The 144179-nt window shown below is 43.3% G+C and overlaps 3 protein-coding genes and 1 long non-coding RNA gene across 6 annotated transcripts; 1 reads left to right on the forward strand and 3 right to left on the reverse strand.

Annotated features, from left to right (window-relative positions):
• Nucleotides 1–4528: 4528 nt before the first annotated feature.
• On the reverse strand, nt 4529–20178 carry LOC106570515 (sorting nexin-10A). Its single transcript, XM_014142933.2, has 7 exons — nt 19916–20178; nt 10196–10238; nt 9722–9808; nt 9481–9581; nt 8796–8894; nt 5562–5768; nt 4529–5326 (listed from the first exon to the last, which is right to left on the reverse strand). The coding sequence occupies exons 2-7, from the start codon at nt 10223–10225 to the stop codon at nt 5155–5157; spliced, it is 696 nt and encodes a 231-aa protein (XP_013998408.2). The 5' UTR covers nt 10226–10238; nt 19916–20178; the 3' UTR covers nt 4529–5154.
• LOC123726855 (uncharacterized) lies at nt 20059–23780 on the forward strand. The gene is made up of 2 exons (XR_006759004.1): nt 20059–20306; nt 22902–23780. It is a non-coding gene; the product is annotated as an uncharacterized lncRNA (long non-coding RNA).
• A 17040-nt stretch (nt 23781–40820) lies between these two features.
• cbx3 (Chromobox protein homolog 3) lies at nt 40821–48729 on the reverse strand. 3 transcript variants are annotated; one of them, XM_014142921.2, is made up of 5 exons: nt 48575–48729; nt 42553–42701; nt 42095–42263; nt 41848–41942; nt 40821–41558 (listed from the first exon to the last, which is right to left on the reverse strand). In XM_014142921.2, exons 2-5 carry the CDS (start codon nt 42693–42695, stop codon nt 41432–41434), a joined length of 534 nt encoding a protein of 177 aa, XP_013998396.1. In that variant the 5' UTR covers nt 42696–42701; nt 48575–48729; the 3' UTR covers nt 40821–41431. The 3 variants fall into 3 exon arrangements, with proteins under 3 accessions (XP_013998396.1, XP_013998395.1, NP_001134084.1); XM_014142920.2 differs by lacking the exon at nt 48575–48729 and adding an exon at nt 47316–47418; NM_001140612.1 differs by having other exon boundaries at nt 40824–41558; nt 42553–42731; nt 48575–48644.
• Nucleotides 48730–51600: 2871 nt separating this feature from the next.
• LOC106570514 (endoplasmic reticulum membrane sensor NFE2L1) lies at nt 51601–96157 on the reverse strand. Its single transcript, XM_014142932.2, has 5 exons — nt 95196–96157; nt 73164–73262; nt 72813–72926; nt 56533–57013; nt 51601–54294 (listed from the first exon to the last, which is right to left on the reverse strand). The coding sequence occupies exons 1-5, from the start codon at nt 95757–95759 to the stop codon at nt 53513–53515; spliced, it is 2040 nt and encodes a 679-aa protein (XP_013998407.1). The 5' UTR covers nt 95760–96157; the 3' UTR covers nt 51601–53512.
• Between the last annotated feature and the right edge of the window lie 48022 nt (nt 96158–144179).

Here is a 144179-nt window from a genome sequence, read left to right on the forward strand (position 1 = left end):
GTGATGTCTACCAGCCTGAGGGTGATGTCTACCAGCCTGAGGGTGATGTCTACCAGCCTGAGGGTGATGTCTACCAGCCTGAGGGTGATGTCTACCAGCCTGAGGGTGATGTCTACCAGCCTGAGGGTGATGTCTACCAGCCTGAGGATGATGTCTACCAGCCTGAGGATGATGTCTTCAACCCCAACTCTACAGAGTCCACGCACGGCATCCGGTCCACTCTCCTCTTCCTGAATCCTCATTCTCACATTTTTTACATTTCCTCAATAAATATTCTAAACCCATTTCAACGTCTGGTCCTTAAACTCGTGAAAAAAGTAATATTGGGGGATATTTGATATTCATAGTTGGACATTTCATTTCTGTAGGGTTGTCAACAGATTCGAATGGTTGAAAATGTAAAACATAAAAAATATGATTTTTTTTGTCTCCCTCCATTACACACATACAGATGTAACACAGACACAGGACTCCCCCATCCAAACGTGAAATATAAGATGTACAATATCAACTGTGAAATGTCATATTTCACTAGAAAGCCAGTCACCTGCCCAGAGTATTGACTGTGATAAACAATGAAATATCATACCAGCCTGGCGCGTCGGGCGACGCAGTGCAAAGCGTTCACAATTCACTAGACACCCTAATTGCTTTGTAGAACAATTGAACACAAGATTCTGTGGAAATCTTTTAAACACTAATAGCATCAATCCAACAAAAAATATATATTACAAATTCTTATTTTACATCATGCAAGAAAAACAATAACAAATTAAGAACAAGTATCATATTGATTATCTTCAAATGGTTTTGTGTTTTGGATGTAAGGAGTGCCTCGATGCACACTGAAAATTGAGTTATAAATTACTGTGCTGAAATACTTACCATCAAAACACATTTGCCCCTATTCAGATGTTACCCTGCATACTGTTGAGGGTGTCAACATTGATAAAGGTCAAACAAAACTGTACTAAATTTGAATCACTCTTTCTGTACAAGTGTGCATTGTGCGTGTGTGTGCGTGTGTGTGCGTGTGTGTGTGCGCGTGTGTGCGTGTGTGTGCGCGTGTGTGTGTGTGTGTGACAGAGAGAGTCCTATGAATATCTGCAGAGCAGTGGCTCCTCTGACAGTGTCATCACAGGTTATAGGCTTGAGGGACCCAACCAAGAGAGAGGAGACAGATACGGGCTGAGGGGGCTGGCCAGGTTTTTGGTTAAAGTGGACAGCGTTGTCAGGACACAGGAGGGGGTGGGGGGTGAGGGGGGGGTGGGGGTGACAGATGCCGTCTTATTTAATGAGCCTTCACCCGATTCCCCCACTTTCAATTTACGTGCTGTCCGATATTCCTACAATCCCCAAATAGATACTCAAACACACATACAGAGGCGTGCACGCACACACACACGTACGTCCCCCCTCCCCCCATGTCTTGCTGCTGGCAGGTTAATCCTTGGAGCGTTTAATAATTAATTCATTAATGAATTTCCCTCCTTTAATTAGTACAGTTCACCTGGTAGGACTGACGGGGTGCTGCTGGTGACCAGCTCTAGTATAGCAGAAAGAACACACACACAGAGGTAGGTGTATGAATGTGTTCCGTCTCCTGGCCTGTCTTTGTGAGAGGGGAAGTGACATAAGCCAGCAGCCATGAAACACATCCTGTCAGCACGCCCCAATCACAGCACAGGCCTGCGCTCTGCCAGACCTGACACACATACACCCAGGGAGACCACACACACACCCACCCAGGAAGTCCACACACACACCTTCCATAAGATAAGGAGACAACACACCCTCACCACTCTGGTGCATCCTCCCACCATATGCTGCCCCCCTACCCTGACAGAAGGCCTACATTTTACCAGTTCCAACCCAACTTTGCTATTTAGTGACTTCTTTCATTATAATCTTAACTTTTGTTGTGCAGAAAGTTTATACTATTATCTTGTGTATTTTATTCATCCTGTCAGTGTATTTTTTTTCAACTCTGCATAGTTGGGAAGGGCTCATAAGCAAGCATTCACATTAAAGTCTACACTCGTTGTATTCGGCGCATGTGGCAAATACAATTTCATTTTGATTTGATCTCTATGCAGCATGTGTGTGAGAGAACCAGATAGAGCTAGAGGAGAACGGTTGGCAAGGAGATGTATTATAGAACACTGTCAATCCATCCCTACCACGGTGGACCCAGAAATAAAATCCAAAACACGGCGTACCCCAGAAGCAGTCAACACCATAATACCAGCAACCCAGAAAACATACATCTATACACCACAGTTTCAGGATTCTTTTGAATTCACCATTAACAAATCAGACATTGTGAATGGGATAAATACACTGAACTGGTTTAATCTCCTATGAAGTTCATTTTAGATGTTAAAATGCCCTCTACTGGGCTGATAACACAGTACATCTAGTGTGGCATCCAAAACCCAACTAGATATAACTACACACACACACACACACACACACACAGAGTGCCAGTCAAAAGTTTGGCGACACCTACTCATTCAATGGTTTTTCTTTATTTTTACTATTTTCTACATTGTATAATAATAGTAAAGACATCACAGCCAGGAAATAACACATACAGAATCACTGCTGCAAAGAAAGTAGTGGCAAAGAAACCACTACTAAAGGACACCAATAAGAAGAAGAGACTTGCTTGGGCCAAAAAACAAGAACAATGGACATTAGACTGGTGGAAATCTGTTCTTTGGTCTGATGAGTCCAAATGTTTTGGTTCCAACCGCCGTGTCTTTGTGAGATGCAGAGTAGGTGAACGGATGATCTCCGCATGTGTGGTTCCCACCGTGAAGCATGGAGGAGGTGGTGTGATGGTGCTTTGCTGGTGACACTGTCAGTGATTTATTTAGAATTCAAGGCACACTTAACCAGCATTGCTACCACAGCATTCTGCAGCAATACGCCATCCCATCTGGTTTGCGCTTAGTGGGACTATCATTTGTTTTTCAACAGGACAATGACCCAACACACCTCCAGGCTGTGTAAGGGCTATATGACCAAGGAGGAGAGTGATGGAGTCCTGCATCAGATGACCTGGCCTCAACAATAACCCGACCTCAACCCAATTAAGATGGTTTGGGATGAGTCGGACCGCAGAGTGAACGAAAAGCAGCCAACAAGTGCTCAGCATATGTGGGAACTCCTTTGAGACTGTTGGAAAAGCATTCCAGGTGAAGCTGGTTGAGAGAATGCCAAGAGTGTGCAAAGCTGTCATCAAGGCAACGGGTGGCTACTTTGAAGAATCAAAAATATATATTTTAATAGTTCGTCTTCACTATTATTCTACAATTTAGAAAATAGTAAAAATAAAGAAAAAACCTTGAATGAGTAGGTGTATCCAAACTTTTGACTGGTACTGTATGATATACACACACAGCATTCAGAAAGAATGCAGACCCCTTGACTTTTTCCATATTTTGTTACGTTACAGCCTTACTCTAAAAGTAAATAAAACAGTTTTTTTTTACCCTCAATCTGCATACAATACCCCATAATGACAAAGCAAAAACAGGTTTTTAGAAATGTTTGCAAATGTATAAATAACAGAAATACCATATTTACAAAAGTATTCATAACCTACTGATATAAATTCCATTGATTGGGCATGATTTGGAAAGGCACACACCTGTCTATTTAAAAGGTCCCACAGTTGAGTGTCAGAGCAAAAACCAAGCCATGAGGTCGAAGGAATTGTCCATAGAGCTCAGAGACAGTATTGTATCGAGGAGTGGAAGGCAACACAAGCTCACAAAACGGGATTGCCGAGTACTGAAGTATGTAAAAATAGTCTGTCAGACACCATCTGCCCCAATGCATAGAACCACCTGTAAAGTTTGGTGGAGGAGGAATAATGGTCTGGGGCTGTTTTTCATGGTTGGGGCTAAGCCCCTTAGTTTCAGTGAAGGGAATTCTTAATGCTACAGCATTCAATGACATTCTAGACGAAAGCCCTTTCCTGTTTCAGCATGACAATGCTCCAGTGCACAAAACGAGGTCCATACAGAAGTGGTTTGTCGAGCTCAGTGTGGAAGAACTTGACTTGCCTGCACAGAGCCCTGACCTCAACCACATCGAACACTTTAGGGATGAATTGTAACGCCGACTGCAAGCCAGGCCTAGTCGCCCAACATCAGTGCCCGGACTCACTAATGCTCATGGCTAAATGGAAGTAAGTCCCCGCAGCAATGTTCCAACTTGTAGTGGAAAGCCTTAAGAGAAGAGTGGAGGCTGTTCTAGCAGCAAAGGGGGGGGACCAACTCCATATTAATGCCCATGATTTTGTAATGAGATGTTCGGCCAGCAGGTGTCCACATACACAACATGACCTAAGGTATCTACAGAACTTAACATTGAAGGAAAGCCCATGGATAACCTTAAACATAATGGGCAGAAGAGACAACAAACCAAAGCACATTTAAACCAAAATGACTTGAATATTCCAGGATTTCACAAAGGACATAGACGATGACACCAGCTCCAAAGTCAAACAATTATCAAGTTAGTTTTTCAAAAAACAATATTTATTGATACTTGGAATACTCATTTAAAAATATTTTAGAAATCTTTTTTATTTTTACGAGCCTATACAACACACTCCTTAGAACACAGTTTAATAGTACAAATAAAAAATAAACAAAGTATAATTCATAATTTAAGAATCTTTCCCAGTATCATTGCAGGTTAAATTATAGAAATATATATTTTTTTAAAACATGTTGAGGCACAATTTAGAGTTTAAGACTGAGATATTGCATTAAGACAATGCTACGTTTTGGAGAAGAGACTTGTTCACTAGCAACACCAGTCAGTCCACAATAGTGGGTGTATCAATATAATAACAATATCCTTTAAGAAAACATATAGTTCAGACATTTTAAAAGACAGATAGGGGACACAGAGAATGCCAATGGAGAACCACGTAAAAAAGGCCATTCTACTCCGCCTCCTCATCTTCAGAGGTTTGAGAAGTGAACCTGGAACAGCAGCAAACAGTCTTTGGGGCGGCTTCCCGGACAAAGACAACGCTTAGTCCTGAACTAAAAAGTACTTTCAATCATTTAGCATAATTTTGGGTGCAGGACTAGGCTGAATATTTGTCTTGGAAACAGCCCCTTTGTGCATGTGTCAGGGCTCAGTGTGTTCCTGCTCACGAGAGGACTCTCTGCTGAAAAATCCTCTGTCCCTGATGGTTAGGTTTCCATCACAGTTTACACAAGTGCTGCTGTCACAGGGTAGGGGGCTGGAGCTCTGGGGGACCCCCGAGTCGTGGCTGTGGCCTAGACCTGATGATGTGGTGCTGGAGAGGCAGAGAGAAGAGGATGAGAGCACTCAATGAGTAAAAGGTCAGAGGTCATGTGCCCATTTTGGCTTACATAATTTCTCAGTCAACAGTTCAGCAACTTTGTGCATTATTGTGCATTTATTCCATGGACAATCATCTCTGTTGTGAGTCAATCAACGGATGACATTGAAAAACCTTCGCTCAATCCATACATTTCGGACAAGAAATCAAAACGTGCCTGTACGCTTACCTTTCGCAGTTCGAGTCGCAGTACTCCTTGCGGCTCTTCTCTACGGGGAAGCGTGTACGGTGGCAGTCGCTACACATCTGGATGGCCTGGGCCACTGTGTAGCGTGTCTGGCCCGAGACACACGCCTCCATCTTGGTCACGCTGAGCTGGGATTGGAGGAACAGGTGCACTCTACTGTCAGACAGCAGCAGGGGGTCCTGGAGGACACTGACGAGAAAGATCTACCCAATTAATCATAAAGAACACCGGCCAAAAAACTAGCAGTAGATACATACAACTATCAAGAACACCATATAGAGTTGAAGTAGGAAGTTTACATACAGCTGAGCCAAATACATTTAATCCTAGTAAAAATCCCCTGTCTTAGGTCAGTTAGGATCACCACTTTATTTTAAGAATGTGAAATGTCAGAATAAAAGTAGAGAGAATGATTTATTTCATCACATTCAGAAGTTTACATACACTCAATTAGTATTTGGTAGCATTGCCTTTAAATTGTTTAACTTGGGTCAAACGTTTCGGGTAGCCTTCCACAAGCTTCCCACAATAAGTTGGGTGAATTTTGGACCATTCCTCCTGACAGAGCTGGTGTAACTGAGTCAGATTTGTAGGCCACCTTGCTCGCACATGCTTTCTCAGTTCTGCCCACAAATTTTCTATAGGATTGAGGTCAGGGCTTTATGATGGCCACTCCAATACCTTGACTTTGTTGTCCTTAAGCCATTTTGCCACAACTTTGGAAGTATTCTTGGGGTCATTGTCCATTTGGAAGACCCATTTGCGACCGAGCTTTAACTTCCCGACTGATGTCTTGACATGTTGCTTCAATATATCCACATAATTTTCCTTCCACATGATGTCATCTATTTTGTGAAGAGCACCAGTCCCTCCTGCAGCAAAGCACCCCCACAACATGATGCTGCCACCCCGTGCTTCACGGTTGGGATGGTGTTCTTTGGCTTGCAAACCTCCCTCTTTTTCCTCCAAACATTATGATGGTCATTATGTCCAAACAGTTATATTTTTGTTTCACCAGACCAGAGGACACTTCTCCAAAAAGTTCGATCTTTGTCCCCATGTGCAGTTGCAAACCGTAGTCTGGCTTTTTTATGGACGTTTTGGAGCAGTGGCTTCTTCCTTGATGAGCGGCCTTTCAGGTTATGTCGATATAGGACTCGTTTTATTGTGGATATAGATACTTTTGTACCCGTTTACCCCAGCATCTTCACATGGTCCTTTGCTGTTGTTCTGGGATTGATTTGCACTTTTCGCACCAAAGTATGTTCATCTCTAGGACACAGAACGAGTTTCCTTCCTGAGCGGTATAACGGCTGCGTGATCCCATGGTGTTTATACTTGCGTACTATTGTTTGTACAGATGAACGTGGTACCTTCAGGCATTTGGATATTGCTCCCAAGGATGAACCAGACTTTATTTTGATTTTCCCATGATGTCAAGCAAAGAGGCACTGAGTTTGAAGGTAAGCCTTGAAATACATCCACTGGTACACCTCCAATTGAATCAAATTATGTAAATTAGCCTATCAGAAGCTTCTAAAGCCATGACATAATTGTCTGGAATTTTCCAAGCTGTTTAAAGGCACAGTCAGCTTAGTGTATGTAAACTTCTGACCCACTGGAATTGTGATACAGTGAATTATAGGTGAAATAATCTGTCTGTAAACAATTGTTGGAAAAATGACTTGTGTCATGCACAAAGTATATGTCCTAACCGACTTGCCAAAACTATAGTTTGTTAACAAGAAATTTGTGGAGTGGTTGAAAAACGAGTTTTAATGACTCCATCCTAAGTGTATGTAAACTTCCGACTTCAACTGTAAGTCTTAGAGACATTACAACAGTGTGTGGTAGGAGGTTAAATGAATTGTTATTCTGAGCACTCTGGTATCCTATGCCAAAGCACTACAACAGGAGAAATGGAGAAGGAGATTGTAGTCTCAGCAGGGGTGAAAGTAGATGTATTTTCTTCCTGGGTACGGAACCTCCTATGTGTGTGCATGTGTACAAAACATTTAATAGAAATACATAATAGAATCTCAATTCATTTAATAGGATCTCTATGGGCCTAGTAGTAACTATTACTAATTGAACTCAAATGTATTACCTTTTAATGTGGCATAAACACCAGTCATTATGTTTTCATCTGATTGTCAAACAATCAAAAGGGTTCCTGTAGGCTACCCGCACATGACAGCTGATTGGCATTATCCCTACACTGCGGTCTGCGCGTGTCAGTCATCTCTGCCTTGGGAAAATGTCAGTGTTTCTACCACACCGCCTTCTAGAGCATACCTGTTTAAGTCCATTTTTTTATACGGCTGACTAGAACTTCGCAATGTGGACAAAATTCCATATCGAGATAAATTGCCTGAATTGATGCAATAAATAAAATAATACGTTTAAAATACATTTTTATTCTAATTTACACTACTACTTTGACGATTGTTGCCATCAATTGTCCCATTAACCCATATCAGAAAACCTTTTATTTCAAACTTCACATTTCTCTAGTACAGGCTACTTATGGTAATGAAGGATATCAGCAAAATGCCTGCGATAAGTGATCGGTATGGTCGGTGTCAATCATTTTTGGTTTATCGTTCCAGCTCTATGGCTGACATGATAAATACCCACTGGTTGAACCAACGTGGAAGACGTTGAACTGATGTTTGTGCCCAGTGGCTAATGTTGTAAAAGCCTAGTTTTCTTGAAATTGTGTTTTAATTATTGTGATAGGCACATCATTTTGCCAGGACAACGTACAGGACTGGCTTACTTTCACTCCTGGTCATCAGTACTTAATGTGTTCTGTTTCAACGCTGTAACATTGTGGAGTGGAGGAAATGAATGAAGTAGCCACAAGATGGCGTTTGGTGCCATAAAACCATGGGTATACCTTCTTATACAGGGCAAGCAGAGAGTCTCCAAAACAAATGTCAAAATACTGGAGGAAAAAAAATTAGATAGCAGACCTCAATTCCAAATAAATGGCTGCAGAAAATGTTTCCTAATGCACACAAGGGGATCTACACCACAGATTGATATGGACTGCTTGACCTGATTACTAGAGGTAGGAAAACATCTGGCAAACTGACTTTGGTTGCATCAGACCCACTGATGGGCAATATCTAGATTCTAGCTCATCCCGTCAAGCCTTTTGAACATATACAAACTGGTAGTCATTCACAAGGCTGAGGGTGAGAGGTCACTCACGTCTCTAGGAACTCCTGTAGGCCCTTCATCCGCTGGTTGACCTGATAGGGGTTGTTCAGACTGAAGAACGGATTCCAGGGAGGTAGTTTGGGCAACTCACTTTAAAGAGACAACACATGTTGAACACCTTATTTGGATACACAAAACATTGTAAAACCTTTTTTTTTTTTATAATGCTTTATAATAAACTCAAGTCATAAGTTCGCACTTCATACAATGTGACTAGTCGACCCCTGGTAAGAATACAATGTGACTAGTCGACCCCTGGTAAGAATACAATGTGACTAGTCGACCCCTGGTAAGGATACAATGTGACTAGTCGACCCCTGGTAAGGATACAATGTGACTAGTCGACCCCTGGTAAGGATACAATGTGACTAGTCGACCCCTGGTAAGGATACAATGTGACTAGTCGACCCCTGGTAAGGATACAATGTGACTAGTCGACCCCTGGTAAGGATACAATGTGACTAGTCGACCCCTGGTAAGGATACAATGTGACTAGTCGACCCCTGGTAAGGATACAATGTGACTAGTCGACCCCTGGTAAGGATACAATGTGACTAGTCGACCCCTGGTAAGGATACAATGGGCAAGTGCATACCCTGTGTATGGATCATTGCTTTAGGAGTGAATAAATTATGCAGTGAAGGCCATCAGTGACGTATCCCAGGGTTATACGTACATGAGCATAGCATTGTCCTGCAGACGCTGCCGGAGCCAAACAAACTCACTGTACTGCCTACGCACACAGGACGTCTTCTTCCTAAAACACATGCTATTGGTCTACACTCAGGAAGCAGGAAGAACAGACAGGAAGGTTGAGGTAAGTCTCCTCAGATTCCTCATTATATCACAAGCTGAAGATAATGTTTAATGATGATAAGATGATCAAGCGGAGCGTGCCATGCAGGTACAGTACTCACATGTAAACAGATCTCGTAGTCGATGTGCGTGTGCCAGAAGTCATCTTTGTGGAACTGTGGATCCTGGACCCAGACACTGACAAACTCCTTCAAAAAGTCCCCAAAACAAAGTGTTGTTCAGAGGTGAAGTGTGCCTCAGATAGATACCACGCACATCCCGATCTATCAAACTTTTAGTTTTTTATGTTTACACAAGAACAATGAGGCCACAGGATAAGAAACCTTTCAGCAGAAATATCACCTAACCTCCTCAAAAAAACTAATATATAAGTCAAATCCACTAAATGAGATTGAGGCTTAATATGGAGAATGAATAAGATCACCAAAAAGCTACAGCATGTGCAAGTTTTTGTTCCAGACCAGCACCAAAACACTAATCACGAATATTAGCTCTGGTTAAAGAACAAAAGCTCTGAGAGCAGGATTAGTGACTACTGCTGTAATAGAGTAATGACAGACGGCTCGATCACGCACCTGTTTCATTAGACTGTCAATCCTCTCCATTGTAGAATGGAATCTAAGGGAGAGAGGACAGAGACAGGGCAGAGACAATTGGTAAACAGTGAGGCATTAATGAGGTTATAACATGTTGTGCTTTTCTCTAGTAACCAGTGTCTCTATGCAGTTATACGAGTCAGTTATATGACACGAGGGGGTTCTTTCTCACAGAAAAACAGATGCACTCAGCAATGTTTAGTCAAACAGTCAAAGTCCACTGTTCTCAACCCAAGATGCCCAAAAGAGCACAGGGAGCATATTTTGGCAAAACAGCAAACCTCAACTGCATAGAGAAGAACAACCTAAACTGCATGAGCGCTCTAACAACACAAGCCATTGTAAAATAAAATGTAAAATAAAATGTAAAAAAAGGCCAAATGCCCTAGGAAGTGGATTTGCTGCGAGAAGAGAAATCTCCCTTATCCATAAACAGCTTACCCACTCAGTAATAAAACAGCACAACACAGTCCTGTAAACAATACAAAGCCTAGGTAAGCATGTGGCATGCTGCAAAAGAGTAAAGCTACAAGGTATACAGGACTAGGGTAAACACTGACACAAATTCCATTTATATAAAGCAAAGTTTATACTGTACAGATAAACTTTGGAAAGTATAGACCTTTGTAACGTCTTTTGAAAACGAGCGGAAGTGAACCCTGGAACGCCAAGAACTTCTGGTGCATTTGTAAACAGCTGTTCCATTGCGGCTGTAAACAGCTAGCTAACTTAGTCTATCTGCTAAAAACAATGTTAGCTACCTAGCTAGTGAACAGATTCAGTCCCAAAGAGAGAAATAGGACAGTACAAAAACACAACGGCAACGAAATATCCAATGGTATATCACCTGAGTATAATGCAGTACGTCCTGGTCTAATTGAGATGTTTCCTAACCTCAGTTACAGAGACCTGTGAAAGCTGTTACACCCTGTCTGCGGATGAAGGTCCCAACGAATGTGCCAAGTCCTGGAGAGACTAAAGGGTATCTCGCCAATGGGTTATATATGCTATTGGTTTACTGTTAGAATTAGTTGTAGGACTCCAAAAATACTGTTAAAAGTATCAATGCATAGATGTAGAAAATGCATGGCCAACCTTGCTCCCAGAGATCTAGCTGCTGGTTTCTGTTCCGGCCCAACCCTGTCATTCTGCTTATTTTTGTATTAGATACTATTCACTTAACTATTCAATCATCTTGTTTTGGAATAAGATGAATGTCTAAACTCACAAAACCATGACCTTTGTTGGGACAGGATAACAGTACTTCAGGTCTAAGGGACAACTACCTAGGTGTCTGGCTAGACTGTAAACTCTTCTTCCAGACTCATATCAAACATCTCCAATCCAAAATTAAATCTAGAATCAGCTTCCTATTTCGCAACAAAGCCTCCACTCACGCCGCCAAACATGCCCTCGTAAAACTGACTATCCTACTGATCCTCGACGATGTCATTTATAAAATAGCTTCCAATACTCAACTCAGCAAACTGGATGCAGTCCATCACAGTGCCATCCGTTTTGTCACCAAAGCCCCTTATACCACCCACCACTGCAACCTGTATGCTCTAGTCAGCTGGCCCTCGCTACATATTCATCGCCAGACCCACTGGCTCCAGGTCATCTATAAGTCTATGCTAGGTAAAGCTCCGCCTTATCTCAGCTCATTGGTCACGATAACAACATTCACACGCTCCAGCAGGTATATCTCACTGGTCGTCCCCAAAGCCAACACCTCCTTTGGCCGCCTTTCTTTCCAGTTCTCTGCTGCCAGTGACTGGAACGAATTGCAAACATTTTTTTTTAATCGCTGAAGCTGGAGACTTATATTTCCCTCACTAACTTTGAACGTCAGCTATCTGAGCAGCTAACCGATCGCTGCAGCTGTACATAGCCCATCTGTATATAGCCCACCCAATCTACCTACCTCATCCCCATATTGTTTATATTTACTTTTCTGCTCTTTTGCACACCAGTATCACTACTTACACACCATCATCTGCTCATCATCATCTGCTCATCTATCACTCCAGTGTTAATTTGCTAAATTGTAATTACTTCGCTACTATGGCCTATTTATTGCCTTACCTCCTCATGCCATTTGCACACACTGTATATAGACTCTTTTTTTATATTGTGTTATTGACTGTACGCTTGTTTATTCCATGTGTAACTCTGTGTTGTTGTTTGTGTCGCAATGTTTTGCTTTATCTTGGCCAGGTCGCAGTTGTAAATGAGAACTTGTTCTCAACTGGCCTACCTGGTTAAATAAAGGTGAACATTTTATTTAAAAAATAATAATAAATAAAAGGGTAGGTCCATCACCACACAATGGCTACTAGGGCATGGCCTCACTTTGTCTTTCTTGATTGCTCACATCCTATCGCAACTGTATTGGAGGAGAAGGTACAAGGTCCCTCCCCTCTGACCTTCTCCAATGGGTTTTTAGAAGGAGGCGAGGAAGGATGAATTGAGAAAGAGCCTAACACTCACCTGTCAACCAGCTCACGTGCTACACATTCAGCCCTCTGCTAAACTCACTGACCTCCTTCTCCGCATCAACCTCAGCAACCAGCAGAGCCAACTGTGTGAACTACGTCAATCTAGCACCCACATAATTCATTTTAAAAGGCATTCATTCTGCTAAATTGACTCAGATCACACAGTCAGCAGGTGAGTTATACTGTCGGTGGCGTAGGAGGAGGTGAAAGGGGTGTGACTGTAGCAGAGGTAAGCAGCAGGTGAGTTCTAGTAGCCACTGTGATGTCATCCCCCCGAGACTTGTAGTGTCTCCGGTCTATCGTGAATGTATCTACAGTATATTCTAATACCGTAAGCATCTCAGCTGCGGGAGGATCTCCTGCTGATTTGCTTCATTCTACTGTCTTACTTCTACAGTGGTTGGCATGCTAGCTACAAGTGTCATTGGTTTAGGGTTTGCTCCATACAGTGATGGAACTCATACATTACAGGGCTACTCTGCAGTCCATGTAAAAGTGATACTTCACTGTGGTCACTCTCCAGGGTATTTCTCTCTTGCCTCCACTATCCATGCTCTACCCTTTCGGTTACAGTGGATGTGAGATGATTTATGGCATGCATGCCCAATGCAGACATACAGTATGATTGGATTAGTATTGGCCTCGTGGGCATGGCCAATGAATTGGGATGAAACGGTTACCAGTTTCACGATAAACTGTGTTTGATTACCACGGTTTGAAAAACTCACGGTAAATACTGTCCAGCATCAACCAAAGTTAGCAACAGTCTGACGCAGGCGCAGCCTGCAACGTGGGTTTTGTTTTGTGTCAAAACATGGCGGAAGGCAGTGATAGTGCTCGAGAGATTTTTCGGCCTTAGAGGACCAAATCTGAAGTGTGGTCGTATTTTGGGTTATACAAGAGTGCTGAGGGAAACCCTGTCACCCTGTCTGCAGAACATACAAAATAAAAATAAATAAAACATAAAAAATATATATATTATTTAAATCGCTGTGAAAGGGGGCAACCCTTCAAATCTCTTGAGTCATCTTCGTGACCACCACCCACTACTTTATAGCGTATACAAGGTAAGTTAACTTTTAGCTCAATGCATGATGTGGGGACTTCGGAATGGGGGAAAATGCTTGTCAATAATGTAAACTGAAGCTTTCAGTGTTACCTACTCTTATAAAAACACTACACATTGTTCTGCTGCTGTATGCGTTGTGGGTCTGCAGGCTATTCACCCATTGCACACGATAACACGTTATGTAGTTTAGACACCCAACCAATATATTTTGTTCAATTAAAATTCAGCAGATGTTGACTTGGTTGTAAAAGTGTACCAACAGGAGAAACACTATAGACTCCTATATTTATGTCAATTGTTGGACTCATTGCAATTACTATCACTGTCTTCTTAAGACTCATTTGTATTTATGTAAATTGTGCATGGGGTTATTGCATATACTCAAATACAACACAGAAGATAGAGTCTGTGTGTCTGTGTGAATAATAATGTAACACCAAAAATAATAATAATACATTTGCTATTCCCTTGTTTAGAGTGGGAGCGCAGCAGGCAAACCCAGTGATGCTACTGGTCCCTCATCTACAGTTGTGACAAACACTCGAGCAAGCATTTAAAAAGGCAGGCTGCTTATGCACGCACATCAAAACATGCTCAAGACCTCACTGTAGCCCTTTCATATTACATTGCAAAGGATATGATGCCATTTCATATTGTTGAGAGACCAGACTTTCTGAGGCTGATGAAGGTTTCCGTGCCTCACTACAAAGTGCCATCACAAACATTATTTTACAAGACTGAAATCCCAAACCTGTACAACCAGGTTAAAGCTGATGTTGTGAAAAAGTTTGGCTCAAAGGCACATGGTTTACTACAGCTACTGACCTCTGGACCAGTGAAAGCGGGGGTGGTTAACCCTACATCAGCTTCACTATCCATTACCTCACCCCAGACTTGCAACTGGAATCAAACTGCCTGGAAACAGTTCTTCCCAGAAGATCACTCGGCTCACATCAGAGTTTTTTGAGAATATGCTGGAAGAGTGGGGGAGGGGGTCAACAAAAAAGTCCTGGTCTGCATAACCACAGACAACGGAACAAACATGATCAAGGCTTTTGAAGAGTTCTGTGGCTTGGGTGCTTTGGCCATAATTTTTCACCAGGCCATGTCAAAGGCTCTGAAAATTCAGAGAGTTGACACAGCAGTCAAGGCCCGCTGTCATCTGGTCCAAGGCTTCTCACGGAGCTGGAAGGGAAAGAGAGAACTGAGAGAAAAGCAAGATGCCCTCAACATGCTACAGAAGGCTCTGATCCATGATGTGGTGACCAGATGGGGATATACACACAAGATGCTTGAGTGTTTCCTCAGTCAACAGCAGCCAGTCTGTGCGACACTGTCTGGTGAAAGAGGAACATGGCATCTGATGCCCAAGGATGCCGACATAACTGTCATGGAGCAACTGTGCCAACTCCTTGAACCTCTGAGAAAGTTTACAGATGCACTTGCTTCAGAGACACGAGTGACACTGTCAGCCATCAAGCCTGTCCTGGACCACATCACCCGTGACGTTCTGGTGGAAAAGGATACAGAGCCATCCCCGACCAAGGGGATGAAAAGGGTAATGAGAGAAGACCTTAACAACAGATCCACAGAGAAGGCAAAGAGTGTCATGCACATGGCTTGTTTCATTGACCCCTGCTTCAAAAAGGAGCTTTTTAGATGAGCCTGAGGATGCAAAAGTTGACACTGACAGCTGTGTCCAGGAGGCCTTGAAGCTGGCAGCTGCACAAGTCAGGGATGAACCACAAAGCATCAGCAGCGCCTCCACTACCAACATACCCACAGTGGCATCAGAGAGGAAAGGCCTCGCTGGGTTGCTGAGAAAGATCACCTCTCTGCTGCCTTGCTGAGGTGAAGAGGGTCAGATTCCGACCCCCCCCAGAAGACAGAGTGAAAGAAGAGATCAAGGTCTACCTGTCTCTGCCACCCATTCCAGCAGAACAGGATCCACTGGTGTGGTGGAGGGGCCATGCATCAGAGCTGCCTCACCTTGCCAGGGTTGCCAGGAAGCTTTTGTGTATCCTAGCAACCAGTGTGCCATCAGAGTGTTCAGTGCCAGCAGGCACATTGTCTCCCCTCGCAGATCACTACTTAAACCGGACAAAGTAAATATGCTGACATTTTACATTTCAATCTCAAGTGAACAAAGATGCATACATACAGGATGTTAGGCCAGCAGCACCTTATTTCTTTATGAAGGAGAGAACATACATACAATCAGTGCTGTTCATTTGATTTGTTTACTAATTTTGTGTTGTTATTTTAATGTCAACACCTGCACATTGGATGTGTTTACATATGGTTGTATTGTCCTTACATGCACATTGCTTTACTTGTGTTGCTTTTATATGCACATTTGATTTGCTTACTTAAGGTTGTGCTCATTAAAACCTGCACTAGGGAAACCTTTACCTCATGGCTACATTGTGCTATCTTTAACATTATTATTTTAATGTTTATGCACACAAAAAGTGCATAGTGCTGCTAATTTTATTTGTTTTTTGGTTTCAATATAAAACTTGGTGAAATTATTTCAGTTTAAAGAAATTGAAAATCCTGTCTCGGAGCTCATCGGACAATTGCGTCGACATCATGGCTTGGTTACATTTGCAAACATTTCTAAAACCTGTTTATTCTTTGTCATTATTGGGTGTGTAGGTTGATTGATTAAATCATTTTTTGTTTTATTTTAGAATAAGGCTGTCACAACAAAACGTAGAAAAAGGGGTCTGAATACTTTCCGAATGCACCGTATACTCAAAAGTATGTGGACACCCCTTCAAATTAGTGGATTCGGCTATTTCAGCCACTGTATAGTGTATCATAGGATGCCACCTTTCCAACAAGGCAGTTTGTCCAATTTCTGCCCTGCTAGAGCTGCTCCGGTCAACTGTAAGTGTCATTATTGTGAAGTGGAAACGTCTAGGAGCAACACCGGCTCAGCCGTAAAGTGGTATGCCACACAAGCTCACAGAACAGGATCGCCAAGTGCTGAAGCACATAAAAATCTGTCGAACGCCATCTGCCCCAATGCATTATGCCAACTGTAAAGTTTGGTGGAGGAATAATGGTCTGAGGCTGTTATTCCATGTGAAGTGAATTCTTAACGCTATAGCATACAATGACAGTATAGACAATTCTGTGCTTCCAACTTTGTGGAAGGCCCTTTCCTGTTTCAGCATGAAAATGCTCCCGTGCACAAAATTAAGTCCATACAGAAATTGTTTGTTGAGATCAGTGTGGAAGAACTTGACTGGCCTGGGCAAAGCCCTGACCTCAACCCCATTGAACATTTTGGAATGACTTGGAACACCGACTATGAGCCAGGCCTAATCGCCCAACCTCACTAATGCTTGTGGCTAAATGGAAGCAAGTCCCAGCAGCAATGGGGGATGGGGGGGTAATTCCTGCTGCTATCTGACTTTTTATGTAAACAATGTGGCCGTCAAACATTGGAATCGTATGCTAGCTACATTTTTAGTTTAGTTATATTATTGGCTGTCGTGAGAGAAATGAATCTAGCTGGCTAACAAGGTAAGCTGATCTTTCTCTACATCACGCTAGCTAGCTCTGTGGTTACTTGCTGTGCTAGACAAATGTAACACCACCAGAGCAAAACGGATAATAAAACAGGAAATTAACGTTGTCTGATTATTTTGTTTAGTGGACCTGGTAGCAACAAGCCAATGTGTGTATATAACTACTTTCTTGTGTTTACGTTTTTTTGGGATCAAGAAACACGAACTTGTGATTGCTAGACAACTAGCTAGCTATAAGCGCTGGATGTCTACTGGTGAACCTCTTTGTTGCGTGTGTATTATAGAATGTGTTATTGTTTTGACAGTTGAAAGGGTCTATTAAAGAGACAGAACATTGAAGAAGAACTGGGCAAAAGACATGCTACAACAGGCCAATGTTAATTGGACATCAATGGATATTGGTTTGTTGAGAAAATACATCAAGAACTGCTAAAACATTTCCCACTTCTAATGAAATAACACTGAAAACATTCATTAATAAGGAGACTTATAGAACCTGGGAGCCAATTTCTTTATCCATGTGGCCCCGAGCCCTAGGGGACATCTTATTTTTGGGATGCCCATCTTTCAGGGTACAGTGGAGACTCATTCTTCCTGAGAACAAGATGAGCTATTCACATTTCAGAGAGACTCATGTTTCCTCCTCTCACTGCCACTTCCAAGAACTGAGGACAGGATACAGGGATAATGAACCTACTCAAGCAGAGCCCTGTGCAGAGAGTCTAATGCCAACCTCTCACCGGAAAAGGCTATCAACTAACCCAATCCTACTAAACATCACATGATATTATTCGTGCCACTATTGGCCAGTTAACAGCACAACAGATCATCTAATTTACTGAGATTTAGTTCAACTCCCTATGCATGGCTAAATTTACACAGCATGACTGAATGATAACATGTAGATATGCATCAACAAATCTGACATCAGTTATATGCCACAGAATTTAATACATTGCGTATAATTCTATGGTAGCCTATTAATAATAATCCAATAGTCATTGTACCAGGAATGCAGATATGTGTCTGAATTCTTGTTCACATTGGCAGTTTGAAGTGACACAAATCAACAAAAAAACAAAAAAAATTGCATATACAATTTGAATCTTCATTTTCCTTCAGTCTGATATGCCAAGCCACATTTCAAACTCCCTTCGTTGGTGGTTTGAATCTTATTCCTGCCCATGCGACTTGAGTCTAAGGTCAAATCTGATTTAGTTGCCCTCAACAGGTTTTTAGACTTATTTGGTATATCTTGATTCTTGCTAGTTACTCTGTTGGCAATTTGACAAGAACATGCGGTAGCTAACACTCTTGTTATTAGTTTAGAAACGAATTAGAATGTGCTAGAACACTAAACAGCCATCTAGCTGCTGCGGCTAGCCAAAAAAGACTTGTTTTGAAAGATGGATCATCTCATCCTTTGAGGCTTTAAGTGTTCTTACACTTTGATTTTGAACATTCAAAGCCACTGGGAAACATCCATGGCAGACTTTGTTGTCACCTTATCTTGCTACATATTTTTTGAGTGATAGGAAGCATGAGCACCACCAATCCGGCAACACCACTGTGCACACACCTGTCGTTACTATGACAACTAGTGTAGCCATGTCAGCAAATTACTGCCATCTAAAACACACACAAATCCGATTTGGTTACTTGCAGTTTGGACAGTCAGTATTCCAAAACATATTTGAGCATTAAGGCCTGCAGTGTGAACAATGCTTGATAGCATCAGGCAGCTTGGGGCTGTTTACAACCAGAGTTCAATCAAAACAGCAAAAATGTTTCTAGGTTGTGCAAATTAAAGTCATAATTACGGGAAGTCCCCCATAACGGAATTACGACTCCGCTTTTTCACTTTAAAATGTATACCAAACAAAAAACATTGATTTCAAAGTTTAACAAACCATGAAAATGTATGCACGATGACTGCTTTGAACAATTTACACAGTAAAAAAACATGTACTGGAAAAACTACAGATGCAAAGTTTGGTAACAGAATTACGGTAAAATCTCCCTCAGTTCTCCCTGTATATGCAGTTCTTCCTGTAAATGTGTTTTTGTAAAAATGTCACTAGAAATTGTTAAACAGTAGTCTATGATTTGTTCAACTTCGAAATTAATGGTTTTTGGAATTGCCCTTATACAACTACTACAACAACATCCTAATGTTTGAAACGAGACAGCCTTTCCTCATTCTGTTGAGTTATATTTTACAGTTACAAAAACGTATTTGTTGCGAGTTTTAATAATGCGAGTTTGCTTGGAAGCAATTGGAGAAAGTGTGACAGACAGGTATGTTCGGTTTGAAATGGGCTAAACAGAGGTTAGTTAGACCGCCTGCAATAAGGTTCAATTATGCACATAGATAGGCTAAGCAGCAATAACAAAAATCACGCTCCAAATTTCTGTTGAATTACAAAATAATTCTGAGAAATTGATTGCCTTCGAGGTAGCCTACATTTGATTGGCATTTGAACCGTTGCAAACGCATGAGCCACACATTTGAAACACACCAGGGGCAATCGGATAACTTTTCACCAAATGAAAAGCATGTTTATCTCTAATATAGCACTACGTTTCTTCTTACCCTTCAGCTGGAAAGTTGTTGGATAGGACTTGGTGCCGCTGGGGCGGACTTCGCTGCGTGCTCTGTTCGCGGTTAAGCCGACTGGAGTTGTTGTCTGAAGAACCGGAGGATGACGCGCCCTCTCTGTTCCTTCATTTTGCTCGTGGACGTTCCTGGTCTGAAATCAGGGAGTATTTTTGCCAAAACTTCAGTGCACAACAACGCATTTAAAAACAAACCAAACAATCCTTTGACTGAGCTACTGGAGAGGATACATTTCTTTGCTGAATACCCCCCCATGGGCGTCGCCCCCAATGTGCTGGAAATCCATCCAGCACATTGGGGGCGACGAAATAAGGGACTCCATCATTTTCAATGAAGGGGAACGAAGTTGGCGGGGGACCGTGACCAGGTTAGGAACAAAATGTGAAAGCCGAACTTTTGTTCAATACATACATCGTGTACTCCGCGACATCGCCGTGCTATTGACTAATCGAAGCTCACTATAGCTTCTAGCCCCTACTGCATTTAGCCCCGGCGGCAGGTAGCCTAGTGGTCAGAGCTGTTTGTAGATCAAATCCCCGAGCTGACGAGGTAAACATCTGGTGTTCCACCCCTGAACAAGGCAGTTAACCCACTGTTCCTAGGCCATCTTTGTAAATAAGAATTAGTTGTTAACTGACTTGCCTGTTTAAATAAAATAAAAATGGACACCTAGCACTATGTAGCCTGCTTCCTAGCACCAAGATGAGGGTGAAGGAAGCTTGGCTTTCTGCATTTATTGAATTTGGCCTTTACTATTATAGCCCATAGAAACGCATTGAAAAACACGTTCTGATATGTACAACAACAAAACATTTAAATCATGAGGAATAAGGTTTTGAAGTGTCTGTCCTATATCTAGGAGATTTAAGAAAGCTCAGGAAATAAATATTTTTTTGGCACAAAAAAGGTCCTGCGTTACCTTCAGATGAGTGGGGGTTGTCGAGCAGAATTGTGTGAGAGTGGGGTCATAGTTACTAGGCCAAACCGTTCAGACGCTTCGTACGTTTTTGTGAGAAGACCGATTTTCGGGAAGGCCGGCATCGGCGGATGTTCTGGATTGAGACGCAGCCCATGCAGATGTCTCTGTTTTAAAACCTGTTTGGGATAGGGGGCAGTATTTTCACGGCCGGATGAAAAAAACGTATCCAATTTAAACTGGTTACTACTCTTGCCCAGAAACGAGAATATGCATATTATTAGTAGATTTGGATAGAAAACACTCTGAAGTTTCTAAAACTGTTTGAATGATGTCTGTGAGTATAACAGAACTCATATGGCAGGCAAAAACCTGAGAAGATTCGAAGCAGGAAGTGGCCTGTCTGAGAATTTGTAGTTCTTCTTTCTAGTCCCTTTCGAAACTACAGTATCTGTGGGGTTACGTAGCACTTTCTAAGGCTTCCATTGGCTCTCTAAAGCCTTCAGAAAGCGGATTGAGGCGTCTTCTGTCTCTGGGCAGAGTATAGTAGCTCAGTTTGTCAGTGGTCTGCCTGGTGACAAAGAGATTGGATATGCGTGTGTAACCGATGTGAAATGGCTAGTTAGCGGTGGTGCGCGCTAATAGCGTTTCAATCAGTGACGTCGCTCGCTCTGAGACTTGAAGTAGGGTTTCCCATTGCGTTGTAAGGGCCGCGGCTTTTGTGGCGCGATGGGTAACGATGCTTTGTGGGGTGTCAGTTGTTGATGTGTGCAAGGATCCCGGGTTGGGGCGAAGAGAGGGACGGAACCTACACTGTTACACGCGTTCACGCAACCATGCTGTTTTTTCTTTTCCTCTTTGAATGAATACACTATTGTCCGGTTGGAATATTATCGCTATTTTATGAGAAAAATACCATAAAAATTGATTTTAAACAGCGTTTGACATGCTTCTAAGTACGGTAATGGAACATTTTGAATTTTTTTGTCTCGAAATGCGCTCGCGCGTTAGCCTTTGGATAGTGACCTGAACACACAAACAAAACGGAGGTATTTGGACATAACTATGGATTATTTGGAACAAAAACAACATTTATTGTGGAAGTAGCAGTCCTGGGAGTGCATTCTGACGAAGATCAGCAAAGGTAATACAATTTTTCTAATACTAATTCTGAGTTTAGTGAGCTCCGAACTTGGCGGGTGTCAAAATAGCTAGCCGTGATGGCTGAGCTATGTACTCAGAATATTGCAAAATGTGCTTTCGCTAAAAAGCTATTTTAAAATCTGACATAGCGATTGCATAAAGGAGTTCTGTATCTATAATTCTTAAAATAATTGTTATGTATTTTGTCAACGTTTATGATGAGTAATTTAGTAAATTCACCGGACGTTTTGGGTGGGAATGCATGTTCTGAACATCACATGCCAATGTAAAAAGCTGTTTTTGGATATAAATATGAACTTGATTGAACAAAACATGCATGTATTGTATAGCATAATGTCCTAGGAGTGTCATCTGATGAAGATCATCAAAGGTTAGTGCTTCATTTAGCTGTGTTTTGGGTTTTTGTGACATTATATGCTGGCTTGGAAAATGGCTGTGTGATTGTTTTTGGCTATGTACTCTCCTAACATAATCTAATGTTTTGCTTTCGCTGTAAAGCCTTTTTGAAATCGGACAATGTGGTTAGATTAACGAGAGTCTTGTCTTTAAAATGGTGTAAAATAGTCGTATGTTTGAAAAATTGAAATTATTGCATTTTTGAGGTTTTTGTATTTCGCACTTCGTTCTTCCATTGGATATTGGCGAGGCATTCCGCTAGCAGAACATCTGTCCTCAACAGGTTTTAAACTGACAGATTTTGGATGGACATTTTTGTATTATGTTAATTAGATTGACACGTGTGCATCAATAGACTCTAAGTATTTTAAGGACAACTTCCTTATTATAATAATGACTTATCAACCATCATATGCAGAAACAAAGAAGAAGAAAATGGATTGATGAGAGCAAATCCCTTAATATGCTTCTGTCATGTCTTTTCAGATCAGTGCAGCTGAAGAAAAGGAGTCAAGGAGAGGAGCCAAGAAGAGGACGACACTTAAGTCTATTGAGGCTTCTTAGGACAACCACTGGACTTGGACATAACAGACCATGTTGATTCTTATCCATATAACTTAATCTATGGCTGTCCTTACAAACCTAGAAGAGTATGATGCACTAAATGTGATGGTAGAATACAAAGTGCTGCCAAAGACAATTAAATTGATACACCTGGGATTATCAATAAATCAAAAATATCCTTTGAGCAACCAGTTGGTCAAAAGTCAAAATATCCATGATACACAATCAGATTTAGGTTCTTATAGGAGTTTTTCAATCTTTATTTATACGTTTTTAACTTCATCATGTTTTGTGGGTTCACCCGATAGCTGATCAAAGGTTGAGCCATAGATGTAGGTCAACATATAAACATCTCCTACAGTAGGAGTCCTACATCTCTGGTTTGTCAGCTACTGTCTAGTTCTAGACCTAGGCTCTGTCCCAAATGGACCATATACCCTATAATGTGCACTACTTTTGACCAGGGCCCATAGTCCACATGGGCCTCGGTAAAAAGTAGTGCACTATATAGGTAATAGGGTGAAATTTGGGATGAATCCCTAGTCTGTCCATCTACAAGTACTTAACTAGATTTGCCTGATTGAGCATAGGACTCTGCTTGACGTGGACCTGCTGCCAGGAAGCCTGGATGCCATTGATGCTGCAACACAACGTCAACATTTTAACCCTAGCCCAGACGGAATGCACAGACTTATCCTGTCTAATCGTCTGCCTCTCATATCATTTAGAAAGTACTGTATGTTGTGGACGTATGCCTAACTTGTCGAATGTAAAAAATAAAAAGTGCCAGTAAGGAATGTTCTCAATGATTTTAGGGAATCACTCTTTCCTTGTTTTCACTCAAGGGGTTCACTAGTTTGAGGGATAGAATACCCTCCGTTCTCATTACAAAATGGAATAGAATCAAATCGAAATGTATTTTTCACATGCGCCAAATACAACAGGTTTCACCTTACAGTGAAATGCTTACTTACAAGCCCTTAACCAACAATGCAGTTTTAAGAAAAAGAAAAGAAAAGTAACAAATAATTAAAGAGCAGAAGTCAAATAACAATAGCAAGACTATATACAGGGGGTACCGGTACAGAGTCAATGTGCGGGGGCACCGGTTAGTCGAGATAATTGAGGTAATATGTACATGTAGGTAGAGTTATTAAAGTGACTACGCATAGATAATAACAGAGTAGCAACAACATAAAAGATAAAGGGGCGGGTGGCAATTTCAATTAGTCTGGGTAGCCATTTGATTAGCTGTTCAGGAGTCTTATGGCTTATGACTGTTTAGAAGCCTCTTGGACCTAGACTTGGCACTCCAGTACCGCTTGCCATGCGGTGGCAGAGAGAACAGTCTATAACTAGGGTGGCTGGAGTCTGAGAATTTTTAGGGCCTTCCTCTGACACCGCCTGGTATAGAGGTCCTGGATGGCAGGAAACTTGGCCCCAGTAATGTACTGGGCCCTACGCACTACCCTCTGTAGTGCCTTGCGGTCGGAGGCCGAGCAGTTGCCATACCAGGCAGTGATATAACCCGTCAGGATGCTCTCAATAGTGCAGCTGTAGAACCTTTTGAGGATCTGAGGACCCATGCCCAATCTTTTCAGTCTCCTGAGGGGGAATAGGTTTTTCCGTGCCCTCTTCACGACTGTCTTGGTGTGTTTGGACCATGTTAGTTTGTTGGTGATGTGGAAACTAAGGAACTTGAAGCTCTCAACCTGCTCCACTACAGCCCCGTCGATGAGAATGGGGGCATGCTCGGTCCTCCTTTTCCTGTAGTCCACAATCATCTCCTTTGTCTTGATCACGTTGAGGGAGAGGTTGTTGTCCTGGCACCACATGGCCATGTCTCTGACCTCCTCCCTATATGCTGTCTCACCGTTGTCGGTGATCAGCCTACCACTGTTATGTCATCGGCAAACTTGATGATGGTGTTGGAGTTGTACCTGGCCGTGAAGTCATGAATGAACAGGGAGTACAGGAGGGGACTGAGCACGCATCCCTGAGGGGCCCCCGTGTTGAGGATCAGCGTGGCGGATGTGTTGTTACCTACCCTTACCACCTGGGTGCGGCCCGTCAGGAAGTCCAGGATCCAGTTGCAGAGGGAGGTGTTTAGTCCCAGGGTCCTTAGCTTAGTGGTGAGCTTTGAGGGCACTATGGTGTTGAACGCTGAGCTGTAGTCAATGAATAGCATTCTCACATAGGTGTTCCTTTTATCCAGGTGTGAAAGGGCAGTGTGGATTGAGAATCTAGAAAAGTCTTGTGTGGTTAACCTGTCAGATGTTAAGTCCCCTATATGGGGGACTTTGAGCGGTTCGGGACCGGTTCCGACTGACATTGTGGTGTACAAAGCGCTCTGTGAATGCCATATGGTCCTGTGCCTTATAGTGGCAGACAGCTCCATCTGTTTGCTCTCTCATAGGCTAGTGGCAACACTTCCACATTTTTTACATATCCAAAGAAATTTGATGAACTGACTTCTTGGAAAGGTGGCATCCTATGACGGTGCCACGTTGAAAGTCACTGAGCTCTTCAGTAAGGCCATTCTACTGCTAATGTTTGTCTATGGAGATTGCATGACTGTGTGCTCGATTTTATACACCTGTCATCAACGGGTGTGACAGAAATAGCCAAATCCACTAATTGAAGGGGTGTCCACATACCTTTGTATATATAGTGCATAATGAAGCAACAAATGGCTAATTTATTTCAAGATTTTTATTTTTATTTATTTTTTAAATTAAATCAAATAACCTTCAAAAATTACATTCTGCAGGGACTCTGAAGTGGCACAACAGTCTAAGGCACTGCATTGCAGTGCTTGAGGTGTCACTACAGATCTGGGTTCGATCCTAGGTTGTGTCACAGCTGACTGAGAGACATATCGATCTCTAGCAACTCCTTGTGGTGGGCCAGTCGCATTGGTGTGGCTGGCTTCCGGGTTAAGCGAGCAGTGTGTCAAGAAGCAGTGTGGTTTGGCAGGGTTGTGTTTCGGAGGATGCGTGCCTCTCCTGAGTCCGTAGGGGAGTTGCACTGAGGAGACAAGACAGTAACTACCAATTGGGGAGAAAAAAGCGGTAAAAGTACAAAAAATAATAATCATAATTTTTGCACACCCTCATGATAGTGCTTTTGCTAATAATGTCCCTCTTGTGCATGTCATCATTAAGGCCTACCTTCATTACAAGGCTAGGGCTTGCACTCATCCATTTCATGACGGCATGTAGCTGTAGAAGTCAGATCTGGTATCCTTCAACATGGTTAGCCTCATTAACTGTATAATAAAAAGACAAACCCACAAACTGATATTGCCAGTATCAACCTTTTATTTTCTTTCAAGTTATTAGCAAATGATTACCACACACAGGTTATCTCAGATGCGAGTGATTTTCCTATTTCTAATAGTATTGTGTATGTCATACAGCATCTTTGTTTAAGTTTGACCACCCTAAAGGGCCTCTTGTTGGCCGTAGATGGCATTATGTTATTATAGGGATATTGGGATTACAGTTTCACAGGCCAATGCAGAGGTCTACAGTGCATTTTGGTAGCATATACTCCTAAATATTACGCTATGCGACTTGAAATTTGAATTTGGCAGCACCAGTACACCTCGAAAAAAATCACCCAGATAATAATTGTTGTCATTATTACTTCACTGTTCCACAGCCTCTGAGTGACATAAGGAATAAAATCACGCGAATTCGTGACGTCATGCGTTCACCATTACTACCGCGGAAACGGTTTCTTTCTCGCCCAAACCGTTCAAATCTTATGACCCACAATACCAGCACAACGTTTCTTTCTTCCTATCGCAGATTGGCAGGACCGCGTTTTACGTACAACTCACCAGCCGCTAACCATGTTCAGTCATGTTACAGAAATAGCTAGCGCAACCTGGTAACCACAGATGATAGTTATCATTGTGGTCATTTTACCAGTAGTATGCATGCAACACTTGGTGGCATGGAAAGAAAGGGAGAGCTTCTTTGAGAGATGCATATAGGCCGAATGTAGGCTATATCTCAATCTTACAAATACATTTTTCTGGTGCTCCTGAGCCCTGTATATTGTAATTGCTGGCAATTCTTATCATTAATACCTCAAATATTTGTCATTGTGGTCCTTGAAACAAATGTCAGCATAGAGCCCTGCATTGCATTAGTCCCCACAGCATGAGAGCTCATTCTTCACATGCAGTCCAGGTGTCACGTGGGCTTGCCAGCCATGGGTGGTACAAAATAGGTACATATGAAGGCAATGCACGCCAGAAGTTTCCAGATGGGATTTTAGCTGTTGAATGGCCTCCGGACATGTGGCAGTCCAGTGGGGGACTGATGGTGGAGTGGACTTATGGAGGAGATTCAGGATGACATTGACATTAGAGAGGTGTGTTGGTTCAATGTGGTGAACACCTGCCTTATGAGCTTGTCATCATCTGTGGTTGCATCCTCCCCACACACCACAATGTCACCAGGTACAGCAACTCCAGTGCAGACAGCCAAGATAATAAATATTCAGATCGATATTTCAGCCTATTGTATCCTTGTGTTTACAGGTCCATATTCCCAAGATGCATTAATATATCCCATTGCTGTTTGTTTGTGTATGTAGGGTAGATAACTGACTACTAGTTTTCCCGAATTCTAGCAATAGCAGAGCTTGCAATAATTATTGTTTTATCTTTATTTAACTAGGAAAGTCAGTTAAGAACAAATTGTCATTTACAACGATGGCCTACCCCGGCCAAATCCTAACCCGGACAATGCTGAGCCAATTGTGCTCCGCCCTATGGGACTCCCAATCACAGCCGGTTGTGATACAGCCTGGAATCAAACCAGGGTCTGTAGTGACGCCTCTAGCACTGAGATGTAGTGCCTTAGACCGCTGTGCCACTCAGGAGCCCAAGTTGCCAGTTGCCTGAGGGAAGCCACAGTTTTGACGAGCCGTCGTTGTGGAAACATCCCAGAGGCCAGAGGACGTTGCTATGAAAACTCCGTGTATTGTATCATTGAGGTCTAAAGGCTATCTCTGGCCCCCTAATGCCAGTAAAGGTTGACCTCATCATTTAGGTGACCCTCAGTAGCCGTCTAGTCAAAAAGTGTCTCTTCCCCGTGTCAAAGTTCAACGCCTATCAGCTACAGGTTAGTGGTTGTCCCAAACCATTGATCTAAGGTTGACATTTTTACATACATTTTTATATAATGGTTTTAGGCTAGGATTGAATTAGGGTAGGATAAGCTGATCCTACATCTGTAGTCGGGAGCTTGGGGTTATATCTAAACTCTAGTAATTGAGGAGATTTGCATAATGTTTCTTTGTTTGAACAAATTAGAAATGCATTAACCAGTGTTGCAATCAGTAATCCTGTTTATTTCAGGAAAATGGCTGGAATTTCAACCTGGCTGGAAAATGCTGCATAGTCAGAAGTTTGTCCCATCTGAGAAATGTGACTAAAACATGTGCTTAGAGTAGGTGAGCCATTCAGTATTATAAACTGGGTGGTTTAAGCCCTGAATGCGGATTGGCTTAAAGCCGTGTTATATCAGTGCTGATGATGATGTTGATGATGATGAAGATAATGTTTCTTACAGGGTGGTCGAGGTATCAAGGGCCCACAGGGAGCCGTTGGCAAGAAGGGAGAGAACGTGAGTGAACAAACTAACTTCACACTTGTATTTCACACTATGGTCTGTTTTCTGCTATTATTACAATTTATAAACTGGGTGGTTCGAGCCCTGAATGCTGATTGGCTGACAGCTGTGGTATATCAGAACGTATACCACGGGTATGACAAAACAATTATTTTGACTGCTCTAATTACGTTGGTAACGAGTTTATAATAGCAATAAGGCACCTCGGAGGTTTGTGGTATATGGCCAATATACCACGGCTAAGGGGCTGTTTCCAGGCATTGCGTCGTGCATAAGAACAGCCCTTAGCCATGGTATATTGGCCATATACTACACCACCTTGGGCCTTATTGCTTAAATGTAAAACTGTTTCCTCAAATGGTGGCTGTTGTCTAAAGACTGATAGACAGTGTGTGCTACATGTGTTATGAATGTGATAGCAAACAATTGTTACAGGACAGTAACCTTCACCACAGAACAATGAAAAGAGAGATTAAAACATTCACTGTTAAATGGAAACGTTATAAACAGAGAGCCCATTGTTTTTGTCATTAGACATTGTTTTGATAAACATTCTGGAATGTCCTCACCCTCTGCTAGCCGAAGGTATGTTGGCCCTTGCCAAACTGAAGAAACAAAATAGCAACCATGTTTCCCCATTCCAGAGAGGTACATCACATAACAGGACCACCAACTTTAGTCAACATTCAAATAGCTCGTAGTTTCCAGGATGTCACTAAGCCACCTTTGTCACATGCAGGCTACATTATAGATACAATTCATAACCTGCTTTTATATAATGGGAAATGGGGGTATAGGAAACACTGGAGATATTTGGCACACAATCACTATTAGGGACCAACATGTATAAGTCTATTGTCTGGGTTGGTCAATAGTCTTTCAACAAATCACCTCGGTAATTCATAATTTCATGTGTTCTGTAATTTTGCTATTCAAACTCATCTATTTTTATGTGAACACCATCCAACAATAAAGACTTGAGGTCACTATTTTCTAAATCAGCTTCCCTAGTGACAATGACTGACTGCCGTCATCTACTGGTAGAATTTTACAATGCACAAAACAGATAAGCAATTCACTGCCTCCTTTCATGTCAGAGGCAATGGGTCAGACAATGACAGGGGTTAAAGCAACAACAAAAAATCCTATGACTGAAATTTAAGTCGATCTCAAATTGATTGTCTGGGGTCAAGTTAACCTCCCCTTTTATGTAAGACAGTCATGACTATCATGCTTTTAGGGAAAAAGGTCCATTTTGTACATGTATTAAACTGCGAGTTTGACCAATTCCAGTCCTCTTGCTTAGGTGGTCCGGGGTCCTCCCTGGGAGAATTTTTATGAAGAAGGACCCCCCCCCCCCCAGACAATCTCCGCAGGTGAAGAAGCCGGATGTTGGGGTCCTGGTCTGGTTACACGTGTTCTGTTGTTGTGAGGCCGGTTGGACGTACTGCCAAATTCTCTAAAACGAAGTTGGAGGAAGTTTATGGTAGAGAAATTAACATTAAATTCTCTGGCAACAGCTCTGGTGGACATCCCTGCAGTCAGCATGCCGATTGGCTTTCCCTCAAAACTTGAGACATCTGTGAGATTGTGTTGTGTGACAAAACTGCAGTTTTTAAAGTGGCCTTTCATTATCCCCATTACAAGGTGCACCTGTGTAATGATAATGCTGTTTAATCAGCTTCTTAATATTCCACACGTGTCAGGGGGGTGGATTATCTTGGTAAAGGAGAAATGCCCACTAACAGGGCTGTAAACTAATTTGTGCACAAAATGTGAGAAATATAATATCTTTGTGCATATGGAACATTTCTGTGATTTTATTTTTGCTCATGAAACATGGGACCGACACTTTACATGTTGCGTTTATATTTTTGTTCAGTGTATTTATTATTCACTCAAAAGATTTGAATTTGTTTCTATTAAAAAGTATGTCATTGTCCTTTTAAGACGACGTTGCCACTTTAAGAGCTCTGTTGCGCAACTGCTCCTCAACCAAGCTTGAAGCTCCGGTTTCAAAACGATGCCATACGCGCAACTAAAGGAGTAGAGAAATTAACGTATTAGCAATGTAAAACTGGGAGTCCCCTCTTTAACAAAGGCCAAAACTGCTTTCAAAAGAGTTTTCCCGCGACTGCATTAAGAATTGTTGTGCATTGACTCTTAATCTCCAATGGCTCTTGCAACTTGAATGCGTTCGAGAGGAATATTTATCTCGCATAGAACAAACAAGCCGACTATGTAAATGATTCCACTATGGGGTTGTCTGAGTTTGTTTTAATAACACTTGGAAGTTACATCCTGAGTGATAAAGTATATTTGCATACGAGTATGCACATCTGTAATATACCCAATCCTACTGAGGTCCCGTGTGGCTCAGTTGGTAGAGCATGGTGTTTGCAACGCCAGGGTTGTGGGTTCGATTCCAGTACGGAAAAAATGTGTGAAATGTATGCATTCACTACTGTAAGTCGCTCTGGATAAGAGCGTCTGCTAAATGACTAAAAATGTAAATAAAGTACGCGCTTTGAATTATTTTGCCAGCAGCTAAAGTAGCCTAAACACCGCGGTCTGAGTTGGTGGTGCGTATTATAGACTATTTCATTCCCTTCATCTGAACAGCCGAATGTACCCAACACATGTATTTTATTTTTTATTAAACTTTATATAACTTGGCAAGTCAGTTAAGAACAAATTCTTGTTTACAATGACGGGCTACCAAAAGACCTCCTGCGGGACGGGGGCTGGGTCTATTTAAAAAAATATATATATATATATATATATATATATATAAGACAAAACACACGTCACGACAAGGGAGACAACACAACACTACATAAAGAGAGACCTAAGATAACAACACAGCAAGGCAGCAGCACAAAACATGGTACAAACATTATTGGCCAAAGACAACAGCACAAAGGGCAAGAAGGTAGAAACAACAATACATCTCGCAAAGCGGACACAACTGTCAGTAAGTGTCCATGATTGAGATAAAACTGTCCAGTTTGAGTGTTTGTTGCAGCTCGTTCCAGTCGCTAGCTGCAGCGAACTGAAAAAAGGAGCGACCCAGGGATGTGTGTGCTTTGGGAACCTGTAACAGCTTTAACAGAATGTGACCGGCAGAACGGGTGTTGTAAGTGGAGGATGAGGGCTGCAGTAGATATCTCAGATGGGGGGAGTGAGGCCTAAGAGGGTTTTATAAATAAGCATCAACCAGTGGTTCTTGCGATGGGTATACAGAGATGACCAGTTTACAGAGGAGTATAGAGTGCAGTGATGTATCCAATGAGGAGCATTGGTGGCAAATCTGATGGCCGAATAGTAAAGAACATCTAGCCGCTCGAGAGCACCCTTACCTGCCGATCTCAAAATTATGTCTCCGTAATCTAGCATGGGTAGGATGGTCATCTGAATCAGGGTTAGTTTGGCAACTGGGGTGAAAGAGGCGCAATTACAATAGAGGAAACCGAGTCTAGATTTAACTTTAGGCTGCAGCTTTGATATGTGCTGAGAGAAGAACAGTGTAACGTCTAGCCATACTTCCATGTACTTGCATGAGGTGACTACTTCAAGCTCTAAACCCTCAGAGGTAGTAATCATACCTGTGGGGAGAGGGGCATTCTTCTTACCAAACCACATGACCTTTGTTTTGGAGGTGTTCAGAACAAGGTTAAGGGTAGAGAAAGCTTGTTGGACACTAAAAAAGCTTTGTTGTAGAGCATTTATTTAATCCAAGATGGCATAGCAGTCAAACGTCCTTTGTCCACGTCTTGTCGTGTCCCGTGTATATATATATTTACATCTTTTCTTCGCATATCTTTTGGTGTATTTTTTTCTAAAAACTCAACTTCAAAACACTCTCCTGCAACCCGCCTCACCAATTAAAAAAAATATATTATTTACCTCAAATCCACAACAGAAGCTAGCCAGAAGTTAGCCAGTTCACTAGCTAACGTTAGAATTCAGCTAACCACGGTTGGCAGTCATCAGCTATCCCTTAGCTCGAAAAGCTATCGCCAGTTCTGTACAACGCGACTCAGACCAGAGCATACCGAACCTATTTTCTCTCCATATCCCCGGATTTCTACCGCAAGCTCTGGACATTTACACCTGGATCTTGCAGCTAGCTAGCTGCTATCTGAGTGACTATTGGCTAACGTTGGTCCCGGAGCTAACATCAATTATTCCGGAGCTAGCCAGCTGAAGAGTTCCATCAGCCACTCCTGGGCTACAATCACCTATCCGGACCCGTGATACTGCCGATGCGGAGCCCCATCGGGCCTTCACGACTGGACTACCGACGTCATTTGCCCGAGGGAGTTATCCAACTGGCCCCTCCATCGCGACGTAACCTGAACGCCCATCTGCGGCCAGCTAATCGTTAGCTGTCTTATCGGCTGCTATCTGAATAGGTCTATCGGCCAATTTTCTTGGGCCACTATAACTATTGGCAATTGGATTGGTCCCCTCTACCACACGGAACCCCACTAATCTACCGACGGAAACGCACGAGGTGGCTAATAAGACCATCTTCTGCCAACGTGCTACCCATGGCCCGGCTAGCTGTCTGAATCGCCGTGACTGCAACCGACCTCACTACTCTCTGGACCCTTCTGATCACTTGGCTAAGCATGCCTCTCCTTAATGTCAATATGCCTTGTCCATTGCTGTTCTGGTTAGTGTTTATTGGCTTATTTCACTGTAGAGCCTCTAGCCCTGCTCATTATACCCTATCCAACCTCTCAGTTCCACCACCCACACATGCGATGACATCACCTGGTTCCAAAGATGTTTCTAGAGACAATATCTCTCTCATCATCACTCAATGCCTAGGTTTACCTCCACTGTATTCACATCCTACCATACCTTTGTCTGTACATTATACCTTGAAGCTATTTTATCGCCCCCAGAAACCTGCTCCTTTTACTCTCTGTTCCGGACGTCCTAGACGACCAATTCTCATAGCTTTTAGCCGTACCCTTATCCTACTCCTCCTCTGGCGATGTAGAGGTGAATCCAGGCCCTGCAGTGCCTAGCTCCACTCCTATTCCCCAGGCGCGCTCTTTTGATGACTTCTGTAACCGTAATAGCCTTGGTTTCATGCATGTTAACATTAGAAGCCTCCTCCCTAAGTTTGTTTTATTCACTGCTTTAGCACACTCTGCCAACCCGGATGTCCTAGCCGTGTCTGAATCCTGGCTTAGGAAGACCACCAAAAACTCTGAAATCTCCATCCCTAACTACAACATTTTCAGACAAGATAGAACTGCCAAAGGGGGCGGTGTTGCAATCTACTGCAGAGATAGCCTGCAGAGTTCTGTCCTACTATCCAGGTCTGTACCCAAACAATTTGAACTTCTACTTTTAAAAATCCGCCTCTCTAAAAACAAGTCTCTCACCGTTTCCGCCTGCTATAGACCACCCTCTGCCCCCAGCTGTGCTCTGAACACCATATGTGAACTGATTGCCCCCCATCTATCTTCAGAGCTCGTGCTGCTAGGTGACCTAAACTGGGACATGCTTAACACCCCAGCCATTCTACAATCTAAGCTTGATGCCCTCAATTTCACACAAATTATCAATGAACCTACCAGGTACCACCCCAAAGCCGTAAACACGGGCACCCTCATAGATATCATCCTAACCAACTTGCCCTCTAAATACACCTCTGCTGTTTTCAACCAAGATCTCAGCGATCACTGCCTCATTGCCTGCATCCGTAATGGGTCAGCGGTCAAACGACCTCCACTCATCACTGTCAAACGCTCCCTGAAACACTTCAGCGAGCAGGCCTTTCTAATCGACCTGGCCCAAGTATCCTGGAAGGATATTGACCTCATCCCTTCAGTAGAGGATGCCTGGTTATTTTTTTTAAATGCATCCTCACCATCTTAAATAAGCATGCCCATTCAAGAAATTTAGAACCAGGAACAGATATAGCCCTTGGTTCTCTCCAGACCTGACTGCCCTTAACCAACACAAAAACATCCTGTGGTGTTCTGCGTTAGCATCGAACAGCCCCCGTGATATGCAACTTTTCAGGGAAGTTAGAAACCAATATACACAGGCAGTAAGAAAAGCCAAGGCTAGCTTTTTCAAGCAGAAATTTGCTTCCTGCAACACAAACTCAAAAAAGTTCTGGGAAACTGTAAAGTCCTTGGAAAATAAGAGCACCTCCTCCCAGCTGCCCACTGCACTGATGATAGGAAACTCTGTCAGCACCGATAAATCCACTATAATTGAGAATTTCAATAAGCATTTTTCTACGGCTACCCCGGTCAACAGCACTGCACCCCCCACAGCAACTCGCCCAAGCCTTCCCCATTTCTCCTTCTCCCAAATCCAGTCAGCTGATGTTCTGAAAGAGCTGCAAAATCTGGACCCTGCAAATCAGCCGGGCTAGACAATCTGGACCCTCTCTTTCTAAAATTATCTGCCGAAATTGTTGCAACCCCTATTACTAGCCTGTTCAACCTCTCTTTCGTGTCGTCTGAGATTCCCAAAGATTGGAAAGCAGCTGCGGTCATCCCCCTCTTCAAAGGGGGGACACTCTTGACCCCAAACTGCTACAGACCTATATCTATCCTACCCTGCCTCTCTAAAGTCTTCGAAAGCCAAGTAAACAAACAGATTACCGAGCATTTCGAATCCCACCACACCTTCTCCGCTATGCAATCTGGTTTCAGAGCTGGTCATGGGTGCACCTCAGCCACGCTCAAGGTCCTAAACGATATCTTAACTGCCATCGATAAGAAACAATACTGTGCAGCCGTATTCATTGACCTGGCCAAGGCTTTCGACTCTGTCAATCACCACATCCTCATTGGCAGACTCAACAGCCTTGGTTTCTCAAATGATTGCCTCACCTGGTTCACCAACTACTTCTCTGATAGTGTTCAGTGTGTCAAATCGGAGGACCTGTTGTCTGGGCCTCTGGCAGTCTCTATGGGGGTGCCACAGGGTTCAATTCTTGGACCGACTCTTTTCTCTGTATACATCAATGATGTCGCTCTTGCTGCTGGTGAGTCTCTGATCCACCTCAACTCAGACGACACCATTCTGTATACTTCTGGCCCTTCTTTGGACACTGTGTTAACTACCCTCCAGACGAGCTTCAATTCCATACAACTCTCCTTCTGTGGCCTCCAACTGCTCTTAAATACAAGTAAAACTAAATGCATGCTCTTCAACTAAACGCTGCCTGCACCTGCCCGCGCGTCCCGCATTACTACTCTGGACGGTTCTGACTTAGAATATGTGGACAACTACAAATACCTAGGTGTCTGGTTAGACTGTAAACTCTCCTTCCAGACTCACATCAAACATCTCCAATCCAAAGTTAAATCTAGAATTGGCTTCCTCTTTCGCAACAAAGCATCTTTCACTCATGCTGCCAAACCTACCCTCGTAAAACTGACCATCCTACCGATCCTCGACTTCGGCGATGTCATTTACAAAATAGCCTCCAATACCCTACTCAATAAATTGGATGCAGTCTATCACAGTGCCATCCGTTTTGTCACCAAAGCCCCATATACCACCCACCACTGCGACCCGTACGCTCTCATTGGCTGGCCCTCGCTTCATACTCGTCGCCAAACCCACTGGCTCCAGGTCATCTACAAGACCCTGCTAGGTAAAGTTCCCCCTTATCTCAGCTCGCTGGTCACCATAGCAGCACCCACCTGTAGCACGCGCTCCAGCAGGTATATCTCTCTGGTCACCCCCAAAGCCAATTCATCCTTCGGCCGCCTCTCCTTCCAGTTCTCTGCTGCCAATGACTGGAACGAACTAGAAAAATCTCTAAAACTGGAAACACTTATCTCCCTCACTAGCTTTAAGCACCAGCTGTCAGAGCAGCTCACAGATTACTGCACCTGTACATAGCCCATCTATAATTTAGCCCAAACAACTACCGCTTCCACTACTGTATTTATTTATTTATTTATTTTGCTCCTTTGCACCCCATTATTTCTATTTCTACTTTGCACTTTCTTCCACTGCAAATCTACCAATCCAGTGTTTTACTTGCTATATTGTATTTACTTTGCCACCATGGCCTTTTTTGCCTTTACCTCCCTTATCTCACCTCCATTTGCTCACTTTGTATATAGACTTATTTTTCTACTATATTATTGACTGTATGTTTGTTTTACTCCATGTGTAACTCTGTGTTGTTGTATGTGTCAAACTGCTTGCTTTATCTTGGCCAGGTCGCAATTGTAAATGAGAACTTGTTCTCAACTTGCCTACCTGGTTAAATAAAGGTGAAATAAATAAATAAATAAAAATTTAACACAAAATCCGGGGAGAGCCCAGCTGAGTATAAGACTGTCATCTGCATAAAAATGGATGAGAGAGCTTCCTACTGCCTGAGCTATGTTGTTGATGTACATTGAGAAGCCTTGGGGTACTCCCTTGGTGACAGGCAGTGGCTGAGACAGCAGATTCTCTGACTTTATACACTGCACTCTTTGAGAGAGGTAGTTAGCAAACCAGGCCAAAGACCCCTCAGAGACACCAATACTCCTTAGCCGGCCCACAATAATGGAATAGTCTACTGTATCAAAAGATTTGGCTAAGTCAATAAAAATAGCAGCAAAACATGGCTTAGAATCATGGGCAATGGTGACATCATTGAGTTCTTTTAAGGTTGCAGTGACACATCCATAACCTGAGTGGAAACCAGATTGCATTCCAGAGAGAATACTATAGGCATCAAGAAAGCCAGTCAGTTGATTATCAACAAGTTTTTCCAACACTTTTGATAAACAGGGCAAAATAGAAATAGGCCTATAACAGTTAGGATCAGCTTGATCTCACCCTCTAAATAAAGGACAATCGTGGCTGCCTTTCAAGCAATGGGAACCTCCCCAGAAAGTAGAGACAGGGGGCAGCAACCTTAAAGAAGAAAGGCTCTAAACCATCTGACCCAGATGTTTTTTTTGGGGTCAAGTTTCAGGAGCTCCTTTAGCACCTCAGACTCAGTGACTGCCTGCAGGGGGAAACTTTGTAGCGGGACAGGGGAAAAAGAGGGAGAAGCATTGGGGATAGCCGCATTAGAAGGGGTGGGAGATGAGGAAATGTTGGACGGGTAAGAAGGCATGGCTGAGTTAAATAGGAATCCTGACTTAATGAAGTGGTGATTAAAGAGCTCAGCCATGTGCTTCTTGTCAGTAACAACCACATCAACATTAAGGGACATGAGCAGCTGTGAGGAGGATTTAATCGCCAGGTCTTTAACCATTTTCCAGAACTTCTTGGGGTTAGACCTACAGAGAGAGAACTGCTCCTTAAAGTAACTCATTTGGCGTTCCGGATAGCCTGAGTGCACTTATTTCTCATTTGCCTGAACGAGAGCCAGTTAGCCTGAGTGTGCGTGTGCCGAGCCTTTTGCCAAATGCAGCCAAATGCAATTATTGAGGTGGAGTAACTCTGTAAGATCGCGGTGGAATCTGTTTTTAATTCTCGTTTTCTTTATGGGGGCGGGTTAACAATATCACTGAAAATATCAAAAAAGAAGGTCCAAGCGTCTTCGACAGAGGGGATCAAGCTGATTCTATACCATTTTACAGAGGCCAGTTCATGAAGGAAGGTTTGCTCATTAAAGTTTTTTAGCAAGCGACTATGACAAATCAGGACAGGTCGTTTCACTGTGCAGCCATTACGAACACAGGCTGTAAAACAGTGATCAGTGAGGTCATTACAGAAAACACCAGTCTGATACCTACAGTTGAAGTCGGAAGTCTACATACACATAGGTTGGAGTCATAAACTCGTTTTTCAACCACTCCACAAATTTCTTGTTACAAACCATAGTTTTGGCAAGTCGGTTAGGACATCTACTTTGTGCATGACACAAGTCATTTTTTAACAATTGTTTACAGACAGATTATTTCACTTATAATTCACTGTATCACAATTCCAGTGGGTCAGAAGTTTACATACACTAAGTTGACTATGCCTTTAAACAGCTTCCAGAAAATGATGTCATTGCTTTAGAAGCTTCTGATAGGCTAATTGACATAATTTGAGTCAATTGAAGGTGTATCTGTGGATGTATTTCAAGGCCTACCATCAAACTCAATGCCACTTTGCTTGACTTCATGGGAAAATCAAAAGAAATCAGCCAAGACCTAAAAAAAAAATCGCAACCCTCCACAAGGCTGGTTCATCTTTGGGAGCAATTTCCAAACCACATTCATCTGTACAAACAATAGTACGCAAGTATAAACACCATGGGACCACACAGCCGTCATACCGCTCCGGAAGAAGACGCCTTCTGTGTCCTGGAGATGAACCAACTTTGGTGCGAAAAGTACAAATCAATCCCAGAACGACAGCAAAGGACCTGAAGATGCTGGAGGAAACAGGTACAAAAGTATCTATATCCACAGTAAAACAAGTCCTATATTGACATAACCTGAAAAGCTGCTCAGCAAGGAAGAAGCCACTGCTCCAAAATGTCCATAAGACTACGGTTCGCAACTGCACATCGGGACAAAGATCAACCTTTTTGGAGAAATGACCTCTGGTCTGATGAATCAAAAATAGAACTGTTTGGCCATAATGACCATTATGTTTGGAGGAAAAAGGGGGAGGCTTGCAAGCGGAAGAACACCATCCCAACCGTGAAGCACGGGGTTGGCAGCATCATGTTGTGGGGGTGCTTTGCTGTAGGAGGGACTGGTGCACTTCACAAAATAGATGTCATGAGGAAAATTATGTGGATATATTGAAGCAACATCTCAAGACAGTCAGGAAGTTGAAGCTTGGTCGCAAATGGGTCTTCCAAATGGACATTGACCCCAAGCATACTTCCAAAGTTGTGGAAAAATGGCTTAAGGACAAAAGTCAAGGTATTGTAGTGGCCATCACAAAGCCCTGACCTCAATCCTATAGAAAATTTGTGGGCAGAACTGAAAAAGCGTGTGCGAGCAAGAAGGCCTATAAACCCGACTCAGTTACACCAGCTCTGTCAGGAGGAATGGGCCAAAATTCACCCAATTTTTGGTGGGAAGCTTGTGGAAGGCTACCCGAAACATTTGACCCAAGTTAAACAATTTAAAGGCAATGCTACCAAATACTAATTGAGTGTATGTCAACTTCTGACCCACTGGGAATGTGATGAAAGAAAATTATATTATTCTGACATTTCACATTCTTAAAATAAAGTGATCTTCATAGATTTAGGACAGTACACATCTCCTTCCTGAGCGGTATGATGGCTGCATGGTCCTGTTTATACCTGCGTACTATTGTTTGTACAGAGTAACACGGTACCGTCAGGCGTTTGGAAATTGCTCCCAAGGATGAACCAGACTTGTCTACAATTCCCCCCCCCCCCCCCCGAGGTCTTGGCTGATTACTTTTGATTTTCCCATGTCAAGCAGAGGCACTGAGTATGACAGCAGTTTTTTAAATACATCCACAGGTACACCGCCAATTGACTGAAATGATGTCAATTAGCCTATCAGAAGCTTCTAAAGCCACGCTGTTTAAAGGCAGTCAACTTAGTGTATGTAAACTTTTGACCCACTGGAATTGAGAGAGCGAAGAGTTTGACTCCAACCTATGTATATTTCCAACTATACGTCATCTCAACCAGCCTCCCGCCTTCCATTTACATTTAAGTCATTTAGCAGACGCTCTTATCCAGAGCGATTTACAAATGGGTGCATTCACCTTATGATATCCAGTGGAACAACCACTTTACAATAGTGCATCTAAATCTTTTAAGGTGGGGGGGGGGTTAGAAGGATTACTTTATCCTATCCTAGGTATTCCTTAAAGAGGTGGGGTTTCAGGTGTCTCCGGAAGGTGGTGATTGACTCCGCTGTCCTGGCGTCGTGAGGGAGCTTGTTCCACCATTGGGGTGCCAGAGCAGCGAACAGTTTTGACTGGGCTGAGCGGGAACTGTGCTTCCTCAGAGGTAGGGGGGCCAGCAGGCCAGAGGTGGATGAACGCAGTGCCCTTCCCTCTGGAGACTTCTAGTGCAGATCTACACTGATCTCAAACTTCTCCAGAATCAGAAATGAAAAAGTTCTGTCACTGTGCCAGATTTCTAATCCCAGCACAACTATCTTCTGACAGAGTTCTAGTCTATGGTTACTAGTCATGAGCCATAACAGTTACAACTACACTAGTGTTAGGTCATTGCTTTGTAACAAAACTCAGCCCAGGCAGAGGGGGTGGTAAAATGAAGCATATAAACCTTTATTGAACAGCTTCTTGAAAAAAATATTTACAAAGTGAATATACAGCAAAAGACACTGTTCAAGGGATTCAAGTATGCAACCATAGGGGGGAAAACTAGTTTCATGGGAGGGAGAAGATGGGAAAGGGGGCTAAACAGTGAACAGCCATGCACCACCTTGAAAATACATGTCTGACAAGTGATTATATGGGTGGGGGAGAAATAAATCAAGATTTCATATGATCCACGGTGTTCATTTTCAAACATAACTATATAATCGACTGAGGAACTAGTCCCTGACAGTTTTGGATGAGGAATAGGTCCATGAAAAGAGACAAATCACCCATACCCTTATTTCCACATCCTACCCATTTCTCCACATAATTCTCAGTCCCTTTCCCAGTAAACAATGTTGTCCTATCACTAAAATATGTACCAAAGCACAGGCTTTCACCCAACTGCTCTGCACTAACACTATGGCTAAACATATTGTAAATGTCAAAAAAGTACAGGGGGCGAGAGAAGCGACATGAGAACAGTCCTGAGAGGCAGGATCAGGATGGAGGTCGAAGGTCAGGGGCCAACAGCTGGGCAAGGAAGGGGTGCTACTGCGCCTCATCCTCAGGACAGGAGTGCCAGGTCAGCCTCTCCTCGTAGAAGGAGATGACCACCTGAGGGCAGCGGGTGTTGGCCTCCCGGGCCGGGACTAGGTCTGCCTCGTCCGAGTCTTTCCTGAAGAGCCATGGGACAGTGGTTGGTGTTTACTACTGGCTACTGATAGGAATAATAAGGTTGACCTATTCAGCTAGTAGCACTATTCAGTATAATGAAGTCCAGGTGCACATTATAAAAATAGAATGCCAAGTACCCCAAAGCAGTCATTTTAGGAGGTGAATATTGTTATAAACAGGGAAGATAAATTACATGAGGAATGGCTTGGGCTGTGCAACACTGAAAAGGGGGTGATATTTAAGAGGAACAGCACAAGCTAGGAGGTTATGTTTCACAATTTGAGACTCACCACTTCATCAAGAACATAAGTTCTCCACTACTGTCAGTTGCACCGATGATCCTCTCTGGGTCCAGGCTCCTGGCAAAGCCCCGTGGCTTGTCACTCTGAAACACACAGTACAGAAATAAACCACAGCTTCCATGCAACCCATCTGGAAGATAATTCTGATGCAACCCATCAGAAGATAATGATACAATAACCATTGCACACAGACTAGCCTACACAACACCACCCTACAATGATTTTAAACACTCACCACATCCTTCTTCTTCTTGGCTTTGTTTTCCTCTGACTCTGGCTCATCTGTTGAGGACTTCCTCTTGTTGGAGTCAGGCTTTTCTACCACGTTCTTCTGGGCTTCCAGGAAGGCCGAGATCAGCTCAGGACAGTCCAGGTTATCCTCTGGCTCCCAAGTGTTATCCGCTCTGAAGGGAAAGAATAGTAAGTGTATATTTCTACAACAGACCATCAGCATGCTGGTACGAAGTCAGGGGCCACCAGCCCCTGACACATGCTCTAGAAATGCAGCAGACTTAACATTTTTCAAGTGAGCTATAACTAACTAAAATGGCAGTCAAATTCAATTCACAACTCAGATTAAACTAGCTAGGTTCTGCAAGATAAGCATGCCACAGACAAGCACAACCCCATATCAGGGAAGCACTTCCAGGCCATCAAGGCAGTGGGCCTGGGTCCCCGGAACTGTACACTCACTCTGTAAATCCTTTCCACTTGAGGAAAAATTCCACCTTCCCATTGACGATGCGCTGGTCCATCACCTTCTCCACAACATACTCCTCCGGCGGCTCTGCCTCCAGCACCTCCTTCTTGCCTTTGCCATTCTGCTTTTTACCCATGTTAGGCTGCGAAACAAGAGGGGAGGAGGTTTTCATCTTTTTAAAGAGACGAATTTGGGTTTTAATAACATGAGACCACCTGACAATGTTTACACAGGTTATTGTTCAGAACAGGGTTTCACAAACTCTGTCCTGCACCCCTCCCGTCCCCATGCATGCTTTGTTTTACCCTCTAGCACTACACAGATGATTCAAACAACCAACTCATTCAAGCTTTGATTTTAGTCAGCTGTGTAGAGCTGGGGCAAAAACCAAAATGTGCACTCAGGACTGAGTTTGGGAAACCCTGGTCCAGAATATCAATACAATAATTATAACACTTGTAGTTTGCTGTACGCCCACAATAAACTGGCCAGTGAAAAGCTCCAAGTAAAACGGGGGGGCAAGAGTGTGCTTTAAGACCATGCAGACCACTCCGAGCGGTTGAGTCGGCTGTTGAGTGTTTATCCAACTGGATAATACATATACACTACCGTTCAAACATTTGGGGTCACTTAGAAATGTCCCTATTTTTGAAAAGCACATTTTTTGTCCATTAAAATAACAAATTGATCAGAAATACAATATAGACACCGTTAATGTTGTAAATGACTATTGTAGCTGGAAACGGCAGATTTTTTTTAATGGAATATCTACATATGTGTACAGAGGCCCATTGTCAGCAGCCATCACTCCTGTGTTCCAATGGCACGTTGTGTTAACTAATCCAAGTTAATCATTTTAAAAAGGCTAATTGATCATTAGAAAACCCTTTTGCAATTATGTTAGCGCAGCTGAAAACTGTTGTTCTAATTAAAGAAGCAATAAAACTGGCCTTTGTTTAGACTAGTTGAGTATCTGGAGCCTCAGCATCTGTGGGTTCGATTACAGGCTCAAAATGGCCAGAAACAAAGGACTTTCTTCTGAAACTCGTCAGTCTAATCTTGTTCTGAGAAATTAAGGCTATTCCATGCAAGAAATTGAAGATCTCGTACAACGCAGTGTACTACACCCTTCACAGAACAGTGCAAACTGGCTCTAACCAGAATAGAAAGAGTGGGAGGCCCCTGTGCACAACTGAGCAAGAGGACAAGTACCTTAGTGTCTAGTTTGAGAAACAGACGACTCACAAGTCCTCAACTGGCAGCTTCATTAACCTGTTTAGGATAGGGGGCAGTATTGTCACGGCTGGATAAAAAAAACGTACCCGATTTAATCTGGTTATTACTCCTGCCCAGAAACTAGAATATGCGTATAATTATTTCATTTGGATAGAAAACACCCTAAAGTTTCTAAAACTGTTTGAATGGTGTCTGAGTATAACAGAACTCATATGGCAGGACAAAACTCCATACAGGAAGTGCCCTCTCTGACCATTTCTTGGCCTTCTATAACCTCTTTATCAAAAATACAGGATCTCTGCTGTAACGTGACATTTTCTAAGGCTCCCATAGGCTCTCAGAAGGCGCCAGAACGGGGAATGATGACTCTGCAGTCCCTGGGCGAAAAACAGTAGGGCTTCTGAGAACAATGACACGGGCGCGCGCGTGCATGTGAAGACTCCATTTTCTATTTTTAGTGTTTGAACGAAAACAAGGTCTCCCGGTCGGAATATTATCGCTATTTTACGAGAGAAATCGCATAAAAATTGATTTTAAACAGCGTTTGACATGCTTCGAAGTACGGTAATGGAATATTTTGAATTTTTTTGTCACGATATGCGCCGGCGCGTCACCCTTCGGATAGTGTCTTGAACGCAAGAACAAAACGCAGCTATTTGGATATAACTATGGATTACTTGGAACCAAAACATTGGGTGTTGAAGTAGAAGTCCTGGGAGTGCATTCTGACAAATAACAGCAAAGGTAATCCAATTTTTCTTATAGTAAATCTGAGTTCGGTGAGTGCCAAACTTGGTGGGTGTCAAAATAGCTAGCCATGATGGCCGGGCTATCTACTCAGAATATTGCAAAATGTGCTTTAATAATAATAAGTAATTTAGTAAATTCACCGGAAGTTTGCGGTGGGTATGCTAGTTCTGAACGTCACATGGTAATGTAAAAAGCTGGTTTTTGATATAAATATGAACTTCATTGAACAAAACATGCATGTATTGTATAACATAATGTCCTAGGAGTGTCATCTGATGAAGATCAAAGGTTAGTGCTGCATTTAGCTGTGGTTTGGGTTTATGTGACATTATATGCTAGCTTGAAAAAATGGGTGTGTGATTATGTCTGGCTGGGTACTCCTGACATAATCTAATGTTTTGCTTTCGTTGTAAAGCCTTTTGAAATCAGACAATGTGGTTAGATAAAGGAGAGTCTTGTCTTTAAAATGGTGTAAAATAGTCATATGTTTGAAAAATGGAAGTCTTTGGATTTCTGAGGTGTTTGTAATTCGCGCCACGCTCCATTATTGGATATTGGCGAGGCGTTCCGCTAGCGGCACATCTAGATGTAAGAGGTTAAATAGTACCCGCAAGATACCAGTCTCAACATCAACAGTGCAGCGGTAACTACGGGATGCTGGCCTTCTAGGCAGAGTTCCTCTGTCCAGTGTGATTTATTTTGCCTATCTTCATCTTTTTTTTATTGGCCAGTCAGATATGGCTTTTTCTTTGCAACTCTTTCATTTCTTTGCTTATTTTAGCAGTTCTTGCCATAATATGGACTCGGTCTTTTACCAAATAGGGCTCTTTGTATACCACCCCTACATTGTCTTAACACAACTGATTTTCTCAAACGCATTAAGGAAAGAAATTCCACAAATTAACAAGGCACACCTGTTAACTTCTTTGGGATCTAGGGGCAGTATTGAGTAGCTTGGATGAATAAGGTGCCCAGAGTAAACTGCCTGCTACTCAGGCCCAGAAGCTAGGATATGCATATTATTTGTAGATTTGGATAGAAAACAATGAAGTTTCTAAAACTGTTTGAATGATGTCTGAGTATAATAGAACTCAGATGGCAGGCAAAAACCTGAGAAAACTCCAACCAGGAAGTGGGAAATCTGAGGTTTGTAGTTTTCCAATTGCCTATCCTATATACAGTGTCTGTGGGGTCATATTGCACTTCCTAAGGCTTCCACTAGACGTCAGTCTTTAGAACGTTGTTTCAGGCTTCTACTGTGAATGGGGAGAGAATAAGAGCCATTTGAACCAGGTGTCTGGAAAAATGGCATTAGCTCAGTCACGTGCGCAGAGTTCCTTTTCATTTCTGAAGACAAAGGAATTGTCCAGTTGGAATATTATTGAAGATTTATGATAAAAACAGCCTAAAGATTGATTCTATACATCGTTTGACATGTTTCTACAAACTGTAATGCAACTTTTGACTTTCCGTCTGGACTTAGGCATTTGGAATAGTGAACTGAACGCGTGAACAAAAAGGAGGTATTTGGACATATGACTTTATCGAAACAAAACAAACATTTATTCTGGAACTGGGATTCCTGGGAGTGCATTCCGATGAAGATCAAAGGTAAGTGAATATTTATAATGCTATTTCTGACTTTTATTGACTCCACAACATGGCGGGTATCTGTATGGCTTGTTTTGGTGTCTGAGCGCTGTACTCAGATTATAGCATGGTGTGCTTTTGCCGTAAAGCTTCTTTGAAATCTGACACAGCGGTTGCATTAAGGAGAAGTGCATCTTTAATTCTATGTAAAACACTTGTATCAACGTTTATGATGAGTATTTCTGTAAATTGATGTGGCTCCCTGCAAAATCACTGGATGTTTTAGAGGCAAACATTACCGAACATAACGAGCCAATGTAAACAGATTTTTGGATACAAATATGAACTTTATCGAACAAAACATACACGTATTGTGTAACATGAAGTCCTATGAGCGCCATCTGATGAAGATCAAAGGTTAGTGATTCATTTTCTCTTTCTGCTTTGTGTGACTCCTCTCTTTGGCTGGAAAATGGCTATGTTTTTTTGTTGTGACTAGGCGCTGACCTAACAATCATATGGTATGCTTTCGCCGTAAAGCCTTTTTGAAATCAGACACTGTGGCTGGATTAACAAGTTAAGCTTTTAAAATGGTGTTTAATACCTGTATGTTTGAGGAATTTGATTTATGAGATTTGTTGTTTTGAATTTGGCGCCCTGCAATTTCACTGGCTGTTGTTGAGGTGGGACACTAGTGTCCCACATATCCCAGAGAGGTTAATTGAAATGCATTCCAGGTGACTACCGCATGAAGCTGGTTGAGAGAATTCCAAGAGTGTGCAAAGCTGCCAAGACCAAAAGGTTGGCTACATAATCTCAACTATATTTATTTGTTTAACACTTTGTTACTACATGATTCCGTATGTGTAATTTCATAGTTGATGTCTTAACTATTATTCTACAATATAGAACATAGTATAAATAAAGAACCCTTGAATGAGTAGGTGCCCAAACTTTTTACTGGTCTATATATTTACCCCCCCCCCCCCCCAAAACCGATGCATAAATTGGAGAAAAACTTCCTCAAACGTTTCAAAAATGCTTGCCATTATCCTCCTGAGGAAGATGGGGTGGCCAATAAGCTGTGTACTTTAATATTTTAAATGACCAGTACAGGTCCACAGGTACTCCCAAACCATTCCAACACAAAAGCTGCTTTTTAAAATGGTTACGTACTCACCATCTTTTGGAAATAAAACGATTTCACTCGTAGCGCAAATAATTGGTAATATTTCATAGAAATCTGAAAACACAGGACAGTTACTTTAAAGCTAAAAGTAGTGATACCGCTGTCCCATCGTTGTTTTATTATCCTTACCGAGCTATGAACAAGTCTAGTTGCCAAGCAACATTAGATCATTCGATCAGAATGCTCAAAGTGGCGGGAATCACAGAGCTCGTGCGCCTTGCACTTCATCAATATCCTCAGACAATGCTAACAACATAAATATTAGCTAAACAAAGGGCACACAGCTTGTCATTTTATTCTCGGTAACGTTTGCTAGTTATATTAAATTATAAACGTTTAAGCGCACAGAATCTAACGTTATGCACGATCCGTTGAGCCCCCTCCCCCAAAGCCATTTTTTTAATCAGGCCTAGTCTAATGCCTGTATTGTTTTTGCTAGCAAAGTTAAGTAGCTACTCAATTTTATATTTTTGTTTAACGTTCACTAGCATATAAACGTTACTTTCTAAACTATATTGTAGCTATATTGTCTAAACTCTTAATTTTACTCATTACGATCTATCCTGATGCCTAGTCACTTCACCATGCCTTCACACATCTACCTCAAAAACCTCGTACCTCTGCACAGCGATCTGGTACCCCTGTATATACAGTAATACATTCTTGTATTTTATTCCTCGTGTTACCGTTCAGATTTTGCATTGTAGGGAAGGGCTCGTAAGCAAGCATTTCACCTTAGTTCTAAACAAGCGCATGTGACCAAATTTGATTTGATTTGAAACAACCGGCGGGACCTTAGCCAACTAGGTAGTGTGCCAACATTAGCTAGCTAAATAAACGTTTATCCAGTTATGGTGGTAACTTGCTAGGTAAGTGGAATGTAACTATGTTCGCTAGCAAGCTTCCAGACGTTAGGTTAACAAAGGCCGGACAATTGTGATTGCAAGGCCCAAAACCTGCAACCTGAAAATAGCTACCCCAAGTTACCTAGTTGATTGGTCAGTGAGAATTAGACTGTCCTTTCCTAAGATGGCAGCTACCTAACAAGTTACATAAGCTTCCTAGCTAACACAATGGAAATCACTTTGTCAGTGTAGTTAGCTAGCTAAACTGTAGCAAGTTGGCTACTGGTGGCTAGCATGACCGTCCGCTAAAGCAAAAATAAAGACGACACATATGCATCACATCAATTATAAGTGTACAGCCTATACTTTGCATAATCATTTGACGTTGGATCTTGAGGGACTCACCTTGCAAATCACGAAAAAGCTGATGCAGAATGTACGACGGAAAAAGAACAAGCAGCTTCCTTCTTACCCGCGTGCGGTGCAGAATATATGTTGCTGCTGCGCGCGCGCCAAAAAATAAACCTCCCTTTTCTACGGGTGCCGCAGGGGTAACTAAACTTCCTTATGTGGTTGTTTCAAAATGAATCCAAACCCAGGAAGGTTCTTTAAATCCACAGTATGTAAAATGCACCCCCGGAAAACGCAATGAGATACAACGTAATCGTTTTACCTTTAAATCAAATAATCTAAATCAATCAAATGTTATTAGTCACACACACACATGTTTAGCAGATGTTATTGTGTAGCGAAATGCTTGTGTTTCTAGCTCCAACAGTGCAGTAATATCTAGCAAGTAATATCTAACAATTTCACAACAATACAATTTGGTCTGGACCTGGTTTCCCAAAAGCATCTTAAAAATAAAACTCCACCAAAAAAACTGTCTTTTGGTATTTGTTTCATTACTCCATTGTTGACATAGTCCCAAAATGTTTTACTTGTCAGCAATCAAGTTTTCAAACTACACTACAGTGCATTCGGAAAGTATTCAGACCCCTTTACTTTTTTCACATTTTGTTACAATACATACAGCCTTACTAGTTAAATATATACATTTTTTAAATAATCATTCTAAAATTTTGTAAATTGAGTAAATAAAAATAATATTTACTCATACACACAATACTCCAAAATGACAATGCAAAAACAGTTTTTTATACATTTTAGATGGAAAACATTTACATAATTACTCAGACCCTTTACTCAATACTTTGTTGAAGCTCCTTTTGCAGCGATTACAGCCTTCTTGGGTATGATGCTACAAGCTTGGCACACCTGTATTTGGGGAATTTCTCCCATTCTTCACTGCAGATCCTCTCAAGCTCTGTCAGGTTGGATGGAGAGGGTCGCTGCACAACTATATTCAGGTCTCTCCAGAGATGTTAGATAGGGTTCAAGTCCGGGCTCTGGTTGGGCCACTCAAGGACATTCAGAGACTTCCAAATCATGTCCAATCAATTGAGTTTACCACAGTTGGACTCCAATCAAATTGTAGAAATATCTCAAGGATGATCAATGGAAACAGGATGCACCTGAGCTCAATTTCAAGTCTCATAGCAAAGGGTCTGAATACTTATGTACTTATACTCAAGTTATTTGTTTTTATACATTTCTAAAAACCTGTTTTCGCTTTGTTATTATGGGGTGTGTGTAGATTGATGAGTAAAAATAAATAATTAAATATTTTAAAATAAGGCTGTAACATAACAAAATCTGGAAAAAGGGAAGGGATCTGAATACTTTCTGATTGAAATGTATATGTATATAAAAAAATATGTGGACACCCTTTCAAATGAGTGGATTCGGCTCTTTCAGCCACACCCGTTGCTGACAGGTGTATAAAATCAAGCATACAGCCATGAAATCGCCATAGACAAACATTTGGCAGTAGAATGGCCTTACTGAAGAGCTTAGTGACTTTCAATGTGGCACTGTCATTGGATACCACCTTTCCAACAAGTCAGTTCGTCAAATTTCCAGAGTGGTGCAGCGGTCTAAGGCACTGTGTCTCAGTGCTAGAGGCGTCACTACAGACCCTGGTTCGATTCCAGACTGTATCACAACCAACCGTGATCGGGAGTCCCATAGGGCGGCACACAATTGGCCCAGAGTTCGTCCGGGCTGGGTTTGGCCGGGATAGGCCGTCATTGTAAAAAAAGGATTTGTTCTTAACTGACTTGCCTAGTTAAAGGTTAAATTAAAAAAAGTAGCTCACAGAATGGGACCATCAAGTGCTGAAGTGCATAGCGTGTAAAAATTGTCTGTCCTCGGTTGCAACACTCACTACCGAGTTCCAAACTGCCGCTGGAAGCAACGTCAGCACAAGAACTGTTCGTTGGAAGCGTCATGAAATGGGTTTCCAGGGCCGAGCAGCCGCACACAAGCCTAAGACCACCAAGCACAATGCCAATCGTCGACTGGAGTGGTGTAAAGCTCACCGCCATTGAACTCTGGAGCAGTGGAAACACATTCTCTGGAGTGATAAATCACTCACCATCTGGCAGTCTGACGGACGAATCTGGGTTTGGCGGATGCCAAGAGAACGCTACCTGCCCCAATGGAAGTGCCAACTGTAAAGTTTAGTGGAGGAGGAATAATGGTCTGGGGCTTTTTAGGTTTTACAAGGTTAGGGCTAGGCCCCTTAGTTCCAGTGAAGGGAAATCTTAATGCAACAGCATACAATGACATTCTAGACGATTCTGCTTCCAACTTTGTGGTAACAGTCTTGGTAAGGCCCTTTCCTGTTTCAGCATGAAAATGCCCCCATGCACAAAGCGAGGTCTGTACAGAAGTGGTTTGTCGAGATCTGTGTGGAAGAACTTGACTGGCCTGCACAGAGCCCTGACCTCAACCCCTTTGAACACCTTTGGGAGGAATTGGAACGCTGACGGTGAGCCAGGCCTAATCACCTAACCTCACGAATGCTCATGGCTGAGTGGAATCAATGTTCCAACATCTACTGGAAAGCATTCCCAGAAGAGTGGAGGCTGTTATAGCGGCAAAGGGGTCCCCATGATTGCCCATGATTTTGGAATGAGACGTTCGCCAAGCAATTGTCCACATACTTTGTCATGCAGTGTTTGTAACTTTCAAAATCATCCCCTTATGATGCATTTTCTATCATATGATGCAAAATGTATCATACAGAGATGATGTCTGTATTTTGAAAGTTACATATCTTTTAAACTTGATTGCTGACAAGCAAAACATTTTGGGACTGTGTCAGCATTGGAGTAATGAAACAAATACCAAAAGATAGTTTTTGGGTGCAGTTTTCCTTTAAGTTCATCAATAGAACCATGAAACCAGGCCCTGCTGCAGTAGAGTAGCCTGTGTGTATATTGAGAGTGAGTCTTGAGGTGGGCTAAACATGCCGTCAATACGATTCCACATAGATGTGTTCAGACCAAAGACCTAACACAGACAACTTCGTTTTGTTAAACATTTAATTTTTTTTCTTAGGAAAGAACCATATCACCAAGAACATCATTAGTGCTCTTAGAAAAAGGAGATTTAAGTCACATAACTCAGTTTAACATCCTGCCTCGTACAGCTTTAACACAAATCAATCCCAGTCGAGCTAAGCCATGTTTATATATAAAACAATAAAGAAAAAAATGTTTTATTTATGGATTTTTTTAATTCATTCAGCCTCATTTACTCGAACACACATGGCAATCAGAAAACACACAAAACTAAAAGTGCCAAAAAATAAAAATAAAAAATACAATTCGAAAATGAAAAGATCTGTTCAACCTGGGAATCGGATTGGTTTTGTCCAAGGCAAAACTAACTTCTGAGACGTAAAGAAAATCTTCAATAAAGACCACATGTTTTCACTTGCTTGATGTAGGTACTATATAGCCTACCTTCGACTTTCTTGTACAACTCTGCACAGTATACTTTTTTTCTGGTTTTATCTTTCAGTACACATTTTCTTCAATCTCTGTGAGCATTTCTCAAATAATACACACACATACAACAAGAACACTTTACTTCGGAACACAAAAGTGGGTGAAGGAATTGTTTCAAGAAGTTAAGGAGGGTAAGGTCAGTTGTATCACCAACCTTGACCTACAGTGAAGCGTTTGCAGTGACTTGAGTGCACTTGTGTTCCCCAACCACTCATCTCCCCATGGAATAAAAAAAAATGGTCTCTCCCAAAATCAGCCCAAACCATCCATATAAATCCATTGTAGTTGTGAGGTAGAATGAAAACCATCAAACTCAAAGCCCTGTTTCAAAATATCAGAGAGAGGATGCATACAGTGCTTAAAAAAAATACAAATTGAATAAAAACATATAAAAAGTGATCATACATAAAGCAATATCTACATCTATGCATCACTTTTTTTTGAAAATGTAAAGTCTCAAATGTCATATTTCAAATGACATGTCTAACATGTCGCCAGTTAGATTCAGTTTTGAAAGAATTTCAACTTAAAACTCCAGAACTAGGATGTATGGGGGAACATTGGTCTTTAGAACTTTTCAGAATGTTAGAAATCTTTATCAGATGCCAAAAAACTACTATCAATTTCCAGTTGAGGTTAAAGGCCCAGTGCAGTCAACATTCTGTTTTTCCTGTGTTGTGTATCATATTGTAAAACAGCTGATGAAACAACACTATAAAAGTGTGAAAAAATGTGATCAGTGTTATTTTCTCATAGATGCTGGTTGAAAATCTACACAGGACCTTCTACATCAGCAGGCTTTGCATGGGTGGTGTTTCAACTTGCCTGGCGATATCACCAGGTGTTAAATTAGTTAATAGACCAACAAATTGAGTTCCAAACCGCTCTGCCAATAACAGCTAGTTTTCAGTGCCCCCCCCCCCCCCCCCCCAGACAGTCCAAGCAAAATTCTTGCCAGCATTTTAATGGAAAACTATTACAGTAAGGTACTTCATTGTCACGCAGAAATGATTTGATATAAAAAGTCTGCATTAAGCCTTTAAGCTATATAATTGAAATTCCCTTTTTAACTAGCCTATAATTTATTTTAGTTGGAAATATTACAATTCTCCTTGTAAGAAATGCTTTAAATGATAAAACCCTTTCATTTATATAGCAAGAAACCATTAGAGTCCAGTGTTTGAGCTACGTTTCTTTTTCCAGAAAAAAAAATCTCCATCATTCACACATATTCCGTAATATTTGTATTTACATGCACGTTTTTGGGTTACATTTTTTTCTGCATTTCTGTCCTTTTAGGCTCCCAAGGTCAGAGAGTCCAGACAAGAAGGAAGAGAAAGATCCGGAAACACAGTCACATGACCAGAATCTGGCCCATAAGTTCAGAGAAAACAATAGCACATCCTTAAAACTTCAAGTCTCAGCATCAAGGCTTCTTGTCCTTCTTCCTCTTGTCCGTTTTACCTCCAGCTGTCGTCGAGGCAACACCAGGCCGCCTGATCTGCTGCACCACGACCCTCCCATTGGCCCCACACTGCACGGTGTATCTCTCTGGGGTCAGGGGTCGTCCGGAGTCGTCCCTCAGCCTGGAAAGGACGTCCCTGGAGAGGTGCTCCATGCGCTGGCCTGCAGCTCCCAGAGCCTTGGCCGTGTGCTGCCTCTCCCTGAGCAGCCGATTCCTCTGGGCCTGCAGCCTCTCCACCTCCTCCTGGAGCCCTGTGATGGCATCCAGCTTGCGCTTGCGGCAGTTCTGTGCCGCCAGCTTGTTCTTCCCTCGCCTCCGGATATCCCTCAGGAGGGTGACCTGGGCTGCAGATAGGCCACGTCCCTCCAGCAGCTCCAGGAATTCCTCCACGGGCATGCTGACGATCTCCGTTGCCGAGAGCGGGACGTGCAACTCCCGGGCGCGGAGTTCGTCGCGGCTAAGCTCTCGATCTTCGTAATCCTCCCTGTCATCGTCTTCGTCGCTGAAAGGCTCCTGTTTGATGGTTTTGTGGGGGAATGTGGTGGCTGATGGGTGCGAGAAGGCTGGGGTGGAGTAGCTGTGGTCGTGCCACACACTCTCACTGAGGTCCACAGGTGACCATGTTGTGTCGTAGTCGGCGATGCCCTTGGAGGGGAGGGAGTCTGCCTCGCTGCTGTAGCCCGTAGCTCCGCCCTCATCCTCACAGAACGAACTGGAAGACGCTGACGACACCTCCGACGCACCTGGGAGTCAAATGTACATAGGAATATGTAAGCTACTTTAGAATGGAGATGTAGTATGCTCAACTAGCTATTCAAAAGTGTGCAATGCTTAGAATGCTGCAGATATACAGTACCAGTCAAAAGTTGACACCATTTTCTACATTGTAGAATAATAGTGAAGACAAACTATGAAATAACACATAAGGAATCATGTAGTAACCAAAAGAAGTGTAAAACAAATCAAAATATATATTATATATTCTTCAAAGTAGCTACCCTTTGCCTTGATGACAGCTTTACACACTCTTGGCATTCTCTCAGCTAGCTCTTCCAACAGTCTTGAAGGAGAACCCACATATGCGGAGCACTTGTTGGCTGCTTTTCCTTTCAAATGGTATCAAGAATATGCATATCCTTGCTTCAGGTCCTGAGCTACAGACAGTTAGATTTGGGTATGTCATTTTAGGTGAACATTTAAAAAAAAAAAAAATGTTTGGATCCTTTTAAACAAATCCAAATATATTTGAGATTCTTAAAAGTAGCGACCCTTCGCCTTGATAGCAGTTTTTCACACTCTTGGCATTCTCTCATCCAGCTCCACCTGGAATGCTTTTCCAATAGTCTCAAAGGAGTTCCCACATATGCTGAGCACTTGTTGGCTGCTTTTCCTTCACTCTGCGGTCCAACTCATCCCAAACCACCTCAATTGGGTTGAGGTAGGGTGATTTTGGAGGCCAGGTCATCTTATGCAGTACTCCAACTCTCCCCTTATTGGTCAAATATCCCATAGACAGCCAGGAGGCATGTTTGGGTCATTGTCCTGTTGAAAAACAAATGATAGTGTGACTAAGCGCAAACCCGATCGGATGACGTGTCACTGTAGAATGCTGTGGTAGCCATGCTAGTTAAGTGTGCCTTGAATTCCAAATTAATCAGCAACAGCGCCACCAGCAAAGCACCTCCACACCTCATCCTACATACTTCACGGTGGGAACCACACATGCAAAGATTTTAGTTTAAATCTTTATTTAACTAGGCAAGTCAGTTAAGAACAAATTCTTATTTACAATGACGGCTTACCCCGGCCAAACCCTAAACCGGATGATGCTGGGCCAATTGTGTGCTGTCCTATGGGACTCCCAATCACGGCCAGTTGTGATAGAGCCTGGAATCGAACCAGGGTCTGTAGTGACACCTCTAGTACTGAGATGCACTGCCTTAGACCGCTGCGCCACTCGGGAGCCAACATCTGTTCAGCTACTCTGCGTCTCACAAAGACACGGCGGTTGGAACCAAAAATCTCAAATTTGGACTCAGACTAAAGGACAGATTTCCACCTGTCTAAGTGCCCATTGCTTGTGGTTCTTGGCCCAAGCAAGTCTTCTTATTGGTGTCTTTTAGTAGTGGTTTCTTTGCAGCAATTTGACCATGAAGGCCTGATTCACGCAGTCTCCTCTGAACAGTTTATGTTGAGATGTTTGTTACTTGAACTCTGAAGCATTTATTTGGGCTGCAATTTCTGAGGCTGGTAAGTCTAATGAACTTATCCTCTGCAGCAGAGGCAACTCTGGGTCTTCATTTCCTGTGGCGGTCCTGATGAGAGCCAGTTTCATCATAGCGCTTGATGGTTTTTGCAACTGCACTTGAAGAAACTTTAATTTCTTGAAATTTTTCAGATAGACTGACCTTCATGTCTTAAATTAACGATGGACTGTCATTTCTCTTTGCTTATTTGAGCTGTTCTTGCTATAATATGGACTTGGTCTTTTACCAAATAGGGCTATCTTCTGTATACCACCTCTACCTTGTCACAAAACTGATTGGCTCAAACGCATTGAGGAAAGAAATTCCACAAATTAACTTTGAACAAGGCACACCTGTTAATTGAAATGCATTCCAGGTGACTACCTCATGGTTGAGAGAATGCCAAGAGTGCACAAAACTGTCATCAAGGCAAAGGGTGGCTACTTTGAAAAATCTAAAATATATTTTAATTTGTTTAACACTTTTTTGGTTACTACATGATTCCATATGTGTTATTTCACAGTTTTGATTTCTTCACTATTATTCTACAATGTAGAAAATAGTAAAAATAAAGAAAAACCCTGGTATGAGTCTAAACTTTTGACTGGTACTGTATGTGTGTAATCTATAGGCTACGGTTGAGGAGATTCCTTCTCTTGCAAATCAGAGGATCATCATGTCCCCTATCTGAACATTGCACCTTTCTAAAGCAGCCCCATAAGTCTGCCAACTCACCTGGGGAGGTTGGGCCTCGAGAGCTGCTCTCCAGAGAGAGGCCGGAGTCTGAGTCAAGGTCCTCCAGGACCCGAGGGTCGATGCCCTGTAGATTCCCCAGGAGCTGGGCATCCATATTGTCCAGGCAGCCCTCCAGCCCCAGTAGGTTGATCTGGTCAAACACTGCCTCGTCCAGACAGCCACCTAGTGCACCATGGGATAACATTCCGTTACTCATTCCGTTGACCACCGTGGACAACGGTAGTGCAGCCAGCCCCGTGGTCGTCCCTGGTGATGAGTCAGAGGAGTTTGTGGATTCTAGTTGGAAAAGGGGCCCTCTTGGTTGTCGGGCGACCAGGGTCCTGACTCCACCCCTTGGTGGGATCATATCGTAGGTGGAACCTGTTACCATGGCGTCACGGAGACTGACGTCCTGGCTGATGGCGCTGGAGATGTCGGCGTCGAGGTCAGACAGCTGCTGAGGAACCAGCGGGTCTAAATCCTGGGTAACACAAAACACACATTATGATGACGGGCCTGAAATACAAAGAGCAGAACACAGTATTACACAGCTAAATCACAGCATCTCCCAGGCAAGTCACAGCAACTCCCAGGCAAGTCACAGCAACTCCCAGGCAAGTCCCAGCAACTCCCAGGTAAGTCACAGCAACTCCCAGGTAAGTCACAGCAACTCCCAGGTAAAACCTAACATCTTTGGGGTATGAAACAGTTATGACTATAACTACAGTTCCCTGAAGGAGGGAAATTGGGTACAACATACTATGGGGGAGTCGCACTCTCACGACTTCAGTTGAAGGATCTACAATCCTGCCTGACAAGGCCAATAAAAATCAGACCTCGCTGGAGGCCCGGCCTTCCACAGGTGATAAGCGTGAGGTTCGGAATCATTCCTTCGATTTAATACCGCTCTTCACCGTGCCCAGGAACAGGCGGTACGGAGACAAATAGGTGTTGTACCTTGTTACCCTCCTTTAGGGAACAGTAGTTATAGTCATAATACTGGGAGCAGTGACTATATACTGGGAGCAGTAACATCCAAGCAATAAAACCTCCCAAAAGTGTATGGTGATCCACTGACTCCAGAGCCTTAAAAAGGGGGCCTCACACAGTGCCTCCAAAACCAGTGCCAAAGTTTAGAGGCGGGTCTAAGATGACATACACCTCTCACAAAATGCACCACCAGGGGATGAGCCCCTGCTGTGGTTCCGGCCCACATGACACGCTGAGACCACTTTTTCATTACATTTTTTATTTTAATTTGAACCTTTAACTAGGCAAGTCAGTTAAGAACAAATTCTTATTTACAATGACGGCCAACGCTGGTCCAATTGTGTGCCGCCCTATGGGACTCCCAATCACGGCCGGATGTGATGCAGCCTGGATTCGAACCAGGGACCGCAGTGACGCCTCTTGCACTGAGATGCAGTGCCTTGGTCTCCCAAGTGGCACAGCGGTCTAAGTGGAGAATGCTTGAAAAGCTCCTGTAGGAACATAAGGATGTCCCTCAGAGCACTGAAAAGTCCTTTATCTTGGGACTAGAGCTCAAACGCTTGCCACTTCTACACATACAGCCCTCTACAACTCTTGCAGACAATGGTAGCAATAACTTTCGGAGGTAAACCTTTAACCATCAGATCAGCCCTCTCAGGGGCCAAGCCCATGGGAACCAAATCTCTGGCCTCGATTGCCAAACCTGCCTGCGCGCCTAGGACAACATGAGTTTCCACAGATCCCCGCCTAAAAGCCGAATGATCTCCGCGAACCAAGGTTGCCTGGGCCAATGGGGAGCAACAAGACTCAATGGTAAGCCCTACCTGCGCACCCTCTCCAACGTGGGCTGAATCAGAACCACTGGCGGAAATGTGGAAAAGAGGGTCTGAGGGGCCCTCAACGTGCAATCGCATCTAGAGTCCGACCCATATTTTTTGGATCCGATTCCGATTTTAGAGTGGAATATTAACCGATAACATATCTGCCAATATTTTTATTCTTATAGTTGGAGTGGAATCTTTTTTATTTTTCTGTATGGATTGTGCTTAATTCCTTAGAGTCTAAGACGTTGGGGGTGCTAATGTGACATATGGAATTGTTTAAGATGGTCATACCATTACTACTAAAGCCCATAGAAACAAATAGAATAACACACACATGGCAAAAAGAAACAAGGTTGAATTATCTGTCCTATATCTAGGAGATTTTTTTTATTATATATATTTTTTTAAATCAGGAAATATATATATATATATATACTTCCTGAGTTTATAAACAGTACCAGTCACAAGTCTGAACACAACACCTCATTCCAGGGTTTTTCTTTATTTTTACATTATAGAATAATAGTGAAGACATCAAAACTATGAAATAACACATATGGAATTATGTAGTAACCAAATAGTGTTAAAGAAATCAAAATATTGAGATTCTTCAAAGTAGCCTCCCTTTGCCTTGATGACAGCTTTGCACATAAAAGTTAATTTGTGGAATTTCTTTCCTTATGTGTTTGAGCCAATCAGTTGTGTTATGACAAGGTAGGGGTGGTATACAGAAGATAGCCCTATTTGGTAAAAGACCAAGTCCATATTATGGCAAGAGGAGCTCAAATAAGCAAAGAGAAATGACAGTCCATCATTACTTTAAGACATGAAGGTCAGTCAATCCAAAACATTTCAAGAACCTTGAAAGTTTCTTCAAGTGCAGTCGCAAAAACCATCAAGCGCTATGATGAAACCGGCTCTCGTGAGGACCGTCACAGGAAATGAAGACCCAGAGTTACCTCTGCTGCAGAGGATAAGTTCATTAGACTTACCAGCCTCAGAAATTGCAGCCCAAATAAATGCTTCAGAGTTCAAGTAACAGACACATCTCAACATCAACTGTTCAGAGGAGACTGTGTGAATCAGGCCTTCATGGTGGATTTGCTGCAAAGAAACCACTACCAAAGGACACCAATAAGAAGACACTTGTTTGGGCCAAGAAACACGAGCATTGGACATTAGACAGGTGGAAATCTGTCCTTTGAGATTTTTGGTTCCACCCACTGGTTCCACCCACTGAAAGGCTGAGTAGCTGAACGGTTGATCTCTGCATGTGTGGTTCCCACCATGAAGCATGGAGGAAGTGGTGTGATGGTGCTTTGCTGGTGGCACTGTCGCTGATTTATTTAGAATTCAAGGCACACTTAACCAGCATGGCTACCACAGGATTCTGCAGAGATACGCCATCCCATCTGGTTTGCGCTTAGTGGGACTATAATTTGTTTTTCAACAGGACAATGACCCAACACACCTCCAGGCTGTGTAAAGGCTATTTGACCAAGGAGAGTGATGGAGTGCTGCATCAGATGACCTGGCCTCAACAATAACCTTACCTCAACCCAATTGAGATGGTTTGGGATGAGTCGGACCGCAGAGTGAAGGAAAAGCAGCCAAAAAGTGCTCAGCATATGTGGGAACTCCTTGAAGACTGTTGGAAAAACATTCCAGGTGAAGCTGGTTGAGAGAATGCCAAGAGTATGCAAAGCCGTCATCAAGGCAAATGTTGGCTACTTTGAAGAATCTAAAATAAAATATATTTGGATGTGTTAAAAACACTTTTTGGGTTACTACATAATTCCATGTGTTATTTCATAGTTTTGATAACTTCACTATTATCATACAATGTAGAAAGTAGTAAAAATAAAGAAAAACCCTTGAATGAGTAGGTGTGTACAAACTTTTGACTGTAACTGCATACGTGTGTGTGTGTGTGTAATATACACACACACACACAGTTGAAGTCAGAAGTTTACATACACCTTAGCCAAATACATTTAAACTCAGTTTCACAATTCCTGACATTTAATCCTAGTAAAAATTCCCTGTTTTAGGTCAGGTAAGATTACTTTATTTTAGAATGTGAAATGTCAGAATAAAAGTAGAGAGAATGATTTATTTCAGCTTTTATTCATTTCATCACATTCCCAGTGGGTCAGAAGTTTACATGCTACCAAATACTAATTGAGTGTATTGCCTTTAAATTGTTTAACTTCAAAATCAAATTTGTCACATACACATTGTTAGTAGATGTTAATGCGAGTGTAGCGAAATGCTTGTGCTTCTAGTTCCGACCGTGCAGTAATATCTAACAAGTAATCTAACAATTTCACAACAACTACCTTATACACACACACAAGTGTAAAGGAATGAATAAGAATATGTACATAAAAATATGTGGATGAGCGATGGCCGAACGGCATAGGCAAGATGCAATAGATGGTATAGAGTACAGTATATACATATGAGATGAGTAATGTAGGGTATGTAAGCATTATATAAAGTGGCCAGTGATACATTTATTACATCAATTTTTCATTATTAAAGTGGCTAGAGCTGAGTCAGTATGTTGGCAGCAGCCACTCAATGTTAGTGATAGCTGTTTAACAGTCTGATGGCCTTGAGATAGAAGCTGATTTTCAGTCTCTCGGTCCCCGCTTTGATGCACCTGTACTGACCTCGCCTTCTGGATGATAGCGGGGTGAACATGCAGTGGCTCGGGTGGTTGTTGTCCTTGATGATCTTTTTGGCCTTCCTGTGACATCGGGTGCTGTAGGTATCCGGGAGGAAAGGTAGTTTTCTCCCAGTGATGCGTTGTGCAGACCGCACCACCCTCTGGAGAGCCTTACGGTTGTAGGCGGAGCAGTTGCCGTACCAGGCGGTGATACAGCCCGACAGGATGCTCTCGATTGTGCATCTGTAAAAGTTGAGTGTTTTTGGTGACAAGCCAAATTTCTTTAGCCTCCTGAGGTTGAAGAGGCGCTGCTGCGCCTTCTTCACCACGCTGTCTGTGTGGGTGGACCATTTCAGTTTGTCCGTGATGTGTACGCCGAGGAACTTAAAACTTTCCACCTTCTCCACTACTGTCCCGTCGATGTGGATAGGGGGGTGCTCCCTCTGCTGTTTCCTGAAGTCCACAATCATCTCCTTTGTTTTGTTGACATTGAGTGTGAGGTTATTTTCCTGACACCACACTCCGAGGGCCCTCAACTCCTCCCTGTAGGCCATCCCGTCGTTGTTGGTAATCAATCCTACCACTGTAGTGTCGTCTGCAAACTTGATGATTGAGTTGGAGGCGTGCATGGCCACGCAGTCATGGGTGAACAGGGAGTACAGGAGAGGGCTGAGAACGCACCCTTGTGGGGCCCCAGTGTTGAGGATCAGCGGGGTGGAGATGTTACCTACCCTCACCACCTGGGGGCGGCCCGTCACGAAGTCCAGGACCAAGTTGCACAGGGCGGGGTCGAGACCCAGGGTCTCGAGCTTAATGACGAGTTTGGAGGGTACTATGGTGTTAAATGCTGAGCTGTAGTCAATGAAAAGCATTCTTACATAGGTATTCCTCTTGTCCAGATGGGTTAGGGCAGTGTGCAGTGTGATTGCGTCATCTGCAGACCTATTGGGGCAGTAAGCAAATTGGAGTGGGTCTAGGGTGTCAGTTAAGGTGGAGGTGATATGATCCTTGATTAGTCTCTCAAAGCACTTCATGATGACGGAAGTGAGTGCTACGGGGCGATAGTCATTTAGTTCAGTTACCTTCGCTTTCTTGGGAACAGGAACAATGGTGGCCCTCTTGAAGCATGTGGGAACAGCAGACTGGGATAAGGATTGATTGAATATGTCCGTAAACACACCAGCCAGCTGGTCTGCGCATGCTCTGAGGACGCGGCTGGGGATGCCGTCTGGGCCGGCAGCCTTGCGAGGGTTAACGCGTTTAAATGTTTCTCACGTTGGCTGCAGTGAAGGAGAGCCCGCAGGTTTTGGTAGCGGGCCGTGTCATTGGCACTGTGTTGTCCTCAAAGCGAGCAAAAAAGTTGTATAGTTTGTCTGGGAGCAAAACATCGTGGTCCACGACGGGGCTGGTTTTCCTTTTGTAGTCCGTGATTGACTACACCCTGCCACATACCTCTCGTGTCTGAGCCGTTGAATTGCGACTCTACTTTGTCTCTATACTGTCGCTTAGCTTGTTTGATTGCTTTGCGGAGGGAATAGCTACACTGTTTGTATTCGGTCATGTTTCCGGTCACTTTGCCCTGATGAAAAGCAGTGGTTCGCGCTTTCAGTTTTGCGCGAATGCTGCCATCAATCCACGGTTTCTGGTTGGGGAATGTTTTAATAGATGCTGTATGTACAACATCACCGATGCACTTGCTAATAAATTCGCTCACCGAATCAGCGTACTCGATGTTATTGTCCGACGCTATGCGGAACATATCCCAGTCCACATGATCGAAGCAATCTTGAAGCGTGGAATCCAATTGTTCGGACCAGCGTTGAACAGACCTGAGCACGGGCGCTTCCTGTTTTAGTTTCTGTCTATAGGCTGGGAACAACAAAATGTAGTCGTGGTCAGATTTTCCAAAAGGAGGACGGGGGAAGGCTTTATATGCGTCTCGGAAGTTAGAATAACAATGATCCAGGGTTTTGCCAGCCCGGGTCGCACATTCAATATGCTGATAAAATTTAGGGAGCTTTGTTTTCAGATTAGCCTTGTTAAAATCCCCAGCTACAATAAATGCAGTCTCAGGATATGTGGATTCCAGTTTACATAGAGTCAAATCAAGTTCTTTCAGGGCCTTCAAATGTGTCTGCTTAGGGGGGGGGGGAATATACACAACTGATTATGATCACAGAGAATTCTCTTAGTAGATAATGCGGTCGGCATTTGATTGTAAGGAATTCTAGGTCAGGTGAACAAAAGGACTTGAGTTCCTGTATGTTGTTATGATCACACCACGCCTCGTTAATCATAAGGCATACACCCCCGCCCTTCTTAGCAGAGTGATGTTTGTTTATGTTGGCGCGATGTCTGAAGAAGCCTGTTGGCTGTACTGACTCTGACGTATCCCAAGTGAGTCATGTTTCCGTGAAACAGAGATCGTTACAATCTCTGATGTCTCTCTGGAAGGCAACCCTTGCTCGGATTTGGTCTACCTTGTTGTCAAGAAGCTGGACATTGGCGAGATGTAGGCTCGGGAGCGGTGCGCGATGTGCCCGTCTACGGAGCCTGACCAGAAGACCGCTCCGTCTGCCCCTTCTGCGGCGCCGTTGTTTTGGGTCGCCGGCTGGGATCCAAGCCATTGATCCGCCTCGGGAAAGTCGTATTCCTGGTCATAATGTTGGTGAGTTGACGTTGCTCTTATATCCAATAGTTCCTCCCAACTGTATGTAATAAAACCTAATATTTCCTGGGGTAACAATGTAAGAAATAACACATAAAACAACTAAATACAGCATAGTTTCCTAGGAACGCGAAGCGAGGCGGCCATCTCTGTCGGCGCCGGAAGTCTAACAATTCGGGTAGCCTTCCACAAGACAAGTTGGGTGAATTTTTGCCCATTCCTCCTGACAGAGCTGGAGTAACTGAGTCAGGTTTGTAGGCTTCCTTGCTCACACACGCTTTTTCAGTTCTGCACACAAATTTTCTATGGGATTGAGGTCAGAGCTTTGTGATGGCCACTCCAACACCTTGACTTTGTTGTCCTTATTGTTGTCCTTTTGCCACAACTTTGGAAGTATGCTTGGGGTCATTGTCCATTTGGAAGACCCATTTGTGACCAAGCTTTAAATTCCTGACTGATGTCTTGAGATGTTGCTTCAATATATCCACATAATTTTCCATCCTCATGATGCCAATCCATCCTTTTTCCTCCAAACATAACGATGGTCATTATGGCCAAACAGTTCTATTTTTGTTTCATCAGACCAGAGGACACTTCTCCAAAAAGTCCCCATGTGCAGTTGCAAACCGTAGTCTGGATTTTTTTATGGCGGTTTTGGAGCAGTGGCTTCTTCCTTGCTGAGCAGCCTTTCATGTTATGTCGATATAAGACTCCTTTTACTGTGGATATAGATACTTTTGTACCCGTTTCCTCCAGCAACTTCACAAGGTCCTTCGCTGTTGTTCTGGGATTGATTTGCACTTTTCGCACCAAAGTACGTTAATCTCTAGGAGACAGTACGCGTCTCCTTCCTGAGCGGTATGATGGCTATGCGGTCCTATGTTGTTTATGCTTGCGTACTATTGTTTGTACAGATGAACGTGGTACCTTCAGGCGTTTGGAAATTGCTCCCAAGGATGAACCAGACTTGTGGAGGTCCACAATTTTTTTTCTGAGGTCTTGGCTGATTTTCCCATGATGTAAAGCAAAAAGACACTGAGTTTGAAGGTAGGCCTTGAAATACATCCACAGGTACACCTCCAATTGACTCAAATGATGTCAATTAGCCTATCAGAAGCTTCTAAAGCCATGACATTTTCTGGAATTTTCCAAGCTATTTAAGACACAGTCAACTTAGTGTATGTAAACTTCTGACCCACTATGATACAGTGAATTATAAGTGAACTAATCTGTCTGTAAACAATTGTTGGAAAAATGACTGGGGTCATGCACAAAATAGATGTCCTAACCGACTTGCCAAAACTATAGTTTAACAAGAAATTTGTGGAGTGGTTGAAAAACGAGTTTTAATGACCCCAACCTAAGTGTATGTAAACTTCCGACTTCAACTGTGTGTGTACATACACATATATATTTTCTTTTTTTTGTTACACATATTTAGCCTCTTCAGCATCTGATCCCGTTAGCGGGATCAAAATCCAGCGAAAAATCATATCGCCAATTAGCATTAAAAAAATATCATAATTTTTTTTTTTTTTTAAATATATATATATATTTTTTTTATAGATACACCTCTCCTGAATCGACCCACGTCGTCCGATTTCAAAAAGGTTTTACAGGAAAAGCAAATCATTAGATTATATTAGATGAGTCCATCGTAAAAAGCAGCTTCATAGCCATTTTCCGACCAACCACTTGCATCACATATAATCCATAAACAGCTAAATGCAGCACTAACCTTTTACAAACTTCATCAGATGGCACCCCTAGGACATCATGTTATACAATGCATGCATTCTTTTGTTCAATAAAGGTCATATTTATATATAAAACAGCATTTTACATCTCTGTCTGACGTTGACTACCTAATTTCCCCTCAAAAGCGTCCCGGTAAACAATGCTACATTTCAATAAATTGCTATACTATAACGATTTTTTAAATGTATATTGTCAATCTAACATTTATAGATGAATATCTCTTGAGAACACCCGTCATACCAGATTTTAAATTAACTTTACTGGGTAATCACACTTTGCGATAAAAGGAGATGCGATACTCAGAAAATGAGCTAATATACAGAGCTCGGCGCCATCTTGGACGCAACAACATGAACCATCTCATCTTCTATAATATTGTCAATAATCGCCTACCTTTAGTTGTCTTCATCAGAAAGCATCCCAGGTCCACAACAGATGTATTTTCGGTCAAAAAGTCCATACTTCACGTTCCATTAGCCTGATGTTGGTAGCGCGTCCTATGGCTCTCTCCAAGCGCAGCTCTGAAGTTCAGAATAAAAGCAATCCTCGCGCATGTAGGTTCGTTCAAACATGTCAAACGTTGTATAAAATAAATCTTCAGGGCCTCTAACACCAAGAGAGCCAATAAGATTCGAGGGGGATGATGTCATGGCCTTTAAAACCGTTTCCAAAGGTGGGGGCAGACATGGCCGCCGGCGTCATAATGGTGATGGCCCATCCCCTGTGACCAATTTCAAACTCGTGTCATTCACTGAGTTTTGACTCTATAAGGCTCAAACCACTGTGAAAGGACTGGCGACATCTAGTGGAAGCAATAGGAAGTGCTCACTGAACCATGGTTAACGGTGTGATTAATAAGGAAAGATGAGAAGTCAAGTCCACAATTCAGAATTCCACTTCTTGTTTCAATCGGTCTCGGGGTTTTGACTGCCATTTGAGTTCTGTTATACTCACAGACACCATTCAAACAGTTTTAGAAACTTTAGAGTGTTTTCTATCCATATATAATAAGTATATGCATGCCCTATCTTCTGAGTTTGATTAGTAGGCCGTTGAAAATGGGAACGATTTTTTTTTCAAAATGCGCTGTGGCGCCCCCTATCCTAGGGTATCCTCAACCCCTTTTTCTGGGTAGGACACAACTACCTTAATTCTTCCATTTTTTTAAACTGGTACTGGTTACCTTCAGACAAGTCCCGTGACACTGGTGGGTGAGCAAAACAGAGAACACCATCATGTTAATGAGAGTCTCCCCTTTCTATAATAGTTTATAGGCCAAACCTTTCAGATGCTACAGATGTTTTCGCGAGTAGACCAATTTTCAGAATGTCTCATGGTCTGACAAACACCGCTCTAGCTCTGCCACCTTTCATTGCAGATGCGGAAGTACGACATCGGTGGATTGAGATACATCCAATGCAAAAAAACATCTCTAGCTAAAACTGAACGACTTCCATCACAGAAGGCATCATCCTCAGTAGGCATAGGCACTGGCGAAAACAGAGCAGAGCCGGAACCCGGGCACCCTCTGTGGGGATAGAAAAGTGTGATACGCGAGTGAGTCTAGCTCAATACCCAGAAACAGGAATGCGCTGAGATGGAGTCAGACAGCTCTTTTTCTGGTTTCTTATGAAGCCTAGAATGAATATGGGACAGTAGCAAGGATGTGTGTAACACTGCTTGTACCATGGACTCTGCTCTAATAGCAGGCGACTGAGGTGCTTGCTGAGAGCACATATGTTTAGAATGGGATGGAAAGTCCAGCCCCTTTTCGTAACCAGAAAATATCATCTGTACCAGCCGTTCCGGATCTTCGTCATAGGAACCACTCAGATTTCCTGCTTCTGGAGACAGGAGTATATTTCCTCCCTTAAAACTGTTGCTGAGGCCTGGGGAACAGTCGACGTGATGATACTGCAGAAGCGTGGGGTATGCACAACAAATTGTAGCCTGTACCCTGACGTCACTGGTCACATGATCCAGGGCAACACTGTGCATGCGAGCCATTGGTTAGAGCCAGAGTATGTGAGCAGAGTTGAGCAGTCGGAAATCCCGCTCATCGCTCATGGAGCGGAGCCTCCACATCCATTCCAACCATTCCCCCAAAAAATTGTGTCGCTTCAAATTCGCTCCATTAATAAAAAATAAAACACAATTTAACCAACACCCATCTATTTGTGTGACTGTCTGGACCTTCCATTTAGTTAAGCATTGAAACCAAATCATATGATTTGAATGAAAAGTATTATAACAAACTATAAGACGCGCTCGTCATTTGAAATAGGCTACATGTTGTATTAAATGGAAGCCAGACAGGTAGCCTAAGGAACGAACATTTAATTGTTTAGGCTATATGATTTCAATTATTTCAAGGTTGTAGCCTACAAAGAAATACATTGAAGCATCTGCGAGTTTGACACTAGGCTGGCAGGGACATAAAGTGCTCAGCATTTAAACATTTCGTTGTATTAAATCATTATAGTCAATAAATTGCCCATATAGTCTGTGACTTAGAATGAAATACAAATGAAATGAAAAATTCAGTGCCTTTGAATTAATTTTTAGAAACAGGAGTTTGGCTAGAGTCTGGCTTCAGGCTCGTGCGATTGTGCCTGGAGAGCCGGCCAGCAGCAGAGAATATCCTTTCAGCGCTTGCAGAGCCACTGGGGATGCTAAACAGCCTTCAGGCCACTCGTCAGGCTGGGCAGGGATGCAGATTTGGTTTTTTACAGTTTTCTATAGGTAGGCAAAATAACCCTAAAAACCTTTAGGCCTATCAAAATGGAAAGCTCATTGAAAGAGGTAATGTCAGGCCTATTGGGCCAAAATCAATTATAGCCTATTGAATAGATAACTTTTCAGAGATCTGATGTTTAGTTTATAAATACTTTCCTACAATGACACAGCTAGCTACCCTCCTTGTTCCTTTCTGTTAGCATGTGCTAGTAAGTACACCATTATGCTTTCGGGATAGGTGTCTTTTCAGATTCCACAATGATTCTTTAGTTGTGGACATAACTTCACCGCACTCCCTCTCTTGCTCTTCCTCATCTTCGTAAGTCAGCTTGATATTGCACCTTTTTAAAATCTGTTTCATTATGAAAATATTTAGTGAACTCCATGACAGTAGCTAAATCAAGGCGCTATAGCAGCACACAAGTAGACTACAGATGTATGCTGGGCCGGGCATGCCCCGAGATCGTGAAGTGAGCAGGACTGGAGCTCCAGCCTTTGGGAAACTTGCTCCATGCGCCAGTCAAATTGGGCACGCTCCGCTCATCACTCATACTCTGGTCGGAGCAGACAGCGAGACTCCCGTGAAGTGCCCTCTGAAGGGGCGGGACCTTGTGGACTGGGAAAGATTGGAAATGGATGAAGAACCACCACTCTAGACAACCGTGTGTCTGAACATGGAGAAGGAACACTTCATCGAACTCGCATACGCGAGACAACGCTTAACCTCTCTAGGGTAGGGGGCAGTATTTTCACATCCGGATAAAAAAAAAACGTACCCGATTTAATCTGGTTATTACTCCTGCCCAGAAACTAGAATATGCATATAATTGTTTGATTTGGATAGAAAACACCCTAAAGTTTCTAAAACTGTTTGAATGGTGTCTGTGAGTATAACAGAACTCATATGGCAGGCCAAAACCTGAGAAGATTCTGTACAGGAAGTGCCCTCTCTGACCATTTCTTGGCCTTCTATAGCCTCTTTATCGAAAACAGAGGATCTCTGCTGTAACGTGACATTTTCTAAGGCTCCCATAGGCTCTCAGAAGGCGCCAGAACGGGGAATGATGACTCTGCAGTCCCTGGCTGAAAAACAGTAGCGCATTTGGATAGTGGTCGATCTGAGAACAATGACACGGGTGCGCGCTGGCACGTGAAGAGTCCATTTTCTTCTTTCAGTCTTTGAACGAAAACAACGTCTCCCGGTCGGAATATTATCGCTATTTTATGAGAAAAATCGCATAAATATTGATTTTAAACAGCGTTTGACATGCTTCGAAGTACGGTAATGGAATATTTTGAATTTTTTTGTCACGACATGCGTCCTCGCGTCACCGTTCGGATAGGGACCTGAATGCAAGAACAAAACAGAGGATATTTGAACATAACTATGGATTATTTTGAACCAAAACAACATTTGTGGATGAAGTAGAAGTCCTGGGAGTGCATTCTGACGAAGAACAGCAAAGGTAATCCAATTTTTCTTATAGTAATTCTGAGTTTAGTGAACGCCAAACTTGGTGGGTGTCAAATTAGCTAGCCCGTGATGGCGAGCTATCTACTCAGAATATTGCAAAATGTGCTTTTGCCGAAAAGCTATTTTAAAATCTGACACCGCGATTGCATAAAGGAGTTCTGTATCTATAATTCTTAAAATAATTGTTATGTTTTTTGTGAACGTTTATCGTGAGTAATTTAGTAAATTCACCGGAAGTTTTCGGTATGTTTGCTAGTTCTGAACGTCACATGCTAATGTAAAAAGCTGGTTTATGATATAAATATGAACTTGATTGAACAAAACATGCATGTATTGTATAACAATGTCCTAGGAGTGTCATCTGATAAAGATCAAAGGTTAGTGCTGCATTTAGCTGTGGTTTTTGTGACATTATATGCTAGCTTGAAAAATGGGTGTGTGATTATTTCTGTCTGGGTACTCTCCTGACATAATCTAAATGTTTTGCTTTCGTTGTAAAGCCTTTTTGAAAATCGGACAATGTGGTTGGATTAACGAGAGTCTTGTCTTTAAAATGGTGTAAAATAGTCATATATTTGAGAAATTGAAGTAATAGCATTTTTAAGGTTTTTGAATATCGCGCCACTCGATTCCACTGGCTGTTGACTAGGTGGGACGATTTCGTCCCACATACCCTAGAGAGGTTAACACCCGTGAACACTGGAACTTGGTAAAAAAAATAAATAAAAAATAACTCTACATGTGCCAAGATTTGCCTAAAGCCTGGCCCACTCTGGGTACACGGGCTCTGGCGATCAGTGACGTGCCCCGATTGGCTGTGCCACCTGGGGGTACTGTTGTCACAATGAGCCTCACTCGGTTTAGGCGGTAAGATGCGGTCTGGTAACTGTCTGGCACCCATCTCTGGACCACACGCATTGAATATTAACCCAAAGAAAAAGTATTTCATCATGGAGGTCACCCTACCGACCAGTCATAGGTACTGGCGACAAAGCGCCTCGTAACCTAGCTGGGAATGGGACCGACAGCCCTTCTGTTGTAACAGACAGGGGCGATTCATAATTGTATCTAATTCCTAGGAGTGTGGGATAATAGTGTGGGCGTGTCCAACCCTTCTCATTCCCTCGACTCCGCTAGAAACAACCAATCACCTATAGAGGCCATAAACTGAATCCCTAGACACATCATAGGGACGGCAGGTATCCTAGTTGTTAGAGCGCTGGGCCAGTAACCGAAAGGTTGCTGGATCGAATCCCCAAGCCGACAAGGCAAAAATCAGTCGTTCTGCCCCTGAACAAGGCAGTTAACCCACTGTTCCCCGGTAGGCTGTCATTGTAAATAATAATTTGTTCTTAAGTGACTTGCCTAGTTAAATAAAAAGGTAAACATTTTTTTTTTTTTATAAATAAAAACTAGTGAGCTATATGTAAGAATCAGCAAGGAATCCCAGTAATGAGCCAATTATGGGGGAGGGGCGCCCCATTGTGGACAGTGACCCAACTTATCACTCATCGTGGGGAGATCGATATAGACCGTGAACACCGTGGAACACGGGGTAACAGAGGGGGCAGGATTAAACATGGACAAGCTTCCAACATACGTTGTGCTTCCGTGAGACTGTATAGCCTGCATGAAGCCCGGCCCCTTTAAGTGCTCAGGAGGCTCTGGCAATTGCTGACGTAGTACCCAGTTTGCCAAACGTGGGGGTACGGTTGTCACAGTAATGTTTTTATGGAGGGGCACACTGGTCACTCAGACCCGTGTCACAGCCCCTCGGTCCGGGGGTTACCCCAGCTAAGTGCTCGGGGGGCTGCTTCTTCATCTGAGGTGCTCGCAAACCCAATTTCCATCACTCCAGGAACTGAAAATAAGAACGTGGTTGCCATAATGCTGGGGGAAAGCAAGTAAGTTACACTCGCCAGAAGTTAAGCATGCTAGCTGACACTAGCCAGGAGACTTTTTAGCATAAGCTAGGCTCACTAGCCTGACTGCAGCACAGTCCATTTAGAATGTCCAAGCGACTTAACACTACGTATACTAAACAAGAGCGCTACCCCAGCAACTCTACTGTGGGGAGGCAGGAATAAACAGTAATACAGTAGCTAGCTCACCTCTGCGAGTTAGCCAACCTGGCTAGCACGCTATGCAGCGCTCGTTTAGCTAGCCCGGTCTCGAAAAGTCCACGGAGGACCAGATCACTGAAGTGGGACCGGACTCTTCATCAACAAGTCTGGGAAGAGGGACAAGTGGTGTTTGGCCGAGGCAGACACAGGCGGCGGGGGGTACCCACCGAACCTGGCCACCCTCTCTCTTTGAGTAGCCTCCCGTAACTGGTGACAGAGCGCCCAGGAGCTGGGTTGGGCGCAGGCAGCCACCGCATAACCCAGGCAGCCACCGCATATGCTCTGACCACCCCATCCATTTCTGCTTCCTGCTCCTTGGTCCCAGCTGAGGTACCGACATCCAAGAAAGGAAAGTCGCCATCAGTAATGCCAAGCTTCCTCAAGAAGGCTACATGTGTTTCCAGAGAGTTTGTACGAAGTGCGTGAATATGCACACATGGACTGTTTCGAGCGGGGGCCGCCTGAGCGTACTCTAAGCCGAGACAAACCACACAGAGCGTAAGTATCTTTCAGAGAAATGCTATAACCGCCTGACTGGGCCATGACCTCCACCCAGAACCCGGCTTAGCCATCGTTGTCTCAGTGCGCCAGGAAATTAATGAATAACTAATTGTTTGTGATTCGAAAATATATGATAACTACAACCTTCCGCACACAACTCCCAGGGCGTGAGCACGCTCTACTACGGGACAGTTTAGTTGGTGCAACGCAGTCTCGTTTTCCAATTGTTTGTTTTAGTTAATCGTTCCTGTTCACACTGAGGTGAAGAGCGGAATAATTCAAGAAATGAATCTGAGCCTCACGCTTATCACCTGTGGAAGGCGGGGCTTCCAGAGAGGCGTGAATTGAATTTCATTGGCCTTGTCAGGCATAATTGTAGATCCTTCAAAACTAAGTCGTAAGAATACGACTCCCCCATAGTATGTACCGAAAACTGACTGACAAAGGGAACCATAATACCTAACTAACAAATTTCAAATCGCCTTCTCTATTGCCAAATATCACCATGACATCATCATCAAGGGACACCACTTACGTCAAATTCAGAGACGGGTAGAGACAGGAAGTGGCTCCAGTGCTGGTGGATGTCGATGGCAGGGGAACGGGGGTCCTCAGGACAAGTGAGAGAAGCTCCGCTAGTGAACAAACCCTGGAATCAACAACACACAGTCAACAAACACAGTAAAATCTGTGATGAAAAACATGCAACATGCACACAATGAAAAAATGTGACAAGGCAAGCACAGCACATACTGCACACACAAAACATGAGGGTCATCACAGACTGAGCTAATAGTATGATAAATGAAGACATGCCTACCTGTTCTCTAGCTAGCCTACATTCCAAGACACATTTATTTGAATTCTGTCTCGTCGCTGTGCGTACCTCTTGTTCTAGTGCTGAACTGAGAGCCAGCTGAGTCAGGGAAACCGGTTCCTCTCTGGCTTCATCACCATCAATCTGCCCATTCAGTAACTCAACCTCCTGATAACAGGAAAAGATGGAAAGGAACAACCAGAATAAATTGAGGAAGTGAGAAGTAGAGAGAAAGAAATATGTGGGGTGGATAATGAGAGTACAGAGGAAAAGGGAAGAAAGAGGACAGAAGATGAAGGTGGGAGAAAGAGACCAGGACAAAGAAAGACATTTGTTAGCCATTAGTGTTGCACGGTATATACCGAAACTTCTGTACAATTCCGATACTAGAACATGAAAAACGGTTCGGTACTAGAATTGGTTACTTTCGGTACTTCTGTCAAATGTGTCTTACGTCATATACGGATTGAGAGGACCGAGTCTGACAAATTACTAGACAATCTCCTCATGGGGGCAATAGCTAGGCAGGCTGCACTTGTGCATGCAGCTGACACAGCACGAGCCACTTTTGAGAAGCAGCACTACAGGGAGACAGGACGGACAGCTGATTGTCCTCGCAGTGGCAGACCACGTGTAAGACCTGCACAGCATCGGTACATCCGAACATCACACCTGCGGGACAGGTACAGGATGGCAACAACAACTGCCTGAGTTACACCAGGAACGCATGATCCCGCCATCAATGCTCAGACTGTCCGCAATAGGCTGAGAGGCTAGACTGAGGGCTTGTAGGCTTGTTGTAAGGCAGGTCCTCACCAGACATCACCGGCAACATCGCCTATGGGCACAAACCCGCTGTCACTGGACCAGACAGGACTGGCAAAAAGTGCTCTTCACTGACGAGTCGTGGTTTTGTCTCAGAGGTGATGGTCGGATTTGCGTTTATCGTCAAAGGAATGAGCGTTACACAGAGGCCTGATCTTTGGAGCGGGATCAATTGAGGTGGAGGGTCCGTCATGGTCTGGGGCGGCGTGCATCATCGGACTGAGCTCGTTGTCATTGCATGCAATCTCAACGCTGTGCGTTACAGGGAAGACATCCTCCTCCCTCATGTGGTACCCTTCCTGCAGGCTCATCCTGACATGACCCTCCAGCATGACAATGCCACCGGCCATACTGCTCGTTCTGTGCGTGATTTCCTGCAAGACAGGAATGTCAGTGTTCTGCCATGGCCAGCAAAGAGCCCGAATCTCAATCCCATTGAGCACGTCTGGGACCTGTTGGATCGGAGGGTGAGGGCTAGGGCCATTCCCCCCAGAAATGTCCGGAAACTTGCAGGTGCCTTGGTGGAAGAGTGGGGTAACATCTCACAGCAAAAACTGGCAAATCTGGTGCAGTCCATGAGGAGATGCACTGCAGTACTTAATGCAGCTGGTGGCCACACCAGATACTGACTGTTACTTTTGATTTTTAACCCCCCCCTCCCTTTATTCAGGGACACATTATTCCATCTGTTAGTCACATGTCTGTGGAACTTGTTCAGTTTATGTCTCAGTTGTTGAATCGTATGTTCATACAAATATTTACATGTTAAGTTTGCTGAAAATAAACGCAGTTGACAGTGAGAGGACATTTCTTTTTTTGCTGAGTTTAGAATATAATGTCAGTAAGTTACAGACCCAACAACATATTGTAGTATGCCCTTCACGTAACCATGTTTTCCAGTGACAATCTCTTCCCATTCAAATATTTTTGTTCAACACACAGTTCAGTAATAGACCCATGTAATTCTAGTTCATAGTGCGATGGTTGTTTTGTTTGAAATGTGCTGTCAGTGCGTCTGTATATTGTCTATAAAAGTGGATTGTCCTTCCTTTTAAAAGACCACATACGCCTAATAAAATACTTCAAATGGTAGGCTAACCGCAGAGTCAGGGTCTACCTCATGGCAGCTTGTTTGCTTGCACTTGCTTTAAGCTAAGGTGTTAATTATATAAGAACAAACATGAATTTACTGAACATAAATGTAATACTGTTTGTGTATGGTTCAAAACTCACATCGACATTCATTATTATTCAAGGAGAACGCGGTTCTTACCCAGTTACACAAATCCACAAGGAGTCAGCAGAAACCACATTTATTTAAGCAAGTCAGCCATAAGCTCCACTCTCGGGACAGCTTGGTGTAGACTAAACGTTTGTGGGCACCATTTATCACTGTTCTACTTAATTTAATGTACTGTTTAGAGTTGTGTAGTGGCTTCGCTGGCATGCATCTAAAAAAAAAATGGGTTGTTTGCCTCACCAAGATTGACATGTTGAAATCGCCACTGATAACAGGAGGCGCTGTTTTCTGCTACAATGAACCCCAGTAGCGAAGTTAAATGACTCAGGCCCTACCTAACTGTTACTAGAGTGCTGTTAACCACAACTGTTATCCGTCTTGACAACTGCGGTCATTTACAAGGTTGATGCTAGGCTTCGATGGTACACTGTATACCGGGGTATTTGGAAATAGCCAGGGATGGTTTTTCAATACTGTTAAACTATTTCTTTGACGTTTTTCAATAAATATTATTTGTAGCTACTGCCTGCAGTCAACTGTGCAATAAGCTTGGAGATAAAGCAGATGGCGTACTTGATTTCACCTGTCACATTATGAAGCTTACAGTAGTTCCCCAGAACAGTTGAGCCAGTCATGAGTTTGTTTGTAAATAGCACAACGGGAAAAAGCAGGAGCAAGTGAGTACAGCTGTGTACTGACAGGGGTCGCGTTTTATCAGTGACGTGCAACTACAGTTTTCCTTAACAGAAAATACATTAGTGCAACACATTCAGAAGAAAATGGCTTCATTTTCATCAGATGATAACATATGTGCAATGCATTTGGCTGGCAGCCACACAAGTAAAATGAGCTACAATGAAAAAGAAAAGTAAAAACAATGCATGGCCATAATATTTCTAATGTTTAGCATAGAAAGAATGTAGCCAGCTACATTTCCTAGGGTTTTGCTTAAAGCTTGCATTTTACCAGAGAAAAGTAGGCTGGCTACAATGAGAAAATACAGAACAGAAATTACAATAAGAAGTATTTTAGATCTGCGTTTACAAAATGCAGGAAGATATTTCTTTGGCATGATCTTTTTTCCTGCGTGAAAACTAGGAAGGTAAACTTCATTTATCTAAGTATGTTACTGAATTGATAAGGTAACGGGGCATCATATTGTGTAAGTGTTCTGCCGTGTTTGAGAAGTCAAAGCCAATTGGATGGATGGATGGATGGATGGATATATATATATATATATATATAGTTTTTAATAAGATTATTTCATTCATTCAGATCTAGGATATGTTATTTTAGTGTTCCCTTTATTTTTTTGAGCAGTATATATATTATTTCTATAATATCTAATATTATTTATATATATATATATAAATAATATTAGATATTATAGAAATAATATATATACTGCTCAAAAAAATAAAGGGAACACTAAAATAACATATCCTAGATCTGAATGAATGAAATAATCTTATTAAATACTTTTTCCTTTACATAGTTGAATGTGCTGACAACAAAATCACACAAAAATAATCAATGGAAATCCAATTTATCAACCCATGGAGGTCTGGATTTGGAGTCACACTCAAAATTAAAGTGGAAAACCACACTACAGGCTGATCCAACTTTGATGCAATGTCCTTAAAACAAGTCAAAATGAGGCTCAGTTGTGTGTGTGTGGCCTCCACGTGCCTGTATGACCTCCCTACAACGCCTGGGCATGCTTCTGATGAGGTGGCGGATGGTCTCCTGAGGGATCTCCTCCCAGACCTGGACTAAACATCCGCCAACTCCTGGACAGTCTGTGGTGCAACGTGGCGTTGGTGGATGGAGCGAGACATGATGTCCCAGATGTGCTCAATTGGATTCAGGTCTGGGGAACGGGCGGGCCAGGCCATAGCATCAATGCCTTCCTCTTGCAGGAACTGCTGACACACTCCAGCCACATGAGGTCTAGCATTGTCTTGCATTAGGAGGAACCCAGGGCCAACCGCACCAGCATATGGTCTCACAAGGGGTCTGAGGATCTCATCTCAGTACCTAATGGCAGTCAGGCTACCTCTGGCGAGCACAGAGGGCTGTGCAGCCCCCCCAAAGAAATGCCACCCCACACCATGACTGACCCACCTCCAAACCGGTCATGCTGGAGGATGTTGCAGGCAGCAGAACGTTCTCCACGGCATCTCCAGACTCTGTCATGTCTGTCACATGTGCTCAGTGTGAACCTGCTTCATCTGTGAAGAGCACAGGGCGCCAGTGGCGAATTTCCCAATCTTGGTGTTCTCTGGCAAATGCCAAATGTCCTGCACGGTGTTGGGCTGTAAGCACAACCCCCACCTGTGGACGTCGGGCCCTCATACCACCCTCATGGAGTCTGTTTCTGACCATTTGAGCAGACACATGCACATTTGTGGCCTGCTGGAGGTCATTTTGCAAGACTCTAGCAGTGCTCCTCCTGCTCCTCCTTGCACAAAGGCGGAGGTAGCGGTCCTGCTGCTGGGTTGTTGCCCTCCTTCGGCCTCCTCCACGTCTCCTGATGTACTGGCCTGTCTCCTGGTAGCGCCTCCATGCTCTGGACACTACACTGACAGACACGGCAAACCTTCTTGCCACAGCTCGCATTGATGTGCCATCCTGGATGAGCTGCACTACCTGAGCCACTTGTGTGGATTGTAGACTCCGTCTCATGCTACCACTAGAGTGAAAGCACCGCCAGCATTCAAAAGTGACCAAAACATCAGCCAGGAAGCATAGGAACTGAGAAGTGGTCTGTGGTCCCCACCTGCAGAACCACTCCTTTATTGGGGGTGTCTTGCTAATTGCCTATAATTTCCACCTGTTGTCTATTCCATTTGCACAACAGCATGTGAAATTTATTGTCAATCAGTGTTGCTTCCTAAGTGGACAGTTTGATTTCACAGAAGTGTGATTGACTTGGTGTTACATTGTGTTGTTTAAGTGTTCCCTTTATTTTTTTGAGCAGTATATATATATATATATACACACACACACACATATATGCCTAAAAAAATAACCCAATCAAAACAGAACGCTTCTTGAACATGGGAATATACCAGGCCTATTGGCCAAAAATCAATGATGACCTATTGTATATAGATAATAGAACAAAAATGAAAGAAACATTTAAGAGAACAGATTATTTATAAACCAAAACACTTTGCTACAAAAGACGTACTTAGTTATCTACCCAGCTCGTTCCTTTCTTTTAACATGTAGTAAGTACACCATCATGTTTTCAGGATAGGTGTCTTTTCAGATTCCACAATGATTCATTAGTTGTGGACACTACATCACAGCACTCCCTCTCTTGGTTTTGGTCCTCATCTTTATAAGTCACCTTGATTTTGCACCTGTGTGTTTTATCAGTTTCTTTATGAAAATATTTTCTGAACTCCATGACAGTAGCTAGATCAAGTGGCTATGGCAGTACAGAAGTAGACTATAATGCATGCCCCGAGATCGTGAAGTGAGCGGTACTGGAGCTCCAGCCCTTGGGAAACTCACTCCACGCGCCAGTCAAATTGGGCACGCTCCGCTCCAGCTCTACTCACATACTCTGCTTCAGAGCCAGTGCCGTTCTTCCTTCAGACAAGCATGTGTCAAAATGTTGTTCATTTGCACAATGTCTCTTGTTCACATTCGCTTGGATATGACAGTCGGTAGCTCCTACCGACAATGCATTCGGGAAACTATTCAGGCCCCTTGACTTCTCCCACATTTTGTTACGTTACAACCTTATTCTATAATGGATGAAATCGTTTTTTCCCCCTCTCACTCTATACACAATACCTCATAATGACAAAACAAAAACTGGTATAGAAATATCACATTTACATAAGTATTCAGACCCTTTCCTCAGTATTTTGTTGAAGAACCTTTGGCAGCGATTACAGCCTAGAGTCTTCTTGGGTATGACGCTACAAGCTTGGCATACCAGTATTTGGGGAGATTCTCCCATTCTTCTCTGCAGAGCCTCTCAAGCTCTGTCCGGTTGGATTGGGGTGTCGCTGCACAGCTATTTTCAGGTCTCTCCAGAGATGTTCGATCGGGTTCAAGTCCAGGCTCTGGTTGGGCCACTCAAGGACATTGAGAGTTGTCCTGAAGGCACTCCTGCGTTGTCTTGGCTGTGTGCTTAGTGTCGTTTTCCTGTTGGAAGGTGAACCTTCACCCCAGTCTGAGGTCCGGAGTGCTCGGGAGCAGGTTTTCATCAAGGATCTCTCTGTACTTTGCTCCATTGATCTTCTCCTCTATCCCAACTAGGGTGGCAAAAGGTCGGAAACTTTCAGTGAAATTTCCCATGGGAAGTTATTTTGCAAATTTAGCTTAAATTCATCTAAAAAGTTAGCTTATAACAGTGAACCTTTTTTGTGGGTTACACATAAGGCAATTCTAGGTCTGTGGCATATTTTGGTTAAACTATCCCCAATTCAATGGAATTGCAACCCTCTGCATTCCTCCATCACATGTACAGCTGATTCTCAAGATCTTGCACACTAATGAGATGCTATTGAGCCCACACTACAACACTGTATGAGCCAAGGACTACATGCTTTCTGGTAAGATTTGATTACAATACTGGGTGGGGTGAATATATTTTATATGACATACAGGATTTTTTGTTAACTAGTAAATAGTAGCCTACAGCAAAGTGTGTTTAAATAATTTGTAATTTGTTAACATTTTCTGCTAGTTAGTTTTAGCTTGCTTCAGCCTGCTAACTGAGGAGTGTTAATTCACCTGTTTCCATACATGTTTCATTTAAAAACATTTATCTTACAAAAGGAGTTGTTTACAAAAGGAGTTGTTTAATCTAACTGCTTAATGGTACTTGTTTCCCCCCCCTAATCTTTACAGGAAAATGCCACGTACACTATGTGATGTGTGGAGACACTTCACTGCAGCTAATGTAGAAGGAAAAGCTGTGTACATTTGCAAATACTGTGCCAAATCATATGTGAAGAATGCAACAAAGATGCAGAATCATCGGGCCAAGTGCATAAAGTTCCCTCAGCGCTCACAACAAGCAACCTCTGACAAAAGTCCCTCTACTTCTATTCGAGGTGAAAATTATGAACCAGGCACTTTATCGATAGCAACAGCCCATGGTCCTCCTGGAATCGGATGTTTTCTTGACTCAATGGAGGAACGTAGTCAGCGAAATGCTGATGAATGTCTTGCTCGAGCTGTGTATGCAACTGGTTCACCTCTGATGCTCAAAGGCAATGTGTATTGGAAGAGATTAATGAATGATCTTCGCCCAGCATACACCCCTCCAACCAGACATGCTTTATCTACTCATTTGCTGGATGCAGAGTTCAGAATTCAAGTGAAGGTCAAGCAAATCATAGAGAAAGCAGACTGTATTGCAATCATCTCTGATGGGTGGTCGAATGTTCGTGGGCAAGGAATAATTAACATCATCGCCACCCCTCAACCAGTATTCTACCAGAGCAGACAAGGGACAGACACCGGTCTCTACATTGCAGATGAGCTGAAGGCAGTCAATGACCTTGGACCACAGAAGGTATTTGCACTGGTGGCAGACAATGCTGTGAACATGAAGGCTGCTTGGTCTAAAGTGGAGGCCCATTGGCTGTGCTGCTCATGCATTGAATCTGCTCAAGAACATATCACTGAAAACAATGGATACACTCAACAAGAGAGTCAAGGAAATGGTTAGGTATGTGAAGGGTCATCAAATTATAGCAGCAATCTACCTCACCAAGCAAAGTGGGAAGAATAAGAGCACCACATTGAAGCTGCCCAGCAACACCCGTTGGGGTGATGTCATCATGTTGGACAGTCTCCTGGAGGGGATAGAGTCTCTCCAAGAAAATGGCTAGATCACAGTCTGCCAATATGGCCAGCCCCATCAAGAGGATCCTCCTAGATTATGTATTTTGGGTGAGTAGTAAGCAGCCTGAAACCAATAGCAGTAGCCATTGCACAGATTGAGGGAGACAATGCCATCCTGTCTGATGTTCAGACTCTGCTTGCAGATGTAAGTGAAGAAATCCATACTGCCCTGCCCACTTCACTGTTGCTCCAAGCAGAGGAAATTGCAGTTCTGAAATACATCAAAAAGCGTTAAGACTTATGCCTGAAGCCCATACACACCGCAGCGTACATGTTGGACCCCAAGTATGCTGGAAAGAGCATCCTGTCTGGTGTAGAGATCAACAAGGCCTATGGTGTCATCACTACCGTGTCTCACCACCTTGGCCTGGATGAAGGCAAGGCTCTTGGCAGTCTGGAAGAGTACACTTCCAAGCAAGGGCTTTGGGATGGAGATGTAATATGGCAGTTGTGCCAACATATCTCATCAGCCACCTGGTGGAAGGGACTTTGTGGATCTGAGGCTCTTTCCCCTGTTGCCTCCATCATACTCCAAATCCCGCCAACATCAGCCATCTCAGAGCGCAACTGGTCCTTGTTTGGGAACACACACACCAAAGCAAGCAACAGGCTGACCAATACAAGGGTTGAAAAATTGGTGGCCATCCAGACAAATGAGGCTTTTTGAGCCTGACAAGCCATCCTCAACAAGGTTGGAAAGTGACGATGAGGCCACAGAGTCTGATGTTCAAGAGGTGGACATTGAGGAGGTCCAGGGAGAAGACATGGAAGCCTGAGAGGAAGACAACCAAAGCTTTAGTTTCTAGACTATCATTTTACAGATGTATGTTGAAAATGTTTTTGGGAGATGTGATGGATCATTGGGGGATCATTCAATATTCCCTTTCTTTTGTTGTTCAGTGAGCTAATCCCATGTGAGGAGTCAACTCAATTAAGTTCAATTCGTAAAAACATTTTTATTTAATTTTTTTCTATTGGAAGGATTTAATCATTTGCAATTATGTCTACTTATGATAAGGTTTATGTTTCTGTCTCCATATGATATGGTAAATATATCCAATGCAAAAAAACAACTACATTTAAATGGTATTAATATTAATTTGCAAATATTCCCGTTAATTCCCAAATATTCCTGTTAATTCCCACAGAAAGTTTCCACCTCTGAATATTCCCAAAATTGGCAACCCTTATCCTGACTGGGCTCCCAGTCCCTGGTGCTGAAAAACATCCCCACAGCATGATGCTGGCACCACCATGCTTCACCGTGGGGATGCTGCAAGGTTTCCTCCAGATGTGACGCTTGGTATTTCAGGACAAAGAGTTCAATCTGTGTTTCATCAGATCAGAAAATCTTGTTTCTCATGGTCTGAGAGTCCTTTCGGTGCCTTTTGGCAAACTCCAAGCAGGCTGTCATGTGCCTTTTACTGGAGGAGTGGCTTCAGTCTGGCCACTCTACCATAAAGGCCTGATTGGTGGAGTGCTGCAGAGATGGTTGTCCTTCTGGAAGGTTCTCCCATCTCCACAGAGGAACTCTGGAGCTCAGTCAGAGTTACCATTGGGTTCTTGGTCACCTCCCTGACCAAGGCCCTTCTCCCCCGATTGCTGAGGTTGGCCGGGCGGCCAGATCTAGGAAGAGTCTTGGTGGTTACAAACTTCTTCCATTTAAAAATGGAGGCCACTGTGTTCTTGGGGACCTTCAATGCTGCAGACATTTTTTGGTACCTTTCCCCAGATCTATGCCTTGACACAATCCTGTCTGGGAGCTCTACGAACAATTCCATCGACCTTTGAGCTTGGTTTTTGCTCTGACATGCACTGTCAACTGTGGGACCTTATATAAACAGGTGTGCGCCTTTCCAAAACATGTGCAATCAATTGAATTTACCACAGGTAGACTCCAAGTTGTAGAAACATGTCAAGGATGATCAACAGAAACAGGATGCACCGGAGCACAATTTCCAGTCTCATAGCAAAGGTCTGAATACTTAAGTAAATACATTTACAAAGAATTCTAAAAACCAGTTTTTGCTGTGTCATTATGGGGTATTATGCATAGATTGATGAGGGGGAAAATATTGATTTAAATGGACAGTGCTTTCTAAGGTGATGATTGGGCGGAATATCACCGGTCACACAGCTCCTCAAACATCAACTTTTGTTACAACGCTCTCCGTGTGTTATCTAGCCTATGCAATGGTCTATATAAAATGGGGTGTTACTAAGGCTGTTGAGGTAACCGTATTACAGCCACAGTGGCCGTCATGAGTCTTGACCGCAGTAAACATGCTAATGACGACCAGGTCCTAATGGCCTGGTACTCAGGGCTCTATTGTCTCTCCATCAGGTCCTGATTAGAGGTTGACCAATTATGATTTTTTGATGCCGATTATTGGAGGACCAAAAAAATCTGATACCGATTTAAATCGGAGAATTTTTTTAAATGTATTTATTTATATGCAATAATGACAATTACAACAATACTGAATGAACACTTATTTTAACTTAATATAATACATCAATCAAATCAATTTAGCCTCAAATAAATAATGAAACGTTCAATTTGGTTTAAATAATGCAAAAACAACATGTTGGAGAAGAAAGTAAAAGTGCAACATGTGCCATGTAAAAAAGCTAAGTTTAAGTTCCTTGCTCAGAACACATGAAAGCTGGTGGTTCCTTTTAACATGAATCTTCAATATTCCCAGGTAAGAAGTTTTAGGTTATTACAGAACTATTTTTCTCTATACCATTTGTATTTCATATACCTTTGACTATTGGATGTTCTTATAGGCACTATAGTATTGCCAGTGTAACAGTATAGCTTCCTTCCCTCTCCTCGCCCCTTCCTGGGCTCGAACCAGGAACACATCGAAAACAGCCACCCTCGAAGCAGCGTTACCCATGCAGAGCAAGGGGAACAACTACTCCAAGTCTCAGAGCGAGAGACGTTTGAAACGCTATTAGCACACACCCCGCTAACTAGCTAGCCATTTCACATCGGTTACACCAGCCTAATCTCGGGAGTTGATAGGCTTGAAGTCATAAACAGAGCTGTGCTCGAAGCATTGCGAAGAGCTGCTGGCAAACGCACAAAAGCGCTGTTTGAATGAATGCTTACGAGCCTGCTGCTGCCTACCACCGCTCAGTCAGACTGCTCTATCAAATATCAAATCATAGACTTAATTATAACATAACACACAGAAATACGAGCCTTAGGTCATTAATATGGTCAAATCTGGAAACTATCATTTCGAAAATAAAACGGTTATTCTTTCAGTGAAATACGGAACCGCCCCGTATTTTATCTAACGGGTGGCACCCATAAGTCTAAATATTCCTGTTACATTGCACAACCTTCAATGTTATGTCATAATTACGTAAAATTCAGGCAAATTAGTAAGCAACGAGCCAGCCGGCCCAATCTGTTGCATATACCCTGACTCTGCGTGCAATGAACGCAAGAGAAGTGACACAATTTCCCTAGTTTAATATTGCCTGCTAACATGAATTTCTTTTAACTAAATATGCAGGTTTAAAAAAAGATATACTTCTGTGTATTGATTTTAAGAAAGGCATTGATGTTTATGGTTAGGTACATTTGTGCAACGATTGTGCTTTTTTCGCAAATGCGCTTTTGTTAAATCATCCCCCATTTGGCGAAGTTGGCTGTCTTTGTTAGGAAGAAATAGTCTTCACACAGTTCGTAATGAGCCAGGCAGCCCAAACTGCTGCATATACCCTGACTCTGTTGCACAGAACGCAAGAGAAGTGACACAATTTCCCTAGTTAAAATAAATTAATGTTAGCAGGCAATATTAACTAAATATGGAGGTTCAAAAATATATGCTTGTGTATTGATTTTAAGAAAGGCTCTTTTTTCGCGAATGCGCTTGTTAAATCAATTGTTAACAGACAGATTATTTCACTATATAACAATTCCAGTGGGTCAGAAGTTTACATACACTAAGTTGACTGTGCCTTTAAACAGCTTGGAAAATTCCAGAAAATGTCATGGCTTTAGAAGCTTCTGATAGGCTAATTGATATCATTTGAGTCAATTGGAGGTGTACCTGCGGATGTATTTCAAGGCCTACCTTCAAACTCAGTGCCTCTTTGCTTGACATCATGGGAAAATCAAAAGAAATCAGCCAAGACCTCAGAAAAAAAACATTTGTAGACCTCCACATGTCTGGTTCATCCTTGGGATCAATTTCCAAATGCCTGAAGGTACCACGTTAATCTGTACAAACAATAGTACGCAAGTATAAGCACCATGGGACCACGCAGCCGTCATACCGCTTAGGTGCGAAAAGTGCAAATCAATCCCAGAACAGCAGCAAAGGACAGGCAGCCATCATACCGCTCAGGAAGGAGACTCGTTTTGTCTCCTAGAGATGAACGTACTATTCTGCGAAAAGTGCTAATCAATCCCAGAACAACAGCAAAGGACATTGTGAAGATGCTGGAGGAAACAGGTACAAACGTATCTATATCCACAGTAAAACGAGTCCTATATCGACATAACCTGAAAGGCCGCTCAGCAAGGAAGAAGCCACTGCTCCAAAACCGCCATTAAAAAAAGCCAGACTACGGTTTGCTACTGCACTTGGGGACAGAGATCGTACTTTTTGGAGAAATGTCCTCTGGCCTGATGAAACAAAAATAGAATTGTTTGGCCATAATGACCATCGCTATGCTTGGAGGAAAAAGGGGTAGGCTTGCAAGCCGAAGAACACCATCCCAACCGTGAAGCACGAGGGTGGCAGCATCATGTTGTGTGGGTGCTTTGCTACACGAGGGACTGGTGCACTTCATAAAATAGATGGCATCATGAGGGAGGAAAATTATGTGGATATATTGAAGCTACATCTCAAGACATCAGTCAGGAAGTCAAAGATTGGTTGCAAATGGGTCTTCCAAATGGACAATGACCCCAAGCATACTTCCAATGTTGTGGCAAAATGGCATAAGGACAACAAAGTCAAGGTATTGGAGTGGCCATCACAGAGCCCTGACCTCAATCCTATAGAAAATGTGTTGGCAGAACTGAAAAAGCGTGTGCGAGCAAGGAGGCCTACAAACCTGACTCAGTTACTCCAGCTCTGTCAGGAGGAATGGTCCAAAATTCACCCAACTTATTGTGGGAAGCTTGTGGAAGGCTACCCGAAACGTTTGACCCAAGTTAAACAATTTAAAGGCAATGCTACCAAATACTAATTGAGTGTATATAAACATCTGACCCACTGGGAATGTGATGAAAGAAATAAAAGCTGAAATAAATCACTCTCTACTATTATTCTGACATTTCACATTCTTCAAATAAAGTGGTGGTCCTAACTGACCTAAGATAGGACATTTTTACTAAGATTAAATGCCAGGAATTGTGAAAAACTGAGTTTAAATGCATTTGGCTAAGGTGTATGTAAACTTCAGACTTCAACTGTAAGTGTTCTTATGCTTATTTCTCAGCTGCTCATATTAAGTACAGCTCCGCTGTAAAAACGAAGTAGTCTACCAGGCATCATTGAAAAATGGACTGGCAGGAAAGCATGCTGCCTCTATTCGCTATTCCTGCCCATTGGATAATGGTCCATTTAAATTAAAACAAATTTGACATATTAGTAAAGACAAGATTACATTTTGAATAGTCTGATGTGTGAAAATATGATCACTTGATGAGAAAACAGCTGTGCAGCCTGAGGGAAGTCTTCCCTGTGGCTCAGTTGGTAGAGCATGGTGTTTGCAACGCCAGGGTTGTGGGTTCGATTCCCATGGGGGGCCAGTACAAAAAATAATATATATTTAAAAAATGCATGAAATGAAATGAATGAAATGTATGCATTCACTACTGTAAGTCGCTCTGGATAAGAGCGTCTGCTAAATGACTAAAATGTAAATGGAATGTAAATGGAAGGAACAGTGCACAAGCTTTTTCTGCGACTCTTTCAAATCAATAGGCTATTGTCAAATCATATGTATTTATAAAGCCCTTCTTACATCAGCTGATATCTCAAAGTGCTGTACAGAAACCCAGCCTAAAACCCCAAACAGCAAGCAATGCAGGTGTATAAGCACGGTGGCTAGGAAAAACTCCCTAGAAAGACCAGTACCTAGGAAGAAACCTAGAGAGGAACCAGGCTATGAGGGGTGGACAGTCCTCTTCTGGCTGTGCCGGGTGGAGATTATAACAGAGCATGGCCAAGATGTTCAAACGTTCATAGATGATCACATCATGCAGCCCAGATACGTTTTTCATTTCTAAAACATTAAGGTTTTTATCATTCACAATTAAAGTTGCCAAACAACTCTAAACCTAGCATATAGGACCTGTTTCAAATGATCACTTTTACACTCAACATGGCCAATTTACTAGGCACACTCTTGCTCCGGAAAGGGAAAAATATCCTTTCTATTTTAGTCAATTATATTCAAAGGTTAAATTATATTCTTCATACTATAAAATCATAAAATAATAGCACGGGACTTATGCATATCTTGTCTTCTAAATGAACCAGCCTACAGCATGGAGCATAGCCAGGCCAACTCATTCTGTTCTTAGGACTTGACTCAAATAAATTATGGATTTATTGTGATGTACAGTATATTAAATTGATTTACTATACTTTTTAAATGTAAATGTTCCGAAGGCGGGCATCAGTAGCTTGTATGCATGGATGCCTGGAAATGCTAAACGTGCTTATGTTAATTAACGGTCAATTACCGTGAGACCGGCACGCTTTTGCATGACAATAACCAGCAGACAAAATGTCATGACCGCCACAGCCCTAGGTTACACAACACAAATCTAACAGCTGCAAGTGAAGTCGTGGGGGATAAGATAACCCGGTCTTTGACATTGGACACTCCCAAGCCACAGCAGTGTTTTTCACCACAGTGAGTGTGGGCCTTTGTCCCTACAAAAACACACCCAAGGCCCAAAGAGTGTAACCCTATGGGTGGAGAGAATAAGTCATTCAAACCCACAACTTACATAACAGGGTCCGTCATGTTTTACCACAGGGGTGGATGAGAAAACAGCAAGAGTAGTGTTTGCATATACGTTAATGCCAGAGGCAAAGGGGATGACTAAAATTGAACTTAATCCCAGTCCTCTTCTGACTAGCTCTGTCTGGACATGTAAATTGTGAAAGTGGAACTTCAACTATAAGAAACCAAGTTTTGTAGCCTAAATCCAACTGTCATTGTTGTAAGAATGTAGAATTCCCTGCACCTTCTTTGGAAAGTGTTAGTATGTGATCTTCTGAACAGAAAAACTGAAACAAGGTTAGTATTAAATTAAACTCCCAGACCAAAAAAAATCGAAGTAAATTGATGTCATCCAAATCGTCTTTAACCTGTTGGGGATAGGGGGCAGTATTTACACGGCCGGATAAAAAACGTACCCGATTTAATCTGGTTACCACTCCTACCCAGTAACTAGAATATGCATATACTTATTACATATGGATAGAAAACACCCTAAAGTTTCTAAAACTGTTTGAATGGTGTCTGTGTGTATAACAGAACTCATTTGGCAGGCAAAAACCTGAGAAGGTTTCATGCAGGAAGTGGCCTGTCTGACAAGGTGTTGTTGTTCTTGCTTCTGTTTATTGAAGAGTCAGGATCTTAGCTGTAACGTGACATTTCCTACGGCTCCAATAGGCTCTCAGAGCCCGGGAAAAACCTGAACGATGACGAGGCAGCCTCAGGCTGAAACACATAATCGCCTTTGCCAAGTGGCCCATCAGAGGACAATGGAATTAGGCGCGTGCCCGATTCGACCCAGTGATATATTTTCCTTCGGCTGTTTACCTAATTGCAGATTCCCGGTCGGAATATTATCGCTTTTTTACGAGAAAAATTGCATAAAAATTTATTTTAAACAGCGGTTGACATGCTTCGAAGTACGGTAATGAAATATTTAGAAATCTTTTGTCACGAAATGCGCCGTGCGCACGACCGTTATTTACCATTGGGATAGTGTCTAGAACGCACGAACAAAACGTCGCTGTTGGAACATAACTATGGATTATTTTGGACCAAACCTACATTTGTTATTGAAGTAGAAGTCCTGGGAGTGCATTCTGACGAAGAACAGGAAAGGTAAGACCATTTTTCTTATAGTAAATCTGATTTTGGTGAAGGCTAAACTTGCCGGGTGTCTAAATAGCTAGCCCATGATGGCTGGGCTATGTACTTAAAATATTGCAAAATGTGCTTTCACCGAAAAGCTATTTTAAAATCGGACATAGAGTGCATAGAGGAGTAATGCATCTATAATTCTTAAAATAATTGTTATGCTTTTTGTGAACGTTTATCGTGAGTAATTTAGTAAATTGTTAGTAAATTCGCCGGAAGTTTGCGGGGTATGCTAGTTCTGAACGTCACATGCTAATGTAAAAAGCTGGTTTTTGATATAAATATGAACTTGATTGAACAAAACATGCATGTATTGTATAACATAATGTCCTAGGTGTGTCATCTGATGAAGATCATCAAAGGTTAGTGCTGCATTGAGCTGTCTTCTGGGTTTTTGTGACATTATATGCTAGCTTGAAAAATGGGTGTCTGATTATTTCTGGCTGGGTACTCTGCTGACATAATCTAATGTTTTGCTTTCGTTGTAAAGCCTTTTTGAAATCGGACAGTGTGGTTAGATTAACGAGAGTCTTGTCTTTAAATAGCTGTAAAATAGTCATATGTTTGAGAAATTGAAGTAATAGCATTTCAAAGGTTTTGAAAATCGCGCCACAGGATTCAACTGGCTGTTACGTAGATGGGCCGAATTCGTCCCGCCTAGCCCAGAGAGGTTAACTTCTTTGGGATAGGGGGCAGTATTTTCACGGCCGGATAAAAAACGTACCCGATTTAATCTGGTTACTACTCCTGCCCAGAAACTAGAATATGCATATAATTAGTAGATTTGGATAGAAAACTCTAAAGTTTCAAAAACTGTTTGAATGGTGTCTGTGAGTATAACAGAACTCATATGGCAGGCCAAATCCTGAGAAGATTCCATACAGGAAGTGCCCTGTCTGACAATTTGTTGTCCTTCCGTTGCATCTCTATCGACATTACAGCATCTGTGCTGTAACGTGACACTTTCTAAGGCTTCCATTGGCTCTCTAAAGCCGACAGAAAGTGGAATGGGTTGTCTGCTGTCTCTGGGCAAAGTATAGGAGCAGAGTTTGTAAGTGGTCAGCCTGGGGACAGTGAGACTGGAGATGCGCGGTCACGAGAACTCGCCATGTTTTTCTTTCTCTCTTTGAATGAATACAACGTTGCCCGGTTGGAATATTATCGCTATTTTACGAGAAAAATAGCATAAAAATTTATTTTAAACAGTGTTTGACATGCTTCTAAGTACGGTAATGGAATATTTTGAATTTTTTTGTCACGAAATGCGCTCGCGCGTTACCGTTCGGATAGTGACCTGAACGCACGAACAAAATGGAGGTATTTGGATATAACTATGGATTATTTGGAACTAAAACAACATTTGTTGTTGAAGTAGAAGTCCTGGGAGTGCATTCTGATGAAGAACAGCAAAGGTAATCCAATGTTTCTAATAGTAATTCTGAGTTTAGGTGACCCCGAAGTTGGCGGATGTCAAAATAGCTAGCCGTGATGGCCGAGCTATGTACTCAGAATATTGCAAAATGTGCTTTCGCCGAAAAGCTATTTTAAAATCGGACATAGCGATTGCATAAAGGAGTTCTGTATCTATAATTCTTAAAATAATTATGTATTTTGTCAATGTTTATCATGAGTAATTTATTAAATTCACCGGAAGTTTTCGGTGGGTATGCTAGTTCTAAACATCACATGCTAATGTAAAAAGCTGTTTTTTGATATAAATATGAACAAAACATGCATGTATTGTATAACATAATGTCCTAGGAGTGTCATCTGATGAAGATCAAAGGTTAGTGCTGCATTTAGCTGTGGTTCGGGTTTATGTGACATATATGCTTGCTTGGAAAATGGCTGTGTGATTATTTGTGTCCATGTACTCTCCTAACAATCTAATGTTTTGCTTTCGCTGTAAAGCCTTTGAAATCGGACAATGTGGTTAGATTAACGAGAGTCTTATCTTTCAAATGGTGCAAAATAGTTGATTGTTTGAGAAAATTTAATTGTGGTATTTTAGTTTGTTTTGTATTTCGCGCCGTGCGATGCCATTGGCTGTTGGCTAGGGGTTCCGCTAGCGAAATGGCTGTCCTCAACAGGTTAACTAGACTTGCCTTGGGCCTGCTGTATTTAACTTTTTAGGGTATAGGTGGCAGTATTTTCGATTTCGGATGAAAAGCGTGCCCAGAGTAAATTGCCTAATACTCGGGCCCAGAGTAAAATATTTGAATATTATTAGTAGATTTGGATACAAGACAATGAAGTTTCTAAAACTGTTTGAATGATGTCTGTGAGTATAACAGAACTCAAATGGCAGGCAAAAACCGGAGAAAAATCCAACCAGGAAGTGGGAAATCTGATGCTTGTAGTCTTTTCAAGTCATTGCCTATCTAACACACAGTGACTTAGGGCTCATTTTGCACTTCCTAAGGCTTCCACTAGATTTCAGCAGTCTTTAGAACCTTGTTTCAGGCTTTTGCAGTGAACAGAGAGCGAACAAGAAGGCCGGGAAGTTGGTGACTCAGAAAATGACATGAGTTCATTGGTGCGCATTGATGTGATGAGTTAGCTGTGTTCCATAATGTTTTTCAAGACATTGGAATCGTCCGGTTGGAATATTATTGAAGTTTTATGTTAAAAAGGCCATAAAGATTGATGCTATACAACGTTTGACATGTTTCTACGAACGTAAATATAACTTTTTTTTTACTTTTCGTCGTGCTTCCTACATTTGGAGTAGCTTATTGAACGCGCAAACAACAAGGAGGTATTTGGACATAAATTATGGACTTTATCGAACAAAACAACATTTATTGTGGACCTGGGATTCCTGGAAGTGCCTTCTGATGAGGATCAAAGGTAAGTGAATATTTATAATGCTATTTATGATTTTAGATGACTCAAATGGCGGGTATCTGTATTGCCTGATGTATTTTTCTGAGCGCAATACTCAGATTATTGCAAAGTGTGCTTTCCCGTGAAGCTTTTTTGAAATCTGTCACAGCGGTTGCATTAAGGAGATGTTTATCTATAATTCTTTGAATAACAGTTGTATATTATATCAACGTTTATGATGAGTATTTTTGTAAATTGTTGTGCTGATTCACCAGAAGTTTTGTTGGCAAAATATACTGCTCAAAAAAATAAAGGGAACACTTAAACAACACATCCTAGATCTGAATGAAAGAAATAATGTTATTAAATACTTTTTTCTTTACATAGTTGAATGTGCTGACAACAAAATCGCATAAAAATAATCAATGGAAATCCAATTTATCAACCCATGGAGGTCTGGATTTGGAGTCACACTCAAAATTAAAGTGGAAAACCACACTACAGGCTGATCCAACTTTGATGTAATGTCCTTAAAACAAGTGAAAATGAGGCTCCGTAGTGTGTGTGGCCTCCACGTGCCTGTATGACCTCCCTACAACGCCTGGGCATGCTTCTGATGAGGTGGCGGATGGTCTCCTGAGGGATCTCCTCCCAGACCTGGACTAAACATCCGCCAACTCCTGGACAGTCTGTGGTGCAACGTGGCGTTGGTGGATGGAGCGAGACATGATGTCCCAGATGTGCTCAATTGGATTCAGGTCTGGGGAACGGGCGGGCCAGGCCATAGCATCAATGCCTTCCTCTTGCAGGAACTGCTGACACACTCCAGCCACATGAGGTCTAGCATTGTCTTGCATTAGGAGGAACCCAGGGCCAACCGCACCAGCATATGGTCTCACAAGGGGTCTGAGGATCTCATCTCGGTACCTAATGGCAGTCAGGCTACCTCTGGCGAGCACAGAGGGCTGTGCAGCCCCCCCAAAGAAATGCCACCCCACACCATGACTGACCCACCTCCAAACCGGTCATGCTGGAGGATGTTGCAGGCAGCAGAACGTTCTCCACGGCGTCTCCAGACTGTCACGTCTGTCACGTGCTCAGTGTGAACATGCTTTCATCTGTGAAGAGCACAGGGCGCCAGTGGCGAATTTGCCAATCTTGGTGTTCTCTGGCAAATGCCAAACGTTCTGCATGGTGTTGGGCTGTAAGCACAACCCCCACCTGTGGGCGTCGGGCCCTCATACCACCCTCATGGAGTCTGTTTCTGACCGTTTGAGCAGACACATGCACATTTGTGGCCTGCTGGACGTCATTTTGCAGGGCTCTGGCAGTGCTTCTCCTTGCACAAAGGCGGAGGTAGCGGTCCTGCTGCTGGGTTGTTGCCCTCCTACGGCCTCCTCCACATCTCCTGATGTACTGGCCTGTCTCCTGGTAGCGCCTCCATGCTCTGAACAGTACGCTGACAGACACAGCAAACCTTCTTGCCACAGCTCGCATTGATGTGCCATCCTGGATGAGCTGCACTACCTGAGCCACTTGTGTGGGTTGTAGACTCCGTCTCATGCTACCACTAGAGTGAAAGCACCGCCAGCATTCAAATGTGACCAAAACATCAGCCAGGAAGCATAGGAACTGAGAAGTGGTCTGTGGTCCCCACCTGAAGAACCACTCCTTTATTGGGGGTGTCTTGCTAATTGCCTATATTTTCCACCTGTTGTCTATTCCATTTGCACAACAGCATGTGACATTTATTGTCAATCAGTGTTGCTTCCTAAGTGGACAGTTTGATTTCACAGAAGTGTGATTGACTTGGAGTTACATTGTGTTGTTTAAGTGTTCCCTTTATTTTTTTGAGCAGTGTATTATCTGAACATCACACGCCAATGTAAAATGGGGTTTTTGGATATAAATATGAACTTTATCGAACAAAACATACATGTATTGTGTAACATTGAGTCCTAGGAGTGTCATCTGATGAAGATCGTCAAAGGTTAGTGCTTAATTTTAGCTATATTTCTGGTTTTTGTGACCCCTCTCCTGCTTGGAAAATGGCTGTGTGGTTTCTTGTTGACGCTCTGTCCTAACATAATCTAACTTTATGCTTTCGCCGTAAAGCCTTTTTGAAATCGGACAATGTGGTTGGATTAAGGACAAGTGTATCTTTAAAATGGTGTAAAATAGTTGTATGCTTGAGAAATTTGAATTATGAGATTTTGTTGTTTTGAATTTGCCGCCTTTCAGGCTGTAATGCCTGAGAGGCTTTCTGAAACCTTTGGGTCTTTCAACAAATCTTTCTGGAAAATGTCATGAAGTTAAAGTTAAGTAAAGATAAGGGGGAAATTAACTTGTTTTATGCAACAGGGCCCTGGCCCTTTAATTGCGCATCTAGCACGTGATGAATGTGCCAGTCCAGCAATGGTTCTGTACTGATGCTGCTCATTTCATGTCAACGTTTGAAAATAAATATATACAAATGATATACTTCTGCCAGGTTAGCCTACTTTGCCGTTAACATTTAATTGACAAGGGTTTGGGGAAAGTATTTCTGTCAACCCACAAGATGATTATCACATCAACTGGCTACACACGGGAGTGAGACAAACATGCACCAGAGACAAATGCTGGAAATGAATTGGCAGATATTGTGTTAGGTTTGGCCATGTAAGCCAATAGTGGCTAACCAGGGATGTGATAATGTCAATGATGATTAGATAGTAGCTTGCGGTGTCTGGTACTTGTGAAATTTGTTCGTGGCTGTTTGCGGTGGAACACTTAAATTGCATGTACTTTCAGAATTGTTTGGTGGGCTGCGCTGGTAGCTCGCTATCGACCTGTTGGAGAGGAGACTGTCGATAATTTATTACGTTGTGCTTAGTCAGGAGATACCAATCTAAAGGTCATCTAGTTTTAAAAAAAAAAACATTCAACGTGAAAGTGAATGTAAAAGTTCAGCATGCCATGTGCATAGAACCTCAGTTGGTGTCATAACAGCAAGTTAGCTAGCTGGTAACGTTATTGGCCTAACGTTAGCTGTTTAGCTGGCTATCACAATACACTTGTCATTCCCACTGTCAGCTACACTTAGTGTAGTTAAAGGCCTAGTTCGCATTTCATCACAATAACTTCATGGGCGACACATTAGTTAGAGTAGATTAAGTTTGAAACCAGAAAGTTAGCTAGCTGGCTGCAGTACTCGCCTGTTTGGGTATCTCGCAGGCTCCGGTGCTGGGATAAGGCCCCGGCTCGGTGCTTAGTTGGGTGGCAGTCTGGCACTCCTCCTGCCGGCCTCTCAACCTAGCGCTAACAGTAGAACAGCTCTCGTCCTCGGCGAGAAGGTCAGAGTCGCTGGTCTCTTCCCCGGTGCTCTCTGACGACAGCCCCGCGTTAACATTACTGCTACTCGTGCTGTTCGGTGGCTCTCCGAATTCCGATCTGTCAGGTACTTGGTGCACGAGCCACGCGCTCAACTGCGTAGGGAACCGGGCGGGCGACCCAAGCGCCCTCACCTCGTCCAGAAGCCGCCGGCTGGCGAAGAAATAGTCCAACTCCGGACATTTGGGGTGCACGCTGTACCCGTCCCAATTGTCCCTCAAACTGTGAAACGGTGTCTGGATAAAGGCTGAGCTGGGACCCTCGTTAATCTCTAACGGTGAGTAGTAGCCGTTCCAGTAGCTGTCGACATCCACGCGAACTCCGATCAAACTGAGTAAGATCGTAAACTGGATTAGTCCCTCTGTGAAGTATTTCTTCACGTTTTGCATCTTTTTATTTTTTGGTGGAAGAACGTCAATAAAGAGAAACGCTGGTCCCAGAGTTCCCTTTAGCTCACTAAACAAAGACAATGCAAAACAAAAGAGCACGAGTTCCTTTCCCCTGTCAGACAAAGAGGTCCGCCCGTCCTCGGCGAAAACGTTAGCTAGCTACTGCACTACCGGCTTCTGATAACTTCCTGACAGAAACATGCTCTTAAACGAACAACTGTACCACGATCACATATAATTAACAATTTAATCATAGATGAAACTATAATTCACTGGAATCTCCCTTGTTTATTTGTCTGCCTTGTTTTAATCTAATTATAATATAAAATATATTCCGAATCGGTTCTCTCCAGGGTTTAACGTTTATGGCTCTCTCACTCCCTACCCGCGGCGTGGAGGAGTCTTGGGGAAAGATTTGCATAGTTTACACAAACTAGGCCCATAGCTCATCGCAACAGGCTGAAAATGTATTCTGTCATGTAGTGAGCCAATTGTAGCATCCCACCGCTCTTAGTTAAATAAAAAATAACGCCCCCTTCGTTGGATTTCTTGCCCAAACAAGAACATACATTTATACTTAGCAATGTGCTTGAAAGTAATTTTATTTAATCTTGCAATATCTTAAACGGTTTACAATGTGTATCACAAGAACATTACCGTTATTTTGGAATGTTACTTTGTCCTTTAGTGTCAGGGGCGGGACCTCGACAGTACTTCCGGTGACATTTTCTTCATGACGTTTGTCCCACTGTCCTGCTTTCAACACTACACAATATGCACAGTACAGTGTTCACAACCATGTACCAAACAGGTCATGTTGTTCTTGGGAACTCAGCAATTAATTCAAACATGTTTCAATAAAGTCTTTAGTTATGAATGATAGGTATGAAGAGGATTAAGTAACTATGTGAAACATAAGGCTTCCACGAGAGAGTGCTGCTGTTGCCAATCTATTGCCTGTCTGGAGGTTGTGTTCCATGACAGAACACAGTCCTTCATCTCCTTCTCCCACCCTCAATAATGATATATATTGGTACATTTGATTTGTATTTTCTCTCACACAATAAAAAATATTGATGCCTAGAAAAATAAAAATGTAAAGACAGAAATGGTTAGATTTCTATAAAATGTTGAACAAGTGCATGACACTTTCTTCAGTAGAGGTAGAGCTAGTGGGCCTAACTAAGTAGAATTATCAAATGTTTGATTTGAAAGTACAACACTGCCATCCTCTCTTGCTTAGCCAGCCAGACCCTGACAACAGATGATCCAATGGTGATGCATGTTCTGTGATCTTTTGGGAAACCAAGAGGCATAGTTGAAACAAAGCGCGTTATACAAATGCCACTTCAGCAAAACGATGACCATATTCTGTGAATGTTGTAAGGGATTAATGTAGTATTTATCAGGCTATGCTTGTGTCACAGAACACATAACTGACTTCCTTTCCATTCCTCCATGACGGAGAGAACAGTGTCAGGCAACACTTACTCCCACTAGGTATCACCCTCCAAATACTTTTAGATTCATGGGTGTGAAGGAACACAATAAGGAAAGGAAGCTTTGCTACAGTATTGGACCAGAGAGCACAATTCAAATCATGATGAATCAGTGAGTTGTAATGTTCACTTTTATCTAATTTCACATGGAATGTGAGCCTACTCTATAACCTACTCTGTAACCATATAGGACTTGGGACAAAATGTTGTTTGGATGATTTGACATAGGCTTGTTATAAGTTGTCAATTAAACAATAGCCAACAATCCACTGTGGTGGGGTGTGAGGTATGTGGTGGTGGTGATCATGATAATGATTTAGAAAAAAAAGCAGTAGGCTACTTTTGGTCAAATATGGCTCCTACACACCCCCTGCTGGTGGTTAATGGAACATTCAATGGCAATCAGACATTGGAAGGACCTTGCATGGGGGTTTGCCATCACATTCAGTGTGGACCAGCCATGACCTACTGTAGGTATACAGGTGAACAACGTGCTTATTTGCAGCACATTATGATACAGCATTATTTCCTCACAAAAATACCCCACTTTTCTATTCAATGCAGCATGTATGTCTACAGGCCTACTCTGTTTATCACCTCTTTTGATTCCATTGATTTCATTTTGTGCCATTGATAAATGTAGCTGTTTACTAATTGCTCCAACGGTCTATTTCGCCCTTTACATTTACATTTTAGTCATTTAGCAGACGCTCTTATCCAGAGCGACTTACAGTAGTGAATACATACATTTCATACATTTTTTTTCTGTACTTTAGTCATTAGGATGAGCTTCTTCAGTTAGGTCCTCCTTAGAATACGCTTTCCTTTGCTAATGTAGTTTACGATAGTTCAATTTGAATTGCTCGTCACTTTTACATTTATCTAGTAAGCACAATATAATTCACATCCTGTCTCACAGGCATAGCAGGTGTTCATATGGTAGCTTTTATAATGTTACCTCATTAGCAGAGCAGGTATTTATTTATATGGTAGCATAGGGCAATCTGTCATCAGCATCTGTCTGGAACTATCATGGTCCACACACATCAACACAAGCCGTGAAGAGGGCATGACGCTTCTTCCCCCTCAGGAGGCTGTAAAGATTCAGCATGGGCCCTCAGATCCTCCAAAAGTTCTACAGCTGCACCATTGAGAGCATCTTGACTGGCTGCGTCACCGCTTAGTATGGCAACTGTTGCGCATCCGACCGCAAGGCGCTACAGAGGGTAGTGCATACGGCCCAGTACATTACTGGAGCCGAGCTCCCTGCCATCCAGGACCTTTATACCAGGCGGTGTCAGAGGAAGGCCCTAAAAATGGTCAAAGACTGTTCTCACTCTCTGCTACCACACGGTAAGTGGTACCGATGCACCAAGTCTGGAACCAAACAGGACACTGAACAGCTATAAGACTGCTAAATAGTTAGTTGAATAGTTGACCAATAACTACCCAGAATATCTGCATTGACCCTTTTTGCGCTAATCTCTTTTGACTCATCACATATGCTGCTGTTACTGTTCATTATCTATCCGGTTGCCTAGTCACTTTATCCCTACCTATATGTACATATCTACCTCATATACCTTGTACACCAGCTCATCAACTTGGTACTGGTACCTCATGTACAGTGCCTTCAGAAAGTATTTATACCCCTTGACTTATTCTGACATTTGTTGTGTTACAGCGTGAATTCAAAATTGATGAAATATTTTCTTTTCTCACCCATCTACACACAGTACCCCATAAGTGAAAACATGTTTTTAGAAAATGTTCCTAATTTTTTTAAATGAAATACAGAAATATCTAATTTACATAAGTATTCACACCCGTCAGTCAATACTTTGTAGAAGCACCTTTGGCACCGATTACAGCTGTGAGTCTTTCTGGGTAAGTCTATAAGAGCTTTATACACCTGGATTGTGCAACATTTTCCCATTATTCTTTTCAAAATTCTTCAAGCTCTCTCAAATTGGTTGTGGATCATTGCTATACAACCACTTTCAGATCTTGCCATAGATTTTCATATAGATTTAAGTCAAAACTGTAACTCGGCCACTCAGGAACATTCACTGCCTTCTTGGTAAGCAACTCCAGTTTAGATTTGGCATTGAATTTTAGGTTATTGTCCTGCTGAAAGGTGAATTCATCTACTAGTGTCTGGTGGAAAGCATTCTAAACCAGGTTTTCCTCTAAGATTTTGCCTGTACTTAGCTCCATTCCATTTATTTTTTATCCTGAAAAACTCCCCAGTCGTTAACGATTACAAGCATACCCATAACATGATGCAGCCACCACTATGCTAAATATGGAGAGTGCTACTCAGCAATGTGTTGTGTTGAATTTGCCCCAAACATAACACTTTGTATTCAGAACAAAAAGTGAATTGCTTTACCAATTGTTTTGCAGTTTTACTTTAGTGCCTTGTTGCAGACAGAATGTATGTTTTGGAATATTTTTTATTCTGTACAGGCTTCCTTCTTTTCATTCTGTCAGTAAGGTTAGTATTGTGGAGTAACTACAATGTTGTTGATCCATCCTCAATTTTTATTATGGCCATTAAACTTTGTAACTGTTTTAAAGTCACCATTGGCCTCATGGTGAAATCCCTGAGCAGTTTCCTTCCTCTCCAGCAATGAAGTTAGGAAAGACACCTGTATCTTTGTAATGACTGGGTGTATTGATACACCATCCAAAGTGTAATTAATAACTTCACCATGCTCAAAGGAATATTCAATGTCTGCTATTCCATTTTAAATTCAGGCTGTAACACAACAAAATGTGGAAAAAGTCAAGGGGTGTGAATACTTATCATTACTCATTATATATTTATTCCTTGTGTTATTATTTTTCTATTTATTCCTGACTTATTGATTGTAAAACGAAATTGGAAGATTTTTCTTACTCTATAATATATATATTTATCTCTTTGGAAGGGCCCATAAGTAAGCATTTCACTGTTAGTCTACACCTGTTGTTTACTAAGCATATGACAAATACAATTTGATTTGGCCCCCGAGGAGCATACCTTGGAGATGAGGCCTACCCCAAACTATTCAATAAAATGCCATGTTCAATTCTGTCTCTGTTGTCATTCAGTTAAGACTGTACTTGATTGAACTCGTTTTGCTTATTTTCTGGGGTATGTAAAAAATTATTATTCAAGCATTTCGTAATCAATTTGCAATCATATATAGTGAAATTTGATTGGCTATTGATTTGGAGCCACGTTGTAGAAGACTTCTCAACATTTATCTGAAATTATTAATTTCTGTCTCTAGAATAATCACTAATCATTTCAAGTAATTGGTCAATATAAAGATATAAATAACATTATTAATTTGTCAATAATTATCTGTATATGTTTCTTGCATAAAACCATAGGATCATAAAGATTCCAAGACATTCCTTCACATCACTAACGTTATGTAGAAAAATGGCATGCCTTTTTCATGACGGTAGTATTTGAGGCAGAGATGACCAAATAGGGCAGGAGAGCACGTCCCAGTATGCTTCTTCGATTTTTCATTGGTTCAATTTAGTTTTGACCTCGCCCAGGGGTTGGGGGAATATTATTAAAACCACTCCCACATCTCCTTCTGATTGGCTTAACTGTGTACTAGGAACGCCCAGCTGTTGAATACTATGTTACCTACTTAACCACTTCGACGCTGGCGTCATCATGTCCAGGAATTCATAAAGCACATTCATTCGCATATTTTCGTTCGTTTGCTCAATAGTAAATACATTTAGTTGCATGTACAATTACAATTTCCTTTCCTGAAAATGTCTACAATTTATTTCTGATGTATTTGTAGCCTAGGCATATACTACACAGGGCTATTTTTATTGCAGAAGTATATACCAAAAATGTTCAGGCAAAAATGCATGCGTAAAAAAACAATTAATGTGGAGTACAATACATTATTAGCAATATTATTACACATTCATTTCTACACAATATAGACTACACGTTTGTAAAATTGTAGTTTTTAGGCCATGACTGATACTAAAAATATTTTCAAAGTGTAAAAGTGATTAAAATATAATGTTGGCCTACAATTTTAATAAAGCATGCAGCGCAAACTATAGGCCTAAACTGACCTTATTTTATAAGAATTACCTGGAATTAAATTACTTTTAGTCCTAAAACTATTAATCAAATCGAAGCAAACAATTTTGTAACTTTTTTATTAACACTTTAATTTGATTAATCTGTTAGAATTGACTTCAGGGCCACTGGATAACCAACACAAATAAAAGAAGAATGCATTCAGCATTTTAAGTTTGATAGTGAAGAAAACGAATTCTGTAGACTCAAACAACTTCAATTAGTTGCCCTGGTATAATAACTCAACTACAACAGTTTGGCAAAGCAGGGTTGCATTTAAGATCTGTCAATAAGAGAACATGCCAGCTTTTCAAATCCACTGGTTAGGGACGGTGCGACAAATCCAAAATGCATGAAGGCACGATCAAGTTTGAAGTCCTCAAGTTGTGGTGTTTAGCTTTGATATCCATAAATAATGATCGAGCTCGTTGATCTAACGCCAGCTTCCACGGCTTGATTAATCCGCAAGTATTTTCATAACGACGTGAAACACAGTTAAATCAACTTTGAGACGTTCTGGACAGATTTATTGTGGAAAGCTCTTAAATCACAGCGTGAGCTGCTCATAGAGAGAAGGGGATTGGTCGGCAAGCAAGTGACGTTTTGAAGAGTGACATGACAACCAGAGAGAATGCGCAGAAGTTGAATATTGCCGCAAGGAATCGTGGGATCTCAAGGGTAACAAATTGTAGAGAGGAAGAATTCGGTGCTCCTTTGCACTTCTCTTCGGCTATTCAATGAACTTCCCAAATGTTTTTATACCAAATGTTGGTCACTGAGCTGTAAAAAGACACTTTTCGTAAAATTCTGGAATAATAGACTGAGGCTGTCTTGATTTGCTCATACATCATTTCTAATAGGGTAATAGCTAGGTCTATAAAAAATATTGGCTTATTTCAGTTGGAGGGAAGAATGAATGCGCAAATACCCATATCAGCGAGAGAAACATAAATAATGAATAGGCTATAAACAATTATGAAAGTATAGAAAAGTTACAGAAAAACTGAAACAGCAAAACTTAGACATTTTACCACTTTATAATAGTCTATTGATTATTTAAGCTTGTTGCCCAAATAAAGTAACCTATTATACTAAATAAATCATGTAGCCTATGCTGATTGTGATGACAATGTGATGATTTTATGATAACATAAACTAAAATAGTTGTATTAAGTTACATATAGGTTGCATTAATTTCAATAAATATGAATAAGTATCGTGATTTATTTAATCTGTTTCCAAAATCTATTTCAGATTGTATTTATCCCAATATGTAAAAACAATGGATTTTAAGCTACAGCCTAGTTCTATCTCATGGACATGATTTTACTTATTGTGATAATTTTAGTTTAAATAGACCAGTGACAAATATTCGTGTCATCATTTGGCTTAATTTTTTCTAACTAATCAATTAACTAAGTTTAGATCAATATAAAATGTTAATAAGCAGCAACCCTTGCCTATTAAATGTTAATTAAAGTGTATGCATGCAGCTTCAAATATGGTTCATGAACAATAAACAAAAATTCATAGCTAATCTATTCTTGGCGTTATTTGTATCCCATACAACAGAAGTTCTCCCATTGCTCTGCAGTGCTCAGAGCTCCGTCGCCCAACGCTTCAAACATTCAACTGGCGTCTTTCTCCCTCAAGAACCACAGCTGCTGCTTGATTGACAGCAAGCGCAATCCAATAAAATGACTGTGATTTAAATACAGTTTTTCTATTGGACAAATGTTTCATTCGTCAGAGATGAACTAAGCCAACCACAGAGTGTATATTACCATAGTTTCAAGGCCACATTTCTGACCAAGCTCTGTGGCGCCTCGCCGTGGACAGATATAGTCAATTTTTAAGGGGTGTTCTTTTTTGCAGAATGAGTAATAAAGAAAAATTTAAATGGTCAGCAGTTTTCTTTCTTTTTTTCATCCCCTTTCAATACTGGTCTTTGTTTTATGTTGATGGAAGAAGCAGCCCTCTTTAACTTAATATTTCCCCACGGTCTCTAGGAAATTGATTGAAAATGTTTTTGGTTTCTTTCGATAGGATAAAATGGAGAGAAATACAGTGCTTTTGCTATAATGCCAGGGTACTTTTGATGCAGTCATTGACGCAAATGGAGGTTAAATTTTCATTAGCCTATCTCTCATGGTTTTTGATAAACGCTTGCTATATATTGACGAATTCAAATATCTAACGCGATATTATGCTAGTAGGCAGCTACTGTGTGGAGCCCCATCCCTTTCCCAACAGGTGCATTCTTTATCATACCACAAGAGGCCGCTACTAACCCATATAATAGACCCAAAAACTAAGCATGACCACACTTTTGCTAACCACATTCAACTATTTGAATTAATTCAACTGATAAACTATGCATCGATGTACTTGTAGTGTATCTATGGAGTTAAAATTGAGAGAATGAGAAATACTGCACAATTAATAAGGCCTATATAGGCCTGTAGGTGACAGCAATGAATGAAAAAGCTAAACTGGTCAATCCATCTTTAAGACCCACCTCCCCCTCTCCCCCCCCCTTTCCTCCCCCTGTGGGCCTCTAGAAGTTGTGGAGGCCAGCACTCAGGCCAGGCGTTAACAGAAGGTTTCTCAGCCTGGGCAGCAGCTGCGGATTAGATGTGGGACCGTGAGATGGCTGCCTTGATAAAGCTTGCTTGGCTCACAGAGATTGGCAGTTTTCTCCCTGGAAAAGAAAACAAAAACCTCTTATGCAAACAGCAGAAAATGGCCTAGCTGCACAAGAAAACAGCCCTATGTGACGTGACCTGTGGTGCTGCGGAATTATATCAGCTATATACTTTACCAGTCAAAAGTTTGGACACACCTACTCATTCCAGGGTTTTTCTTTATTTTTACTATTTTCTACATTGTAGGATAATAGTGAAGACATCAAAACTATGAAGTAACACATATGGAGTCATGTAGTAACCAAAAAAGTGTTAAATAAACCAAAAAAGTGTTAAATAAATCAAAATATATTTTTCACAGGAAATGAAGACTCAGTTACCTGTGCTGCAGAGGATACGTTCATTAGAGTTAACTGCACCTCAGATTGCAGCCCAAATAAATACTTCACAGAGTTCAAGTAACAGACACATCTCAACATCAACTGTTCAGAGGAGACAGTGTGAATCAGGCCTGCATGATCGGATTGCTGCAAAGAACTAAAGGACACCAATAAGAAGAAGAGACTTGGTTGGTCCAAGAAACACAAGCAATGGACTTTAGACCGGTGGAAATCTGTCCTTTGGTCTGATGAGTCCACATTTGAGATTTTTGGTTCCAAATGCCGTGTCTTTGTGAGATGCAGAGTAGGTGAACGGATGATCTCCGCCTGTGTGGTTCCCACCATGAAGCATGGAGGTGTGATGATGTGGAGGTGCTTTGCAGGTGACACTGTCAGTGATTTATTTCGAATTCAAGGCACACTTAACCATCATTTCTACCACAGAATTCTGCAGCAATACACCATCCCATCTGGTTTGCAGTTAGTGGGACTATCATTTGTTTTTCAACAGAACAATGACCCAACACACCTCCAGGCTGTGTTAGGGCTATTTGACCAAGAAGGAGAGTGATGGAGTGCTGCATCAGATGACCTGGCCTCAACAATCACCCGACTTCAACCCAGTTGAGATGGTTTGGGGTGAGTTGGACCGCAGAGTGAACGAAAAGCAGCCAACAAGTGCTCAGCATATGTGGGAACTCCTTCAAGGCTGTTGGAAAAGCATTCCAAGTGAAGCTGGTTGAGAGAATGCCAAGAGTGTGCAAAGCTGTCATAAAGGCAAAAGATACTTTGAAGAATCTAAAATATATTTTGAATTGTTTAACACTTTTTTGGTTACTACATGATTCCATGTGTGTTATTTCATCGTTTTCATGTCTTCACTATTATTCACTATTAATGTAGAAAATGGTAACAATAAAGAAAAAACCCAAACTTTTGACTGGTACTATACGTAAATCACAGATATTTACACACACACACACACACACACACACACACACACACACACACACACACACACACACACACACACACACACACACACACACACACACACACACACTGTTCATGAGGCGTAATCTGACTTCAATGCTCTCTAGATTTAGGTGAAGGGTCAGTGAAGCAGATGCCAGCTGTATCACTATCATATGCTTCTAGAATACAGAACATCAGACACCTCAGAGTGTTCTAGAATATAGAACATCAGACACATCAGAGTGATCTAGAATACAGAACATCAGACACCTCAGAGTGTTCTAGAATACAGAACATCAGACACCTCAGAGTGTTCTAGAATACAGAACATCAGACACATCAGAGTGATCTAGAACACAGAACATCAGACACATCAGAGTGATCTAGAACACAGAACATTAGACACCTCAGAGTGATCTAGAATACAGAACATCAGACACCTCAGAGTGTTCTAGAATACAGAACATCAGACACCTCAGAGTGATCTAGAATACAGAACATTAGACACCTCAGAGTGATCTAGAATACAGAACATCAGACACCTCAGAGTGTTCTAGAATACAGAACATCAGACATCTCAGAGTGATCTAGAATACAGAACATCAGACACCTCCGAGTGATCTAGAATACAGAACATCAGACACCTCAGAGTGTTCTAGAATACAGAACATCAGACACCTCAGAGTGTTCTAGAATACAGAACATCAGACACCTCAGAGTGATCTAGAATACAGAACATCAGACACCTCAGAGTGTTCTAGAATACAGAACATCAGACACCTCAGAGTGATCTAGAACACAGAACATCAGACACCTCAGAGTGATCTAGAATACAGAACATCAGACACCTCAGAGTGTTCTAGAATACAGAACATCAGACTCCTCAGAGTGATCTAGAATACAGAACATCAGACACCTCAGAGTGATCTAGAATACAGAACATCAGACACCTCAGAGTGATCTAGAACACAGAACATCAGACACCTCAGAGTGATCTAGAATACAGAACATCAGACACCTCAGAGTGATCTAGAATACAGAACATCAGACACATCACAGTGTTCTAGAATACAGAACATCAGACACCTCAGAGTGATCTAGAATACAGAACATCAGACTCCTCAGAGTGATCTAGAATACAGAACATCAGACACCTCAGAGTGATCTAGAACACAGAACATCAGACACCGCAGAGTGATCTAGAACACAGAACATCAGACACCTCAGAGTGTTCTGGAAGCACAAGGAGCCTTTCTTCCCCAGGACCTGAATAGTACATGCTTAATGCATGTCTGTTTAAAATGTGTGTTTATTGATGTAACAGTGCCTATATGGAATGACTGTCTATGTCTGTGATGTGTTTAGCTACTGTGTTTGTTCCACTAATGGATCCTCCTAAGCCCCCCCCACACCCCACCGCCCCTCTTATCATATCCATGTACTCCCGTGGGATCTGATTAAAAGGGTTTCCAGCCAGAGAGAGAAGAGGGGAGGGGATATGGGACAGTGGGAGAGTGATCCTCATTACCCCCTGGCTGCATCCCAAATGGCATCCTACTCCCTATATAGTGTACTACTTTTGACCGGAGCCCTATGGGCCCAGTTCAAAAAAGGTGCAGTACATAGGGAATAGGGTGCCATTTGAAACACAGACCCTATGTCAGGGATGAGCGTAACGGGTGGGATGGGTGCTCTCCTTCTTCTTCCTAATCAATACAGATAGCCCCACCCAGGTCTGCTCTCTCACACTAGACTAATGTGTCTGGCATTGACAGAGCCAAGTTATAAGACAAGGCTACAGTATTACACAGTGAATCTATATCAGCGCAGACAGAATGGGTCGATTTTCCAGATACAGATGGAGAATGTCTGGTCTACAGCAGTGCACTGTAAAGATGGTAGGGTACGTTGTAAACATTGCTAGGGTGCTTTCGATTGCATTCTAGCTTCAGTCAGTATTATTCCATTGTTGACCTGTAGGAAGGTGTTACCACCATCTCCCCTGCACAAGGGGTGTCACCCTACGGGAACCAAAGGGTCAAAGACCAAGAGCCGGAAACTTCTGAGGGATGCCTGGGGTGTCTGTGGAGGATGACCTCTGACCCCTGTGACCTCCTGACCTCACGACCTGGGGTCAGAGAGGGAGTGGCATCGGGGAAGGGGGGGGGGGGGGCTATGGAAGAGACGGGGTAATTGATGGAGTGATGGAGGGAGGCCTGGGGGTATGGGGGAGAAGGGGAGGGCTGGGGATATGGGTGAGGAAGGGAGGGCTGGGGCACGAACACCAGTGATGGGAGTGGTGTGTGTATATATGTGTGTGTGTGTGTGTGTGTGTGTGTGTGTGGCTCAATTGAAGGAAGGTCCAGTTCCATGGCCAGTGTCTGGTCGGTGAGTACACATGTGTCTCCCAGGATAAAATATATATTCGGTGCGAATCAATGAATATTAGAATTGTTCTTGAGTAATTTGTTAGAATCATATAAGCCACTCAGTACAGCTCTTTCAAAAACTCAGAGTTGCATTTTTTTCTGTTTGAGGTCAAAGGGCAGGCTGAATTGCGGGAGTCATAGAGAAGGGAGAGAGGAGGAGGGGGAGAGAAAACGAGAAAGGGGGGCAGACACGGGGAGAGTCTGTAATGGCTGACAGATGTTTACAGGGGCCTGACGGCACTTCTTTGATTGGGGGAAGAGGTGAGATAGGGTGTGTGTGTGTGTGTTTGTGTATGTTTTGTGTATGTGTGTTTGTGTGTGTGTGTGTGTGTGTGTGTGTGTGTGTGGGTGGGTGTGAGGGGTAATCATAACCCCCCAAAATTACCCCCTTCCCCCACCCGTCAGCCATGGGGACAGACTGTGAACGTCCCTCTTTTCTGCAGCCCAAACACCCAAATCACCCAAACACTAGCCTCCCCTGTCAGTCTCTCTGGCCCAACTTTGTTCAGAAGGCCCAGGTCTAGCTAGCTCGGGGCCCAGGGCCCAGTGGTACTTTGTGGGCCTCATATCCCCCAGGCTCGTCAGAACCACCACTCTGACTGGGCTCTTTCACACAGACAGGATTCCAGGATTCCTCTGAGCTCCGTATTCTAACCTGGCCCAGTGTGGATTGTGCCAAAGCTGTTATTTTAGAGAGTTGTACCTGGAGAGAGTTGTGTGTGTGTGTGTGATGGACCATCATCAGTGCCTCTCAGTCTTGTCTGTCCACATCACAGTAACCCACAAGGTTCTGATAACCACATAGAGGGTCTGTCTGTCACACCATGGAACATATACATGCTCTACCCAAATAAGAATAGCTGATTCACTGTTCAGAGAAGTGAATGATCCTATCCATAATGCAAAGCTTCCCTATGTGAATATTTTAAAAGAACCAACCTCGAACAAGAAAAGTGAATAAATAAATATATTTTAACCAGGTTGTCAGAGTTTTAACAGCAACATTCTTTAGAAACTATGTCACAGTTACAATACTTGGCTTGTGAATGAAGAACTTTCTCATCTGATTCCCCTCTACATCAACCATGCTATGGGAATAGGCTTATGGGTCTCAGTTGGTCCATCTGTCAACCCCGAAAAAGGCACAGAGGCACCGTGTGCCTGAATGTTGGTGCTTTATTACCCATTAACATTGGGAACATATATAGCGTGTTAAACTTTCTTTTTTTCCATCTGTCAAACTGAAAAAGAATTCATTCCTCCTCACCTCAATGTTTTCCCTTTGTAGTCTTTTTGAAATTCCCAATCATCGCTGCCTCTTTTTCCTATTTACCCAAATCAGGCAGTGGATTGACATCATGACCTACTGGAATTATCACCTCCCTTTCCAAATATAACATTGAAATATTGCCGTTTTACATAAACCCCTAATGCATGTTGAATAAATGTCTTATGAATGTTGTTATAAATGATACTGCAACATTCATGAAGGTGTTATAAGTGGTTTCATAAAAGTGTTATGAATGTATTACATATACTCCCTTCAAGTAAATTGTTACCTTTTAAGAAATCATCATAATGTTACAGTGAGACTTCTGGGTATTTCTGTGTCGTCGAGGGGGAACGGGATTTAGCAAACAGGCATATTAATGCTGATGAACCTTGATTTGCCACGCTGGCTGAGAGAAAGCAGACTGGGTTGAGCGAAAGAGTCTGGCGCATAGATCTGTTCCCCCCCTCCAGGACTAACAGGAAGTCAAACCACGGAGCGAGAAGGGATTCAGTTTACACACCTTTTAATCCCTGAACTCCTGTGTGAATCATAAACACAAACAAACAGAAGCTCATTTAGAAATGCGGATGGCATCCCAGATGGCACCCTAATCCCTATATAGTGCTGAACTTTTCACCAGGGCCCCATAGGGATCTGCTCAAAGGTAGTGCACTATATAGGGAATAGGGTGCCAGCCCTGGTTAAAGGTAGTGCACTATATAGGGAATAGGGTGCCATTTGGGACACAGTCAGGGTTCCCTGACCAGCATTCTCCATTTATGGAAATATGAATGTTATGTTGTGTAACTTCGCCTACAATGTCTGTTTTTCATTTCCTCAGAAAGGTAGAGAGACACAAGTTACCCAAATCCATAATACTAATGTGTTTAGATCACTCATTTATAATAATAGTCATTTATTTTTCCCTTATTTGAATGATCATTTTTTAAGGTCATATACCTTTTTGCTTGTTGAAAGTGTGTGTTATAATATGGTAATGATGCCTTTTCCATGCAGTAGAAGTGATTTAACCCATGCTTATACTGTATATAATATACGTTTATACTCAAAATATCCATCTGATACTGTAATGCCACTACCAGGGGTTGTAACCAAAATTATTTTCCAATCGTTTCGTGCTGAACAGAACCATATATTTGTTTGTTGCGTTTCACGGTTCCAACCAGCAAAAAAAAAGTTCGAACCCCAAAAAAGTTACGGTTGATATTGTTCCTTTCTGTTCCTTTTTAAACCTCTGAAAATAACAGTTTTGTACCAGAACAATATAGATCATCTTTGTTCCCAGTTCTGATTCTGTTCCTCGAAAAACGTAGTTATTTTTCAGTTTTCTGAGCTGTTCCCTGAACCGGTTCAAATCTCTGGTTACTACATGATAAGCCACGTAGGCCCTCCTCAACCCCGCTCTCTCTGTCCAGAAGGCCCCGGTTTAGCCCAGGTCTAACTTTGCCCAGAGGGCCCAGGTCTAGCTAGCTCGGGGCCCAGGGCCCAGTGGTACTGTGTGGGCCTCATATCCCCCAGGCTCGTCAGAACCACCACTCTGACTGGGCTCTTTCACACAGACAGGATTACAGGATTCCTCTGAGCTCCGTATTCTAACCTGGCCCAGTGTGGATTGTGCCAAAGCTGTTATTTTAGAGAGTTGTACCTGGAGAGAGTTGTGTGTGTGTGTGTGATGGACCATCATCAGTGCCTCTCAGTCTTGTCTGTCCACATCACAGTAACCCACAAGGTTCTGATAACCACATAGAGGGTCTGTCTGTCACACCATGGAACATGTACATGCTCTACCCAAATAAGAATAGCTGATTCACTGTTCAGAGAAATGAATGATCCTATCCATAATGCAAAGCTTCCCTATGTGAATATTTTAAAAGAACCAACCTCGAACAGGAAAAGTTAATAAATAAATATACATTCTCTGCCCAAATAAACAAGGCAGAATGTATCTTTTTTTCAATATTCAAAATAGCTGATTCGCTGTTCAGAGAAGTGGATGATTCTATCCATAATGCAAAGCTCCCCTATGTGCATGGGGTTGTATTCACAGGGGTAAGACTTAATCCACTCTGACATGACACCAGAGAGACTGACCCAATCCTTTGTCAATCGTGTATCTATCTCTTTTTGCTCTCTCTCTCACACACACACACACACACACACACACACACACACACACACACACACACACACACACACACACACACACACACACACACACACACACACACACACACACACACACACACACACACACACACCACAATAATAATAAAATGTCCCATCTTTGTTTGTGAATGACGATGCAGTCCTCCTGAAAAGAGCACAGAGGGATAGAGAGGGGAATTTGCAACCAGATCTCACAGTCTCACATCAGAATTAGACATTCATCTATTTTAATCAAATGTCAAATGTTGAAGTTGATGCAAACATCACATTTCAAAGTGTTTAAGATTCAGTTTAGGCATCAACTCCACATTTTTAAGGTTAGGGTTAAGGTTTGGGATAGGCTTAAAACTAAAATATCAAAAACAACTTTGTATTGCTGGTGTCAAACTTGCAATCTTTAGAATCAGAGGCAGATGCTTACACCCATCCACCATCCCTGTCTAAAATACCCTAGAAAAACCCAAACCTACCTGAAGGTAACAGCTCTCACTGCTGCCCCTAGTGGCCGGTTTCCACTTCATCTCCCAACGTCCTCAGACATGGATGGTCGTTGAATACTGACTTGTATCACGGGTGACCTGGCTGGGATTTTGGGGGTTGTTAAACGGTGCATTAGAATGACTTGTGACTTGGAGTTGTAGCTATAAAAGCTAACGGCCAGGCCACATTCATGTTTTAGTGTGTTGGCTCAGTGGCAGACAGTGTGTGTGTGTTTAGGGCATGGTATACACTGTTCGTTCAGCCCTGGGCCATTTCAGGACAATGCAGCAGGGGGATTTAGAGAGAGTTGTATACACACTCATAGAAACTTCTTACTTTGTATTTCTTCACCCACTTGAATTATATCAAACAGTAGATACAAAACATATATCCGACTAGTTCCCTGATGTTTTTTGTTGAGTTTGTGATTTGCTGAGTGATGTGCCAAGTTATAGATAAGATTTGTCATGCCTTATTTTTAGGACTGAGAGAGGCACATTTACACACACACACACACACACACACACACACACACACACACACACACACACACACACACACACACACACACACACACACACACACACACACACACACACACACACACACACACACACACACACACACACACACACACACAAATGCACGCACACACACACAGGTTCAATGACACTCTCCCATGGTCACAAGCACGCACACTCTCCTTCTCTCTTTCATACACACACTGCTGATATAGTTTCATATTGTAAACAAAGTATCACACCGTCTGCTTTCCTTAGATTAGAAGCACCCTACAGGGAGAGGCCCGGAGGTTGAATAGTCTGGAAAAAGCAGCCTAATCCAAACTGACAGGTCAGAGAAGGGAAAACAGATGAGAGAAAGTAAAGAATCAAAAGAAAAGAACAAGTAGTGGAAGCCACCAGAGAAAGAAGCAAGGCCTTCTATTCCCAGCTCCAGTTTGGATTGTACCATCGCCAGTTTCTCCCTGGAAGCCGTTGGTTTGGTCCATTGGTCTTTGACTGATGCTGAACAGACTCCACAATGATGATGATGTTGTGTGTGTGTGTGTGTATGTGTGTGTCTCGCATTCTAAGAATGTCCTTGTCCTCTTAGCTGTTTTCCGCCAATGGGCAAAGCTCTCAGCATGAAAAACATGGAGAGCTGTTGTAGAATCTCCCGAGTGGCGCAGCAGTCTAAGGCTAGAGGCGTCACTACAGACCCGGTTTCGATCCCGGGCTATATCACAACCGGCCGTGATCAGGAGTCCCATCGGGCGGAACACAATTGGCCCAGTGTTGACCGGGTTAGGGGAGGGTTTGGCCGGGGTAGGTCGTCATTTTAAATAAGAATTAGTTCTTTACTGACTTGCCTAGTTAAATAAAGGTAAAAAAATATATAAATATAAAGATACAGTTACAACCAGAAAGACAGACAGACTTTCCACTTCTTACATCAAGCTCCTGAATGCAGTACTGGGTATTCTTACTTCCTTTGCTTGCTGATCTTTGATTGGTGTTTAGGGTCACTAGCTTCCTGAATGTCTTGCAGATTCAGTGCCTTCAGAAAAGTATTCATACCCCTTGACTTATTCCACATTTTGTTGTGTTACAACCTTAATTCAAAATTAACCAAATATATATTTTTCTCACCCATTTACACACACTACCCCATAATATTTGGAAATTCAACGAAAATGAAATACAGAAATATTTAATTGACATAAGTATTCACACCCCTTTACTGTGACTCTCCACATTGAGCTCAGGTGCATCCAACTTCCTTTCATCATCGTTGAGATGTCACTACAACTTGATTGGAGTCCAACTGTGGCCAATTCAATTGTTTGGACATGATTTAGAAAGAAACACACCTGTCTATATAAGGTCCCACAGTTCACAGTGCATGTCAGAGCAGAAACTATACCATGAAGTCCAAGGAACTGCCCGTAGATCTCCGACCAAACTGAGCAACCGGGGAAAAAGGACCTTGGTCAGGGAGATGACCAAGAGCCCAATGACCACTGACAGAACTAAAGAGTTCCTTGGCTGAGATTGGAGGACCTGCCAGAAGGACAACAGTCTCTACAGCACTTCACCAATCTGGGCTTTATGGGAGAGTGGCCAGACAGATGCCACTCCTGAGAAAAAGGAGCACCTGTAGTGTGTTAAAAGGCGTGTGAAAGACTCTGAGACCATAAGGCAAAAGATTCTGTGGTCCGGTTAGACAAAAATGGTACTCTTTGGACTGAATGCAAAGCGCTATACAGTATCTGGAGAAAACCAGGCACATCACCTGTCTAGCACCATCCTTACCATGAAGAATGGTTGTGGCAGCATCATGCTATGGGGATGCTTTTTAGTGGCAGTGACTGTAAGGCTGGTAAGCATAGATGAATCAATGAATGGAGCCAAATACAGGCAAATCCTTGATGAGAACCTGCTTCAGAGTGCAAACAACCTTAGACTCTCCAAAAGATTTACGCTCCAACAGGACAATGACCCCAAGCATACAGCCAAAGCAATGCTGGAATGGCTTCAGAACAAGAATATGAAAGTCCTTGAGTGGCCCAGCCAAAGCCCAGACTTGAATCCCATTGAAAATCTGTGGAAAGACTTGAAGATTGCTGTTCACCGCCGCTCCCCACCTCACTTAACAGAGCTTGAGAAAATCTGCAAGGAAGAATGGGAGAAAATCGTCAAATCCACATCTGCAAAGCTGATACAGACATACCCAAGACAAGTCAAAGCTGTAATTGCCACAAAAGGTGCTTCTCCAAAGTATTGAATCAGGGGCTTGAATACTTATGTAAATTAGATATTTCTGTATTTAATTTTGAATACATTTGCAAACATTTCAAAATGTGTTTTCACTTTGTCATTATGGGGTATTGTGTGTAAATGAACATTTAATCCACTTAAAATTCAAACTGTAAGACAACAAAATGTGGAATAAGTAAAGGCTTATGCATACTTTTTGAAGGCACTGTATGTGTTGTTTTCAATCCTTCTTTGTTTACCAGCCAAGTGACTATAACTTCCATATGATGGTGTGCATGCTTACCTGGACCGACTTAAAAACCGGCCACTAAGGGCAACGGTGAGTGCTATTACCATCAAGAAGGCTTGGGGATTGCTAGGGCGGTGTGAACGGGATGGCGGATGGGCATAAGCCATCAGCTCCGGCTCTGAGGGTCTCATGTTCAATCCCAGTACTAGGCACAATTTGCTTTTTAAAGAATTATTTAGTTGCTAATGGCAGCCTGCAGTACCCCGGTCGGCTTTCAACTTGAGTTACTCAATGAAAGGGGGCAACACTGAGCTAGTCTGCAACTTCACTTCCTGGAATAGCAAAAATGGCAAATGTTGTGTCTCCATGAGACGCCATCTTAACCAACTTAATTTAGCTTTAATGGGCTATTGAGTCTTCACTTAGGAATGATTCGTTGAATGGTGTTAGGTGATCGATGACTTTGTCCATTCATATATACAATCATTGCCTTGACCATTCGGAATGAATGCCTAAACTTAACCACGTAGTTGTTTTGTTTTACCCCTCTCCCAAACTTTAACCCTTAACTTAACCACGTAGTTGTTTTTGTTTTACCCCTCTCCCAAACTTTAACCCTTAACTTAACCACGTAGTTGTTTTGTTTTAACCCTCTCCCAAACTTTAACCCTTAACTTAACCACGTAGTTGTTTTTGTTTTAACCCTCTCCCAAACTTTAACCCTTAACTTAACCATGCGTAATTCATGCCTAAATGTAACCATAGAAATTTGACTTTGTGTGTTGGTGTGTAGTCAAAACTCTCTTTACTTAAACCCCTTCCAAACCCCACTTATGACCCTAGCTGACGCAGCAGGTCAAGAACACTGGTGAAAATATGGAGAGATGGGGGTGCGGTGTGAGGAGAGAAACGGGGCAGCTCGTGGAGAAGGGAGGAGGGGAAAAGAGTGATAGGATGAAGCGAGGGGGGCCTCCTCTCTCTCTATGATGATACAGTCATCCGTCATCCCAGTTGTCAAAACGATATGGATCACCGGCTCCCATTTCCCCTGCTCTGGTGTGTGTGTGACTGTGTGTGTGTGACTGTGTGTATGTGCGTGCAACTGTGTATGTGTATATGTACATGTGTGTGTCATTTCTTGTTTGCACATCACTGAACCAATACATTTACATATAACACCACTGTGGCACCAAGCTGTCTAAACCAGTATGTAAAATGGATTTACGATGAGGAAACCAAAAAAAAACGTATTTTCCTTTTCTGTTTATCTCAAATGTCTATTCATAATGAAGCCACGTAAACAGATGACTGTAGAAATGCACCCTTGACAGTGTCTTGCTTCATCATTATTATTCAACAAGAGTTCTCTCCTATTTGTTTCACAGAGCGTGTTAAATTAGCTCCAACCAGATGGAGCCTGTCTCCCTGCCAAGCATGTTGAAGAAGCCATGTGTGGCTTCTTCTCTCATTCCGTTCATTCCTTAGTTAGTTATCTCTCTCTCTCTCTGTGTGTGTGTGTGTGTGTGTGTGTGTTGAAGAGCGCGACAGAGTGAGGTTGTATGTGTACTGTATGTGTGTGTGTTCCTGTGTGTGTTTGCATGCAGGTGTGTGTGTGTGTGTGTGTGTGTGTGTGTGTGTGTGTGTGTGTGTGTGTGTGTGTGTGTGTGTGTGTGTGTGTGTGTGTGTGTGTGTGTGTGTGTGTGTGTGTGTGTGTGTGTGTTGAAGAGCGCGACAGAGTGAGGTTGTATGTGTACTATATGTGTGTGTGTTCCTGTGTGTGTTTGCATGCAGGTGTGTGTGTGTGTGTGTGTGTGTGTGCGTGTGTGTGTGTGTGTGTGTTTGCATGCAGGTGTTTGTGTATATTTTGTGTGTGTTTGCATGCAGGTGTTTGTGTGTGTGTGTTTGTATGCAGGTGTTTGTGTGTGTGTGTTTGTATGCAGGTGTTTGTGTGTGTGTGTGTGTTTGCATGCAGGTGTTTGTGTGTGTGTGTGTGTGTGTGTGTGTGTGTGTGTGTGTTTGCATGCAGGTGTTTGTGTGTGTGTGTGTGTGTGTGTGTGTGTGTGTGTGTGTTTGCATGCAGGTGTTTGTGTGTGTGTGTGTGTGTGTGTGTGTGTGTGTGTGTGTGTGTTTGCATGCAGGTGTTTGTGTGTGTGTTGCAATATATGAAGCTGACTTCATTCTTTTGCTTTCTTATTGTCCAGCTGCTGTGTCGTAGTTTAATCTCTCTGCTCCACACATGTCCTGTCTGTTCTGCCAGAAACAAGGCCTTTTGATGTGTGTGTGTGTGTGTGTGTGTGTGTGTGTTTGCATGCAGGTGTTTGTGTATATTTTGTGTGTGTTTGCATGCAGGTGTTTGTGTGTGTGTGTGTTTGTATGCAGGTGTTTGTGTGTGTGTGTGTGTGTGTGTGTTTGCATGCAGGTGTTTGTGTATATTTTGTGTGTGTTTGCATGCAGGTGTTTGTGTGTGTGTGTTTGTATGCAGGTGTTTGTGTGTGTGTGTTTGCATGCAGGTGTTTGTGTGTGTGTGTGTGCATGTGTGTCTATCCTGTCAGTAACAAGGACAGGCTTTTGGAGCGGGAGCAAAGTAGAGGGGAGGAGAGGCAGGGGGTTGGCAGGAGCATGTGGTGCTATCCACTGTGTGTGTGTGAGCAGTACCAGGCCAGGCGTTGACGGGATCTATAGGGGAGCCATGAGGGTCCATCGGTCAGCCGGCTGAGCTCCAAACTCAATGGTCCTGTGTGTGTGTCCCTGTATGTGTGCGTGTTCCTGTGTGTGTGTGTGTGTCCCTACGTGTGTGTTCCAATCCCTATCACTGGGTGATGTCATCACAGCTGCTCGGCGGCTGACAGACAGTTTCCGCACCGCAACATGAGGCCCTATGGTTCGCCTGTCAGCCTGATTGACAGGTGAATGAGACCAGCCAGGGCCTGCCGTCCCTGCCCCTCGGAGACTGGGACTGAGTAACAGCCAGTGAGCAGCCAGAAAGAGCTTCTCTGAACCTTAAAGTAATCTCTTTAACTCTCTCTTTCTCTCTCTCTGCTTCACTCTCTCTTTTCAAGCATATTTTTCTTTTTCTTTCTCTCTCTTTTCAAGCATCTCTCACTTCTTTCTCTCCTGGACATTTCTGTCCCTTTCTATAATTTCCTTCTCTGGCCTCTCTTTTCTTTTTCACTCCTCCTCCTCCATCTTTCTCTCTCTTTCATTCAGTGTGTCTGTCACTACTTTGTCCTGTTTTGTCTCACTGTATCATAGAGCCCTATGAGGCAGCTTGACTTGACCTCTTCTATGCCTTTTAGTTCAAATCGGACAAGTAGTTGGTAAACTTCATCAGACCCGAGGACCCCACAGCTTTCATTAATCTGCATGTCCAGCCCTTATATTTAGCCTCCCAATGAGGTGTTTTACCATGTTCTGTTCAGGACAACCAGGGCTACAAGTACAACACAAAACTATTTGATATAAACAGTTGCATTCATGAGTTTTATTGGTTGATGGGAGTGGTAGGATTTCTGACGCTGTGACACTCAAATATGATGGATTATTTACAATTCTGTTTCTGGGTTGTCCTCTCTCCGTCCTCTCTCTCTCGCTCTCTCTTTTCTACACTCTGTCAATCTCTCTCCCACTCCTTTACACTGGCAAACTGTCTCTCTTTCTCACTCTCTCCATCTTTATCTTTGTCTGTCTATCCAACTCTGACTAGGTCTCATTTGTCCATCACTCTTTAAATCTGTCTTGGTCTCACTCTCTCAGCCACTCTACTACACTGTATATACAAAAGTATGTGGACACCCCTTCAAATTGCTGAATTTGTCTATTTTAGCCACACCTGTTTCTGACAGGTGTATAAAATCAAGCACACAGCCATGCAATCTCCATAGCTAAACATTGGCAGTAGAATGGCCTTACTGAAGTGTGTGTGTGTGTGTGTGTGTGTGTGTGTGTGTGTGTGTGTGTGTGTGTGTGTGTGTGTGTGTGTGTGTGTGTGTGTGTGTGTGTGTGTGTGTGTGTGTGTGTGTGTGTGTGTGTGAGGGAGGGAGGGAGGGAGGGAGTGTATGCATTTGCATGCATGTGTGAGTGTGTGTCCCACATGTGTGCCTTTGTTTGGATGTGTGTGTGCATAATATGCATGCATAAGCCTACTGGAATGTGTGTATATGTGTGTGTGCTCTCCAATGGATTAATTTGTCTTGTTGAGGGATACTGTGATGTTTATCTCAGTGACATGGACAAATAAACTAAAGCAGGACCAATCTGAACGGGACAACCAGTACCCGGCCTTTTATGGTCCTGTTGGTGTGTTTGTTTAATTTTGGGCTTTCCTTTCAATCTGTCCATGCTTGTGTAACAACCAAATCTCGCTTAAGGCCCCCAAAAGGCAAGAGACATTGTGGAAACAACTGGAAAAATATCGCATTTCGTAGACACCTTTCCTGCAGTCCAATGACCAAAGCGCCCTCTGGTGGCCTCATGGGTGGAATGTTATTATTGTTCACAATTTCATAATTAATGAACATGATTAATTTTTTATTTGCAGAAATACAGTATTTCTACGTCAAACGCTTTTGTTATATTTCAGTCTTCTGTGATGTATATAAAGTGTAATATTGGGATGCAGACACAAAATGGAATACATTTCAACTCTATATCTGACATGGTACAGGAGTCTTCTTTTTTAAACCCATAACCATGTGTGTGAGGTCAGTACTTTTGTTTAAGACTACCAAGAAACACTCTATGTGACCCTGATTTAGCTCACTTCATTAAAAGGTTACTATTATAACTCTAGATGACAAATTTAGCACAGCTGGATAACCATTAGCGGCTAGCTGTTGTGGCTTAAGCTCCTGCTATTTTAGCAGTGGTTAGCTCCATCACTCTCCTGAAATAGAGAAATCCGCATCTGAGTTCTTTGAAATTTTAACGTTTGATGGGAAACAGAAGGAAGCTTTTATGTGAGATTTTTGTTGCAATTATTGAAATCTTGTATCTCGAAAAACTCCAAAAGACTGCACTCTGCTCTTTATTTTGGCTTTACTTCTTGAACGTAGAGCAATGTTTTCTCTGTGAGCCATGAAAGAGCTAACTTTCGGAGCACTGATTCCAATCGGAATGATAACAAAGTTATGTCTCACACTGGAATGGAAAATATAATTGCTGCAATAAGAGGTTTAAGCCAACAACCTATCATGGAGAGTTGAATGGCGACATGGGGGTGGAACAGGTGGTCAGAGATTGACCCTTTGACTAATGTGAGTCATGTGGTTTGACAAATAACCAGACAACCAACTTGAGAATGTCAGTTTGAATTTAAACTGAAACACCTCCCCCTTTTCAATCTTGGAGTTTCCGTGTCGTGCCTCTGCAGTGAAAATATGTGTCTGTAAACTCCAAATCAACCCAACTCAAACACCCACTTAGCTAATAGTGAGCAATATGGAATACATATAGTGAGCAATATGGAATACATATAGTGAGCAATATGGAATACATATAGTGAGCAATATGGAATACATATAGTGAGCAATATGGAATACATATAGTGAGCAATATGGAATACATATAGTGAGCAATATGGAATATTGTAACGCCCTGGCCATAGAGAGGGGTTTTTGTTCTTTATTTTGGTTAGGCCAGGGTGTTACATTGGGTGGGCGTTCTATGTTCTGTTTCTATGTTTTTGTATTTCTTTGTTTTGGGCCGTGTGTGGCTCCCAAATCAGGCACAGCTGAAGGTCGTTGCTGTTGATTGGGAGTCACACATAAGTGCATGTTTTCCCGTTGGGGTTTTGTGGGTAATTGTTTCTGTTCGTGTTACTGTGTTTAACGTGACAGGACTGTTTTGGTTGTCTGTTTATTGTTTTGTATTGTAGAGTGTCTGTTTTCTCAATTAAATATGACGAACACTAACTCCGCTGCGTTTTGGTCCGCTCTCTCTAAAGGCAACCGTTACAAATATATATAGTGAGCAATATGTAATACATATAGTGAGCACTATGTTTGGAGTATCAAATCTCAATAAAATTGTGAGAATCGCAATACATATCATATCTGTATTGTATAGTATTGTATAGTATGTATAACAAGGTATGGTGTTGTAAACTATTGTATTGTATAGTATCATATAGTATTGTGTATATATAGTATTGTGTAGTATGTGTTGTTATTGTTAGCTATCCAAGGAGGTTTGCATTTAACAGAAATCTTTATCCGACATTAAGTCATTAACCATATTTATCTACCGCAGAACAACTCACAGCCAATCAGAAAGAGGGAATGAGTGAATGAAAAAAAGAGGAGTGCTACTGTTTCTGGAGTGTGAGGGCCTACGCTGGTATCCCTCTGAGCTCTCAATTACCCCAATGTTATCATTTACTTTAATCTGATCCTAGACCAGAGCCCCGCGGTCCTGTGTGTGTTGAGTATTTCCTTTCCCTGTCACTGGCCCATGACAGATGGATCAAACACACTTTTGATTCATGGTTGATTGCTATGGTTGTTGTGTTTGTTGGTTTGTGTGTGTCTGTGTAGTAATGTGTTTTCTCGCATACTCTTGTCTTCATCTTGACGTTCATAACGTCTGAAAGCGTGAGAGTATAAAAGTTTACTGGGGAGGGTTAGAGAAGGCAGGAGTGATTTGAAGTAAACAGTAATGTAATAAAGCCCTCATTTGAATCAGATTTCCTTGCCCATCGACGCTGAATTCCTATTCGCATGTAAACTGTCCAGAAGTCATGCTGAATTATAACATCCCTGATAGAGACCTGTAACTTGATCTGACGAAAGGGGTGGATGAGGGATGAGGAGGGGTAATGAGGGGGAGAGGGGGCCGAAATGTTTGTATTGGCGATGAAAACCACTCATGGCACACATGTCTCTCTCTCTCTCTCTCGCTCTTTCTCCTTCTCCCCCCCTTTCGTTCGTTGCCCCTTTTTCTCGGTCTGTCGTTGGCTGGACGTGATGGGAGTGATGATCTGGTAATAATAAGCCGTGGGAGGAGCCAGAGGAATAGGAGAGGAAGAAACAGAGAGGGTTTCCTCGGAGAAGCTCACGGGCCAGCACACATGTCACTCCAGCCCGGCATGGATCTGCACCAATGTTCATTCCCATTATCCTGATGTCTTGGACCTCCATCGGAACGCTGTGTGGAACGCTGTGTGGAACGCTGTGTGGAACGCTGTGTGGGGCGCAGAGTCCTTTCCCAGGATATAAAACTCTATTGGCGCTGTTTGATCACATTTTTATCGATTTCGATTTGCAATTAGATTTGAAGTTTGCAGTTTTGTAGGTGCTGTGTAACAAAGTGACAACATTTTCCCCTTCTCCTTTCCCCCTCATTTATCCCTCTTGATTTTCGACACAGAATCATGTCATATTCAAGTGAGGCCTGATTCAATTCAATTCAAATCAAGTTCTCTCCCCCTTTCAGCCATGTGCTGTGTGTCTGTCAGTGTTGTCTTGTGCTTATGGTTTCGTAGTAGCACTGTCTCTTGCTTTCTCTCCTCTCACTCACACAGTGTGTTTAACATCTGCCCCGTGGACCTGCCCCTCTCAGCACCTTTCAGCACCCATTGCAGTCTATCAGTCATTACGGCTCAATACTACTACACAGTCACACAGAAAGCACTCCTCCAACCACTCACCCCCTGCAACTGCTCAGTCATTACGGAGACAGGGCAGTAGACAGAGTTACAGTTAAACCATGACCACAACACAACACTGAGAGAAACATGTAGCACCTGGAGGGAGAATTAAAGGGAAAGTAAGAGTTGCAACAGGGGAAGGGACTAATCAACTAATCGTCAAGACCTTGATTAGCTGAATCAGGTCTGGTAGTGCTGGGCCGGAACAAAAACTGCAAACCGCCTTGATTTTTTCTGATTTGAATGGCGTAGGTAGTTGGATAAAGAAGGAGGGGTGGGGGACAAGATGTAGGGGGCAGCTGTTTTGTAGAAGAAGGACTGGGCTGTCATCAGAGATGAGATTCCTCCACCCCCCCACCACCCTGTCTCTGACCCCTCCGCCCAGCAGGAGAAGAGGGATGGGGGATGAGGGGGGACAGGGGTTTTCTGCTGTCATTTTAATTTCCTTTGAAAAACACTGAACACTAAATTGTCTTGATCAGTAGTGTTGTGCTCCGTCTCCATCGGTGTCTCTATACAGTAGGATTATCTGATCTGGAATCAGCTCCGTCTCCATCGGTCTCTATAATGTTCATGCTCCAGAATCACATGGAGAAAACATTATCTGATCTGGAATCAGCTCTAGAATAGTGCATGAGACACTGGCCATTCTGCTCATTCTATAATCACTGAATTGGAGTCAGAAATACTCAGCTGGATCCCATATCAAAGTCTGCGTGTGAGTGTGTGTGTTTGCATGCGTGCGTTCATGCGTGTGTGCGTGTGTTTATGTGCATGTGTGTGCCTGTGCTCATCATGTATGTGAGGCTGTGTGCGACTGTGCTCTCCAGTGTGTAAATCTATCCTGAACAGGGTCCAGTTTTGTGATGTTTATATTATTTTGATTCTATATTATTTTCTCTTCATCTGTTCTCTTTAACCAGTCATTTAAAGCAACCACAAGTCATCACAGTAAAACTAGCATGATTTCAGCTAATATTTCTGTCATGTTTCAACAGGCCTTTTATTAAACTACTCCAGCCTACTAGAAACCAAACTAACCACGCTCACCAACCGGCGCCCTAAAACACTTTCCCAAGTCAGGCCAGTCGCATTCAATATATTTCTCTCTCTTTTCATATTTCCCCCTTTGCTTTTTCTCTCCCTCTGCGTCGGCGGTGGTTTACTCAGATGGTGACATCCTAAGTCAGCGTCTGAGTGAATCTGTTGCCATGACGCCATGACCGTTAGAAGATCTGCTCTATTGTAACCTGGGAATGAAAGTGTCTTATTCGATATCCATTGAGGGGTTGAAGTTGGTTGTTCAAGTTGGAGATAATTCTGAGAGGAAAACCAAACAGAAAGGAACTGGTCTGAAAAGCATGTAACAATGCTGAATACGAACTGAATAGGGGAAGCCTCGGAATAGGAATGGCGGTTTCCCATTCCTGCGCATGGACGGAAATTCACAAAGCACATACACACATAAAATGTAAAGACAAAGCGTGCGTAGTGGCTGTGTTGGTCTGGGTCAGACATGCTGCTCCTGAGAAACAAGGTTTTCGTCCTGCCACAGCAGGGGCTTCAGCTCTGATTAAAGAGGAGAAAGATGAGGAGCTAATTCACACTCTATCTATCTATCTATCTATCTATCTATCTATCTATCTATCTATCTATCTATCTATCTATCTATCTATCTATCTATCTATCTATCTATCTATCTATCTATCTATCTATCTATCTATCTATCTATCTATCTATCTATCTATCTATCTATCTATCTATCTATCTATCTATCTATCTCATCTATCTATCTATCTATCTATCTATCTATCTATCTATCTATCTATCTATCTATCTATCTATCTATCTATCTATCTATCTATCTATCTATCTCTCTCTCTCTCTCTCTCTCTCTCTCTGTAGTCCTCATTGGTACACTGTTCTTCCCCTTATTCCTTGTTATCAAACAATGATGTGTGCTATTTCCTTTGAATGTCATTTTATCTCCTGATCTATTTATTCCCAAAGCCACATTCCCTTCCTCTGGTCACAAAATCCACAGAACTTTTCCTGGCCGGATTAGTCAGAATTGGTGAGGTGGATAAACGTAAAATGAGTGAGACTGCAGTGAGACTGTGAGAGCTTGTCTACACACACACACACACACACACACACACACACACACACACACACACACACACACACACACACACACACACACACACACACACACACACACACACACACACACACACACACACACTACTGTATATCTGTCTTTGGGGCAGAAAGAGACCAATCAACTTGTGTGACTGAAAACCATTGGTGGAGTAAGGTATGTGTCCTTTTCAGCCCTTCTGTTTCTCCCTCTCTCTGTTTCTCCCTCTCTCTGTTTCTCCCTCTCTCTGTTTCTCTCCCTCTCTCTGTTTCTCCCTCTCTCTGTTTCTCCCTCTCTCTGTTTCTCTCCCTCTCTCTGTTTCTCCCTCTCTCTGTTTCTCCCTCTCTCTGTTTCTCTCCCTCTCTCTGTTTCTCCCTCTCTCTGTTTCTCTCCCTCTCTCTGTTTCTCCCTCTCTCTGTTTCTCCCTCTCTCTGTTTCTCCCTCTCTCTGTTTCTCCCTCTCTCTGTTTCTCTCCCTCTCTTACTCCCTCTCTCTGTTATTCCCTCTCTCTGTTTCTCCCTCTCTCTTACCCCCTCTCTCTGTTTCTCCCTCTCTCTGTTTCTCCCTCTCTCTGTTTCTCTCCCTCTCTCTATTTCTCCCTCTCTCTTACCCCTCTCTCTTTCTCCCTCTCTCTGTTTCTCCCTCTCTCTATTTCTCCCTCTCTCTTACCCCTCTCTCTGTTTCTCCCTCTCTCTGTTTCTCCCTCTCTCTATTTCTCCCGCTCTCTTACCCCTCTCTCTTTCTCCCTCTCTCTGTTTCTCCCTCTCTCTCTTTCTCCCTCTCTCTCTTTCTCCCTCTCTCTGTTTCTCCCTCTCTCTGTTTCTCCCTCTCTTTCTCCCTCTCTCTTACCCCTCTCTCTTTCTCCCTCTCTCTGTTTCTCTCTCTCTGTTTCTCTCCCTCTTTCTTTCTCCCTCTCTCCTTCTCCCTCTCTCTGTTTCTCCCTCTCTCTCTGTTTCTCCCTCTCTCTGTTTCTCCCTCTCTCTTTCCCCCTCTCTCTGTTTCTCCCTCTCTCTCTGTTTCTCCCTCTCTCTCTGTTTCTCCCTCTCTCTGTTTCTCCCTCTCTGTTTCTCCCTCTCTCTTTTCCCCCTCTCTCTGTTTCTCCCTCTCTCTGTTTCTCTCTCTCTCTTTCTCCCTCTCTCTTTCTCCCTCTCTCTGTTTTCTCTCTCTCTCTGTTTCTCTCCCTCTCTCTTCCTCCCTCTCTCTTTCTCTCTCGCTCTCTCTTTCTCCCTCTCTGTTTCTCCCTCTCTCTGTTTCTCCCTCTCTCTCTTTCTCCCTCTCTCTTTCTCCCTCTCTCTGTTTCTCCCTCTCTCTGTTTCTCCCTCTCTCTTTCTCCCTCTCTCTGTTTCTCTCTCTCTCTCTCTCTCTGTTTCTCTCCCTCTCTCTTTCTCCCTCTCTCTGTTTCTTCCTCTCTCTGTTTCTCTCTCTCTCTCTTTCTCCCTCTCTCTGTTTCTCCCTCTCTCTCTTTCTCTTTCTCCCTCTCTCTCTTTCTCCCTCTCTCTGTTTCTCCCTCTCTCTCTTTCTCCCTCTCTTTCTCCCTCTCTCTTTCTCCCTCTCTCTTTCCCCATCTCTCTGTTTCTCCCTCTCTCTCTTTCTCCCTCTCTTTCTCCCTCTCTCTTTCTCCCTCTCTCTTTCCCCATCTCTCTGTTTCTCCCTCTCTCTTTCTCCCTCTCTTTCTCCCTCTCTCTCTTTCTCCCTCTCTCTGTTTCTCCCTCTCTCTCTTTCTCCCTCTCTTTCTCCCTCTCTCTTTCTCCCTCTCTCTTTCCCCATCTCTCTGTTTCTCCCTCTCTCTGTTTCTCCCTCTCTCTGTATCTTACTCACTTGTTGTCTCTCTTTCCTGACCTCCTTTTGTATCTCCTCGTCTCTCTATTACTGTAACCAGCTTCTTTCATTTTCCATCTATTTTCTGACAGCATAAGGAGTTTTGGTGCCAGAGCCCTCCACTGAGCTTTCACTCTGTTCTGCTGCTCTTTACAGCTCTTCCCTTCTTCCCTTCTTTCTTCCATCCCTCCATCCTTTCATCCCTCCATCCTTCCATCCCTCTATGCTTTTATTCGCCAACCATCTGGTGCCCCTACCCCACTGAGCTGAGTTCACCTCTAACAACCCACAGCTGGGTTTAAAACACACAGACACACACAGACACACACACACGAACATGCATGCGCGCAAACAGATGCACACACAGTTCATGGATGTACAGTGGATAAGGGGACTGACAGTGAGCATAACCCACTGAGGCTCTCATATAATAAGTACCCTCTGCTACCTCCACTCTAACATGACAGCTCTGCTACCTCCACTCTAACATGACAGCTCTGCTACCTCCACTCTAACATGACAGCTCTGCTACCTCCACTGTAACATGACAGCTCTGCTACCTCCACTCTAACATGACCAGCTCTGCTACCTCTACTCTAACATGACCAGCTCTGCTACCTCCACTCTAACATGACCAGCTCTGACACCTCCACTCTAACATGACCAGCTCTGCTACCTCCACTCTAACATGACCAGCTCTGCTACCTCCACTCTAACATGACCAGCTCTGAGACCTCCACTCTAACATGACAGCTCTGCTACCTCCACTCTAACATGACCAGCTCTGCTACCTCCACTCTAACATGACAGCTCTGACACCTCCACTCTAACATGACAGCTCTGCTACCTCCACTCTAACATGACAGCTCTGACACCTCCACTCTAACATGACAGCTCTGCTACCTCCATCTAACATGACAGCTCTGCTACCTCCACTCTAACATGACAGCTCTGCTACCTCCACTCTAACATGACCAGCTCTGAGACCTCCACTCTAACATGACAGCTCTGAGACCTCCACTCTAACATGACAGCTCTGAGACCTCCACTCTAACATGACCAGCTCTGCTACCTCCACTCTAACATGACCAGCTCTGCTACCTCCACTCTAACATGACCAGCTCTGCTACCTCCACTCTAACATGACAGCTCTGAGACCTCCACTCTAACATGACCAGCTCTGCTACCTCCATTCTAACATGACCAGCTCTGAAACCTCCACTCTAACATGACCAGCTCTTACACCTTCACTCTAACATGACAGCTCTGAGACCTCCACTCTAACATGACAGCTCTGCTACCTCCACTCTAACATGACAGCTCTGAGACCTCCACTCTAACATGACCAGCTCTGCTACCTCCATTCTAACATGACAGCTCTGAGACCTCCACTCTAACATGACCAGCTCTGCTACCTCCACTCTAACATGACCAGCTCTGCTACCTCCACTCTAACATGACCAGCTCTGCTACCTCCACTCTAACATGACAGCTCTGAGACCTCCACTCTAACATGACCAGCTCTGCTACCTCAATTCTAACATGACAGCTCTGAGACCTCCACTCTAACATGACCAGCTCTGCTACCTCCATTCTAACATGACAGCTCTGCTACCTCCACTCTAACATGACCAGCTCTGCTACCTCCACTCTAACATGACCAGCTCTGCTACCTCCACTCTAACATGACAGCTCTGACACCTCCACTCTAGCATTGCAGCTCTGCTACCTCCACTCTAACATGACCAGCTCTGCTACCTCCACTCTAACATGACCAGCTCTGCTACCTCCACTCTAACATGACAGCTCTGACACCTCCACTCTAACATGACAGCTCTGCTACCTCCACTCTAACATGACCAGCTCTGCTACCTCCACTCTAACATGACAGCTCTGACACCTCCACTCTAACATGACAGCTCTGCTACCTCCACTCTAACATTGCAGCTCTGCTACCTCCACTCTAACATGACAGCTCTGCTACCTCCACTCTAACATGACAGCTCTGCTACCTCCACTCTAACATGAAAGCTCTGACACCTCCACTCTAACATGACAGCTCTGCTACCTCCACTCTAACATGACAGCTCTGCTACCTCCACTCTAACATGACAGCTCTGCTACCTCCACTCTAACATGACAGCTCTGCTACCTCCACTCTAACATGACCAGCTCTGAGACCTCCACTCTAACATGACAGCTCTGAGACCTCCACTCTAACATGACAGCTCTGAGACCTCCACTCTAACATGACAGCTCTGAGACCTCCACTCTAACATGACCAGCTCTGCTACCTCCATTCTAACATGACAGCTCTGAGACCTCCACTCTAACATGACCAGCTCTGCTACCTCCATTCTAACATGACAGCTCTGCTACCTCCACTCTAACATGACCAGCTCTGCTACCTCCATTCTAACATGACCAGCTCTGCTACCTCCACTCTAAGATGACAGCTCTGAGACCTCCACTCTAACATGACCAGCTCTGCTACCTCCATTCTAACATGACAGCTCTGCTACCTCCACTCTAACATGACCAGCTCTGCTACCTCCACACTAACATGACCAGCTCTGCTACCTCCACTCTAACATGACAGCTCTGACACCTCCACTCTAACATTGCAGCTCTGCTACCTCCACTCTAACATGACCAGCTCTGCTACCTCCACTCTAACATGACCAGCTCTGCTACCTCCACTCTAACATGACAGCTCTGACACCTCCACTCTAACATGACAGCTCTGCTACCTCCACTCTAACATGACCAGCTCTGCTACCTCCACTCTAACATGACCAGCTCTGCTACCTCCACTCTAACATGACAGCTCTGACACCTCCACTCTAACATGACAGCTCTGCTACCTCCACTCTAACATGACCAGCTCTGCTACCTCCACTCTAACATGACAGCTCTGACACCTCCACTCTAACATGACAGCTATGCTACCTCCACTCTAACATTGCAGCTCTGCTACCTCCACTCTAACATGACAGCTCTGACACCTCCACTCTAACATGACAGCTCTGCTACCTCCACTCTAACATGACAGCTCTGCTACCTCCACTCTAACATGACAGCTCTGCTACCTCCACTCTAATATGACAGCTCTGCTACCTCCATTCTAACATGACAGCTCTGCTACCTCCACTCTAACATGACAGCCCTGACACCTCCACTCTAACATGACCAGCTCTGAGACCTCCACTCTAACATTGCAGCTCTGACACCTCCACTCTAACATGACCAGCTCTGAGACCTCCACTCTAACATGGCAGCACTGTGTAATGTTTAAGTAATACTGCCAGAGGGCTGTAGTGGTAGAATGGCAGTGTTGTCAGAGCGTTAGTATAGAGGTTGTCAGGGGGCTTGATCGGTGGCAGATGCTGATTGGTGGCAGATGCTGATGTGTAATCACAGTGGGTCAGACAGGGGTAACCCAGGACGACAGTAGGGTTCCAGAGCTACGGAACACAGAGCAGACCTTTCTGGTTCCGAGGTCCGAATTCCGGTTCCTTTCACTGTCAGAACCCAAGACCTGGAAAGTTTCAGTGTAGCACACCCCCACACACACACACAAACGCAGGCACACATGAAAACACACACATACACACACATGCACATAGACACCGACACACACACACACTTCGAGTGTTTTACTCGGATCCAAATCTAACGTGAACCAGGAGGATTAATTGTTCATCTTAACAACCATCATTATCTGGAATGATTGTAAATTCTTCTCAGTTCTGGTCTTTCCAGGACGGTGCCCAGAGAGTCAGACTGCTGATGAGATCCATGTCTTTTTTTCTTCTCAATTTCACTTTTTTCTTCCTCTCTTTTTTTCCTTCAGTCTTTTTTTCTCCTTCTCTTCCTGGAACTAATTTTCACAATGATTTCATAGCTGCAGAATGTCCTAATTGCGGAGACCTGGTCTCTTAAGCTGCGGGGCTTTTGGCCGCGGGGTGGGGGGTAGAAGGATTTGTGTGTGAGTGTGCGTGAGAGAGAGTGAGAGAGAGAAAGAGAGAGAGAAAGAGAGAGGGAGAGTGTCTAAGGGTTTGGGGTGGGTCAGAGACTTTTAGTGCTGGGGTACCTAGACGTCCACTCTGTCTGACAGTTAAACCCAGGTGGGGGACATAGGTGTGTGTGTGTGTGTGTGTGTGTGTGTGTGTGTGTGTGTGTGTGTGTGTGTGTGTGTGTGTGTGTGTGTGTGTGTGTGTGTGTGTGTGTGTGTCCGGGCAGTAAAGATATAGAACAGTGGTCCACTCAAAGAACACCCCCGAAGGCCGAAATAACACACTTAACTCAACTCGCGCTGTTTCACTCAATCACCATAATATAGTTTCAACACAGCACACAAGAGGCACACAGACAGAGGCAAGGAAATACTCTGATGAACACAAACACACATACAGGGCCAAAAATAAACACTGACTCTTGGGGGTACTCTAATACTGGTCCAATTATGTTTTCAACAGTTAAAGTGTGCCCTAGATACTAATGTAACGCTTATGTGCACAAATAAATTCTGAACATAACTTCAATTCATAGCCAGGCAGGTCACCCGTGATACAGGTCAGTATTCATCATCCATCCATGTCTGATGACACCGGGAGATGACGTGGAAACAGGCTACTAGGGGCAGCAGTGAGCGCTGTTACCTTCAAGTAGCTTTCCATTTTGCCAGGTTGTTGTGGACATGGATGGTGAACAGTTTAAAGTATCTGCCTCTGGTTACAAACATTGCATGTTCAAATCCAGTTAAAGAAAGTTTTTTAAAATATATTTTTTAAGCCTATCTCAAACCTTAACCCTTACATTAACCATTCGGAGTTAATGCCTAATCTTAATAATTCAGAGTTGATACCTAAACTTAACCATAAACATTTCGAAATGTGACGTTTGGCACAACTTCGAATTTTGACGTTTGTTATTTTATCTTGGCCCTTCGTTTCCTTTTGTTCACAATCAGCTCCTTTGTCTTTCTGACATTGAGGGAGAGGTTGTTGTCCTGGCACCACACTGCCAGGTCTCTGACCTCTTCCCTGTAGGCTGTCTTATCAACGTCGGTGATCAGGCCTACCACCGTCGTGTTGTCAGCAAACTTAATGATGGTGTTGGAGTCGTTTGCGGCCATGCAGTCGTGGGTGAACAGGGAGTACAGGAGTGGGCTAACTACTCACCCCTGAGGGGCCCCCATGTGGGGGTCAGCATGGCAATGTGTGGTTGCCTATCCTCACCAACTGGGGGCAGCCTGTCAGAAAGTCCAGTATCCAATTGCAGAGGTAGGTATTTAATCCCAAGGTCCTTAGTGCCCTCAAAGCTCATCCCTAAACTATGTTGAACGCTGAGTTGTAGTCAATGGACATCATTCTAACATAGGTGTTCCTTTTGTCCAGGTGGGAAAGGGCAGTGTGGAGTGCAATGAAGATTGCGTCATCTGTGGATCTGTTGGGGTGGTATGTGAATTGGAGTGGGTCCAGAGTGTCTGGGATGATGGTGTTAATGTGAGCCATGACCATTCAAAGCATTTCAAGGCTACAGATGTGAGTGCTATGGTGTGGTAATCATTTAGGCAGGCTAACCCTATGGTGGTCTGCTTGAAACATGTGGGTATTACAGACTGGGTAAGGAAGAGGTTGAAAATGTCAGTGAAAACACTTGCTAGCTGGTCAGCGCACGCTCTGAGTACCCATCCTGGTAATTCGTCCAGCCCTGCGGCCTTGTGAATGTTAAACCTTTTCAAAGGTCGTAATCACATTGGCTACGGAGAGCGTGATCACACAGTCGTCCGGAAAACCTGGTGTTCTTATCTATGGTTCAGTGTTGCTTGCCTCGAGGAGAGCATAGAAGGCATTTAGCTCGTCTGGTAGGCTCACATCACTGGTCAGCTCGCGGCTGGTACGGCAACTGCACCGCCCTTAACCGCAAGGCTCTCCAGAGGGTGGTGCGGTCTGTACAACGCATCACTGGGGGCAAACTACCTGCCCTCCATGACACCTACAGCACCTGATGTCACAGGAATGCCAAAAAGATCATTAAGGACATCAACCATATACCATCTATTGTGCCTTGCCTATGCCGCTCGGCCATCGCTCATCCATATACTCACATGTACATGTTCTCATTCACCCCTTTAGATTTGTGTGTATTAGGTAGTTGTTGGGGAATTGTTAGATTACTTGTTAGATATTACTGCACTGTTGGAACTAAACTCCGCAGAAAAAGAAACTTCATTTTTTCAGGATCCTGTCTTTCAAAGATAATTCGTAAAAATCCAAATAGCTTCACAGATCTTCACTGTAAAGGGTTTAAACACTGTTTCCCATGCTTGTTCAATGAACCATAAACAATTAATGAACATGCACCTGTGGAACAGCTTAGAGACGGTAGGCAATTAAGGTCACAGTTATGAAAACTTAGGACACTAAAGAGGCCTTTCTACTGACTCTGAAAAACACCAAAAGAAAGATTCCCAGGGCCCCTGCTCATCTGCGTGAATGTGCCTTAGGCATGTTGCAAGGAGGCATGAGGACTGCAGATGTGGCCAGGGCAATAATTGCAATGTCCTTCATGTGAGACGCCTAAGACAGCGCTACAGGGAAACAGGACAGACAGCGGATCATCCTCGCAGTGGCAGACCACATGTAACAACACCTGCACAGGATCGGTGCATCCGAACATCACACCTGCGGGACAGATACAGGATGGCAACAACAACTGCTCGAGTTACACCAGGAACGCACGATCCCTCCATCAGTGTTCAGACTGTTCGCAATAGGCTGAGAGAGGCTGGACTGAGGGCTTGTAGGCCTGTTGTAAGGCAGGTCCTCACCAGACATCACCGGCAACAACGTCGCCTATGGGCACAAACCCACCGTTGCTGGACCAGACAGGACTTGCAAAAAGTGCTCTTCACTGACGAGTTGTGGTTTTGTCTCACCAGGGGTGATGGTCGGATTCGCATTTATCGTAAATGTATGTCTCAGTTGTTGAATCTTGTTATGTTCATACAAATATTTACAAATGTTAAGTTTGCTGAAAATAAACGCAGTTGACAGTGAGAGGATGTTTCTTTTTTTGCTGAGTTTAGAAGCAAAAGTATTTCGCTACACTCGCATTAACATCTGCTAACCATGTGTATGTGACAAATACATTTTTATTTGATTTGATTTTGAAATGAGGTAAAACAGACATCAGTTTCCCTGCATTAAAATCCCCAGCCACTAGGAGTGCCACATTTGGCTGAGAATTTTCTTGTTTGCTTATGACCTTTTTTTTAACATTTATTTAACTAGCCAAGTCAGTTAAGAACACATTCTTATTTTCAATGACGGCCTAGGAACAGTGGGTTAACTGCCTTGTTCAGGGGCAGAATGACAGATTTTCACCTTTCACCTTTCACCATCAGTTTGTGGTAGTAAATAGATAGTTAAGAAAAATATAGATGAAAACTCTCTTGGTAAATAGTGTGGTTTACAGTTTATCATGAGGTATTCTACCTCAGGTGAGCAGAATCTCGAGACTTCCTTAATATTAGACATCGCTCACCAACTGTTGTTTGGTATTTTGGTATATTATTAGGATCCCCATTAGCTGTTGCAAACGCAGCAGCTACTCATCTTGTGTTCCACACAAAACATGAAACATGACATAATACAGAACATTAATAAACAAGAATAGATCAAGGACAAAGAGACACATGCCCTCTCAACTCAGCTTACCAGACACAGCTGTTCTGTCCTGCCAATGTTTAGAAAAACCAGCTAGATTTATAATTTCCATGTCCTTGTTCAGCCACGATTCCGTGAAACATAGGATATTACAGTTCTTCAGATCACGTTGATAGTGTAGTCTCGAACGGAGCTCATCCAGTTTATTTGCTAATGATTGAACGTTTGCCAATAAAACGGAGGCATATGGCGATTTATCCACTCGCCGTCTCAGTCTCGTTAGATATCCTCCACTCCGACCTCTATATCGGCGCTTCTTAGAAATCGCTGTTTTGATGTCCAGAAGCTCTTTTCGGTCGTATGAAACAACGGCCAAAACATTACGGCCAAAACACTACGTACAAAACGTTACGTACAAAACATTACGGCCAAAACATTACGTACAAAACATTACGTACAAAACAAGTTATGATCAAGGCAAAAACAAACAGGAAATAGAAGAATTGGTCAGGAGCCTGTAAAACAGCAGACCTCCCATCCTGCACCATTATTACACATGGGTGTGTGTTTGTGTGTGTGTGTTACACACAGTTATTTACACACAGACACACTATTTCTAATTTCATACTTTATGTTATTACCTGTAAATAGAGACATTAAAAACACAGGGGAAAGGTTGATGAAAGTGAAATAGAAAAATGAAAAAAAAGCGAGACAACGGTGCCAATAGTTTACCCTCAGACGCATGATGGCAACCAATCAGAGTAGAACAATCAGAGTAGAAACAGCAGGGCAAGAGTCAGTGGACTGCATCATTACAGACACACACACTAGCCAGGTCACTCAAGATCCACTTTCAAATCAGACATCTGTCCAAGTACCCAGGATGTCGTGAGATGCCTTCAAAAAACGGCCACTAGGGGTAACGGTGAGTGCCATTACCATGAAGTGGGGTTTTGCTGTATTTTGTTTTACCCTATCCTAAACCTTAACTTAAGAATTCAGAATGAATGCTTAAACTTAGCCATTGGAAAGGCACATAAACATAACCTTTTGAGTTGTTTCTGCTTTAAAACCTGTAACCACACGGAATGAATCCTGTAACCACGCGGAATGAATCCTGTAACCACGCGGAATGAACCCTGTAACCACGCGGAATGAATCCTGTAACCACACAGAATGAACCCTGTAACCACGCGGAATGAACCCTGTAACCACGCGGGATGAATCCTGTAACTACACAGAATGAACCCTGTAACCACGCGGAATGAATCCTGTAACCACGCGGAATGAATCCCGTAACCACGCAGAATGAACCCTGTAACCTCACGGAATGAACCCTGTAACCACGCGGAATGAATCCTGTAACCACACGGAATGAATCCTGGAACTACACGGAATGAACCCTGTAACCACACGGAATGAACCCTGTAACCACGCGGAATGAACCCTGTAACCACGCGGAATGAACCCTGTAACCACGCGGAATGAATCCTGTAACCACGCGGAATGAACCCTGTAACCACGCGGAATGAACCCTGTAACCACGCGGAATGAACCCTGTAACCACACGGAATGAATCCTGTAACCAGACGGAATGAATCCTGTAACCACACGGAATGAACCCTGTAACCACACGGAATGAACCCTGTAACCACACGGAATGAATCCTGTAACCACACGGAATGAATCCTGTAACCACACGGAATGAATCCTGTAACCACACGGAATGAATCCTGTAACCACGCGGAATTAATAGGTCAAAATTAGACGTTCATCCACATTACGTCAAATCCCAAAACTATGAGATTAGATTGGTTAAGTAAACATGATAGGCTCCTTCGACTAGCACATAGTGAGACATTTATACACACAAGCAAATGCTTCTGTTTGTCTGTCTGTTTGTCTGTCTGTCTTTCTTCCATGCTTTTTCCCTATTACTCCTGCCATTGTAGTATGTACTGATGAATTCACGGTGTGTCTGGCTAGCTGCTGTCACAGTGCTGCTACAGGGGCCAGCTGTGGGGGTCCTTTAGTGAGGATCTGTCCATGTGTCTGTCTGACAGGACCAGGGCTGGGTTTACACTGTCCTGAACACCCAGCCATCGCTCCTAATTACCGTCCTGTCACAGAGCCGGGGAACTTCAGGGGAACTGGAAGGAACCAGAGGTCTGGAAGTCATTACACAGTGAGTTGAGTGAGTACCCCATCCCCACCTCCCTCCCCACCTCCCTCCCTCCCTCCATCCCCCCTTTCACACTCCCCTAGCTTTAATCACTCTCAGCTGAGGAGGGATGGAAGGAGGAGGGAAGCGGGAGGAGATTTCAAGGGGGCTTAATCAGCAACAAGTGCGTTTGATTCCACTCAACCCCACCCCTCTGTTTGTAAAACAAACCATAATACACACACACAAACACGCACACACACACATGTCCCCACCAACCCCCATGGTGAGCTGCCAGGTTTCTGGAGAGGAAACTCTCTCTCACAGGAACAGGAAATGAAGAGGCAGACACACACACACAGGTTGCTCTGTATCACCAACCCTTACACACACACACACACACACACACACACACACGCACGCGCACGCACGCACGCACGCACGCACGCACGCACGCACGCACACACACACACACACACACACACACACACACACACACACACACACACACACGCGCACACCGACCCCCAGGCCCTTTTCCTTAAAGTGGAGACTGCTGGGCCTGCTTGTTTTTATCAGTACTCTGTTGTCACCGAGAACCTGACGGTGGGACGTTAGGGGAAACAAGGTGTGTGTGTTAGTAGGTGGACAATTAGTGATTCTGACGGTTCCACCACAGGGTCCCGTGTTTTCCCAGAAGCCCCCTCTTCCGTTAGCAGCTGCCCATGATGCCTGCTGGGTGGGTGAGGGCTGACGGGGAAAATGACACGAACCAAGAAACACAACCCCTCATCAAACAGTCTCTAATCAACCGAGCGCTCATATGCACTCACTCACACTCACTCACTCTCACTCACACTCACTCACTCACACTCACTCACTCACACTCACTCACTCACTCACTCTCACTCACACTCACTCACTCACTCACTCACTCACTCTCACTCACACTCACTCACTCACTCACACTCACTCACTCACACTCACTCACTCACACTCACTCACTCTCACTCACACTCACTCACTCACACTCACTCACTCACACTCACACTCACTCACACTCACTCACTCACACTCACTCACTCACTCTCACTCACACTCACTCACTCACACTCACTCACTCACTCACTCACTCACTCACTCACACTCACTCACTCACTCACACTCACTCACTCACTCACTCACTCACACTCACTCACTCACACTCACTCACCACACTCACTCACTCACACTCACTCACACTCACTCACTCACACTCACTCACCTCACTCACTCACTCACACTCACTCACCTCACTCACTCACTCACTCACTCACTCACTCACTCACTCACTCACTCACTCACTCACTCACTCACCACCACTCACTCACCTCACTCACTCACTCACTCACTCACTCACTCACTCACTCACCACTCACTCACCACTCACTCACTCACTCACTCACTCACTCACTCACTCACTCACTCACTCACTCACTCACTCACTCACTCACTCACTCACTCACTCACCACTCACCACCACTCTCACTCACTCACTCACTCACTCACTCACTCACTCACTCACTCACTCACCACTCACTCACTCACTCACTCACTCACTCACTCACCTCACTCACTCACTCACTCACTCACTCACCTCACTCACTCACTCACTCACTCACTCACTCACTCACTCACTCACTCACTCACTCACTCACTCACTCACTCACTCACTCACTCACTCACTCACTCACTCACTCACACACTCTCACTCACTCACTCACTCACTCACTCACTCACTCACTCACTCACTCACTCAATCACTCATTCACTCACACACTCTCACTCACTCACTCACTCACTCACTCACTCACCACTCACACACACACACACACACACACACACACACACACACACACACACACACACACACACACACACACACACACACACACACACACACATAAAGACACACACATTCATTGTCTCTACATCTCCTTCTATCTCCCTGTCTTTCTCTCTGTACATGAGTTGTGTGTCTACAGACAAAATACTAAATATTGTATGAGAGAACAAATTCAGCTGGAGTTGTCATCCATCATCAGACAAATAGTTCCCTTCAGCTTCAGCTTCAGCAGTGTGTGTGTGTGTGTGTGTGTGTGTGTGTGCAGTAGATGAATGAAAACATTCTTCACCTGTAAGCAGCTGTTGGTGGTTCATCTGAAACTGTGACCAGGGATCTCTCCAGTCCTCTCTGACAGTCTATAAACTGACCAGGGATCTCTCCAGTCCTCTCTGACAGTCTATAAACTGACCAGGGATCTCTCCTGTCCTCTCTGACAGTCTATAAACTGTGACCAGGGATCTCTCCTGTCCTCTCTGACAGTCTATAAACTGTGACCAGGGATCTCTCCTGTCCTCTCTGACAGTCTATAAACTGTGACCAGGGATCTCTCCTGTCCTCTCTGACAGTCTATAAACTGTGACCAGGGATCTCTCCTGTCCTCTCTGACAGTCTATAAACTGTGACCAGGGATCTCTCCTGTCCTCTCTGACAGTCTATAAACTGTGACCAGGGATCTCTCCTGTCCTCTCTGACAGTCTATAAACGTGACCAGGGATCTCTCCTGTCCTCTCTGACAGTCTATAAACTGACCAGGGATCTCTCCTGTCCTCTCTGACAGTCTATAAACTGACCAGGGATCTCTCCTGTCCTCTCTGACAGTCTATAAACTGACCAGGGATCTCTCCTGTACTCTCTAACAGTCTATAAACTGACCAGGGATCTCTCCTGTCCTCTCTGACAGTCTATAAACTGACCAGGGATCTCTCCTGTCCTCTCTGACAGTCTATAAACTGTGACCAGGGATCTCTCCTGTCCTCTCTGACAGTCTATAAACTGTGACCAGGGATCTCTCCTGTCCTCTCTGACAGTCTATAAACTGACCAGGGATCTCTCCTGTCCTCTCTGACAGTCTATAAACTGTGACCAGGGATCTCTCCTGTACTCTCTGACAGTCTATAAACTGACCAGGGATCTCTCCTGTCCTCTCTGAACTCACAGGTCACACTACTGTCATCTGTAAACCTCACACAGGAAAATAGAGTTGTAAAGAAGAGAGAAAGAAGGGATAAAGAGAGTGAAGACAAGAGAAAGATGAGAAGTGTGATAAAGGCACAGAGAAAGAGTTCCAATTAATGGAATATTTTGAATGTGAGAACTAGACTACATCCTGACCATGTCCCTCGCTGTGCTAAGACACAGCTCTCCTAACGGCAGTGAGGACAATCACAATCACAGGCCTCAGCAATGTCGGCAGCCATGTTGATATTAGATAGATCTCATTATCCTCACGTTCTCATTTAGACTATAAACACATGGGATTAAGAGAGTTATGGAGTTGACATTTTTTTGATTTTCTGAGTGCTGTCCTGAGGATTTGTTGGGTTGGTAGTTCTTAGTGAACTGAGCCTCAGAACCAGCTGGCTGAGGGGACTCTTTTCCAGTGGTGGAAAAAGTACTACATTTTCATACTTGAGTAAAAGTAAAAATACCTCAATAGAAAATTACTCAAGTAAAAGTGAGTCACCAAGTAAAATACTACTTGAGTAAAAGTCTAAAAGTATTTGGTTCTAAATATACTAAAGTATCAAAAGTAAATGGAATTGCTAAAATGTACTTAAGTATTGAAAGTAAAAGTATAAGTATTAATAATATCAAATTGCTTATATTAAGCAAACCCGACAACACCATTTTCTAGTTTTTTTTATTGACGGATAGCCAGGGGCAAACTCCAACACTCAGACATAATTTCCGTTTAGTGAGACCACCAGATCAGAGGCAGTAGGGATAAGCAGGGAAGTTCTCTTGATAAGTGTATACACTGGACCATTTTCCTGTCAAAATCTAACAAGTACTTTTGGGAGTCAGAGAAAATGTATTTTTTTTGTAGTGAAGTAAAAGTAAAAATTGCCAAAAATGTAAATAGTAAAGTAAAATACAGATACCCCAAAAAACGTCTTAAGTAGTACTTTAAAGTGTTTTTACTTAAGTACTTTACACCACTGCACTTTTCTATGATCAACTCTTGGCATTTGGTCTCTGTCTCTCTGTCTCTGTCTCTGTGTCTCTCTGTCTCTGTCTCTGTGTTTCTGTGTCTCTGTGTGTCTGTCTCTGTGTCTGTCTCTGTCTCTCTCTGTCTCTCTCTCTCTCTGTCTCTCTCTCTCTCTGTCACTCTCTCTCTCTCTCTCTCTCTCTCTCTCTCTCTCTCTCTCTCTCTCTGGGGGTTACCAGTCAGACCCTACCTCCTCTCTGGCATGTGACTCAGTGTCGGGGACCAACTAGCCAATTAGTGGCGAATGTGAGTGTTCTAACGAGCCTGTGGGGAATAATGGTGTCTGATTACGACACCCACCTTCCCATCCACCCTGCCTCTTCCCCTAAATACACCCTCCCCTCATCCCCCCTCATTGCTTCTTCCCTACCCCCAGACACCCCGAAATGTCTCAATGACAGCCTAGTCACAGCTGGGGCCTAGAATAGGGAGTGCAAAGGATTCTGGGTCAACATGCAGACCTGCACAGCCTTATCTTGTGTTAAGGGTTGAATGGATCAAAGTGTGTGAGAGAGAGCGAGAGAGAGAGAGGAGGGAGAGACAACTTGGAAACATAATGGTAAAGAGAGAAAATGAGAGAGTGAAAACCATGGAACATTTATATTGGGATCTTCCGTGGGACTGTTCGTGCTCCGAACTTGGTCAGGCATGGTTGGCCTGAGTACCATAATAAACTGTGAGATTGAATAATTCGGCAGCACTGATTTGTTTAGCCAAACACAGGCCTCAAGTTTATTTGTCTCTGTAGCCTACAATCACACAAACCAACTGAGTCACCTCTCAGTATGAAGAGGTTTCTAAACACAGTACGACTGTGATGTAATGGTTGACATTCTGTAGGCAGACATGATGGAAGCTAGCTGTGTGGGAGACTGGACTGGAGACCACTAGGAGACCACATTTTACTATATTTTGTTTATTTTTCATGGGGGGGTTACATGTAAAATTTTCATAGTATTGGTACATTATCAACAAAAAAAAGTGAGCCTCCACCCATCACCTCCCATCGCCTTTTATCAACCTCCCATCCCATCGCATCCCGTTCCCCCAACCTCCCATCCCACCCCATTTCCTCCCATGCCATTCAACCAACCTCCAATCCTGCTCGCCAAAATCCTCCCATCCCACCCCATTGCCCCAATCTCCCAACACATTCCCCCAACCTCCCATGCCATTCCCCCAACCTCCCGCCCCATTCCCCCAACTTCCTGTCCCATTCCCCCAACATCCTGTCCCATTCCCCCAACCTCCTGTCCCATTCTAAAATCCCCAACCTCCTGTCCCATTCCTCCAACAGCCTCTCCCATTCCCCCATTCTCCTGCCCCATTCCCCCAATATCCTGTCCCATTCCCCCAATCTCCCAACACATTCCCCCAACCTCCCATCCCATTCCCCCAATCTCCCCCTCATTCCTCCAACCTCCTGACCCATTCCCCCAACCTCCTGTCCCATTCCCCCAAACTCCCGTCCCATTCCACCAATATCCTGTCCCATTCCCCAACCTCAATGTCCCATACACCCAACATCCCATCCCATTTCCACAACCTCCCATTCCATTCCACCAACCTCCTATCCTGCTCGTACAACCTCCTATCCCGCTCACCCAACCTGTCATCCCATTCCCCCAACCTCTCATCCCATTCCCCCAATCTCCCATCCCACTCGCCCAACCCCCTCCCATACCCCCAAACTCCAATCCCATCCCCCAAACTCCTGTCCTATTCCCCCAACATCCCATCCCATTCCCCAACCTCCCGTCCCGTCCCCTTCCCCCAACCTCCTATCCCATTCCCCCAATCTCCCGTCCCGTTCCACCAATCTCCCATTCTGTTCCTCCAACCTCCCATCCTTTTCCCCCAACCTTACATCCCGTTACCCCAACCCACCGTCCCATTCCCCCAACCTCCCGTCCCATTCCCTCAACCTCCCATCCCATTTCCCCAACCTCCCGTCCCATTCCACCAATCTCCCGTCCCATCCCCCCAACCTCCAATTCCATTCCCCCATCCTCCCATCCCATTCCCCCAACATCCAGTCCCATTCCCCCAACCTCCTGTCGCATTTCCACAACCTCCCATCGCGTTCCTCCTACGTCCCATCCATTTCCCCGACCTCCCATCCTTTTCCCCCAACCTTCTGTCCCCTTTCCCCAACCTCCTATCCTGTTCCCCCAACCTCTCATCCCGTTCCTCCAACCTCCCATCCTTTTCCCCAACCTCCCATCCCATTTCCCCCAACCTCCCATCCCATTTCCCCAATCTCCCGTCCTGTTCCCCCAATCTCCCGTCCCATTCCCCCAACTTCTTGTCCCATTCCCACAACCTCCCATTCCGCTCGCCCAACCTCCAATTCCATTCACCCAAACTCCTGTCCCATTCCCCCAACCTACCGTCCCATTCCCCCAACCTCCCATCCCCTCTCCCCAACCTCCCATCCCATTCCCCCAACCTCCCATCCCATTCCCCCCACCTCCCGTCCGGTTCCCCCAACCTCCTATCCCATTCCCCCAACCTTCCGTGTCCTTTCCACAACCTCCTATCCTGTTCCCTAACCTCCCATCCCGTTCATCCACCCTTCCATCCTTTTCCCCCAATCTTTCATCCCGTTCCCCCATTCTCCCGTCCTGTTCCCCCAATCTTCCGTCCCATTCCCCCAACCTCCTGTCCCATTCCCCCAACCTCCTGTCCCATTCCCCCAACCTCCCGTCCCATTCCACCAACCTGTCGTCCAATTCCCCAACCTCCTGTCCCATTCCCCAACCTCCGTCCCATTCCACCAACCTTGCATCAACCTCCTGTCCCATTCCCCCAACCTCCGTCCCATTCCACCAACCTGTCGTCCAATTCCCCCAATCTCCTTTCCCATTTCCCCAACCTCCCATCCCATTCCCCCAACCTCACATTCCATTCCCCCAACATCCAGTCCCATTCCCCCAACCTCCTGTCGCATTTCCCCAACCTCCCATCGCGTTGCTCCAACCTCCTATCCTTTTCCCCCAACTTCCCATCCCATTCCATTCCCTCAACCTCCAATCCCGTTCCCCAACCTCCCATCCATTTCCCCGACCTCCAATTCCATTCTACCAACCTACTATCCCTCTCGCCCAACCTCCCATCCCGCTTTCCCAACCTCCCATCCCATTCCCACAACCGCCTATCTCGTTCCCCCAACCTCCCATCCCGTTCCTCCAACCTCCCATCATTTTCCCCCAATCTCCCATCCTTTCCCCCAACCTCCCATCCCATTCCCCCAACCTCCCATCCCATTCCCCCAATCTCCTGTCCTGTTCCCCCAATCTCCCGTCCCATTCCCCCAACCTCCTGTCCCATTCCCCCAACCTACCGTCCCATTCCCCCAACCTCCCATCCCCTCTCCCCAACCTCCCATTCCGTTCCCTCAACCTCCCATCAATTTCCCCAACCTCCAATTCCATTCTATCAACCTCCTATCCCCTCTCTCCAACCTCCTATCCCCTCTCCCCATCCTCCCATCCCCTCTCCCCAACCTCCCATCCCATTCCCCCAACCTCCCATCCCATTCCCCCAGCTTCCCGTCCCCTTCTCCCAACCTTCCATCCCGTTCCTCCAACCTTCCATGTCATTCCACTAACCTCCCATCCCATTCCCCAACCTCCTATCCCGCTCACCCAACCTCCTATCCCATTCCCCAAATCTCCCGTCCCATTCCCCAACCTCCCATCCATTTCCCCAACCTCCAATTCCATTCCACGAACCTCCTATCCCACTCGCCCAAACTTCCATCGCACTCACCCAACCTCCCAACCCATTCCCCAACCTCCCGTCCCCTTTCCCCAACCTCCCATCCTGCTCCCCCATCCTCCCTTCCCATTCCAGCAACCTCCCGTCCCATTCACCCAACCTCTTATCCTGTTCCCCCACCTCTTGT

This window comes from Salmo salar, chromosome ssa14 (genome assembly GCF_905237065.1).
Source record: "Salmo salar chromosome ssa14, Ssal_v3.1, whole genome shotgun sequence".
Taxonomy (NCBI): domain Eukaryota; kingdom Metazoa; phylum Chordata; class Actinopteri; order Salmoniformes; family Salmonidae; genus Salmo; species Salmo salar.

Bases quoted from the DNA above. Each gene is read 5' to 3' on its own strand.
- LOC106570515 (XM_014142933.2), bottom strand. From the start codon at position 10,225: ATGGAGAGGATTGACAGTCTAATGAAACAG. The intron at 9,809-10,195 runs GTGCGTGATCGA...GACTTTTTGAAG, and splicing joins TTGACAGTCTAATGAAACAG to GAGTTTGTCAGTGTCTGGGT. The intron at 5,769-8,795 runs GTGAGTGACCTC...CTTTCTCGTCAG, and splicing joins CTACAGGAGTTCCTAGAGAC to TGTCCTCCAGGACCCCCTGC.
- cbx3 (XM_014142920.2), bottom strand. From the start codon at position 47,372: ATGAAATATTACCAATTATTTGCGCTACGAGTGAAATCGTTTTATTTC. The intron at 42,702-47,315 runs GTGAGTACGTAA...CTTGTTTCGCAG, and splicing joins CGTTTTATTTCCAAAAGATG to CCTAACATGGGTAAAAAGCA. The intron at 41,559-41,847 runs GTGAGTCTCAAA...ATGGCTCTTCAG, and splicing joins CTTATGTTCTTGATGAAGTG to GAAAGACTCGGACGAGGCAG.
- LOC106570514 (XM_014142932.2), bottom strand. From the start codon at position 95,759: ATGCAAAACGTGAAGAAATACTTCACAGAGGGACTAATCCAGTTTACG. The intron at 72,927-73,163 runs GTACGCACAGCG...TGTTGATTCCAG, and splicing joins GTTCAGCACTAGAACAAGAG to GGTTTGTTCACTAGCGGAGC. The intron at 54,295-56,532 runs GTGAGTTGGCAG...TTTGACTCCCAG, and splicing joins TCGAGGCCCAACCTCCCCAG to GTGCGTCGGAGGTGTCGTCA.